Source organism: Solanum verrucosum, unplaced genomic scaffold (assembly GCF_900185275.1).
Source record: "Solanum verrucosum unplaced genomic scaffold, falcon-dt-bn FXZP01000032.1, whole genome shotgun sequence".
NCBI lineage: Eukaryota > Viridiplantae > Streptophyta > Magnoliopsida > Solanales > Solanaceae > Solanum > Solanum verrucosum.
Genome location: NW_026020569.1, coordinates 2232749 through 2374200, shown reverse-complemented (window position 1 = coordinate 2374200; position 141452 = coordinate 2232749). Strand labels below are relative to the sequence as shown.

General features: G+C 31.7%; 21 protein-coding genes and 1 non-coding gene across 23 annotated transcripts; 6 read left to right on the top strand and 16 right to left on the bottom strand.

Annotated features, from left to right (window-relative positions):
- Positions 1-2133: 2133 nt before the first annotated feature.
- On the bottom strand, positions 2134-5313 carry LOC125810992 (uncharacterized). The gene is made up of 4 exons (XM_049490485.1): positions 5154-5313; positions 3277-3419; positions 2404-3012; positions 2134-2316 (listed from the first exon to the last, which is right to left on the bottom strand). Exons 1-4 carry the CDS (start codon positions 5311-5313, stop codon positions 2134-2136), a joined length of 1095 nt encoding a protein of 364 aa, XP_049346442.1.
- Positions 5314-7229: 1916 nt separating this feature from the next.
- On the bottom strand, positions 7230-10697 carry LOC125810990 (paired amphipathic helix protein Sin3-like 2). Its single transcript, XM_049490483.1, has 6 exons — positions 10639-10697; positions 10482-10529; positions 7889-8071; positions 7629-7800; positions 7437-7529; positions 7230-7349 (listed from the first exon to the last, which is right to left on the bottom strand). Exons 1-6 carry the CDS (start codon positions 10695-10697, stop codon positions 7230-7232), a joined length of 675 nt encoding a protein of 224 aa, XP_049346440.1.
- A 4162-nt stretch (positions 10698-14859) lies between these two features.
- Positions 14860-17704, bottom strand: LOC125810989 (paired amphipathic helix protein Sin3-like 1). The gene is made up of 10 exons (XM_049490482.1): positions 17628-17704; positions 17237-17437; positions 16986-17157; positions 16787-16885; positions 16546-16690; positions 16172-16308; positions 15865-15940; positions 15371-15507; positions 15075-15150; positions 14860-14985 (listed from the first exon to the last, which is right to left on the bottom strand). Exons 1-10 carry the CDS (start codon positions 17702-17704, stop codon positions 14906-14908), a joined length of 1200 nt encoding a protein of 399 aa, XP_049346439.1. The 3' UTR covers positions 14860-14905.
- Positions 17705-25401: 7697 nt separating this feature from the next.
- LOC125811064 (signal recognition particle 43 kDa protein, chloroplastic) lies at positions 25402-26614 on the top strand. Its single transcript, XM_049490557.1, has one exon. It carries the CDS (start codon positions 25426-25428, stop codon positions 26542-26544), a length of 1119 nt encoding a protein of 372 aa, XP_049346514.1. The 5' UTR covers positions 25402-25425; the 3' UTR covers positions 26545-26614.
- Positions 26615-27419: 805 nt separating this feature from the next.
- On the bottom strand, positions 27420-33779 carry LOC125811061 (ABC transporter B family member 15-like). The gene is given in 8 exon segments (XM_049490551.1): positions 27420-28017; positions 28020-29079; positions 29191-30129; positions 31097-31637; positions 32335-32792; positions 32884-33062; positions 33348-33402; positions 33549-33779. Coding segments are annotated over 8 exon segments (3789 nt in total). The 3' UTR covers positions 27420-27691.
- An 11795-nt stretch (positions 33780-45574) lies between these two features.
- Positions 45575-48746, top strand: LOC125811070 (autophagy-related protein 11). Its single transcript, XM_049490562.1, has 8 exons — positions 45575-45680; positions 45800-45969; positions 46119-46181; positions 46403-46422; positions 46577-46621; positions 47808-47875; positions 48037-48167; positions 48276-48746. The coding sequence occupies exons 1-8, from the start codon at positions 45608-45610 to the stop codon at positions 48402-48404; spliced, it is 699 nt and encodes a 232-aa protein (XP_049346519.1). The 5' UTR covers positions 45575-45607; the 3' UTR covers positions 48405-48746.
- On the bottom strand, positions 48466-52068 carry LOC125811062 (type I inositol polyphosphate 5-phosphatase 1-like). The gene is made up of 7 exons (XM_049490552.1): positions 51540-52068; positions 51327-51414; positions 51134-51244; positions 50447-51052; positions 49879-50142; positions 49417-49604; positions 48466-49315 (listed from the first exon to the last, which is right to left on the bottom strand). The coding sequence occupies exons 1-6, from the start codon at positions 51637-51639 to the stop codon at positions 49424-49426; spliced, it is 1350 nt and encodes a 449-aa protein (XP_049346509.1). The 5' UTR covers positions 51640-52068; the 3' UTR covers positions 48466-49315; positions 49417-49423.
- Positions 52069-55983: 3915 nt separating this feature from the next.
- LOC125811076 (uncharacterized) lies at positions 55984-57127 on the bottom strand. Its single transcript, XM_049490569.1, has 2 exons — positions 56847-57127; positions 55984-56407 (listed from the first exon to the last, which is right to left on the bottom strand). The coding sequence occupies exons 1-2, from the start codon at positions 57105-57107 to the stop codon at positions 56084-56086; spliced, it is 585 nt and encodes a 194-aa protein (XP_049346526.1). The 5' UTR covers positions 57108-57127; the 3' UTR covers positions 55984-56083.
- Positions 57128-59675: 2548 nt separating this feature from the next.
- Positions 59676-63186, bottom strand: LOC125810949 (uncharacterized). Its single transcript, XM_049490454.1, has 4 exons — positions 63078-63186; positions 62817-62994; positions 60367-61818; positions 59676-59897 (listed from the first exon to the last, which is right to left on the bottom strand). The coding sequence occupies exons 2-4, from the start codon at positions 62988-62990 to the stop codon at positions 59862-59864; spliced, it is 1662 nt and encodes a 553-aa protein (XP_049346411.1). The 5' UTR covers positions 62991-62994; positions 63078-63186; the 3' UTR covers positions 59676-59861.
- Positions 63187-64610: 1424 nt separating this feature from the next.
- Positions 64611-65219, bottom strand: LOC125811120 (CENP-B homolog protein 2-like). Its single transcript, XM_049490615.1, has one exon. It carries the CDS (start codon positions 65217-65219, stop codon positions 64611-64613), a length of 609 nt encoding a protein of 202 aa, XP_049346572.1.
- A 3643-nt stretch (positions 65220-68862) lies between these two features.
- Positions 68863-71157, top strand: LOC125810707 (inactive LRR receptor-like serine/threonine-protein kinase BIR2). The gene has a single exon (XM_049490180.1). The coding sequence runs from the start codon at positions 69022-69024 to the stop codon at positions 70825-70827; it is 1806 nt and encodes a 601-aa protein (XP_049346137.1). The 5' UTR covers positions 68863-69021; the 3' UTR covers positions 70828-71157.
- Positions 71158-72920: 1763 nt separating this feature from the next.
- LOC125811100 (uncharacterized) lies at positions 72921-73745 on the bottom strand. Its single transcript, XM_049490593.1, has 3 exons — positions 73515-73745; positions 73148-73321; positions 72921-73055 (listed from the first exon to the last, which is right to left on the bottom strand). Exons 1-3 carry the CDS (start codon positions 73730-73732, stop codon positions 73016-73018), a joined length of 432 nt encoding a protein of 143 aa, XP_049346550.1. The 5' UTR covers positions 73733-73745; the 3' UTR covers positions 72921-73015.
- A 6631-nt stretch (positions 73746-80376) lies between these two features.
- LOC125811112 (uncharacterized) lies at positions 80377-84636 on the top strand. 2 transcript variants are annotated; one of them, XM_049490606.1, is made up of 9 exons: positions 80377-80683; positions 81046-81123; positions 81220-81657; positions 82153-82288; positions 82471-82633; positions 82884-83012; positions 83197-83391; positions 84124-84246; positions 84328-84636. In XM_049490606.1, the coding sequence occupies exons 1-9, from the start codon at positions 80497-80499 to the stop codon at positions 84418-84420; spliced, it is 1542 nt and encodes a 513-aa protein (XP_049346563.1). In that variant the 5' UTR covers positions 80377-80496; the 3' UTR covers positions 84421-84636. The 2 variants fall into 2 exon arrangements, with proteins under 2 accessions (XP_049346563.1, XP_049346564.1); XM_049490607.1 differs by having other exon boundaries at positions 80479-80626.
- Positions 84637-85764: 1128 nt separating this feature from the next.
- LOC125810981 (probable prolyl 4-hydroxylase 6) lies at positions 85765-87650 on the bottom strand. Its single transcript, XM_049490476.1, has 8 exons — positions 87514-87650; positions 87346-87432; positions 87199-87256; positions 86751-86855; positions 86603-86660; positions 86349-86524; positions 86207-86267; positions 85765-86060 (listed from the first exon to the last, which is right to left on the bottom strand). Exons 1-8 carry the CDS (start codon positions 87624-87626, stop codon positions 85765-85767), a joined length of 954 nt encoding a protein of 317 aa, XP_049346433.1. The 5' UTR covers positions 87627-87650.
- Positions 87651-88781: 1131 nt separating this feature from the next.
- LOC125810980 (glycerol-3-phosphate acyltransferase RAM2) lies at positions 88782-91481 on the bottom strand. The gene is made up of 2 exons (XM_049490475.1): positions 90844-91481; positions 88782-89687 (listed from the first exon to the last, which is right to left on the bottom strand). Exons 1-2 carry the CDS (start codon positions 91465-91467, stop codon positions 88785-88787), a joined length of 1527 nt encoding a protein of 508 aa, XP_049346432.1. The 5' UTR covers positions 91468-91481; the 3' UTR covers positions 88782-88784.
- Positions 91482-93897: 2416 nt separating this feature from the next.
- Positions 93898-96367, bottom strand: LOC125811142 (serine/threonine-protein kinase D6PKL2). Its single transcript, XM_049490638.1, has 2 exons — positions 95347-96367; positions 93898-94756 (listed from the first exon to the last, which is right to left on the bottom strand). Exons 1-2 carry the CDS (start codon positions 96051-96053, stop codon positions 93898-93900), a joined length of 1566 nt encoding a protein of 521 aa, XP_049346595.1. The 5' UTR covers positions 96054-96367.
- A 7178-nt stretch (positions 96368-103545) lies between these two features.
- LOC125810950 (thaumatin-like protein) lies at positions 103546-104771 on the top strand. Its single transcript, XM_049490455.1, has 3 exons — positions 103546-103627; positions 103916-104379; positions 104472-104771. The coding sequence occupies exons 1-3, from the start codon at positions 103552-103554 to the stop codon at positions 104730-104732; spliced, it is 801 nt and encodes a 266-aa protein (XP_049346412.1). The 5' UTR covers positions 103546-103551; the 3' UTR covers positions 104733-104771.
- Positions 104772-106096: 1325 nt separating this feature from the next.
- On the top strand, positions 106097-107623 carry LOC125811094 (AAA-ATPase At3g28610-like). The gene has a single exon (XM_049490585.1). It carries the CDS (start codon positions 106097-106099, stop codon positions 107621-107623), a length of 1527 nt encoding a protein of 508 aa, XP_049346542.1.
- Positions 107624-108222: 599 nt separating this feature from the next.
- LOC125811107 (AAA-ATPase At3g28510-like) lies at positions 108223-109769 on the bottom strand. The gene is made up of 2 exons (XM_049490601.1): positions 109202-109769; positions 108223-109121 (listed from the first exon to the last, which is right to left on the bottom strand). The coding sequence occupies exons 1-2, from the start codon at positions 109767-109769 to the stop codon at positions 108223-108225; spliced, it is 1467 nt and encodes a 488-aa protein (XP_049346558.1).
- Positions 109770-123872: 14103 nt separating this feature from the next.
- On the bottom strand, positions 123873-125450 carry LOC125811106 (AAA-ATPase At3g28510-like). The gene has a single exon (XM_049490600.1). The coding sequence runs from the start codon at positions 125436-125438 to the stop codon at positions 123903-123905; it is 1536 nt and encodes a 511-aa protein (XP_049346557.1). The 5' UTR covers positions 125439-125450; the 3' UTR covers positions 123873-123902.
- A 9968-nt stretch (positions 125451-135418) lies between these two features.
- On the bottom strand, positions 135419-135586 carry LOC125811207 (U1 spliceosomal RNA). The gene has a single exon (XR_007441905.1). It is a non-coding gene; the product is annotated as a U1 spliceosomal RNA (small nuclear RNA).
- Positions 135587-135723: 137 nt separating this feature from the next.
- On the bottom strand, positions 135724-139914 carry LOC125810748 (beta-glucuronosyltransferase GlcAT14B). Its single transcript, XM_049490230.1, has 4 exons — positions 139014-139914; positions 138820-138895; positions 138597-138712; positions 135724-136680 (listed from the first exon to the last, which is right to left on the bottom strand). The coding sequence occupies exons 1-4, from the start codon at positions 139597-139599 to the stop codon at positions 136166-136168; spliced, it is 1293 nt and encodes a 430-aa protein (XP_049346187.1). The 5' UTR covers positions 139600-139914; the 3' UTR covers positions 135724-136165.
- Between the last annotated feature and the right edge of the window lie 1538 nt (positions 139915-141452).

Genomic DNA, 141452 nt, shown 5'->3' with positions numbered 1-141452 from the left:
GCAAGACCAGACAAAACGACAAGTTGAAACACACTAGCAAGAGCAGACAAAACTCTTTCTAGCGATCACGGCTGAGGGGTCCGCAATCACAGAGGGACACTGAGCTAGACAACAGACATCGCGATCGCAAGAGACACTGAGCTAGGCACCGCGATCGCGGAAAGGCTCATGTGATCGCGATCGCGGAAAGGCTCATGTGATCACGGTCACGGAAGGCAACCGACATGGGCATCACGATGAAATTATGAGATTGATACATTATCCTAACTCATATCATTAAATGGGAAAATAATCGGAGTCCCAACTTTAGAGGTATGGAAAGATGGAATCGCCTTCAATTGATTTCAGAACTTGAAACACAAGACCCAACAAAACTCTTTCTCCTAATAAGGCAACCAGCATGGGGATCGCGAACGCAACAAGGATACCGATCGCGGAAGGATAATAGCTCAAAATTTAATAAAGACATGTGGTATCTTCATACGTGACGAAATCTTGATAGGCATTGGTGGCGTTTGTTTAAGTTGAGTATCTAAGCGCATGATCAAACACTTTGTATTCAAATTTTTGAAAAAAATTTATGCAAATATCTATGCAGTTAAGTACATAAAGTAAATTTAATTATACACATGAGTCTTAATCGAGGTTTTTCGCTAATTCGTATAATAAAGGAGATGATATATTTTAAATGATTATTGTATCAAGGCAATTTACAACTGAAAATATGGGCAACTTGAGTGAATAGAACTTACAATTCTCCAATTGGCCGCTTTAATTTCTCGTTCGCAGATGCCGATGCAGATACCTGGACTTTCAATCGCTCCATGCTGCAAAAATAGTGTAATATACAACAATATTAAGAATTAATCCATAGAAAAAATCATTAAGGATCCGTTTGATCATTAAAAAAATATTTAGAATACAATCAAACATTACTAAATCTCTATTTATACCTTTCTACTCTCTGTAGTTGAAAAAAATAATGCGTCTATTATTATAATACCTAGTAAGGTGACTCTCTCTGTATATAATATTACTGAAGAATCGTAAGCCCCTTTCCTTCTTCGTAGTCCTGCCGGGTTGTTGACAATTAGGTCAAACACGGGGTATTTTAGTCTTTTTTTTATATGTTGGCTTGATTCAATTTAGGGAATTTTATATATACATACTTTGTTTGTATATTCACAAGTGAAATATACAAATGGGCAAGTGAAATATACAAATTGCAGCCTTCATAGCAAACAAAATTATTGTTGTGAAGCGCAATTATCGAAACTGTAGTTTTTTTTTTTTGGTAACAAATGTAAAAGATTACCATAACCATCAAAAACAATTACAACCTAAAGAGCACCAATTCTATGATAACAGAAGTTAGGCCTCCGACAAAATTATAAAACTAATTACATATTAACTGTTGAATAAACTGCCTACAATTCTGTGCTTTTTTTGAACTGTATAATAATTTTACCCTCTCTGTAATCTCTTTCTTTATCTGTCAAACTACCTCATCTGTACTTATTTGCTTTCCTTTGAATATCTTTCAATTCCTGGCTCGCCATGTGTGATAGAGGCCTAGGATAGCTCCACCTATAGCTGCCATAATTTCCTTCTTCATTTTCTTCCAGTGTTTCCTCCTGATGCTCTGCAAAGTCTTGATGATTCCTACATTCTGCAGTGTCGTTCCGGTTCATTGAATCATCTCTTGCCATATAGTGGAGGTCCATTTGCACTTCTATTTCTCAAATAGATGTACATTGGTCTCCATTGTTTTCTCATCACATAGACATCAATCAGTGTTATCAACTTAAATGCTAAGTTTCAACTTTCTCTCTTGAGTGAGTAACCTTCCTTGGACAGCCAACCACACCATAAACCTATGCTTTGGTAGAGCCATTGCTGTCCAGATGAGTCAACATTCCTTACTTGTGGTTTGTGGCCTATTATTGCCAAGTAGCTTCTGGTGATAGAATAAATGCCAGATTGTTTCAACTCGTATTTATCTTGTGTATACCACTCCTGTATTTGAACTTTAAGTACATTTAATTTCTTCCAGTACCAGCTACAATCTAATGTTGTCTTATGAGTCCATATAGAATCATCATCCTTTATATATATTCCATGGACCCATTTAACTCACAATGCCTCCTTGTTCTCTATGATTTGCCATATCAATTGACTCACTGAAGCAATATTCCAATTATTACTGCCCTTTATATTTAGACCACCTTGTCTCTTTGGAAAACAAACTTTTTCCCATGACACCAAAGCTATCTTCCTCTTAGCAGCACTACTACCCCACAGAAAATTCCTGCATATCTTATCCACTTCATTGAGAATGCTTTAGGGTAATATGAACACTGGCCCCCAGAAATTATGGATTGAAAATAATACATCATTAATTACTTGTAGCCTATCAGCATATGAGAGCTGTTTTGAGTAAGTTACAGTGATTTTTTTAGTAAGCTTATCAATTAGAGAATGACAATCAGTGTTTGTCCATTTCTTTGGTGAGAGGGGTAGACCAAGGTATTTGATAGGGAATATTACAACGGAGAATCCAGTTCTAGCCAAAATTTGCCTTCTTGTGTTCTCATCAACTCTAGCCAAGAATATACTTGATTTGTCCAAGTTTGCCTCCAAACCAGTAGCAGTACTGAAGTGTGCTAATGCCTCCATAACTCTACTGACTGAAGCCACATTTCCCTTCCAGAATATCATGAGATCATCAACAAAAATTAAGTGAGTTAGTTGCACCTTCTTACACATTGGATGGAATCTAAACTCAGGCATCCCACTCATAGTCTGAAGTGTTCTTAACAAGTATTCCATTACTAATACAAAGAGCAAAGGAGATGCAGGGTCTCCTTGTCTTAGTCCTCTTTTTCCAGCAAAAAAACCATAGTTCTCCCCATTCACTTTTATTGAAAACATAGTGGTAGTAACTCCCAACATGATCCATTTGATGAATTGTTCAGGAAACCCAAAACCATCCAGGACTTTTTCAAGAAACTCCTAACTCACCATGTCATAAGCTTTTTTTAGATCTATTTTCATAAGACACATCAGAGATACATTCTTCCTATTATAGTGTCTAAGTAGATCATGAAAAATTAACACATTGTGCATCATTGATTTCCCTTGTACAAAGGCTGACTGATTTTCTGCTACTATGTGGCTGACAACAACTTTTAATCTACTGCAAATTAGCTTTGATATGCACTTCTAAATGAAATTGCAACAGGAGATTAATCTAAATTGGCTGGCAACTTCAGGCACCTCTATTTTTGGAATGAGAGCAAAACTTGTTGCATTAATTTGTTTTAGAATCTTACTATTCTGAAAGAATTCTAGCACTGCATTTGTGACATCCTCTCCCACCACAGACCATGCTGCCTTGTAGAATCCACTCCCATATCCATCTGGTCCAGGGTTCTTATTACTGTCAATTTTAAAACATAGCCTTTTTCACCTCTTGTGGTTCAAAATATCTGAATGAGTGCACATTGTTGTTTTTCTGAGCACCTTCCCATTTCTTAATAATTCTCCTATTGGTGGACATCTATGCACTGTCTTGTTCCCTAGAATTCCCTCATAATACTCCACAAACATACTTGCAATAATTGCTGGTTCTGATTGCCATACTCCTGCCCTATCCTTTAGTTGTGTTATTGCATGCTTCAACTTCCTATGCTTTATGATTGAATAGAAGTACCTTGTGTTGTCATCTCCCAATCTTATCCAATTTGCCTTACTTCTTTGTTGGAGAAATAATTCAGCCAGATATGATTAAATCCTAAATTTCTGATACAATTGGCTTTCTCTTTATTGACATTCTATGCTATAAGGGTCTATCTGTAATTGCATTTGTGCCTGCTTCAACTTTCCCCTATCTGCACTTGTCTCACTCACTATATTCTGGAACTCTTCTGCATGCAACACCCTCAACTTCTTTGTCAGCAACTTTAATTTTTTCACTATTAGGTACATCATACAACCCTCTATCCTTGTCTTCCATGCTTCTTGCACCATTTCTATAAACTTTGAGTGTTTTGTCCATACATTACAGAACTGAAAAGATTTTCTGGTTTTATACTCTTCATTAAGAACTACTTTTGCTGGGCAATGATCACTAATCCCCTTTGTCAAGAATATTGCTTTGCAACTAGGCATCGAGTCCATCCATTCTCTGTTGACGAATATCTAATCAATTTTTGAAAATATTCTATTTTCTTCATGTTTGTCACTCCAAGTGTATCTATTCCCCTGAGTAGGAAATTCCAGCAAACCACTTTCCGAAATCCATAATTTCTGCCTATGTTACTAGATTACCCCTATTCTATCCTCAACATTCAAGACAGAATTAAAATCACCCAATACTAACCATGGTTCAGTGCACCTCTTACTATGAATCAATAAACTCTCCCATAATTCCTTTCTATCTTCCCAGCTATTGAAGGCATATACATATGAAATTTGAAAGGAAAATTGAAGGGGTATAAACTTTACCTCACAGGTGACTAGCTGAGTAGTCATATCTATGAGATTTACAGAATAATAGTCTGGCCTCCATGTCATCCATATTCTACCATTTTTGTGCCTCTCCAAATTAGTAACATACTTCCAACTAGCAAACATACTTTCTGCCAATTTTTCAATTTTTCCAATTTTTATTTTTGTTTCAAGTAAGCCAATCAAACTTACCTTTTCTTCATTGCAAAGGATTTTCACTTCCTTTTGCTTATTTGGAGCATTAGGCCCCCTTACATTCCAGGTAAGTATATTAATCATTTCCAGACTTTGTTGTAGTCTGGCCTCCCACATTCTCTTTGTTTCCTTCCATAACACTTCTGTTTTGCAATACCTGAAAAGAGTTTGCATTTTCCAACTGATATGTCTGGCTTGGAGGACTCCTTGGAGTTGTCTTCCTTATCCTTACGGGTGTTTGCCATCCCTTTTTATTATTTGTATCCACATTCCCCCCTGTTGAGTTCGTAGTGGGTGTGTCACTTGGTCCCTTGCTCCCGCTTGCCACTTTTGAGTGTTTCCTTCCCTCTGTCCATCTCCTTGTTTAGGAGGTAATTGAACATGCTTAGGACATTTCTTCTTAAATCTGCACACTTTCTCTTCATGCCCATACTTTGCACAAAACTTACATAGTGTTGGCTCCCAGTCATACTGTACATGCTGCTCAATCAGTCTCCCCTTTTCATTCTTGAATTTCATCACCTCTGGCAATTGTGTTCCCATCTCAACTTCAATCAAAATTCGCGCAAAATTCAGGCCATTCCTTTCCTCTGTATTGTGGTCCACCATCATAGGTTTCCCTATTAAGCTACTTATTTTACTCAGCCCTGTCCTGCTCCAATATTTGAAATTCAGACCTGGGAATTTAATCCAGATTGGGACCGTTTGTAGTTCCTCCTTAGTGAATTTTAACTCCGGTGTCCATTCCTTAACAATGAACGGTTTATTATCGAAATGGTAAATGCCTCCTGTAATGCCTCATGTTTTCTAATCACAGTTTCAAATCTCACCACTAGTACCTCATTCTTTAACATTGCTACCTTATCTATACCGTACTTCCCATATAACCTTTGAATGTATCCTTTAATCACTGTAAAAGGAGGGTGTGCACCCAGTACATAACATACCACTGCGTTGCCCTAGTAAGTGATTTCAGACCTAATATCCTCTATTTCGATTTCTACTATCTCCCCCTTCTTTGCTGGAGTTACATACTCCAATTTATATCCCGCATTAGCCAATTTTGCTATGTCAAAGTCGTCCCATATTGATTTCTTCTTGCTATGTCAAAGTGTGTTAGCCTCCTCTTCCACTTTATCCGCCCATGACTTCTTACTGTTACTTGATTCCACAGGGCTTCCATATTCAATTGTTTGAATAACCCCGTCCCAGATGGCTGTTGCTTGGTCTCTCTGCTTTCGTTTTGCCTCCTTGTTACATAACACTGTTCCATTAAACTGCGCTTGCCCTTTTTCAGTCAATATCTCTTTCCCAGTGTTACCGTTACTTTTCAGATGATTTGAAGCTAGATCTATACTTTTTATTTGCAATTCCTCAGTTTTCCTAGATTCACCTTATTTTGTACTCATTCCGCTACTCTTTGACTCAAATCACTTGATTTCACTTCCTCCAAGCTTGGTTTTCGACCTCGTTGAGAGTTCACCTTCATGTGTAAAACTTCCATCTCCATTATTGCCTTTTGAGTGGGTATACGAACTCGCTTACCCATGGTGGGTGCAAGTTATGCTAACTTGCACCGAGATAGAAAGCATACTCCTCTAAAGATATATCCTAACATATGTTGTTTCTTTATCGAAACTATAGTTATAGAGCCTTATTATGTCTATTATCTTAGCTATTTCTTAAATTTTCTCATCAATTTATTGAATTAAAAATTATTCATTAGGTCAAAATAGAGTAATCTGACAATAAATATAACCTCGTTTGTAATTTTTATTGTTTTTTCTTCTTAAGATTCCACAAAAATGGTGGAGTTTTGAGATGGGCAAAAAATTAGTGACACGTGTAGACATTTTTGAAGTTCATGAATGAACCCAAATTTTAATTTGTTATTTTGCAGCCTCCTTTATCAATCAAATTTCCCCAATTTGGTTGATAAATTGTTTGCTTAATTTTGATATGATATGTTTAATACGAGTTTACATAAAAGTAAAAAAGCATGCATGCACGATAATGTTATAACGAATTTAACAATTTATTGTGGTAAATTATAATAATTTGTAGAGTGATAGACATAAAATGTGAAAGTTATTAAAGGCACGTCACAACCTATCCACTTAAAAAACAATTATCTATTGTAATAAAAATGTCATTATAAATTTATTACATATCATCAACATTCTTGATCCCAATTAGTTTAGATTTAACTGCAATCAATTTCAAGAATAAAAAAATTATCAACTCTTTTTGTAATTTTTGAACTTTTCCACGCGTGAGTTTTACGAAATCTAGAGAAGAAGAACATTGATCATAATAATGCTGAAAAAAAGTCAACTTTAAATATACCTCACATATGATAAAAATTTTGTATCAAGTAAACAATGCAGGGCAAGATGAAAACAAATAATGATTATTAAACAAAACAAACTAAGTTTTCAATTAAACAATTTGAGATATATCATTCTACTAAATCCACATAGCATCGCTATGAATTAGACTAAAAAGCACTTCATAAGTGCAATATTTCACTTTTTCAATATTTTATCGTCATCCAAGTTAGACAACAAATTGGCAATAGACGAATCTACCAAGAATTTAGCGAACTCATCTAGTAGATCTGGATGATTCTTGAGAAGTACAGAAACCTATACATATAAAAAATAGTACTTAATAATAAAAAAGAACATGATAATCGTCTATAATATATATTCAATTTGAAAATGTTTTATCACCTCACGGTTCACCTCTTCGACGTTCTTACACTCCTTGCACATGGATAGAATATTTATGAAGGATTTGTACTCATAGTCATTTCCTAAACATTTCTACAATAAGTTATAAATTAGCAAGTTAGGACTAAAGGTTTCTTTTATATATAAAAAAGACCTTTTATTACTAAAATCAAAAGATAACATAAATGTTACCTTTATTTTGTTCATTAAACTGATTGCTTGTTCCAAATCTGTTTTCTTCTTGTCTTCATCCGTGAGGATTATTTCATAGCCATTGGGCAAAAAAAGATTAAATCCAAGCAGCAATCTAGGATGACCTTCAAACAATTCTTTTATTTTTGCTATGACACCAACAATATCAATTTTGTGAGAAATATTAAAGACTTAGTCCCACATAAATCAAAACATAAATTATTGAAGACCGTAACAATAGACAGATTGTCGTAACAAACCTTTTTCTCTTAAAGTCGGTCATAACATCAAGAAACATGTTATACTTCTCTGCTTGGTCAGAAAACATGTCCTTAACATCCTTCAAATAAGAGAGCGCATCATAATACTCTGGCTTACTATTTTTATGACTGTCATCTCGTATTTCGCTCAAATCACTTTCATGAAATTGTGATTGATTATATCTAATTCAAGGAAAAAATTTAAAATCATGAGAATAATAACCATAAGTAACCACTCATATATATTGCTACAAAATCAAGAGTGCAATCCAATAATGAATAAAATAGATGAAATAATAGAAGATTAGAGCTCAAATTTTAATAAAAAGAGATCATAACTTCATTTGTTATTAAATATTGGTAGACAGAGTTACTACAAATGTAGCGATTGAAGATAGCAAGTGAAATATTTGGATGTGCACAAACTTGTAAGGCTTAATATTTAATTTGTCAGTAAATTTTACTTAGACGTTCAATCTATAGTTTGTTCCAATTGAGCATCTAAACACATGATAAATTTTGAAAAACTTTGTATGCACTCTCAAACACCTATTAGTTAGTTAAATTAATAACATAAAATAAATTATCTCATTTCAATATATACATTGATCTCAATTGAAATATGTTTAAGATTTTAAGGTTTATTGATTTCAATGCATATAATTAAATGAGATAATCTATTTTAGGATTTCTCACACAAATATACCAAGCAACTAATTTTTCCAGCTAATATATATAATGTATCTATATTATATAAATAATGTATATCCATGTATATATGATGTATAATTATATGTAAGAGATGTATATACATTTATACACACTGTTATACAATATTTATACATTGGTATATAATATCTATGTAATATAAATATATTGTATAAATAATGTAGACCCATGCAAATATAATGTAATACACAAAATCAAATGAAGACAAAAAAAATGACCACTGATTCTAATATTAATTTAATAAAATAATATTTTTTTATCAAAATACATATAAAAAAGAGTCACATTTTAAAAGTGGGATGGAGAAAAATAAAAGTGGATACCAAAGTTTGGGTTATTGTCGATAATTAATTGATAATTTGGTCATTATATTGTTAGTTAAAACAATAACTGATGATCATTTCCTTTTTCTATTTTATGTAGTTGACTTAACTAAATCTTAGTAGCTACGTTTGTTAGCTATAAGTGTGGTAAATGGCTATACGCTCAACTCAACTCATTTTAAATTGGTTGGTTATCCAATCATTTAAAAGTGAGTCAATTATATTATAAATCGCAATATATGGATAATCCATGGATATTCCACCAATTGCACTCCCCTTAGAGTATGCAAGGGTCTAGGAATCTCTACAAAGTTCACTTATTTCTAAAGATGAAATCTTTATCTTCAGTTTTTCCTAACAATTCTTAGTGATAGAAAAAAATTAAGCCGTTAATATGACAAACAATGACATCTAACATTTTTATAATCACAAAGTAACGCACACCACACATCATATAGCATCTAGAAATCACCATTCTAACTCACATTACCAATAATTCAACAAATTTCAAACAATGTATCAGAATAAGTCATGTACATAAAAAAAACACTACAGACAAAAATAAACTGAAGACAAAAAACTTACGATCCTCTACGGGATGAACCACATACAACACAAATCAATAGCCTCATGTTGCAAAAATAACAAGAAGATTTACAATAAAAAATAAAAGTTTCAGTTGATCTATCATCAGAAAAAGGAATTAAATCAAACTTATTAAGAGTGTGTTTTGTATAAAAAAAATATTTTTAATTTTCTCATGTTTGATTTACTTTAATGTTTAAAAAACTACGTTTCTTCTAACTGAAGAATAAATTACTTTCTACCCTAACTCAGACTCCCAATCTGAATTTTTACCCTTTAATTATTTTTTCATACTAAACACATCCTAAGAGGAGAGAAAAAAAAATAGTTTTGTAATTTGAAGTACTCATTTCTTTATATAATAAGAAGCAATGGAGATCCATATTATCCATTGAGTTCATCAATTTATATCCTTACCAAATATGATTCAAATTAAATATTTTATTCATTTTCATGTCACTCATTTTCGATCAGTCCATATTCGATTTGGCCCCCTCCACCCAATTCCACCCACCCATCTTGTTTTTCACCTATATTTTCCTACAATCTTTCATATTATTGGTGAGAGTTCAATTTTCTATTTGTAATCCCTTATCCCCTCCCCCAATTCATTTTATTGAAAAAAATTATTGATATATGAGGCACAATTTTCTTTTCCAATTGGTTAAGGATTCATCTAGACAAACACAACATATCTAAAGATTAAATATATATCTTCAATTTTTCCTGATAATTCTTTGTGGTAGAATAAAATTTAAGTCCTACTCTAAGTGATTAGATATGGCAGAAAATAACATCTAACATTTTTTAATCACAAGATAATGCATACCACACATCATATAGCAACTAAGAATCACCGATCTACCTCAAATTACCAATAATTCAACAAATATAAGTCACGTACATAGAAAAAACAAACACTTAAGACAGAAATAAACTGAAAACAAAGAGCTTACGATTCTCCACGGGATGAACCACATACATCACCACCCAATCGCCTCATGCTGCAAAAATAACAAGAAGATTTACAACAAAAAAAGAAATGTTTCAGTAGATCTATCATAAAAAAAAAGGAGTTAAATATAAAAAATCATCCAACTCATTTTTCTCTACCTTTTCCTTTTCGTCTCTTTGCTTTCCCTCTTTCTAAACTCGAAAGAACTACAACACATGCACGTTTAAATAACAAAGAGCGTAGAAAAAAACTTGATTGATATGCAAAAAAGGTATAATTTTAAAATGGGCTCAAAATTAGTGATACTGTGCACATTTTTAAGTTCATGAATGAGCCCAATTTTTTATTTGTTATGCTCCAATCTCCTTTACCAACTTTCATTATTTGACATTATATTATTTTAGATTATACTAGAATTATTTTATGCTATATTTAACTATAATTATAAAATTTATTAATATTCCAAAAAAGAACTATTGATTTTTTGTTAGTATTTTTGGTAAAGTTATAAATTTGTGGTCAATGAATCTATCTCCAAATGAAAAAATATTTTTTGTGGTATACGACAAAGTCCTAAGACTATTTTGAAATTATACTTCAATTTTTGTGAAGAGGAATTAGATTATACTCCCTCTGTCCCTCATAATTTGTCTATTTTTTCTTTTTTACTTGTCCATTTTGACAAATAAAAAAAGAGCAATTTTATTATTTATTATACCCTTAATTATTTAATTTTGGAAAAGATAAAACTTCTTGAAAATCTTAAATTTTTTAATCTACTTTATAATTAATAGGGGTAAAATGATAAATTCACTATGTTAATCATTATTTTCTTAATAGATGTGTCAATTCAAAAGTAGACATGTAATTAGGATAGAGGGAATATATAATAATTATTCAAGAATAATGAATTAAATGACGTATGAGATTTATTTAAATGATTTTCGCCAAATCAAATTGAATGGTTGTTAGTAATTTTTTTGGTGATGTGATAAATTAGCCGTCAATGCAATTCACTTCAAATGACTAAATGATCTAAAGTCTAACTTTATTCAACATTACTTGGCGAGCAAATGTGTCAAATCGGTGGATTGTGCTGAATACAATTGGGTCAAAATGTATTATTATTATTATTATTATTATTATTATTATTATTATTATTTATTACAATCAACAAGATATTTTAACTTGATAGGACTAGAATGAGGGTCATAATTCAATTTGCTCAATTTTTATTAAATTTCAATTATTTTATTTATTCTTTTACAAATAAAATATTTTAGAAAATAGTTTTGACAGGATTTTGTATCCAATTTGTATGAGGTGAAATGATTTGTATTGAAATAGATTGAGTTAAAAAAAATTCGAAAGAGTTGTTCCAAACTTGGACAAGTTATGTCCCAGTTTTGTCACCATACTGGTGAAAATATTTGATTATGTTAGAACCCTTAACATAGGCACAAAACATAAAACAAAGGAAAATAACTTATACCTCATAGTTCACATATAATCAAAATTTAGAGTTTGTTTGACATTGCTGCTAAAAATAGGAGTACGGAATCAAAAGGACAACTTTTTTCTTTCAAAAAATAAAAAAGGCATATCAAATTTTTTTAACCAAAAAGGCAAAATCGTTTCCGACAGAGCGATTTTCTTCTGACAAAATTTGACGTCATTCCGTTAAAAGAAATAAAAATCAGCTGCCTTGGAGTTTTAATTTTTTTTATCAAATCGCTGAAAGGGTAGCAATTTTTTTTAAAAAATAACTTCTTAAAAAAATCGCAACTTCAAAATTTTATTAATTTTTTTATTAAAACGCTGCCATAACGATTTTTTTAAAAAGAATTTTTTTTCCTTTTATTTTATTTTTTTATATAAAAAAGCTGCTATAGCAGTTACTTTAAAGAAAAAAGACCTTTTTTTTTAGAAAATCGTTGTCAAGGCAGCGATTTATATTTCATTTAACGGTACGGCGTTAATTTTTGTCAAAAGACGGAGTGATTTTTCCCTTTTGGTTAATTTTTTTTTTTGATGTATTGCTTTTGTTTTTTGAAAGAAAAAAATTGCCCTTTTGGCTCCGAACTCCTGAAAACAACTTAATTTTAGAAGCACTTTTTAAATGGTTTTTTAAAAAAGTGCTTTTGAAAAAAAACAATTCGTGTTTGGCTAATTCATTTGTAAAGTGTTTTTCATTAGCAAAATGTGTTTGACTAATTAATTTTTAAAAAATGCTTTTAAGAATCAAATTACAAAAAAGAACAACTATTAATGTACTTTTAATATTGAAATTATTTTATAGAGAAAAACTATTTTAAATATCTATTATAAAAAGTAAATTAAATTTTATTTTTTTTTAAATTAAAATTTACATGTTTAAATTTTCAATCAATATTATACCCTTTTTGGGAGGCTGAAATCTTTAATTGTTATTTTTTCCTTATTTTTTCTAATCTTGAAAAAGTGTTATTGTTACCTTTTTTCTAATTCTACAAAATAGTACGTAAAATAATATATAATATATAAAATAATAATATATAAACATAAAATAAATTATGATTTTTTTTATATAAAATAAAAAATAAAATTCTTAAATGAAATTTAACCAAACTTATGAAATATGCTAATTAATTAACAAGAAATATATTGGGAAATATGTAAATATGTATATATGAAAAGGATATTTTAGTCTTGAGAAAAATAAAATTTTTTTCTACTTTTTTTTCTTTTTAAAGCAAGAAAAATATTTTACTGATTTGTTTAACACTTAATTTTTCAATAAAAGTATTTTTTTCTCAAAATAAGTGTTTCTAACCTACGAACAAAAATGTCAAACAGGCTCTTAATATCCTATAAATGGGGGCTAGATGAAAACTAACGACAAATAATTAAATACAATAATCTAAATTGTTAAATAAACAATTTGATATATTATATTGAAGCAACGATAGCATTCTCCTTTTTAAATATTTTCATTTCACGCTTTTTTCGCCTCCTTGATTCGTCATATTTACCACGTATAGAGGATATGACTCTAAATGATATGACTTTGTTTTCAACAAGTTTTATCCCATAGGTTGCAGATATAGAAGCACATATTCAACCTTGAATGATTTTTTTCTTAATTTGCTAAGGGAAGATGATATTATTAAAAAAAACCATATAGTACCAACATTTTACATTGCCAATAAAACTGAATCTCTAGTCATTAGAAACAGAAGAAAAATTTCCAAGAAACCCATGAATAACATCAAGTCGAACTCCTTCACAAGCTTTAGTCATACCAATCACACTATTACAAGGAACTAAAGCGGATGGTTAACTGATCAAATACGTTCCCTAAGCTTGAAATCAGCTGAAGAATCTGGCAAGAATTTAGCGAACTCACCAAGCAAATCTGAATGATTCTTGAAAAGTATAGCAACCTACACATAAAAGAAGTAGTAATAAGTTAAAACATGAAGATCAATCATCTAATATAATTTGTGTATCCAAATTGAAAGATATTTTATCACCACCTTATGGTAGACATCATAGCTCTCCATGTTGTACATCCTCAAAATGTTTAAGAATGATTCATACACATGGTTGTCGTTTCGGAAACGTTCCTGCACAAAGCGACAACCCCAACAAGTAAGTTAGCACTCATATTTTATCTATCTGTCTAATAAAAAGCGTGAGACTGGACATGTATACCAAATTATATAATCCTGATTTTGTAAAATATGGCATTACTAAAATAAAGCCTTAAGCAATAACTCCATTATCGCCCCCACAGATGTTGACTAAAAAGATGTACTTAAATCATATACTTAACAAATAGGACCAAGCACTCCAACTCTTAGGTAAGTGCCTATACCTATTAACATTAAAGCCTCATTACTAACTCTTATAGTAAGCGAATAGTTTATGGTACAAAACATTTTTATCACTCAACTATTTGTAATAACCTCAGAAAGTTAATCAACTTTGTTACGTTTTTGTAATAGAAAAATCACTCAACTATTTCAATTTCATACAAAGTCAACTAATTTATGCTTAAAAAAATTCAAGAGATATAGTTTGGATTGATTGAATGGCTTTGTAGGTGAAATAACAATAGTTGAGAGATCTAGCTAACATGATTCTAGAAAAATATTATTACTTTCCGCAACTATTGAAGGTATTTTAATTGATATGGACTAATTAATAATCTAATCACTATAATTAAGATTGTTTCAGCGTAATTTATCCTGGAACTCAACTTTAAATTGGAAAATAATGCATATTTTTTATATAATTAGACAACAATAAATTATTTATGAATTTAGAAGAAAAGAAGGTAGGAGAATAACCTTTACTTTCTCCACAAAACTGGCAGCTTCTTCAAACTTAATTCCCTGTGGACGAGCCTCATTTTCTTGTTTTATTTGATAAGTTGAAGGAGCCTCAGTTTTTACACTTGTTCTCTTCTTCCTTTACTAACTTGGATTCATTCCACTTAGTCATTACACCTACAAGAAATCCAACTGCAAAGCAGTGTAACCTTTCAAATTAGAATCTTACATATATATATGTATATGTATTGTGTGTGTGACAGAATTCATTAAAGACTTACCAGCTCGTTCATAACGATCTATAAATACATTGAAACGCTCCATAAGACAAGGATGTTTTCCAAGTGTTTGAGCAACCTGAAATGAGTAGTTAAATCTATGATGCTTAAACAACAAACAGACCGACTTGTACATCATCTAAAAGATATTAGTACCACAAAATCCTGTTAAAAACATTAGGTCTAGCCTATGATTTGCATGAACATCAACCAAACCATAGATGGCAGAAATTATAAGCAAAGATTACTGTCATATAGGAGCAACAAAGATAAGATTAGGTGCATGATGATACACGTACCAAAGATTGTAACTGCTCCCTTGTAATTATTTCTCCGCTGTAATCACTAAGACATTTTAAGAATGTCTGATAATCAGCTGGACTTCCTAGTCTTTCCTTTACCTCTTCACAGAAAGTGAACCCTTTTGTATATGTATCTGCCAAGATCAAACAAATCCTATTAAAAAGCATACTAACCAAACTCAGCAACGCTATGCTAAAAACAGATGCATACATCAAGAACTTAACCAAAAACGGAGTCAAACAGACTGAACGTTTAGCGACATACTAATAGAATATTAATCATGACGAATTCTGATATGTCTTGTTGGAGATTGTTTTTACGAAATTTCAATTGTCATCTTGTTTAGTAATGTAAAGTACTTGTAACAAAATCCTAGTGGAAAATTATTCAAGACTTTCTGAGGCTCATTACACCTGCAAGTAATCCAACTGCAAAGCAGAAACCAATAAAAATGGCACAACAGTTTTACCATCATGAAATTTTAACTTACCAACTCGATCATATCGATCCAGAAATTCATTGAAACCCTCCATAAGATCAGGATATTTTCCAATTATTTCAGCAACCTGAAATTGGTAGCATGCTTCAAATTAATGATGCTTAAACAACAAGAAGATCGACTTGTATATCATTTAAAAGACATTAGAACCACCAAATCCTGTAAAAACAGGATTCAGTACCCCTGTTTCTTCTCCCTTTTGTTGGCCAAAAACCGAACCACAGATAGCAAATATTATAAACAAAGATAAATGTCACTTTGGAACAAAAGGGCTTGATTAATAGCATGATAGACGTACCAAACTTTGTAACTTGTTCCTTGCAATCGTTTCTGTGCTGTAAATATGGAGACATTTTAAGAATTTCAGATAATCAGCTGGACTTTGTAGTCTTTCCTTTACCCTTTCACAGAAAATGAACCCTTTGCTACACGAATCTGACAAGATCAAGTAAATCATATTAAAAAGCATACTAACCAAACTCAGCAACTCTGCTAAAATCAAATGCATAAACCAAGAACTTTACCAAAAAACAAAGAGAGATATACTGAAAAATGAATTAATACATACTTACTAATAGATCATTGTCACCACAAACCAAATAGCTAATAGTGGAAGATTCTAATGCAGCACATCAAATACAAATATTCAAACAATGCTAACCATGAACTCACATTTCAGGGTATCTTCAAACTCTCCAAAAGAATTCATTTTACCAGGATGCTGCTGCTTGCTTAGATCTACTTCCTTCTTAGTATCTGGCAAGAACCTAGTGAACTCATCTAGCAAATCTGGATGGCCATTGAAAAGTACGGCAATCTACACATATGATGTGACAAATAGAAACAAAAAATTAAAACATAAAGATCATCTATAATATCTATGTATTCCAATTTTTTTAAAAAAATTTATTACCTCTCGGTACACCTCATTGATTCCCTTATGCTCTTTCCTATACATGTTCAATATGTCTAGGAAGTATCTGTAGACATGATCATCATTTTGGAAACGCGTCTGCAGGAAATGATAAACCAAATAAATTAGGACTAAAGTGTTTTAAAGAAGAAAAAGGCAGACCTTTATTGTTTAAACTGGAAGGTAGCAGGAATGTAACCTTTATTTTGTTCACAAAGTTGATAGCTTCTCCAAATTCAACTCTAGGCTTATCTTCTTGATTGAGAGTTATTGTATAACCCTCGGGCAAGAAAGTGTTGAACCCAGTGATCAACCTAGGGTGCCCTTTGAACAAGTCTTTCACTCTTGCTATGACAGTAACAGTATCAATTCTGTCAAGAAAATGGAATAAGTCACGGATAAAACAACAAATATGAGAATCATGACACTAGGTAAATAGTGGTAACAAACCTTTGAGCCTTAAAATGTTTCATAATATCAAGGAACACATCATACTTCTCTCTGCCTTGAAACGTGTCCTTAACTTCCTTCAAATAAGACAACGCATCCTCGGTTGTCAGATGTGGGTTACAAGGGCCAAGAAAAGTTAGCCCTCTGCCAGCATTGCGGCTGCCCAATGCTCCATTTTCAAGAAAAGGTGATGGACCATGCCTAATTCATAGAGGAAAAAAAAAATACATATACATCATAATTATACCATAAGTAAGTAGTCATAGCTACCAAAAATGAGATTATCCAGCCCAATTTTATTTTATTTTTGGCTTTTAACCTAAATTAAAACACTAATTTCTTAATAAGAACTCAACAAATCAAAACAATTGAGGAAGTGAACAGAGCTTACGATTCTCTACGAGAATAATTGATTGGCCGCTTAAATCTCTCCTTACCACCAGATACATCTACTCTCAATCGGACCATGCTGCAAAAATAGTACAGCAACAAAAAGTTGTGCTAGTAAATAAAATCTTTATTAAGAATTAATCAATAAAAAGAATTACCCATTTAACCATACAAATTATTCAAACAAAGGGAAAAATATTAGAAATGGCTGAACCCTAGTATTTTTCTCTCTATACCTTCTCTACTTCGAGAAAAAAATGGTGTGTAGATAGTAACGAGACTACACATATATATAATATAAAATTCTTGTAACGTATGATGTTGGTCAAACTTTGGGGGTATTTTAGTCTTTCTCTAATATTTTTAGTCATTCACTCAAGTTATGACTATATATTGACTTGATTCAATTTGTTGAATTAAAAATGATTGGAAAGTCAAAGTAGTGTAATTCATATCTTATTAATCATTAATTGCTTTTCTTAAAATATCATATATTTCTTTTTTTTCACCATATATATATGCAACTCATTTGTAGTTTTACTATTTTTATTGTAAAATATCACTTATTTCTTTTCACCAAAAATGATTAAAAAGTTAAAGTAGTGTAATCCAAATCTTATTAATCATTAATTGTTTTTCTTAAAATATCATATATTTCTTTTTTTCACCATATATATGCAACTCATTTGTAGTTTTACTATTTTATTGTAAAATATCACTTATTTCTTTTCACCAAAAATGATTAAAAAGTCAAAGTAGTGTAATCCATATCTTATTAATCATTAATTGTTTTTTCTTAAAATATCATATATTTCTTTTTTCATCATATATATGCAACTCATTTGTAGTTTTACTATTTTATTGTAAAATATCACTTATTTCTTTTCACCAAAAATGATTAAAAAGTCAAATTAGTGTAATCCATATCTTATTAATCATTAATTGTTTTTTCTTAAAATATCATAATTTTTTTTTCTCATCATATATATGCAACTCATTTGTAGTTTTACTATTTTATTGTAAAATATCACTTATTTCTTTTCACCAAAAATGATTAGAAAGTCAAAGTAGTGTAATCCATATCCTATTAATCATTAATTGTTTTTCTTAAAATATCATATATTTCTTTTTTTCACCATATATATGCAACTCATTTGTAGTTTTACTATTTTTATTGTAAAATATCACATATTTCTTTTCACCAAAATGATTTGAAAGTCAAAGTAGTGTAATCCATATCTTATTAATCATTAATTATTTTTCTTAAAATATCATATAATTCTTTTTTCACCATATATCTGCAACTCATTTGTAGTTTTACTGTTTTTATTGTAAAATATCACTTATTTCTTTACACCAAAAATGATTAGAAAGTCAAAGTAGTGTAATCCATATCTTATTAATCATTAATTGTTTTTCTTAAAATATCAAATATTTCTTTTTTTCTCTATATAAATGCAACTCATTTTTTCACCAGAATCCAATGATTTCTATTTCATATTAACTGAATTTTTAAGATTTTTTTTATTGTTCAAAATAATTGAATTATTCAAAGTTTAAGATGAATATTTCAAATTTTTTCTATAGTTGCCCTTTCCTTTGACTTGTGCGTTGACTTGATGTAATAGGTTGAATTTCATACAAGTACTTATAACAAAAAAAATAAAATCTATAAAATTAGTAAATGAAATGAATTAGGTTTATAAGAGGTGAAAATTTATAAAATTCTAAATGTCCTATATCATTCTTTTCCTAGATTCTCTCACCTAAAACATAGAAAATTAAAATATTATGAACATAAGCATAAGTAGATTAAATAGAAACATAGAAAATTAAAATATTTATGTACATAAGCAGATTAAATAGATATTAACAAAAAATAAACAACGTTTATGGTAAAGAACTTTTTAACTATTTATAATTTTCTTTGATTTTTCATTTGATATTGGAGTGAAATTAATTTTAAATTCATATTGTAGCACAAGACTCGAGCTCAAGACATGTTTAAAAAAAAAAGTTATCACTGCGACCTTCGACCATTTGAAGATGCCTAACTTGTTCGGGCGTGGATAGAAAGTTACAGCAGTTTTTTTTGTTAAAATTAAAGAAATCCCATAGTGTAAGATATAAATTACATCTTATCCCAACTAATTTCCATTTTACAAAATATCCCTTAAAAAGGTAGGTGAATGCTACCATTCCGATACATTATAACTTATACAAGGTAAACATATTATTGTTGCGCTAAAAGAGGAAAAAAAACGTAATAATTAATTCTGTTAATTTAATTAGCTTGATTTATGCCTAACTGATCCTAAACAATCCATATCTTAATAGGTAATCGACTCAGACATTACAAATTTCAAAATTATATCTTCTACATTGAAGAACAATTTGTGAACATCCATCAATTTTGAAAAATTGAGAAATTCGAATAAAACTCTAATTTTTTGCAGATACATGATGAATATTTCAATTTTATATACTGAGGCATTCAGGAATTTGGATCAGCGAAGTGAAATATGAAAGTTACAAAAGTGATGGAATCGTTGTTGGACAATCAATTTCATTTTTGAATCTCAAAGCAACAATTTCAGTCGAGTTAGATATCGATGTATCAAGGAAAAACATTGAAATTTGTTACATCGTAGAAGGTAACTCGTCTCCGATGAAAATTAAGAACGACATGGGTGTTAAACTATATTTAAAAGTGAAAAAAAGTGAGCCAGGATTTGCAATGTATCCATTATGCATTGACACAAGTGAAGAGATTGGCGGTGATCTACATAACTTTGATGGAATATGCAGAGAAATTACGTGTGTAGAAGGCACAACACATGATACAAAAGCTCTTGCGGTGGTTGAATCAAGAATTTGTGATTCGTATTATATTCTAGATTGGAAGTTACAAATTACATAATTGATTCAAATAGTATAGAGGTGAAGACAAGTCAGGTATATAAGTGTAACACCTCGACTTTTCAAAACGTCTATATTACCTCGTATCTTCGTGAAAAGACAAGAATGGTGAGTAATAAATAAAAAATGATGTGGTATGTCATATTTTAAGTGTTCAAGGGTTGTATCTTAAGTTTAGAAGTTAAGTAAGTGGCGAAATAAAAGTTGGCGAAAGTTATCGTAAGTTCCTTTTTAAAGATTTCTCTAAAATTTGGGTCAAATGTCTTGGATGTTTTCTCCCAATATATAAAGAGTTAGAAGGCCTACCACCCATTAAATCGAATGCCTACGAGTCTAGTTTGCAACGCATAAAACCCCGTATCAAATTGACATCAGAGCAAAAGGTTATGAGGGTTTTACTAGGGACTGCCGAGGCAGAATCCGAGTCGGATCCGGGTCAGGTCAAAAATATGGTATGTCGGCTTATTTAACGTTTTAAGCCATGAAAATATTTCATTTCAGTTCCAAACCAGAGAGAAAGCTTAAGAGAGGGTTCCTATGGAGTTCTAGCATGATGAAGGATAGTTTTTAATGATTTCTACCATTAAACATTGCCCCCATGCCTAGAAACGTAATCCCTACACGTCGTAATCATTTTTCCTTTCTATTAGCTGTGTCTGGAGCTTCTTTTTGAAGATATAATTTGTAGTTATTGGTGTTTCTTTAAGGTTTACACTTGGTTAACTAAGGTAATAATCTCAGGACCCTTTTATGGTTGTTTTTATGAATTTCTACGGACGTTTCGACAAGTTGGGGAAATATGACAAATCTTCCGATTTAAGATTAATTATGAACTGTTTATAGGTTCGTACCAGCTGTGTATATATAGTGTTTGCGAAACTTAGGACATAAGGAACAACTTTCGTAAAGGAACTACGGTCTTTCGAGCGTTCATTGAAAATGTATGTTAAGACTATTCCCTACTTACGACATGTTTCCTTAAAGCTTAGAAGCAATGTAATTGAGTTGTCATCCATGTTACACTTGTAGCCATTATTGTTGATTGTTGGCTGCTCGAGTTGATATAATCCTCCTTTGTCAGGATTCTTATTCAGTTAGTAGTGTCCCTATGTTGGACACGACTTAGAGGCTATTTGTATAGGTTGCTTATAACTAAATTGCTCGTTTTTAGCGATTGGATTGTTATTGTTGCCCTTGGGGCGTCACCACCTCCTTTGTTGCAGGTGAGAAAGGGGGGTGCTATTGTGGTTAGCCGCAGGAATGTGATCTATGCCTATGCCTAAACAAGCTATGTTCTGCTTGCAGGGCTATATGGATGCCTAAAACGGCTATGAGTTGCCTACAGGGCTATATTGACGCCTATGAAAACTATGTGTTTCTTACAGAGTCATGTTGTTGCCTAAGAGGGATATGAGTTGTCTATAAGTTATGTTGATGCCTAAGAGAGCTATGTGCTGCCTACGGGACTATATTAATGCCTAAGAGGGCTATGTGACTACCTACGAGGCAATGGAACTACCGATAAAGCCTTCTGAGATTATGGGTGCCTGAGTATGTGGTCTTGTGTGTTGTTTGTACCTGCCAAGCTTATAGGGGCTTGGTTAGGTTGTTGTTTTATTATTTTTGATAAGTTTAGATTTAGGAGCAGGTCAGTACACTTATCTTATCCTTGATTTATTTATCAGATTATTCTAGTATATCAGGATATCTCCTCATAGTTTATTGTCTTTCATACTCTGTACATTATTTTGTACTGACACCCCATTGCCTTGGGGACGCTGCATTCATGCATACAGGTCCTGACAGATGATCGAGTAGACCTCTTCAGCAGCAGGATTGGCTTTTATCCGGTTGGCTAGCCCCTTTCCTCTAGAGCTGCCAGAGTTGGGAGATTTGTTATCTTTTGTTGTATATATCTTTATAGGTAGGCTGGGGCCCTGTCTCGCTAATCTTTACTACTCTTAGAGGATTGAAGACTAGTGTGTGGGGTGTATAGCTATGTTATGGCCATACTGGCCTATGTTGTCGATTTACTGAAGCTTGTGAGCTGTTTGATATATTGTATTGATATATACATGCTTTTAGTTTTCGTATAAATATCATGGTGGCCTCAACGGCCCAATCAGAACTTCTGTACTAGTTGGCTATTTATTTATATGATCTTCTGGGAGTAGCTGTTTATTTTATAGATTAATTGGCAGGGGTCTTGCCGGCCAAGGGCTTAGTTTTAAGTCGAGATATACTTGTTTGTTTTCTTAATTGCGTGTGGCTGTCATGCGCTAGTAGCAAATGGTTCAGCAGGGTCGGCTCGGGCCTGAGTTTTTGCATTAGGATTCAGTTGCGCCCCTCGAGTTTGGGGCGTGACAATAAGGATAAAACAACACTCGTAGATGTGATGGCGAAATATAAGATAAAGAACAACTTCAATTGCAAAGTAAAGAGATCTGATAGACAAAGGTATGTGAGTATTTGATATGTTTTGTGAAGAACTATGTTTGGTTTCTTTAGATTTGTAAATGGTGATACAATTATTTTGTTTTAATGTATGATACATTATTAATTAGAAAGTCTTTGATTTTGATTTTTGTTTAGTTTGTTGAATATGATTTGTGATAGATTGATAATAATACATTATTTGTTGATACATTAAGTTAATAGCATTGATACATTAAGATAATACTATCGAAACATTAAAGAATTTAGTTGCAACAATCATGTAGCCGATACATTCTAAAATTTTGTGATACATGATTCATTATTTATTTATTTTTTGAATCTGATAAAAATTAATTGTGTTGGTCGTTAATATTGTTGATACATTGAGTTAATATTGTTGATACGTTAAGATAATACTGTTGAAACACTAAATAGTTTAGTCCCAACAATCATGTAGCCGATACATTCCAAAATTTTGTGATACGTGGATAAATAATTATTATTTTTTGAATCTGATACAAAAAATACACTAAATTAATTGTGTTGGTCTTTGAAAAGCACATTATTCTTTGATTACTTTGAACATTGGTGTTTTATATATTATAACATGTAATTATGTGTTGGTATGCTTTTCGGATTAATGTGGTTGGACTATGAAGGCATCATGTAGGAAAAAATATGGTATTTTCAAAGTTAGATACTTCAATAGTGAACATACATGTCCAATGCAGAAAATATTTTTGGAATAGCATACGGGGAGTTGATTCTGGGTATTCAAAGTCTTTGGTATTGCCTTTACATTTAAGACTAGTTATTATTGCAAATTCTTTGGTACTAAATTTCAAGATACCCCCGTTTGCATGTCTATATGCAACACCTTTGAGTTGTCTTGTTCTAACTCTAACAGCAACAAACATTTACTGATTTGACCCTGAAAATTACATTTAGGGATGTCTAAACAGGGTCCAAAAATTGTAGCTCTGAACAGTTCAATTACATCATCCCATATAGACTTCTGGAACTCCTCCAAAAAAATTGTGTTAAAAGGGACACCAAACCTTATGGCATGTGTTGGTACCTTTTTTATAACATATTTGATTGACTGCAAAATGAAAAGAAAAATCATACTATTTATAATGATATCTTATAATACATAAATAAAAACACCAAGTCATACTACACAACAACTAATGATACATATTAAAAACAAGTTGATACATAAAAAAAATACATGCTACCAGACTTCAATTGTTCGATACATCAATGTTAGTTGAACTTATTATAAAACTTGATACATTATACAGAAGGATGCCCTGTCTGATACATCAACGACTTTTTTGTTAAATTTGACTAACATCTTTTTCATATTAGGATTTTTCATGTATCATTTTTTTCGATACACATATAAAACAAGGATTTTATTAGTGCCGACTAAATCTCAAATCAGTATGTATCAAACTAAGATAGGGTTTTTGCATGTATCATATTTTAACCCAATAAACAATATAACACATGTAATTAAATTTCAGTCTAAGATAACAAACACAATAAATCACAAACAAGTTTAATAAAGATTAAAAACACATAATCTAGGCAATGAAGGTCTGAAACTAGCGGGTGCCGCTTTTCTTCTCCTTTTTTGGGTGGATTTTTGCAACCTTTGATTTAGATGATTCTGGCATATCTTTGTTCAACTGATTCCTCAAGTTTAATGGGTCATGCAGAATTTTTGATCTAATTTCTGTCCAATTTTCATCACTAGAGTTGTATATTGTTCGATTAGTAATAGAAAGATTTGATGTAGGATCTGGATCCATATGTATCAAGAAGAAAAAACCGAAACAAAATAAAAATGGAAGGAAAAAGATGAAAATTAATATGACAAACTTTGGGAGAGAGGACGGAGAAAACGAAGTTTGAAACTGGTTGGATTGAGAGAGAAAATTTTTGAAAATCAATTTGGGATAATGATTTGTAACTGAAAAGATATTGGAGTGAATTTAGGGAGAAAAAAGAAGGAGTGACATAGGGAGTGGTGAACGTGGGATGTAAAAGTGAATTATGTATCTAACAGTTTTGATATTTAAGTGAAATAAGGGATTTAAGTAATTTTTTAAAAAAGTAGGGAAAAATAGACAATAAAGAACTTAAAATTGTGTATTTAAGTTTTTTTTTTGTTTTTTTTTATTTCCCATCCGATAACTGAAATTCTCCAACTAAATTCGAATAGCACTCTGTAGGACATATTCATGGGTGATGACGCTACCAACCGAATTTTCTCCATATACCAGGATTGGTCAGTTTGAGTAAACGCCAACTCAGTCATTTACTGAAGTGAATAGATATACTATCTTATCCTAACGGCATCCTTCTCATAGGATTATGGAGATGTTCATGGCCATTCAAAAGAAACAGCGCCAGAACATCTCCTTCCCACTTCTCCCATGGATGCTCTCTTTGTCAATTCATCTCTCTCCCGACTCAAACTCAAATTCTCTTCTCAATTCCCTACCTTCTCTCCCCTGCCCCATCAGTCTTATCTCCCACTTAAAAAACTGAATAGTAGTAATAATTTACCACTTGTATTTGCCACGCTTCAGAACCAGCAGCAACAAGCAGCAGCAGTAGCAGAAGAAGGACGAGAAGAATTTGAAGATTACGATGCCGACGAAACGTATGGAGAAGTTAACAAAATCATTGGGAGTCGAGCAATTGAAGGTGGGAAAGGAATGGAGTATTTGATTGAGTGGAAAGATGAACATGCCCCTACCTGGGTTCCCTCTAATTTCATCGCTCAAGACGTTGTCGCTGAGTACGAAACCCCTTGGTGGAACGCGGCGAAAAAGCCCGACGAATCGGCTCTTCGGCAACTTATCGAAGCTGAGGACGGCAGGGATGTGGATGCTGTTGATGACGATGGACGAACAGCTTTTCTCTTTGTATCGGGACTCGGGTCGGAGCCTTGCGTCAAGCTGCTTGCTGAAGCCGGCGCCGACGTCAATTACCGCGATAGGAGCGGCGGGTTGACGGCTCTGCATATGGCTGCCGGCTATGTGAAGCCTGGGGTCGCTAAGCTGTTAATTGAGCTCGGCGCAGACCCCGAGGTGCAGGATTACAGAGGGCAGACGCCGCTGAGCTTAGCGAGGATGGTCTTGAATCAAACACCTAAAGGAAACCCAATGCAATTCGCGAGGGGATTGGGATTAGAGAATGTTATTAGGGTATTGGAGGATGCAATTTTTGAGTATGCACAAGTGGAGGAGATATTGGAGAAGAGAGGGAAAGGTGAAAATGTCGAGTATTTAGTGAAATGGAAGGATGGGGAGGATAATGAATGGGTCAAAGCATGGCTGATATCTGAGGATTTGGTGAGAGATTTTGAGGCTGGATTGGAATATGCAGAGGCAGAGTGCATCTTGGAGAAGAGAGAGGGCGAGGACGGGAAAGGAGAATACTTGGTTAAATGGACTGATATTGAGGAGGCTACCTGGGAACCCGAAGAAAATGTTGACGCCCTTCTGATAGAAGATTTTGAAAAGGGTCAACAGAAAGTAGTAAGTTGAATTCATGGTTTCTCTTTTGGCTTGTATTTTTCATTTTCTGTGGTAATATAATGCTCTTTTGTTTTATGAACTATAGTTGTGGTAATGTATGTACTTCCAAGGTTGTCTAACAGATTGAGGATAATTTTCTATTTAGTGATCCAAATCTGGAAAATTGAAGATCATCCTTTAGCATATCTTAATTCTTAAATGATGCTAAATCTATTTTCCAATCAAATACTACGTTCTATTGGTGATTGTCCGAAATCCTCTGTGGAGGTGGATGTTTTTAACTATTGAATTGATATCTTTGTTGAATGAAAGGAAAACCCTTTGTGAAGGGTCATGAAGAAGATTCTATGAGATAGTTTTAAGTGAAAAGGTGGTGGTAGTTGTGAATTACTTTTGCAAATGTGCCACCGAGGATTCATCCTTGTGTGAAGCTGTATTGGTGTTAGAATTCTGACTTCTGAGTACGCAGTCTGAAGCTGAGATTTTAGCAGACTTACATTGTTGAGTTAGGATTTGATGTGTGGCTGATAGCTTTTACCAATCTAATATTGGTTCCTGAAGCTATCGAAAGCAGAAGCTATTTGAGGTTGTATGGATGATGTTTTCTGTTGCTTCGTATTGACATCAAATCCATAAGAGGCACTGAAATCGTGAAAATCCTGATTTTCGATCTCTCAAGATTCAGCTAATAACATTATGCGAGACTTTATTCCTCTGGATCCTAGAACTTTGTTGGCTGCTTCTCTCTCTGCATTTCCCCTTCCTGTTTTTAGCGTAACTTGTTTCAATGATGACAATTGTTCTTACTTGATTAGTGTTTAAGTTGTTAATACGTTTCACTATGCCGGACTTCTAGTCTCTTCTGGCCTTCTGGGGTCTTTAGTATTAAGGTCGTAAGATTTTACCTTTAATACTGATCGAAAAATTTATCTATGAAGCTCTTCTCTTACAAGATGAAACAGAAAGTTAAATTAAATGTATTGCTATTTGCTAACAATACCAAAATATATATACATTAAAATGGGACAAAGTTTTCCAAACAGCCAACAAATCTCCCAAAGAGTTGTTTGGGAAAGTAGGAAAACAAGGAAAAAGAAGAGGTTGTTTAGCTTCAAGATTATTGGGGATTATCAACCCATATCATTTGATGATGAGATTAGCTGATGAAGGTGTTGTTAGAGTTTGGTGCTCTTTGAAGGCTAACAAGAGAGTGGTAAACTCCACTGGGTCCTTTAGCTAACAAAGAAGAGTGAGTCCCTTTCTCCACAATTTTGCCTTTGTCTAATACAGCAATTGTGTCACAATTCTGTATAGTACTTAGCCTGTGTGCCACCACCACACTTGTCCGCCCAACCATCACTCTCTCAAGTGCATCTTGCACTACTTTCTCCGATTGACTGTCCAATGCACTTGTTGCCTCATCCAATAATAGCACCGCTGGATTTTTCAATATTGCACGTGCTATAGCAATTCGCTGTTTTGTCCTCCTGACAACTGCAGTCCCCTGTCACCACACCAAGTTTCATATCCGTCTTTTAATGCTGAGATGAAATCATGTGCATTTGCTGCCTTCGCAGCCTCAATTATTTCTGATTCGTCCACTTCTTCTGATGCTCCATAGGCTATGTTTTGCCTTATGGTTCCTGCAAATAATGTTGGTTCTTGGCTTACAAGTGCAATGTGTTTCCTCAATGATCTCAAGTGGTATGATCTTACGTCACGGCCATCTATTTTCACTACACCACTTAAGGGATCATAGAATCTTTCTATCAGACCAATTATAGTGGACTTTCCTGATCCACTTTGTCCTACCAATGCTGTTGATTTTCCTGCTTCGATTTTTATTGAAAACCCTTTGAAGATGATCACATTGGGCCTAGCAGGGTATGCGAAATCCACATCGTACAGCTCAACATTGCCTGTTATTTTCTTGGGCTTGTAACCATCCGAGTCCTCTGGCTCGATTAAAGAATATCGATCCAACACTGCAAAGACCGACCCAACAGCATCTGCACCCTTTGCTAGATCATTAGTCATGGTTCCAGCATCTGCAATGACACGCCCAGTGCTAACCAATATCATGAATGTCTGGAAGAGGGCCTGAGCTCCTATGAGGCCTTCTGCCATGAGTTTGCCACCATACCAGAAATCAAGAGCCCAAGTACATGTCATGAGACTGTTAGAAGTGCCAAGCCCAATTCCAGCAAACCACGACTGGCGTATGCTTTCTCTTAGTGGGCCTTCTTGGGCTTTCTTGAGCATTTGGAGAATCCGGGACTGGGAGGAGAAGGCTGTTACTGTTCTGAGATTGGAAACTGCTTCAGCTGCCAACTTGCTGCTTTCTTCTTGGGCCTTGATGGACTTTTTAGACATGTTTTTCAATAGCACTCTCTTGCAATAGTAGCACACTATGATGAGAGGCTGGACTGCTATCATGACCCATGCAAGTCTCCACGCGATAACTAGGCCCATGGTGCAAGCTATAGTCACTGCAGAAACCGTCTGAATGAGTAATGCCATCCTGTCCCCAATCAAAGATCTCACCTGCACATTTGTATAACCAGCAAATTTTATCATTTGATCTTACCTGATTCTATAAAAATTTCTTTACATTGTTCGTGTATGAAAGTTAAACAACAGTACTAGTGGACGTACCACATTGGCATCCTTAGCTAGTCTAGAGCAAACAGCACCGGTGGAATTCTCTTCCTTGTCGTACCACCCAATTTCAAAAGTAAGCATCTTGGACAACATCCTCTCCCGGATCCTTTTAGTCAATTTCTCTCCCATGGCTGCAAAGTTATAGTGCTGAAGTACATTGACAAAAAGGGAAAAGAATGCCAACCCCAGAAAACACAGAGCATATATCTTTGTCTTCTCCTTAATCTCATCATGACTTGGCAAGAAATAGACAGATATCATTGACCCCATTGCAAAAGCATACACTGGTTGAACTCCACCAAACAATACTGCTCCTATGCATCCCAATGTTGCCTCCTTCCATTCTGGCAAATTCATTGCCAGCAGCCTTTTGAATGAAGGTACTGGAAAAACTTGTTCTGGAGTATTGGAAATTGTTGCATTTTGATCAAATCTACGGCTTTGCGCAGCTGAGTTAGCTGAACTCGACCTGCTCACAATTGAAAGCCTTCGGCTGCTTGTATTTTGTACTTCATGGTCAGAGGTGAATCCAGAATTTAAATTTGATGGAGCAAAAACTGTGTTTCTATTGGTTGGTGCAATTGAGATTTCATCACTGGGGTTTTCAGTTTGTTGGAGACGGACTAAGGAAGTGTATAGTCCGTCTTCGTCTTCAATGAGCTCATCGTGTGAGCCAATTTCCTTGACTTGACCATTTTGAACCACGGCAATAAGGTCAGCATTGCGAATAGTGGAAAGGCGATGGGCTATGATGATTGTGGTGCGGCCAACAGCGGCCTTGTCCAGAGCTTCCTGCACCACTCGTTCAGATTCAGAGTCGAGTGCACTGGTTGCCTCGTCCAGGAGGAGTATTCTGGGTGACTTGATTATGGCTCTTGCTATAGCTATCCTCTGCTTCTGTCCCCCAGACATTTGAACACCTCTCTCTCCCACCTGTACGCACGCACACAGAGAGTTAGATCTAAGATTTAATCTTTATGAGTTCTTGGTTCGTAAATTTTTGTTTTGATATGGTAGTATAAACTTAGTTGAGTAAAATGCTGTTTGCACTTCATTGAGTTTAGAGATTCTACCCTTTGCTAGTATCATGAATCATAAAAACGAAGTATTCAACTAAGAACTAATTAGTAGTAGTAATTTTGTGTTCTCCCCGAATACTGTTTTTCTTAAGCCGAGGGTCTAACAGAAATAATCCCTCTACCTCTGAGGTAGGGATAAAGTTTGTGTACACTCCATCTTACTCCATTGGGTATGTTGTTGTTTGTGATGTCCCAAATAGGAATAACGGAATATACTTAATTGTAACATATTAAGCAATAATTTTAAATTGATTGAGAAAAAAAGTCCTTAACAATGAGAGACAAAACGTTTGCAGCACCATTATAAAAAAAGAATTTTGGATTAGTTTAATTCAGTGAAAGCCACTTGATGACATACTCCACAGCAGAATCCACTTGTTTGACAACATGCAAATGATAGCTAAGAAAATTCGATGAACTGGGACATTTAATTTATAATCAATAAAGCATTAGTTAAGTGCCTTTTAAAATTCTTTCAACACTAAAGAATTAATCATTTAAACTCTAATCGTGGGAACAAAACTATCCATTAACAGCGACTTGCTTAAAGCCAAAGTGGAAATCAGCGTGATAACATTTTTAGCAAAGACAAGAATACTATTCCTTCGTGCTAGTGTGTCAAATAGTAATTGAAAGTAGTAACAACACTATTTTTTTAATATAATAATATTTCACTTTCAATCTATTCATCGTCTAGTTAAGTCAACAAATGAATCATTAACCTAACCAGTTTAAATTTGGACGGGTCAATTATTCTATGGCCAATTTTGTAAGGATAAGGACAAAGTAAATAAAGGTAAAGTATAAAAGGGAACACACACCTGGGTATCATAACCCTGAGGCAACTGACAGATGAAGTTATGAGCATTAGAAGCTTTGGCAGCCTCAATTACTTGTTCCATAGATGCATCCTCCTTCCCAAAAAGTATATTTTCTTTAATTGTAGTTGCAAAAAGTGCAGGTTCTTGACTCACTAGACCCATTTGTGACCTTAGCCACTTGAGTTGCAGCTTATCAATAGCGATCCCATCGAGAAGAATTTCACCCCCAAGTGGGTCATAAAATCTCTGTAGTAGTGCTACTACGGTAGATTTTCCCGACCCACTTCCTCCCACTAATGCCACGGTTTTACCCGTTGGCACTTTTAAGCTAAAATCATTCAAAATTATGCTTTCAGGTCTTGATGGGTATGCGAATTCAACGTGTTTGAATTCCACTTCACCCGTCACGTTATCCAATGTTTGGCCCTCCATATTGTCCGAATCTATTTTTGGTACCCTTTTTATCACTTGCACTACACGTTCACCAGCTGCACTTGCTTCAGAAAAATACTTAAGATTGGACAAACCAGAACCCAATGCTCTGTTCAGCAAAAAATAAATAAATCATGTTTTATAAATTACTCAAAAATCTGATAAACCATATGAAACAACACGACCATAAACTACGGAGCACATAAATAATTTTGAGGAATTTGCCTTATTTGGAAATAAATAACAGTCCAAAAAATTGAATTATCACACATTTCCGAGGTTTATCCAACTTGTCCTATTTTTCTGAAGTTTGAAATAACTTCCTGAATTTAATGTGTTAGTTATATGATGAATATTTTTTTCGAAAATATGTTCTCAAATATAATTCGTTTTTATTGAAAAATACGTTCTCAATGTATGGTTGGAGATGGACAAATATTTTCCAAAAAAAAACTACTCATTTATTTAAGAGATTGTTTGATTCAAAATAACATTATATCATAACACATGAATACAATATCGAGAAAAATTTCATAATGTTTATTCAAGTTTTATCTAATACACACTATCAAATATAGAATAAATTTTAATCCCAAAATATATACTCTATTGAGTTAATCCCTAATCTTAGCGAAAATCCTTTCAATTGTGAATGAAAAAGAATACTGTATCCCCATCATTTCAATTTGTTTGTTTGATTTCGAAGAAAAAAAATATTTACAAAAAAGATATTTTATTCTCTCTTTTTAAAGGTGGAATAAATCAAAGTAAGACAAATAAAATGAAATGAACGAGTAGATACTTACAGTCCACCGATGGCGATTGCAGCTCCGACGGCAAAAACGGTGCCACCATGTTCTCCATTGTACATGACCATTCTGCTACCATAATAAGACATAAAGGACCAAATTGCAAAAACAATGCCATTACTTCCAATAGCCAATCCTTTAGCTAAACCTTGCTTTAATCCCAAATCAACTGTTCCTTGAAGAGCATTAGAATACTCTGCTATTGTTTTATTTTCTCCAACAAATGAATAAACTGTTCTTACTGATGAAATTGCTTGTTCCACAATTATTCCAGCTTTTCCATATTCATCCCTGATTTTTCTTGCTATTCCCATTAAAGCCCTTCCATACATAAGACCTGGTATCACTAGGAAAATAATAAAGGGAAATCCCACTAGTGCCAGCTTCCAAATCATCAAAAATCCTATCACATATGACCCAGTAAATGTTGCTACGTTCATCAAGAAAACTGGTACCTATATATTTATATTAGTGACGAAATTAATAGCAAAACATTGTCTAACGAAAAAATTGTGTTAGCAATATATTTCGAAAAATTAAGCTAACCTTTTCACTAATGCATTCTTGAATGACAAGACTGTCACTAGAGACACTAGCAATGACATCGGCGGTGCTGGCAACATGTAGATCAAAGTATCCCACATCTTGTCTTAGAACTGCTTTTAAGTATCTTATTCGTAACCTTGACGCTTGCCTCTCTGCTGTCCTTGTCCAACAAAATCCCTCTAAAAAGAATATCATAATTAATAAAACATAAAAGAAATCGTTATCTAAACCAATTTGAGAAAGTTTAAACTTGATATTTTTATCACTTGACTCATTAAAAAAATTGAATTCAGTTGAAAATAAATACACTCAATAGTTCAATTAGTTGATTATATCAATTTTTATGGTTGTTGGTGTGGGTTCATTTTCTCACCTTATTATCCCCAACTCCAATAAAATAAAAATAAATATGAAGTAGAAACCATATGAATCGTTGAAAAGTAGCAAAAAGAAATTAGACAAACCTAAGAAACACGCGACCCATTGTCCACATGCCAGGTAAACCAGAGCTAAAGCATTCTGCAATCACATAAACAAAACAAAAATCTCTTGTTACCATTAGTTCATATTGGTATCGTCACGGCTTACAGTCTAGTAATACAGATGAAAACTAATCCTTCACACGATAAATGTAAGTTCGATGTCAGAAAAAGAGATATATATACCTCATTGATATGATGCGTGAAACTATCGGTACTGGAAGATTCATTATTACCAAGATTGTTCATGAGTTTGCTGGTGACTATAAGCATCACAGGCATAGAAACTCCATCGCAAATCGCTCCCAAAAATCCTAAAATCATCAACAAGATATCGACGCTATCGGCATGCATGAAAACTGACCGAAAAGAACCATAGCGTTTCTCTTGGATCGTCGTTTTACTCTTACAACTCATGATTTCTGATATGATTCTTCAAACTATCCTTTTCTTGCTATGCTATTAAAACACACAACAAATATTGAGACAGTTCATAACTATATAAAAAAAACAACTCATAAATGTGAGCTATTTATAGAGGAAGAGACCTGAGTGTCATGAGGAATGAAAGGCCTTCGCACGATTGGTGCTACTATTTTAAACTATTATTTCGAATCGACTAATTTTTAAAGTTAAATTAACTTATTTAATCTTTCAAATTAAATATTTAAAGGAGATATACCAAAAACACTATAAGTAGGAATAATCTTTCTTGAAAATTGTTGATCAAAATTCATATAATTTGATTTGAATTGTAACGTCTGAAATTAATTGTAGTCTTTCTCATATTAATATGATGATGAAAGAATACGTATGAAATATTAGTCAATATCTATGTAATTTTGACTCTCAAAAAGCCGACAAATAAAATGAATAGTGAATAACAACTATATTAAGCCGTATTGAATGGGATATTTTCTTCCATGATTCCTTTTTGAATAATTATTTAATCAATCACTTTTTTTTTACTTATGCTAAAATTTATGAATCTCTTAAACAACGTCCGAAGATCAATCAAATATTTTTTCAATTTCAAGAGTATATTGGAATAATTTTCAAAAATAAGTAATGACATAAATCAGCCGATTGAAATATTGAATAAAAGAAATACTAATAAAAACTGTTAAAATATAATTGTATTACCAATATATTATTATTACTATTTTGTTAAAAATGCAATGTACATGTGCTGGAGAGTGTATTGCGGTTGACTTTTCGAATTTTTTCAAGTATCGTCATTAATGACGCTCGTAGCTCGAATGATTTTTTATTTTTAGCGTCACTAGTGATCTCCTTCACTCTTGTAGTTTATAGCTGGAGTAGTTCATCTTTTATTGAATATTAATATAAATATAAATATAATAACTAGTGTTCGACTTAATTAAATTTATTAAAATATCCATTTGACATACTTAAGCCCAAGTTTATGATAGCTAATGAGTCCTCGTGGTTAAGACTTGGAATAAATCACGTTTAATAATTTATACCAATATATATCGAAGGTGAGAATATATATATTTAAGACTCAGAAAGACACACACATAAATATAAAATACACATATATTGTCTGGCTGTTAGAAACTTAGCAAAAGACACGTAAATATAAAATACAAATATTTTGTCTGGCTGTTAGAAACTTAGCAAAAGTCTACCATCAATTATTTCTAATTTTCTTTGCGTTCTTAATTTTTCTTCTAGCAACTCTAGGTGGGGAAAATGTTAGTATATAGGCTGACTATTTTTTAAAATAAATAAATAAATTGGATATAACTTATGAGCTGACTATGTAATGTAAAAGGATAATATGCCTACATCAAAGTAATTTATCTATATATAGGTGAGGGATAGTCTACAAAGACTAAAACAAAAATAGTTTTTTTAGCGGTAATAAATATATATATTAACAAAGAGTGACAAAATATTTATCAGCAGTAGTTAATTCTCATTAGATTCATGTCACTATATGCTTTAGAGACATTTATAAATAGAGTTAAATGTTGCTAAAAATATATTTTTAGCGACAATTAAGCTATTATCGTTAATTAATTGCCGCTAAAGATAATTTTTTATATAGTAAAAATGATAGAAACAAACATATACTCCCTTTGTCCAACAATACTTGTCCACTATTGACTTTGCACAATCTTTAACAAACTATAAATAGAAGGGTTATTTTGCTATATCACACTTTGAACATAATAATTACAATGTCTTGAAAAATGTAATAAGAAAATGACTATAATTAATGATAAGAATAAATTAGGAACTAAGGGGTCGTTTGGTTTGAAAATGAGTTATGATGGGATAAGTTATGTTGGGATAAGTTATGTTGGGATTAGTTATGATGGGATAAGTTGTGTTGGGATTATTTTTTATTGAGTGTTTGGTTTGTTGTATTCAAAATAATAAATTTTAAGAACAATTTATTTGTTTACAAAAATGCCCTTCATTAATGTAAAAAGTGATACAACAAAAGGGTTGAAAGAGACATTTTTGTCATTTACCTATTTTATCCCGGGATAAGTTATCCCGGGATTACTATACCACCCAAGGAGAGGGATAACTTATCCCGGTACTAATTATTAATCCCGGGATAAGTTATCCCGAACTTGCCAACCAAACAACAAAATAAGCGGTACTATAATTTAATCCCGGGACTATTTGTTACTATACCTCACACCAAACGAGCCCTAAGTGTAACATTATTCATTCAAAGTGACGAGTATTGTTGGACATCCCAAAATAGTATGGTAGGCAACTACTCCCTTCGTCCAACAATAGTTGTCCACTATACTATTTTGAAATATCCAACAATACTTGTCCATTTTATGAAATCAATGGATAATTTTACACTTAGTTCCCAATTTACCCTTATCAGTTATTATAGTCATTTCTTTATTATATTTTTCAAGACATTACATTTATAGTTTCTTAAGAAGTGTGCAAAGTTAATAGAATAACTATCGTTGAGCAAAGGGAGTATTTAATAGCAAAGGTAAAATAAACACAAAAAGTAAATTATCTCTTGGTTTTTTAAATTAGATAAGTATTGTTAAACAATCGTTTTCAATATAATGGACAACTATTATTAAACGAAGGAGTATGTTCTTTTATTTTTATCACGTAAAATCATCTTACTTTGCTTTGATTATTACATACTTTAAATACGGCCGAAATTTTATAAAAGTCTTACATAAAATGTGATAGGTCTGCCATGTCACATTTAACCTGAAAGTATATCACTAAGTTTGGCTAAATTTATTTTGGTGATAGTCAAATGAATGTCACAAAAAGCTGTACAAGTACCCATAATTTTTAAAAAGAAATAGGCGCTCTTTAAAAAGCTCGTATACTTTTAAAAAATAATTATAATATTCAAATCATTTTTTGCATCTTAATTAATTTTATAGAATATCTTTCATCTTCCATCAATAATGGATATCAGATACCTTTGTTTATTAAAAAGCTCATACTTATCAAATAAGTGGCAGAAGATCCAAAATAGGTGTATATTCTACAACAAATTTTATATACTTTTTAAATTTCCATTTTGTTTTGTGCGTATAAATTAACTTGCGACAGACGATTGGCAATGACTCTTAAAGAAGAGCAAGAAGTCAAAATAAGGTAAATCATCAATTGAATATTTTTTTTATTTAACTAGCAAATATAATTATTTCTTACTAACGTATTAAATACGACATATGTAATTTTGTCGTATATTTACGAGACATATATCCCATCAAATTTGCATCTGAAGAAAACAAAGGTTTCCTACTACTTCAATTTTAATATCTTCTTCACATAGCTTTAGGATTAAATATGCATGAGTTTCCATAGGATATGCATTCATTTTTATATTCACTATTAGTCACAAATAGACTGATCGATGTCAAAGCACAAGACAAGTAAAGTGAAAATAAAGAAAAAGATTCTTCAAACAATGAATGAATATTGCTTTTCGACTCAATTATTTATAATCTTTAGTCACATATTTTCAATCATTGAAGTTAGTGCAATTGGCGATGAGAAAGTTTTAAAAAGTTTACTACTCCCTCACTCTCCTTAATTACTTGTCTACTTTTCTTTTTATAGTTGTCCCTAATTACTTGTCAATTTTGACAAATCAAGAAAGGACAAATTTTTTTACCTATTATACCCTCAATTAAATGACTAATTACTTTGAAAAATGTAGAACTTTTCATCAACTTCATAATTAATAGGGGTAAAATAATAAACTCACTATGTCATTAATTATTTTTTCTTAATATGTGTGTCAAGTCAAAAGTGGATAAGTAATTAGGGATAGAGAGAGTACTTAATAAAGCAAGCAAAGATTAGTTTCTACTCCCTTAGTTTATTTTACTCATTCAGTATTGATTTAACATAATTTTTAAGGAGTACAAAATAAAATAACAATTTATTATATTATTTTTGAATATAATAAATATAACATATACATTTAAATAATTATATTTATAATAAAAATAAATTAGAAATTATATCATAATTGTTTCAATTTAAAAAATAAAAATAAATAAATACTTTAAATATAATGAATAAATAAAAATAGACCGAAGACGTATTACTATTCCGCTTCTTCTAAGAAACCAGCAACTTGCAAAACCCTCAACCAAAGGGAAAATGATATACTAAAAAATAACATTGCCACTTAGGGATTCTAAAACAAACAAATAAATAAATATAATTTCATAAAGATATATATGATGCTTCCAGTGGTCATGATACTCTCTCAAAAAAATAAAAATAAAAGTTACAAATTCTAGTAGAAGAAAAAAAAAAGAACACTACATACCAAAAAAAATAAATAGAAAGTAGTGATGAACAAATTATGTAACTAAAATGATATATAGTAAGATAACTCGTAAATTTTATATTATTACAAATATAGGTGAGATACGATCAAATCAACAACAAAATTAATAGCTAATTTCAGTTTTTTTCCTAGTGCAAAAACATCTCACAGAGATTGTTTTTTTCAAATGTGACAAAACAATTCAAAAAAGAAAAGAAAGTATTGTCCAATTGTAAGTTGCTTCTATCTTTTTAATCCTGTACGATTCCATCTCCAATAAGAATTAAAATTGATTTAAATAACGTCGTTCTTGTAATAAATTCGATAAACAGGAAAATTAAAATGTTTTTGAAGAAAAAAGATATTCTATACCATAACCTTGTGTCGTCCACGATGTTGAGATTGTCATAAATTAAAGGGGAGAATTTATATTTTCATAATTAACGAACAACCTGAAACTTTTTTCAATTAAAAGTGAGAATATGTTTTCAATAGACAATTTAAAAGTAACTCAAATTTAAAACAAAGGTTCCAAAATTACCATTATAAATATGAATATATGGATCATTTATATAATTGCATCAATATATCGTTGACTTGAAGATCCATTTACCTTCTTTTAATTACCAATACAACCTTGAATTACTATTAATTAATTCCTTGATCATATTGGACTATACTCACCAATTTTTCGCTTAATTCAGATTCACGCTAAATAAGTTAAAATTAAAGAAAAAGTGATTTCTAATAAGCATTTTTCTATTGTCGGTCATTGTTCTAGTTATTCCTAATGTCTTGAAGAACCAGATTCTTCAGCTTTAATAAAAAGCAAAGTTGTAAAATGTCACAGGGATATGTATGATATTGACATTTTAGAATTTCCCTGAAACACATATGTACAAATTAAGCATTAGTATGCAATTGCAACGTCAAAGTATGCAAACGGTTACAAACTTTTTTTATGTCCAAATTTAGAATTTTGGATTTGACAGAATATGCAACAAATCAAAATCAACATTAGGGGCGGAGTTTGTTGCCTGTTGTCAATAGTTCTCATCATACTCTTGACGATTTATGCAGGTTGCAGGATATAAGATATAAAAAGTAAAAACAGCTCCTAGTCCTCTAGATAAATAATTTAATATTCGATTAATACATAATTTATTTATTTTATTGCATTAGTGTTAACAAATAATATTATATTCATTTCAGAATTACAGAAAAATCACAAATTCCCATGCCCTATATTTAGCCTATAAATTTTCCCCTACCTGATTACAAAGACCGTCAAGTATTGGAGCAAACAATTTGGTTGCCTCAACTCATAGATGATAAAATTAGCTCTTGAAATCATAACCAACTCTATCGGTCAAATTTTGGTTGATTATTAACCCGCTAATTTATTATTGAGTCCATTTTAACTCAATCTGCTCTCTACCTATATATGCCATCGACGATTGTCTTCTATAAACTGATTTAAATTGTCCATGCATTTCTTATAATAAAAAGACATAATGTAGTTTTGATGTATAGAAAGTTATAAGGTGATTAAATATTTGTAGGTTTAAATTTTATTAGCAATTCTTTAAATTTACATTTCCTGCTCTGCCACAAAGTATGATGAAAACTGGACAAATTTGCAGGTATATATACATTAGATAAAATAAGATAAATAAAGTAAAATCGATAATAGAGGTCAATGATAGCAGCTATTTTCTCCTGACCAACTCCATCAAATATTGGAGCATGCAAAAGCGCAAATAAAAGATTAAATTTATATATTATCGATTGATAGTGTTGAGTACTGTTGAAGAAATGTTACATAATAATAATTTTAATCTATTTGAGCAGATAAATAATTTATGTAGTTTACCCTAATTCTTTTACAATTGCTTAGAAGTCAATTATAAACTTCTAAATAAATAGAATTGAAAGGAATTGTAATTGGAAGCCTCGGACATTTTTGCAAGATTTAAATAATGTGCTAACTCCGACTTAATTAAAAATGATACACTCGTTCCTTGATTGTGGACATATTTATATGCCCAATTACTATGAAATACCCATCGTTAACGTGAGTTTAAGAACATTTACTATTCTAATTGATATGTTTTGAATATCAAAAGTATAAATAGCGTAGTTCCCAATAACACTTAGATATTGTTCTTAAAATGATGAATTTCTTTTTCTTGTAACGAGTTTCTAAAAGAATTGCACGCGACGAAAAGACAGTATAATCTTGCAACTAGCCAACTACAATATTGCTGTTTACATCCAATGTATGTACTTTTTCTTGTTGGTGATCTCACTCAGTGTATGGTGGTGGGGTTGGGTAGAGATGAATAATAATCATCATAAAAGGAAAAAAAAAAATCCATTCATTCTGATTAAATTTAAATATTTTTGGTTTGTCTCATATCTCTTCTCGTAGCTTAAAAAGTTTTTCAATTTTAATTAAAATTTAAGATCATAAAATTGAGAAATCTCCCTTTATTTTTTAAAGTTCGTGTCGGAAAAAAAATGTATGAACAAGAAATCTAGGGTAGGGCTAATTTACATGATTCTGGTAATAGGAAAAAGGAATGAATAGATAGATAGACATGGGCACACATCTTAGCTTATGCAAAATCTTTGCAATCATGTGTCTTGGTTTGTTTCTTTTTTCTTTTCACAAAACATATACTTTACAACTTCAACAATGGACACACACATTACACATAAATAGCTTACCAGTGAAGCAAGTGGTTAAGAATATATTTGGCATTGGACACGACACATAGCTTATCAGTTTGCAATTACAAAGTGCAATAATTTCAAAGTTAGCTAGGGTGTTTGCGAAATCGATCAACTTAAGTCAATTTAAGATATTTAAATGTGCATTTTTTTTTTAAAGTTGGGGTGTTTTGTTTTTAGTTGAAACTAAGTTTAGATGTCTAGTTATGTATGTTGAATGTATTATTTATAGAATGTGACATTCTTTCTAAGCAAACTAATAAGCTTGTGTTTGAATATATGATAATTTCAAATAAATTCAAACCATAATTTACAATTTCATATCATATGTCCAAACAAGTTTTAATAATTAAAATATATCGCACCAAATAAATTTGCAGGAACATGAGGAGTTAAAAGAAGTGATGTAGAGGCGCTATAAAATATGTCATGAAGAGGTAATAAAGAGTGAGGTAATTAAAGTAAAAGCGATAGTGATCAAAACCATGAAATCACATCATTGAAAAATAACAGCCTTGGGGCACTTTAATATGTTGAGAAGGAAAAAAGAGCATCGATCTAGTACCACCAAAGATGTGATACAGTGGATGAAACAACTTCTTCTTTAAATGAAACTTTCATATTCGAATATCGAATATAGGTAAATTCTTGATAACTAACGCTTCCTTTTAAATGAAGCCCTACACAATACGAATTTAAAATAGTCAAACTCTAATATAAATATCAAACACTCCATAGGAAAACAAAAACAACATCGATAAAGTGGGTGGTGGGGAAGACAAGACACTCAGTAGTAGTGTGTCATTATCTTATCATTTTCTATATAGAGTGGAACTCAGCTCCAGGAAAAAAGACAAAATTTGTCGACTTAAAGATACTCTTTCACTTTGCAATGATTTCACTGCGCACAAAAATAAAACATTTTTTTTTAACATTTAATTCAAATTTATGTAAAGTACTAAATTCTACTTTAAATAAGAGATTTTTGCCTTATTAAAGAAAAATCAAGTAGGTCTACTGAACAAATCATGTCCTTAAATTCAAAACTGAACTCAAGATAAGTAGTTTTTTTTCTCTAAAATATATAGTATTAAATATCAAGCAACAAGGTGGGAGTTGCGGTATAAAGATATCTAAGGATGTGATTGACAATCAAGGATTGGAACCAAATCAAAACCATCCACTTTCTTCACCTCCTTTCGTTTCAAAATAAATAGGTAAAAAAGAAATTGTTCAAAAATAAATGTAATCTTAAAAATTTAAAATAAAAATAATAAATTTTAAGAAAACAATAACTAATTAATCTAGATAACTTAGCAACTATCTTCTCATCTTTTTTTAATAGACGTGAAATGAGGTAAAACGATTTTGGGAGAGAGGGAGTAGTGAATTTGGACCGATCACTTGGCAGATGTAATGCCGATGTTGGGGAGCTTTCCATTTCTGTCTATCACAGATATAGTGAATAGAGTACACGAATTCCATTACTCCTTGTCCATTCGTTACGACTTAAGCGTAAGAGTGCGTGTCCGAGAAGCAGAGTCAGATCTAGAAGCTTAATTATGGGTTTATAGGAATTTAATAATTTTTATTTAAATATTTAATTGTCCGTCAATTCAATTGTTATTATAATATTTATTTGAAATAACAATAAAAATTCATGAATATCAAATCTTGAATTTGCCTTTGGTCATATCTATCCATCTCTCTCTCTATATATATTGCTATTGAAGTCGAAATATATATATTGCTATTGAAGTCGAAAACGAAAATGACATCGACTAATGACACATGAAGAATGTAAAGGCACACCGCACATCTATTGGTTTCTTGCTGCTTATAAATTTGGTTTTCAAGGATCACGCATTATAAAAGCAAAAAGATATATATAGAAATAGAAAGCTAAGTTGTTTCCTTCACAAGTATAGACTCTAGAGTTTGAATTCACCTGCTTAATGCATTTTTTTAGTAGGTCATTTCTCTCTTGAGTAGGTCTTAGTCTTGCTTTTTATTTATTTTTTTATTTGTTCAATATCTATATTAAAGTCTGATCCGAATTCACACATTTAAGGTCTATTTTTGGTGGTGATGCTCCCCATAATTTCTTTTTTTCATAGGACTTAAATTCGAAAAATCTTATTATGAACCATCGATCTCAACAGAATCGATGTTGATCTTGGAAGTCTCGTATCAGTTTGATCATTTATTTATTTCTTTTCATTTTATTCCATGAAATTTTTTGACTTCGGACACTAGAGTTTTCTCTAGGCTCCAATATAATTTGACAAAAAAAACCCTTTGCATTACATAAATTTTACTTTTAGTCGTAGCAATAATTATGGACGTTAAACTTCACTTATGGAGACAGACTAGACTTCCATGTTAGGAAGGAGTTGGCAACCATTATGCAATGGAATGGATATGCAAGTGCACAAAAAGAAGAAGAGAGACATGCAAATGCAAAGGGTATGGCAGACCCGAGAAAGACGGAATTAATTGTGACCGCCTGCTGATTTGTGCAATTGTTACTAGTACTACGTACGTTTGTTATATATGCTTGTAACTTTGTTCTCTTTGTTTGTCTTTTATCCTACAAGCCAAGTGAGATCAAGAGGGTTCGGATTACACCTAAATTTAACTTATTAGATATTACATTGGACATAGATTTTTGTCGATTATTTCTTTTGAGTGATTTTTTTTTATTTTCTCGTAACTTATGAACGTTTTAGATCCACGTTTGAAAATCTTTGGGTAAACCTAAAAAATTATGAAAAAACATTATAATTTGGTCGAAAAATTTGTAGGCATTAGAGATAGTTTAATATTTTATCAGTTTAAAGAATTATGTATGCTCAAAATTAGAAGTATGATTAAAATGTAAACGATGATAAAAAAAAAAGGGCAAACCACATAAATCCACTAGTTTAGGACTTAATTATTAAGATTCTCAATAGTTTCAAATATTACTTCCTGTACCATAATTTATGCTTAGGATACATGAGTTTGAATCCATGAGATACATGCAGTATCTGCCGAATTTTAAAATGGAGATACAAAATTTATTTATTCAAATTAATTGGTTGGAACTGATTTCCTTAATTAGAGGAGTAATTGAGGCTTTTCAAAATACATAGATAATTAATTTCATTTTATTATTCTTTGAAATAGTAAATTCATTAATATTATTAATATAAGATAAAAACATGTATATCTTGGTAATGCAATTTGATTAATTTCAAATTATTACTCTTAAAATAATAAATTCATTAATTTGATGTATCTATATCAGTATATGATGTATCCAACAAACTAAACACTTAGATACATGAGTGTCCTGCAAGTACATTCATATGTATCATAGAAGTATCTAGCATTAATTTCATGTATTTGTTATAGGTATCTAGTATTAATTTTATGTATCTATTTATATATATATATAATATTAATTTCATGTATCTTTTATATGTATCTAGTACTAATTTGATGTATCAAGTATCAATTGCATATGTTATATCCAAAAACATGTATCTCGAATACATAGTAAGCATATACATCTAATTATGTGTATCTAAATATGAAATATACAAAAAGAAGAAGCATATACATCTAATTATGTGTATTTAAATTTCATACGTTATATCCAAAAACATATATATTGAATACATAATAAGCATATACATTTAATTATGTGTATCTAAATATGTAATGTAGTTGAATCACATGAATTTAGGAACAAATCACGACTGTAGAGTATCTGTCGTGTCATTAATATCATCGTGTTGTTAAAAATCATGTATCCAAAATTTAATGGTGGATACATATACATGGTCAGACACCTCATTACTAAAAATACAACTCAAATCTTAATTAATTTTACTACATATTGGATACACATGTTTCAAGGCTATATCAAAGTAATATTGGTACTACCAAATCCATGTCACGGTAACCAAAGAAAGCCTTAAAAGAACACCAGCAAACAAAAACTCTCTACAATACTCCCTTTGATCCTTTTGCGTTGTGGCATAACATAATCAAAACTAAGATCCATTTCTTCCAGAGACAAACAATCAAGACCCACTCTGAATTAAAGTTTTCTCTGTAGCAATTATTTTGATTTGATCTAGTTATAAATGAACAATACAGAATAATATTTGGGTTCAGGAGAATTTGTCGGCCATGGTGATGATATCTTGAGAAGAAGAGAGTAGATTAGCTATTGTTGGAATGAAATTGTACGATGAAATTCCTGAATCATAAAGGAGGAGACATAATTGAGTGATAAATATGGGAGAGGAGAATTAAGAGATAGTGGTTGATTTGGAGTTAAAGAGTTAATTAAGCAGATAATTAATCAATCCTAATTTTAAGGTATGTGTGTATCTAATAATCTAATTGTATCTTCAAATAATATATTAATATATGATATAAAATATTAAAAGTGGTAATATATGTAATTGTTTGAAAGTAAAGATAATATTAGTATATATAGTAGTGATGTATGTCTAATAAGGTAGTTTATCATCATTTTCGTAAATCAGCTTAGCTCGGCTGGGCTGGAAAATCTTGGGCTCGCGTAAATTAGTCATGGGCCAATTGAGCCAGACTACCCGTAAATTAGTCATGGTCCACTATAAAAGAGAACATACGGAGAAGAATTCGAAATTTTGAGATATCTTCTCAGAAAAAAGAAGCGATGGCGGGAAACGAGTCACAGAAGCAATTCCTAACTCTTCTCCGCGAATTCGCATCTGAAAAATCTCAAGGAGGTTAGTATTTGCTCCTTCATTTCCTCCAAAATAGTTCGTGTGAAATTTTTCACCGGATGATATCAACGGATTTAATAACTGGAAATTTATTTTGTAAGCTAATTGTTCGAAATTTCCAGAGCGAAGAATAGTAAATCACAAGAAGCGAAATCAACAGCTGCAATCAGAGCTTGAACTTGCATATGCGGAGGTCGAAGAGGCGAAGAATCAGAAGGAGAGTACTGAGCAAGAGCTCAAAGGCTATGAAGTAGAATTGGCCAGGAATGAGTCTGCAATTCAAACCCTGGAGGTTTTCGATTTCATTTGTATTTATATCTGCTTTTGTTTTCTTGGTTAATGCTTTGAGCTAATTGAAACATATCTAATTAGCTGAAATTTGAACTCCAGAAAAGCACTTGTTCTCGTTTATTTAAGAGATCCGTTTCAATTACGTTATAGGAAGGGATCCTTTGGATTCAAGATGAATTATCAGCGTATGGATCTAATGTTGAGTCTCTCAAGGTAAAAATCTACTTGAGATTTTGTTCTACTTTAAGGCGCATTTGATGCTCTGTTTTTCTGGTTATGATTTTTGAAGTTTTAACTTCTTAATGTTAGATCTGTATTATTTGTACTTATTTTATATTTGTAAATTTGAACATTATAGTATTGGCTTGCTAACAAGGCCACTGTTTCTTCTTATGAATTCACTGATCGATTGATGATATTTGAACCGTCAAAAGAATAAAGAAGCAGAAAATCGGTAATGACATGCTTCCTTCAGTTAACCTCTTAACTCTTTTTGGCCAATTACAAGCACTTAACTATGCAGAAAAGGCGTCTTTCTCTCCATTTAGTGTTCTGAAATAATCTGATTGCATTTCCTTTTCTCATTGTATCTATCATTGCTTATGCAGAGATGACTTCATAGAGAAAATGCTTGAGCTCAATGCACAGATAAGGTACAGGTTGTTTGTGTGTCCTTAATAGGCAGTAACCTTTTACTATTGAAATCCACTGGATGAAGTCAGACTAATAAGGTAGAGTTCGTCAATATCTTTTTGAAAAAGTTAGAGATCATGTTTATAGCTCCAATCATGTTGCTTTGTCAAACATACAACTGCTAAGTACAGACAGAGATATGAACCAGTCTCAGGTCAATCCATGTTCGTGCTGTGCCAATGTTTGAATAGCTAACTTAGTCACTGTTCTTTTTCTAATTTGCATTTACGCATACCTGGACCTAGAAAACTTACTAATTTAGCATTACTTGGCTGCTGCAAAATCTTCTGGATTGCGTTTACACATACCGTGGCCTAAGTAACTAACTTTGCTTTACTCTAAAAAGGCTGATTCAGTCTGTAATACTTGAAGATTGAAGATCATCGACCAATATTTTTGTTTTATATGCTTATAATCTTTGATATGTCATGACTACAATGAACAAGAAATTGTGCTTGGGGAGTGATCATATCTGTCTAGCAACTAGTTATGAGAAAGGGAAACATTTTGACCTGATGATTTAGCATCTACAATTATACAATGATTATGTGTTTTTTCGTTTGCTTTTCAAACATAATTTGTTGCGATTGTATGGTTACCGCATGGTCACAGAAACAAATATTTTTTTTTATTGAGCTGCTAGTCCTCTTAGCCCATATCGTATATCATTGTTTAGTACTTACTCATAAACTACTGAACTACAAATACCATAAACTGGCTTTCATTCAGCGGTCTTATCTCTGAACTAGTACATATACCCTACTTTGAGACTTGTGCACATTAGCTGTTCAACTAGCAAAGTCTAGACATGGAGTCCCAAAGACAGTAAATATTCTTCTTTACTGTGGTAGACTGGTAGTAATTCTAAACCTTGTTTCCTTAATTTGGCAGAAAAAATTGTTACTCTACTATTTAGTTCAGTCTTATTAGAAAAGTTCTTTCCCTGAGGGCACTGGATATCTCCAATCTAGTAATCAAAGTGACACATTAGGTCGACCACATAAAATTTAGTGGCCAGATATAAACCTATCTATTCTCATTCTAACTCCGAGGCTCATTTCATTTTAATTTTGTGACTACACTATATCTAGATTTAGCTGCACTGCTGCTAAATGGTTGAACCTTTTTCTGCTAAACTGGATGCAGGAAATTCCATGAGTCAATAGCATCTATATTCCAAAATGATAATTGCAGCGAGTCAGCATCAAAGCCTGGTCTGTTAACGCACATAGATATGCACTCTTCTTTTTGTGATGTGTTGGCGAGTTTCTTCTGTTATATGTGATGTTCAACTCTAAAGAGTTCAAAAATTCTATTGTTGCTTTTCTTAGCTTCTTCAAGCTGAACAAGAATTGTTTTACGCCTTCATGAGCAGGTCCAGCTAAAGCCAAAGGAGAAGATGCTGAAGCTTTCAAAAGAGAACTCCAGAGTCAGCTAGCTCAGATAGTTTCTCAGATCACTAAGGAAGAAGAGGAATACCAAGTTGAACAGAATATTCATAGGCAGGCAAGTCATTGTGTTTTTGTTAGACCTGTCTGTTCTCATACCTTTCTTCTGTTGATGTTGTCTGGTTATTAGTATTAGGAGAACTGTGATCAGTGTGGTGTTTTTCAGATTGAAGAAGAGTTGAATAATTTGGAAAGAAAAGCATCACTGATAGAGGGAATCACAAAAGAAAATATGGAAATGCAGGAGTTAGCCAGATATCCTTTAATTTCTGTTGTTTGGTCTTCTGCTCTTTAAAGCTAATTATTTATTATGTTCAGCTCATTGGTAGAAGAAGAATGAGTCGACAGGGGATTTCAAAATTTCATGAACTATTCCACATTTAGACAATAGTCTCATTATGTCTTTACTGTATTACCGAGAAACTCTTTCACACCTCAAAAAAATACATATGAAATTAGCACCCTTGCTTTAGATTTGTCAACAATTATTATGTCCTTGACTGGAAGTAAGCAGACTTCTGAATTGGAAAACAAATGTGCTTCCCTTGGTGATGAGCTACAAAAGAGGTCGGTATGTCCCAGATGTCATAAGGACAATACAGCTGCATTAAGTCAAATTCTTCAAGCAGGCGATGAGAATTAGCTTCTTGTAAGTAGTCCCTGACATTTATAACTGATGATAGTCAAAAGTAAGACCCTGAGGTGCTTACACTTCTGCTCTCATGTCTTCCACAGGCTTTATGTGTCGCTAAGCTTTGGTTTACTACAAATAGGGCTAGTTTGCATAATTGACACTCCTAGTTTTTCTACTCACTCTCCCCTATACATCCTAAAGAACAAATGTAATGGAAGCTGTAAAACCAGACATAAAGGATAGTTGTATTTCTGTTCTTTCAGCTGTCTATGGTATTTCTAAAGAAGAAAGTTAAATGTACTAGCTTCTAAATCCTAATAAAATCGTCATCACCACCCATGCTCAACCTACCATTACTGGATGTTATGGGAGGCTTGAAAGTGAATCGACCAGAATGCTTTTCTGAAGGATTTGAACTGATTGAGTTGTAAAAAGATGAATTGTTTGTTCAGCTGAATAAGAAGTCATCTTTTCAATTTTCCCTTTTGCACATATGTTGTTGATCCTTCTATATCCCTCACAATCAATGATAAAAGTGGATATCTAGCGTCTCTATTACTCTTGCCTTATACCTGCCACATACAATTAGCTCTGGTAAATTGATGGTCACAAAATCATCCATAATGAGCTAGAGATCAAAGAAACTACAGTGAACAATGAGTTGGATACTTACATCTTTACTAGGAATTGTGGAGGGGACTGAAAGGAGGAAATGGAACCAAACTTGAATGGGCACACTTTTGATCTTCAACTAGTACAGAGAATAACGCAGAGACAGGCCGATGGTCTGAGAACTTGCTTTCACTGCGGAAATAGGAAAGCTGTTTCACGCCCTTACCATGCCATAGGATTCTATCACACCTGTCATTAACATTCCAAGTGTCATGATAGCAAGTATGAGCCACATAGTGGCTAGCAATGACTAGTACTTGGTCAGATTCCTAAATAGTCTTTTTTCTTTTTTTAATTTTAATCATCAGTTTTGGAAAAAGGACTAGACCTGACTCCTGATGTTTTCAATTATCTGGTGGATGGAACGATGTGTGTGTTTTTTATGGGAGGTGGGGGTGATGAGTCATTCACTGGTGAATAACTGATGAGAGTTCTATATAAAAATGTAAAGTGATGACTGTACCATGCTGGAGTTCTTTGCTTCTCCCCCGCTCTGCTTGGAAGTCCACCAGAATATCGATTGCAATTGGAAGAAGAATATTTGTATGTGGGTGCAAATTCTATATCTCCCTCTTGCCAACCCTGAAACACTCCACCGTCTTCTAGTTCCTTCCCCAACTGGTCAAACTCTTGCAGCGCACTCCAATTTTTCTTCTTTATTAATTCCCTCGCTAAATTGTCTTCCAAGTACAGTCTGTAGTTGAGATCTCCAAACCAAAATATCTGGCTGTTCTACAAGAAAACACATCTTGTCAGTTTAGGTGGAAAAATCTCATCATTTTTTTATTCAATGGAGTTCTAATAATTATAAGAAATCTTCTTAGCTTCTCAGTTCGATATCTTTTCTATGAATCCAATTACTGTCCAAGTCTTTGTTATAATTGTCATTATTATTGTTGTAGTTTTTGATTCGAAAGGAAATTCCTACGCCACTGTTTTTATAAATCTGACTTATCCCTAATTTTGAAACAAAATATGTTGAATATATGTTAAAAAGGCGTAATTAGTTAGGTATGAAAAATATGACTTACTCGTGTCCTAAGATGGTGAGAGGATGATTTTTATGGCAGTCTTCTGACAGCCGGGGGAAAGATGTTCTCCTAAAAATTTCTGTGACTTGACGGTTCCTTTTCCCTTCATCACCTTTCTTTTCTCCTGAGGCTAAGTGAGCTGCCACAAAGCAAAAACTAGTTCCTCCTATGGACATGCTCACAGAGACCGATCCTTTGTTTCCCAAATAGCCCATAATGCCACAAGCTACTGAAGAGACCTTCACTTCCGAGACACAATATTTCTTTAGCAATGTCCTTCTCATCCAGACACTAATGAAGACACCAACCATCTTCTTGCTCGCCATCAATTTGTAACTACCAACATAATCTGAGAGCTTATATTCAGTTCTAGACTGACCTCTTGCTGAAACTATTTCGTAGTCACTCCTCAGTCTAGTATATGATTCAGTGGCTTGATCATATCGATAATTATCATTGGTGATTGGATTGACCATGGGTGTTAACCAGGAACCACCATACTTGCTATTTAGAGTTTTACCGATGAGCACATTCCAGTTAGTAGCTTCTGTTGGATCTTCTGCTCCAATTACAGTTTTAGGCTTTAGAGGGACTATTTCCTGGAAGCTGCTAGTGGAAAAGTTTCTTCTTAAATGACCAAGTCCTCAATGATGAAAAAAGAAGGTTATACTTTGAATTTATACATACCCAAGAACATAAATATCTGCTGCTTCTTTCAGATTCAGCCACTCATCCAAATCTACAGCTAGACTTCCCACAGGAGATCTTCCTGCAACATTCCACGTACCCACAAAGATTCTACAGCAAAAAGATCGTCAAAATAAGTATTATCCTGTTAAGCTTTAGAGGTCCATAACATGATATTCCAACTGATGCTCACCTCAATTCATTGTTTAGAATGCATGGTCCTCTGTCCAGTGACCTAACAGAAAGACCATTCATGCACTCATCATCTTGTCCGTCGTCATCTGTGGAAAGCAATCAAAAAGGAACACCAAAAAAATATAAGAAAGAAATTTGAATACAGAAAAATGAAATAAACGAATAAACTGGAGGCGCGACGCAAGCCAGATTACCAAGAAACGAAATAAACCTGAAATTTCGCTTAAATGGGATGCATCAGCTCTGCTTCTTCTCTTGCTAAACCACAACCGAAACACTTTCCGTCTTGATTTTCTTTCCTTGTTACCCATGATTTGAAATAAAGTCCATTCCAAAGATTATCAGTTTCCTCTAAGAGATGACAACATATTTTCTTGTCAAGTTGGATGGCTGAAGAATATCCACATGTCTGCCTTTTAGGTTCTGGGTAAAGCTATTATTATATTGGTCGCCTTGATAGAAAATGTTGTGGAATGGACGAACGAGACAAACCCATAATTTATGCGATAATACCAAGATTTAAAGAGAGAGAGAAGAAAAAGTCAAAGGTTGTTGAATTGCACATTTGAGAAACTTCCTTAATGGTCTTAATTTATTTTAACTGAGTTGTTCAACCAGCAATAAATTATTGGCCGCACAAGTTTCCATCAGTTTTATGATTGTGGGGTTGTTTACGAGCACAGTTCATATAAATCTTGTGTGTAACTCTTTATCCGTGACTAAAAGTTATCATACCACATGGCCAGATCAATTCAGCAAACTGTCTAAGTCGTGCATTAGTTAATTACTCATTCCCAAGCACGCCACCTAAGCCATCTTTACAGCCGTACACATATACATTATTGTGTGATCGCTGACTTTTCATAGACCAAGCCTCAAAATTCATCACGTCTTAATCAGCTACCAAGTATGCTTGGACTTTTCAAATATATTGTCGTATTTGTAACGGATGTTCCAAAAATGCACTGCTTTGGAGGATCTGACACACACATATATATATTTATTTATTTTAAGAGTCTGAATGTTGCAATAGTCACTTTCAGGCACGAACAAAGTCTCACATTTAAAATAAATAAGCAAAAAAATGTGGGAGCACTTGGAAAGGGTAAAAAAGAAGAAGCAAACTTCTTAATTGTGTAATATTATATGGGGAAATATGAGTAGACTTTGTTGAAGCAAGTAATATCACACTAATAATTAAGAGTACGTCTTAGCTATGGCTTTGCCCAATACCCATTTTCCTCGAGTTAGACATCGCTCCAGCATTCAAGTGAATAAATGTAGACTTGCAACATATTAAGCTACCTGATTATACATATTCTTGGACAATTTATAATTTAATGTTTTTTTACTTATACTAAGTTTACACCTCTTATAATAAAATGTTACTTGGTTACCAATCCTCTATTTTAGATTATCCCCAGTCCAAGAGAAAGTGTGACAGTAATTAGATCCTAAACAGATTGAGGTAAACAATTTATTTTCCAAGTCCGTTAGAATTATCAGCCTCAATGGAGTGTACAAAAATTCTTCGGTTTTTTTTTTTCAAACTTAAATAGCCGCCCACCTAACCATGGTTGAAAATTTGAAGGCATTTGTTAGTGTTCCGTGCAGCAACAAGGATTTTTAGTACTTGTTTAAGTACTACTACATGGTGTGTGGAATATTAAGATGACCTTAGGCTCAGGGACGTGAACAATAAAGTGGTCCATTGAGAATTAGAAGACCTAAATTGCTTAAATAAAATGTATGATTTACATTTAAAGAGGATGAGGTCGACTTCCGACACATAAATATCTGTACCTTTCCTAGGTTGTGACATTCTACCAGAATTAATTATAGCTTTGATTGGACTGACACCGGCTTTTGCGGACACCTCTGGAGTGGTTCTTCATTCACCGTCAGAATACTTCTTACCGTGTGGAATAAAATTGATGACTTAAAAGTTGAAATTATACTTATTAAGCTAGCGTTTTGTCCCAAATTCTTAATTATTCTTGGTAAATAATATTTAGGCCAAGTTTTTGGTGAAATTACACCATGTATTTGGCTCCAAATTTTTCCAAGAATATTTGACTATTTCGAAAAATATGATTTACTCATAAGTTTTAAAAACTATTAAAATACCCATAAATTTGTAACAATCAACAATACAAAATAACAACATAAGTAAGACAATACATTAATCGTATACTCAAATTTGTCACTGATTCGATTATAACTATAACTCATTAAACACAAATTGTTCTTTTTTTTCTCAATCTTGTCACTCAAATTAGAAATCAAACTTTTTCGGAGGAGGTAGAAAGTAGTAACAAATATTAGTTGGAATTAATAAACAATAGGTATTTTTTATAAAATATAAAAAATTGGGGTAATTTTTGAATTTTAAAAAATTCTCAAATACTAGTTTTTTCTAGTACTTGAAAACTTGAAATGCGTGGCAAATATATTTCTCAAGCTATATGACCCAACACCACTTTTCAAAATTTTCTCAAGTATTCTTGGGGTCAATCGGATCCTAAGAGTTCTCTCTTAAACTTGTTCACTTTATAAAATTGGTATAACAATTGACATAAAGAAATTCAGATAGATTGAGTTGAAATAGTTTAGAAAGGAAAATTGTCAAAAACATGAATAAGAAATGAATACAAGGAAAAATTAAAATTGAAGAGGGAATTAAATATACTTAATTATGAGACAGAAAAAATTAAAGTTCTTTACCCCTCATTTGTACAACCTCAACCAAATTGAAAAAATATTAACTTTAAAATCTCTTATTAATAATTCGTATATAAATTAAATGTTATATATAATAATATAATATTTATGAGGCCGGATCTAAGGCAATGACATTCGGAGTCTAATAACCCTTCAACCGCCCTGCTATATTAATAGGAGAGTAAATAATATTAAAGTTTATACTTGCTTGTCTTTGTCCCCATTTTCAAAGCATACTAGCGTACAAGCAACATAAGTTGAAATTTATTAAAATAAAAAAAGTGCAAATGGATTACTTATATGAATAGTCCGGAAGTGGTAAGGAAATGTGAGTTTTCCTATTTGAAATTTAAAAGTACTTGTTGATTCCACCTCTCTTTTAAAATGTTTGTCAACCCACATCCCCCCTTGATTCCCTCGAGGGAATTTTTAAAATTTTATTCTTTAAGGAACAAGAAGGATAGACTTTTTCAATATTTAATTAGTTGGCAATAATAATAATAATAATAATAAAAAGGCCTTAGTTGATGATTTAATGCAAACTAGGATGAGATGTTCACGTTGGTAAGTCAAAATTTAGGATATATGCTTCGCTGTCAGAAATCTAGTTGGGACCCGACTAATTCATTATATATCTACTCAAAAAACAATTACTAGTATTATTTAGTGTATTTCAATTTATGTGATACTAAATTTTTAGTAGTTTGTTTTAGGAATAATGAAACATTTTTATATTTGGATGCATATAACTATAAAAGTCACATTTTACTCTTACCATGCAAATGTTATGACAAATTCAAAAATTATAAATTTCGAAAGTCTATTTTTCTTTTTAAATTCCATGAAAAATCTAACCTTTTATTATTATTATTATTATTGCCACTTGCAGTAGCTTTCAAACTATAACATGCAAAACCATTTTGGTCGATAGACTAATGACAAAAGTGTCACAACTTTGTGGTGGTATAGTGCTTAAGCTACACTTTGATAATTGAGGTTCAGTAAGAGTAACCTTTAGGCCCAATATTACTGTTCCTAGAATAGATAAGAAAGACTATAATTTGGGCCCAATAGGCCTTCCAAAAAGTTGTATAAGGCTCAATTTTCATTGTCCCTCTTTTCCAAACGTAATAGATATTTTCTTTTAAGGCCAGCGACTCTACCACTAAATCTAGGTATCAAAAAATGGCATCGCAGTCGGGTGCATAAAGCAGCAGGGTCAGGAAAAGGATCGCACTGCGTTCTTTATGCAAAAATATTCATGAGAAGAACAATAAAAATGTTTGGATGAATTGAGTAGTCTAGAGAATAAACAAGAAACTAGCATTGCGCGTGCTGTTTTTACAGCAGGCCACACAATGTGGGACTATGATAGGTGCAAAGATTTTATACTTAATTAATTAGCCTCATGCTTTACTTGAAGCAAAAAGGTGTGCTGTGGTGAAGCATGTAAAGTAAAAAGACACTACTAATCATGACATTTTAAAGTTGTCTAACTTAAATTATTGCTCTTTTAACTTTTTATTAGTTCAAAATTGACACACTATCCTATAATAGATCATTCGAAGAGAAAAGTTTCAAAGATGTCAGCTTTTGTTTTCAAGGTTGTAACTGAAATATGTTAAAGGATAAACAGTGCTTCAAAATTGTGTGACAGTAAATATATAGATACAAATTTAGGCTAGGTTTTATGTTTCAATTGAACCTATTAAAGTATACACATATACTCTTAACAAGATTAATCTCATTACAAATTCACTGTTTCTAGATTCAGAATTCACCTTGTGCACACATATAATAAAATTACACTCATAATGAATTTACTACCTCTGAATTGTGAATTTTGCCTCTCGTGAACAACCTACAAAAACTATAGTTTAAAAAAAATAGAACAAAAAGTGTAACTTGTAATTAAAGATCAAGATAGGTCTTTCTATTCAGAAAAATCTTTAGCATTACACAAGTAAAAATGCTTTTGAATGAAAAGAACCACCTTGATTTTTTTGTTCTCTCAACTAGAATAGTTGATCTAATTTAATAAATGGGTCTACGTTTGGGAAAATTTTTGTCACCTCCTTTGAGTGAAATTGAAGTTCGAATTCTACAGCTTTTGCTATAACTATAAGCCTTTGCATCAGATATTAAATGTTGTCTGAACATTGCTATAAATGCCTCTGCTCTTTCATTCAATTCCTCCATTGAAATTTGCTGAGCTTCATCTAATAATTGTTCTTCTTTGTTTTCCTTATTGTCTGTTATTTTTGGATATTCCTCTTTCACATCCTTTGTAATTGCTACTTCTGATATATCTTCAACACAAGGCACTACATATTTCTTGCATTCTTTCCTCACCTTTACCTGTTTACGATAAAATTAATAAATAAATTATAAGAATATGCATCCATTATAATAATTTCATGTGTTTGCACTCAAGAATGTGACCTAATAGTCACTTTTGGTTAGAGAAGTGATGTGAGAACTATGAAGTTTCAAGTTTAAATCCGACCTAAGACAAAACAAATAAAAATTGATGATTTCTTCTCATATGTCAAAATTTTGATGGACAAAGTTATATGATTACAAATCAGAATTAATTGAGTTGCACACAAATTGACTCAGACAACACGATTATATTTATATATAAAAAAAAATCAGACAAGAATTCATGTCCAAAGGCCTACTAAAAGAATCAACAACTTTTTTTTTCAAATACTACTTTTTTTCTAAATATATATCATCTAATTCATGTCCAAACGTTTTCAGATGAAATAGTCATACAATTCGAACAATTTCTCACCTCAATCTTGGATTCAGTAGTAGTAGTGTTGTTGCTGATTTCAACAATTGGAGTTGTGGGAGTAGTACTTGTAGATGTAAAAAGAATAGCTAAGAGTAAGAGATTAAGAGCAAGAAATGCTATAAGTCGCCATTGTTCCACAAAAGAAACTAAAATTGCACGTTCTAAACATGCCATTAAAGCAGCCACTCCTGCTGCAAACCATACTGCTTGTAATTTATCTTCTTTCTTTCTTTCCTCCATTTTTACTACCATCACCATTTCTATTTTCCTTTTCTATTTTGGACAAAAAAAAAAAAAAAACACAATGTTAAAAGCTCTTTATTTTATTTGAATTAGTGAGAGTTACAAAGAGGGGGATTTTTATAGAGTGAAGAGATGGGTAAAATAATACTTGAATTTTGGGTATATTTACATGAAATGCCACTGGATTTGTGGGTCATAGTTTAATGATCAAATGATGTGACTAGAGAGGATGTTTTTTTGAGGGACAAGGAAACATTCTCTTCTGCTATCACAGAAACCTCTGCACTCAGCTCTCTTTTTTGTTTTCTTATTAAGTACTTCATTGTTTCTTACTGTTTGGCTTTTTAAAAATCTCAGGCGTGCACCGGCTTTTACCATTAACATGTTACCACAACAATTTAAACTCTTAATCAGAATTTTCATTAAACTATGAAGAAGTAAAAGCATACAAGAAATTAAAGCAGATTCTTTTTTTATTTGTTTGTTTTTCATTTGGTGTTCAATATGTATATTTGAATCCAATTAAGTTTGATATCGCATTAGGAAATTCTATATTAAGGTAAAGTGTTTCTTAACAAAGACGATTTCATACTTAGGAATCATACCCAAACATTGAATTTCCTCGTTCTTGTATAAATTTGAGGTCCAACATTTGTAGGAAGTTGCCTAGAAAGAATACATCTTGTTTTTCACCAAAAATGATAGTAACACAAGATGTCTGTCATATGCTACTGAATACTGTCTAAACACTCAAAATGTGACATAATTAGTCCATATATTCTAATTATAAGCTGATGCTTATTCTATTGATCCATTCTAATAGTACTAATCACCACTTCAAATCCTGCCCCTCTATTATGTTAGACCTATTCCGTGCAGTAATTACCAGTCTTATTTTACTTTCATCTAATCGATTTCGCCTTTCATCTGACTTTAGAACCAACATAGACTATTCGTGTGATGGTTGGGATCCATTCATTTTTAATCAGAGGACTTAGGTTTGAGTCCCTATGAACGTAAGAAAATTCAATTGAGAGTGCCATCTCCATAATGGATTCTGCAATGTGTGAATTCGGATATTTTTGGGGACCAATTAATGTAGATATCGGACATTCAATGGAAAACTAACATAAGATTGTTTTTCAACTCTGTTGTGAAATCTTTCATATCAGCAAGTAATTCATATTTCAATACATTCGATAAGTGAGTTTTTAAATTGATAAGTAGAACTATCAAAGGTAAAATGACAAGTATTAATTAATTAATGATAATGTGTATCAATTTTCAAAAAATGAATAAGAAGGGAATCCAATGGTGAAAAGAGAGATGAATGGAATGTGTCACTGGACATGAGGAGTCTAAAGGCACGCCAAGGTCCTTTTGATGTTTACCATTTAACACAATTGGGACCCAACTACTGTCCGATATGTTCACATCATCACTATTACTATCCAAACATATTTTGTTTCTTTAGGTCAACCATCTTACTTTGTTCATTTCAATTTTTCTTCTATTTCTTACCAACTTTGAAACAAAACATCACACGTTGGTCCCGCCATTGGAATTTGGATTGAACAAAAAGCAATTACTATAACTATACATGATCCAACACCTAAGAATGTAAATCATGAAAATACGATGTTATGCAGTAGATGGAGTTGTTTTTCCCTCAACCAAAGGTCTCAGGTTCGAGCACAGGATATGAAAAAATTCTAGCTAGAAGTGTTGCCGCACGAATGAGGCCCTATTTGGCGTGAATCCAGTTAGGCTTGAATGCGAGTATCGAAGTAGGAAACTCAAAAAAAAAAAAAAAAAATTATGAAAATCAGCAAGGTTCAAATCTTGGTAAATTGTTAGGTAAATGCTTCTCATCTATAAATCAAGGTGTGCACATGCTAACCTAAACACCACGGTTATGAAAAAAAACTACACATTCCCCTATGGCTGTATCCTCTATTAGTCTCAAACTATGTTTTGAATAACTTGTTGCCTTAAACTCACTGTTTTGCGCCGAAAATGAAGAGATTTCGAAACTGGCAAGTGAATTACCATTTACTAAAGAGTTCAATGAGTAATATACATCAGCATATAAATCATTTCATAGGATATTTTCATTTGAAAAGTTATACCAAGGTAAATATAAATATAAAATATAGTATATCTTTTTTAAAAAACTGGGGTGGGGGATGTTCTCTGATTTGTTCAAATTTCAACTGGTGGTGAATGGTTATGGTCAAGGCAGTAGACAGATTGATATCATCAAAATGACTCACAAAATTGACCTTCCTCTCCAGTGTAAATCATGAATATAACATCTTCCACAAATAAAACACCAAAATGAAGAAAATTCTGTCGAGAAAAACTACTCATGATTATGTAAAATTATGTTTCTGGAAAGCAAGCAAGCAAACATTAGGTTCACCACTTTGCTTGTACCAAAAGAAGTTTGTCACGGGCACAGCTTACAACTAAAGACGAATTGGCTTATACATCTTCAGTAAGTTGAAACCATTATGTCACTTTAGAGACAATTAGCTGTATTAACACACTTTAAAGAAGAAAAGAATAGATAATGGCACTTTTAGAAAACAGCTCAACTATCATATTGCCAGGATAATTACACGATAATCCGCCAGAGATAGGAAAGAACAACTCTTCAACTATATATTAAGCCATTGCTGATGTACCCGAAAATTGAATAAATATGGAATTACATTCCTCAAAAAGCCTTATAAATTTACGTTCTTCAACATCTATAGGACTGCAAAACTAATGCCACCAGCTTCTTCCAGACAGAGAGATAAGCTGCAAGATTGCCATAAATGTCAGACATGATTATGTTTTAATACATGAACGCAATCATGTAGATATGGGTAAGAATTGAACTACCAGTTCAAAAAATGCTTTTGTCAACAGCTGAGAAGATTCTGACTCTATTTCAACTAATTGGTTCTTTCATTTCAAACGTAGAACTTCCTTTGAGAAACTCAAGTATGCAACAGTTTTATGTAACTGCTATTATTTTGTATTATGTAAATATGATTTGAGAATTACTTGGAAATAGATGGTAAAATTCAAGAAAAGCACTACTACTTCCAAAATCACATGCCTCTGTTAACTTACTCCAAGAGGATTTCCGGATATTGGGATTTGGGATGTTGAAGTCTCAACTTATCTTAGTTGTGACATCAGAACACAATATAAACTTTAAGCGCCATTCATGATAGAGCAAATAATATGGAATCTATAAATTATTGAGTTGTATATAACTAACCTGATGGGCAACCTGGACCAAATGTTTACTTCTTAAAGGTGAATCTTTCAACGCTTCTGAATCCTGCAATCTTGGATCAATGTTTTCTATCTCTACAGACTTTTTCTTCACTGAGCAATCTGGAGAAGAGTTCTCATTTGGGTTCAACAAGTTATCTTTCTTACGCTTCCTGCTGAACGTATACTTGAGAGGCGTCATATTGTTACCTTGAAGGTTTGATTCCTTACTTCCTTCAGATGCTTTGGTATCTCCAAGGATAGATTCAACTGGTAACACGCCGAAGTTGAGCAGCGGTTGATCATCACCCTCCTCTACCATCACTGAGACATCTATCAATTCTGTGTCGTCCTTGTGTGCATCATTATCTGCACATGCAAACTTTCTACATATCATGTTTTCTACAGTGAAACCTAAGGATGCCGCTTGAAAACTAGTACCCTCTTTAATACCACCTTCACCTCCTAATTTCGTCGATTTCACAGTGCATTCAGCTGCATTGGACTTGCTATTAGGAAAAGATGGAAATTGCAGTCCAGGTCTCATTGGCTGATTAGAAAAGGAGCTATGTGACAATGATGGAGGGCAACTAACGTCCAGGTATTTGACGCGTCTTTTCCTAATGCTTCTACGAGCAACAGCAATGTTTAGACCCTTGTTTTGTGGCCCTTCTTTACCTGACACAAAAGAACTTCCTGCTACATTATTTCTCTCAGTATTGGTGGAAGGACTATTAGGACTGTCATACAAAGTGTCTGTGTGCAAGTATCTTGCAGAACAACGAGAAATTGCTGGCAATGGTCGTTGAGAAAACACCAGCTTATTACAACGAGCCTTGCAAAAGCTATTTTTGGTTTTGCCATATCGAGCTTTTCTTCGCCTTTTTCCTAGGAATGTATAGGGCCGCTGCATAGAGGCATGGCCCTTAAGCTGTTCTTCGCCAACTAAATTCTCTGCTTTCATAGCTTTAGATGATGGTGCAATATGTGCTTCACCATCTCGTCCACTAGGTTCAGTGACCTGTGTAACTTTAATGGGAAAACTTGGATCATCTCCAGAATGCAATCTCTCATCTGCTAAGCTCATCGCTATTGCACACCATCCATTTTTATAAATCTCTGGCTCATTAAGGTTGTCCTTTGAGTAATTGCACAATGCTGTGTCTGACATGTCTGCTGATTTGCAGACCTTGGATCCCAATTCGGTAGGGAATTTTAACGACTCTGAATTATTTACATTTGACTTGGCCATGATACTGTTGCGACAAACCAAATCCTCTTTTGCATGTGGTCTCAGGTGATGGAGAGGCATATTTTTTGCTTCATTCAACTGTTCATGCACATCATGCAATTCTGCTCTAAGATCAATTATCAGCCCTTCAGCTTCATTAAGCTGAGCTTCTAATTCATCAATTCTTCTTTGTTGATTTTGAGACAAACTCTCAGCTTCAGTAGTCTGCATTAAAGGTTAGACATATCAGTTTCTTTAAACTGTGAGATATGGGAATCAACATCCTGCTAGGATATACTATCTTATCATTCATGTAAAATCACTTCCCAGAATACAAAACCAATAGACAGAAATGTATGTACTACAATTATTTCACCAAAATGGGGTTCACTTAGATCCCAAAAGGGAACCTCTTGCCATGCTGATCTAGTCTCCAATTTCTGAAGGGAAGAAGCAATGCCCGGCTACATTATTAGCACCTCATATTTTTAATTTGTGATACTTTTAACAGTATAACTTCAACACTTATAGAAAATGGATTATTTATGAACAAGAATAAGCTTTAAAGTCTTGTCTTGGACACAATGAAGTCTTTATAACATTTACTTCGACCTTCCTCTGATTTTCTTTCAAAATCAAGCCTAGTTTCCATGCAACTTAAAACTCTAATACGATGTAACAAGCATTGTGATGCAGCACTTAATCTGTTATGAGTTCTGTCCAGTATAATACTACATTCCAACAGAATTTCTAAAAGTCATATCTTTTTAAGGGTGCTATATGATCGAGTAAGCCTATCAATCTTATAGCTGATGGAAAGAAAAATATATACCATTACTCACCCATAGATCGAGCTAACCTAACAGAAGCAAACAATTGTAATGTTTATCGATAAAAGCCTTTGCTCAAGTCAAGCACACCACATTTAACTACAATCGCACAGCTAAATCAAACCTTAAATTCACTTTTCCAATTTCTGCAGTTAGAATATCTCAAATGAGCGAAAAAATTAAGTTGATTTTTCACAGTAATTGAATTTAGTTTCCTGAAATTACTAGTAAGGTTTTTCATAACATAGTCATTTAATGTATAGTTGCATAAAAAACAAAAGTTAAATTCAATACAAATGAAGATACACTATATGACGATCTTCAAAGCAAACAAAATTCAATCAATCAAACAATTAGTCAGCTTAATATAAAAATTCACAAGTTGGATACTACCTTAGCATCAATGATTAATTTCAAACGAAGCAGCATACGAAGGGCTTCCTCTTTCGTAGAATGCAGATCCTGCTGAAACTTAAGAGCTTTTTTCTCCGATGCCATTACACGAGCTGCCGCCTCCTTTGCCATGTTCAAAATTATCCCCGCGTATGCTTTCTTCACAGCCTCCATTTTTCTATGATAATCCAAACTGATACCGATCAAATTACAAATAGTTACAAAAAAATTAATAACAAAGGGGATCGAAATGTATCTCACATCTAGTGATGAAAAATGTTAAATATGCTTCTGTAGCTCATCCATGGCGGTTAGCAGTGAAGTGAAAAGGCAAATATGGGTGATTTGGTATGAAGCGAATCGACGCTTGCGATTCTCACAAAAAAAATAAAAATCAGTTACGGGTTGGTATATGGTACAAAGTCCAAAAGCGCGCATAATATGAGAAAGTGGGGCCATCTAACGCGTAATGCTTTTGAAAATTTTCAAATTTTGAATTACAACTCTCAAATCCTCCTCCCCCTTCAAAAGTTATAAGTAGTGCAAAACCGCTACTTCTTCGTTTCATTTTATATGAGTTAATTTGATTTGATATAGAACTAAAAGAAAAAAAAAGAAAAAAAGAAAAATAAATTATGATCTAGAATAAGTAATACATATTTTAAAATTGATATTTTAAACTTAAATTTTTACTTAATATATCAATATGTCATTCTTTGGAACTGACTAAAAAAATAAATTAAATCATATAAAATGGACAGAGAGAGTACTATTTTTCCTTTTTATTTTTCTTGCTATAAGAGATTTTAAAAATAATATACATAATTTCTTTACACGATAATTCTTCTAACAAGTTGCAATTTTGATCGCCAATAATGAAATATCAAATCTGACATGTATTTAGTATACATATTGAGACTAGATTAAATTTTAATTCACATTGGAAAATTTCATATCGGACGTAAATGTTTTTCTAACATAAGTGATCCCATACATAAAATTCAAACATGAAAGTTTTAATTATTGATGAAGAATTATTTAACACTTTATCGTCTTTAGCAGAGTTATAATTTTTATTAAGGGGGTCGAGAGATAAAGAGGTAAACACACAAATAAATCAAGGAGAGTCAATACTTATTATATATACATAAAAAATAAAATTGAACTTATGTAATGTAATTTTTCGACGAAAAGAGTTCGGGAGAAATCCTACACTTGTTAGTCTGGACGCTTATAAGAATCATTTGGTAGTTGGTTTGAATTATGTAGATATTATCTATGCAAGTTTTAATCATACGGATATTAGTTACGTGGGTACTAGTTATTTCATCTTCTATACTTCACATTTAAAAAATGCACAATTCCTCCTAACTTGTACATTTGTATGCATGTTTCTAAATTGCAAATCAAATGTCGTAACAATTTAAAATATGAATAAGTTGTCTCTTTACTAGCTACCAAATGCGGCGTTATCTCACTACAATAAAACCTCTATAAACTAATACTCGATAAATTAATAATCTCTTTTCCTTCCGTCCCGACTTGGGCCAATGGAAAAAATCATCAATTTCGATAAGATAATGAAATAATATATTTCCAGAAGACCCATATATAAATATATGGTCCCATTAATATCATAAATTAATAATTCTTTAAAAGTACGAATATATCTAAGACAATTTAGTGAAATATGATTCTATTGTGTTCTGTTTTTTTCTTAGAATTTAAATCTAGTTGAAGCTTATCTCTAACTTTTCTTATTGCATCCAAGAGCTCTGGTGTTGTCTTTTCTAACTACACTATAAAATTGTGAAGAATTCTAGATCCGATAAGTGTTTCCTTACGCGTAACTGGTTCGAAAGATATAGTATCATCATCAACATCACTTTTTCCGATGGTATCCACAATTTCTTCTAAGCTCTGGATCTCTGAACATGTATCACTTTCACCCGGATAATCTAACATGTTATTGACATCCATTTTATTGTGGTAACCGATATCATTAATCATGACCTCAAGTTCATGAATGACGTTTTCATAAGTGGGTTCATTCAAATTCTCTGAGATTGCATCCCCCGAACGAATTTCACAGTGTCGAAAATAATTTTCTAGTGTCTCTTGCATAACATTTGTTCTCCAAGCAGGAATTGCGAAATTGATAGCATCCAAAACATTAATCTTTGTTGGATCAGTTTGTCCCACTTCATAGCCTTCTAATATCCTACGATAAAATCTTTTACGATAATACATCTTGAACGAACTTATTATCCCAGTATCACAAGGTTGAATTTTGGATGTCCTGTTGGGTGGCAAGAAAAACAATTCAACATTTTTTAGTCCTTCAATATTTCTATTATGGGATGGACAATAATCTACCATAAGCAAAACTCGTCTACCATGCATTTTGTGGTCAAACCAACGAATATATTCATCAAAAAGCACATTTGTCATCCATGCTCTTTTGTTTGTACGATAGTGACAATTCAATAAATATGATACATAAATTAGTAAGATACAATGATTTTGATGTTTTGTTATACTTTATGTATAACATTTTTTTTTATGTGAAATCAATAAATATGATACATAAATTAGTAAGATACAATGATTTTGATATAATCAAAATTAACATTCATTAAATCTCAAACCATTCTTTAAATTAATAAATATGAATTTATCAATTAAATAATATCTCTATAAAATAATAAAATTTCATGGTCCCACCTATATTAATTTATAGAGGTTTTACTGTGCTAGAAATAAAATATTTTTTTCCACTACGAATCAATGAATTTTTTTTGTTATAAAACATGATTTTTCATTTATTTTTTCTCTAAACCAGTTTACTGGAAAAATGATTTAACAGTTTCTCACTGAAAATGGAAAAACTTTTAAATTTTTCTAAATAAAAATATTATTATTATTTTTCTCAACAATTCAATTAAAATATATACGTGGAAATAATATTTTTCGCTAAGAAATTCAATGGGAAAATAGTGAATTTAGCGGTGTCTCATTAGCGTTTACTGTCTTAAATTGTCGGCCTTCATATATTGTCTGATATATATTTTTTTTTCAAGTATTTCATTAGAAGTACTTGAATAATGCTCAGGCTTTTGTTATAGATATTCCTTTATATTCAGATGTAATTTTGCATATTTCAAAATTATATTATTTTTTCCCATGAAACTCGAGGTTGCATGCTATATTTTTTTTTTTTTTTTTTTTAAGAATAAATACAAATAACAAATATTTGTGTGCTTATACCCATCTTGCAACCCCATTTTGTAGCACTCTCCTATAGTCCTATTGAGTTTATGAGTAAAAACTTACTTGTATTTGATGTTTTAAACGGATAAATAAACAACTTTTTGTTGCCTCATGACATGTTTATCAGTTTATCGTAATGAACACTTTATTTAATATATGATCATAATCATTCTTTGAATATAAATGAAGTAAGAATGTTAATACCAATGGCGAGAATAATCACAAAGAAAACAAGAAAAAACAAATTAAAAAGTAACAATTTTTTTTTTTTATATATATATAACTTACCCCTTCTTTAAAACTTGAAACTTATCCCAAAAAGTGGAAAAAGTATAATACATTTAAATTAGAGACTTAATAAGAAGCTTTTAACGTTTTAAATGTAATCTACATAGTATTATAATTTATATAGCTTCGATAGAATTATGAATTCACTACATCTTAAAATGATATAAGTTACTTGTACCAGTAAAAAAAACCCAGAAATACTATACTCATTATGTCTCGAAAAGTTCATCATATTTTACTTTTTGATAGTTAAAATTGATATGTTTTAAAGTGATCGAGGTAGTATATATTATAGCAATCGTAAGGCCGAAAATATAAATGAAAGGAGTTGAATAAAGTGTAGCTTCGGAAAACATGGTATTGGAAATCTTAAAAATCTGTAGTTTTTTTTTATATTTTAAAGCAATTCCTGCCCACATGCATGAGCTTCAGGTAACCAAATATGAATTGATACCATATGAACTGGAATAATTGGATCCGCTCACTAAATTCTATAGTTTTTTTTTTTTTTTTAGTTTTCCACTCGGTGTTTGGAGCCCACATTAGATCCCCGACTAAATCCGGATCGCGAACTACAGGACCCATTTAGGGGTGACGCTTCCAAAGATGAAACAATTTTACCACTACACCACGAGTCCACGACTCATGTCGATCACTAAATTCTATTGTTAATGAGATATGTAAATCAATTGTTCTTGTTTGAACAAGAATCAATAAAATATCTAATAACATAAATTAGGTGAAAATAAGATATAGTTGAAAATTAGGTGCGCTCCAATAAAATAGTCAAACTAAACATGCAATATGTTTTTTAATTATTATTTTTAATATTTAATTATTTTTACTCCCATAAATTAATCTCCATATCCGATCTAAATTATGAAAGTAGGTCAAACACGCACACCAGAATTATTTTTTTAAAAAAAGATAATGCAGACATTAGGTGGGGGAATATTACAGTACATAAATTTGGACCTGAATGAAGATTCAGTACAGTTTGGCCCCTCCTTTTTCACCTATTTTAGCAGCATGGCCATATGGAATTAGACCACTAGTAGCCATCATGAACCAAAACCACTAGGCTTCGTATTAACTTGACTTATCGTTAAAAGTTTTAATCAACGTTTCATCATTTTTTATTATGAAATTTGAATTTATTATTTATTTTTAGAGTGAAAAATTATATTTCAAAAATTTAAATTGTGTTTGGTCATAAATACAAATTGAAGTTGTTTTAATTTTTTTTCTAGTAATTTGTAGTGAGCAAGTTAAAATACCTTTTTGTTCTTTTTTTCAAATTCTTAAATGTTCAATTTGAATTCCAAAATTTTACAAATATTTTCATGTTTATATTTTTAATAGTAATAATTGTGTTTGAACTATGTTTTATAAGACAAATTACCTTTTTAGATTTTGAAAATCAATTTCTATTATAACTCAAAGATATTAGTAGTACTGATTAGACTATAATTGGCTAACTCTCAATAACTAACTAACTCATCTTACTAAATAAAGGTTGAAATATGATGCTTGATCAAGTCGTATACATGAAAATATTGTTCAGGAAACTCTTTATCAGAATTTAAATCAGAAATAATAATTTAGTGTAATTTTACACAGGTATTACCTTTGTTTTTGTGGGATAGACTATCGAATCGATATTTTAAAATTCAAAACAAGTTTAAAAGATACAAAAGTAAAGATAAAATTTAAAAGCAGACAAATTCTTTATATTTGAACAAAATGAAAAAATTAATCCAATAAAAAATACATGATCTTTTTTAATAAATAATAATGGTGTTCAAATTAATTTGTGTGTATCATAACTACTATTTTACTTGTTATTTGTTAATCTCTCTAATAACTCTATTTTAGTTAAATATAAAAAAAAAACTACCTAGAATTTTAATCCAATGATCATTTCATACCATATTGTAAGTTATGTATAAATCCAATAACCTATAAAGAGTTATAATCGATATTCCAAAGTAGATTTTGTAGAAAAAACAAATTCTTTTAGTGAAACGAATAATCAATTAATTGGGTATTCAAGGCGCAGCCATAGGTATGGTATAAAAGGAATATTTGATTCAGCAATATAAATAGTCTTTTCATTTTAATTTAACACAAAAAATTTAAAAGTAAATAAAACATTTAAATTTTATGATCTTTAAATATATATGTAAAATATATCAAAATATTTTCCAATGTTGTGGTTTGTATATGTTATTAAATCAACTAAAAAGAAAGTAACACAAATAAATTGAAATGAAAAAAGTATAAATTTTAGTAGTATATAAGATAAGCATGGTTTAATAATATCACATTGAAACATCAATGCTTTCAAAAGATTTGTCAAAAGTTGCTTGATTTAGCCAACTTTTTTGTATATTCAAATATAGTTTAAGTCATTGGCATTTTGTATTTGTTTTTATACATTAAAATAATTCCTTAGTAGCTAGCTTCTAAAGGCTCCACTCATACTTGTAAAATAACAGACTGGGTTTTCATTTGTCAAGTCAAATGCCTCACCAGTCTTCATCTTCCTTCTCCTTGCTATTTCCTACCTATTTCTCTTGCGCATATTATCAAACACCTTGTGCCAATTACCCAAAACTGCTGTTGGATCCCTAAACTTCAGCTAACGATGGCTCGTTTCAGATTTCTCTGTTATCTTGTGTTGATTCTGATTTCTCTTGTTCTTCCGCGCCTTGATGCTGCTGTAGTTGAAGATGATCTCAAGTGTTTAGAAGGTTTAAAGAAGTCTTTGGAAGATCCAGCTGGGAATCTGAATTCATGGAACTTAAAAAATACTACTATCGGAGCTATCTGTAAGTTTACGGGTGTTGATTGCTGGAATGACAACGAAAATCGCATCAACCACCTCATTCTTATGACTATGAACCTCGGAGGGAAGGTTACGGAGGCTGTACAGTATTGTGCCAGCTTGACAACCCTTGATCTCTCTGGTAATCGCTTTTCTGGTCCAATTCCTTCTCAAATTTGTACTTGGCTACCTTTTTTGGTAACCCTAGACTTGTCCGGTAACGATTACTCCGGCCCTATCCCTGCTGAACTTGCTAAATGCACCTTTTTGAATAAATTATCGCTCAGTGATAACAAGCTTACTGGAAATATTCCCCCTGAATTTTCTAGTTTAGGTAGGCTTAAAAGTTTTTCTGTGGCAAATAATCAACTCTCCGGTAGAATCCCGGCAGCTTTCGATTCTTCTAACTTTAATTTTGAAGGAAATAGTCTCTGTGGTGGACCTTTGGGGAAATGTGGAGGACTAAGTAAGAAAAGCTTAGCTATTATTATTGCAGCAGGAGTCTTTGGTGCTGCTGCTTCTATGTTGTTGGCTTTTGGTGCGTGGTATTGGTTTTTTACCAAGTCTGGAAAGAGGAAGAGAGGGTATGGAGTTGGGAGAGACGACTCTGATAGTTGGGCTGATAAGCTGAGGGCTCACAAGCTCACTCAGGTTATGCTGTTCCAGAAACCGCTCGTCAAGGTTAAATTAGCTGATTTGTTGATTGCCACAAATGGTTTCAGGACGGACAATGTTATCAACTCAACTAGAATGGGTACTACTTATAATGCTGTGTTACGTGATGGTTCTGCACTTGCCATTAAGCGGCTTAACACTTGCAAACTGAGCGAGAAGCACTTTCGTGATGAGATGTATAGGCTAGGACAACTTAGGCATCCTAATTTGGTGCCACTGTTGGGGTTTTGTGTTGTGGAAGAGGAGAAGCTTTTGGTTTATAAACACCTGTCAAATGGTACTTTGCACTCATTCTTGAATGGGAATGCAAGTGAACTGGATTGGCCTACTCGGTTTAGAATTGGTTTCGGTGCTGCTAGGGGCCTTGCTTGGTTACATCATGGTGTCCACCCACCTATCTTGCACCAAAACATATGTTCTAATGTTATTTTCCTCGATGAAGACTTTGATGCTAGAGTAATGGATTTTGGGCTGGCAAGGTTGATGACATCAGATGCAAAAGAGTCTAGTTATGTGAATGGGGAGTTGGGTGAATTTGGCTATGTAGCTCCAGAGTACTCTAGCACAATGGTGCCTTCACTGAAAGGGGATGCTTATAGTTTTGGGGTAGTGCTTTTGGAGTTGGCTACTGGGCAAAAACCTCTTGAAGTTACTGCTGGTGAAGAGGGATTCAAGGGTAATTTGGTAGACTGGGTGAATCAGCTCTCTGCTTCAGGTCGCATTAAAGATGCAATTGACCAAAACATGCGTGGGAAGGGGCATGATGAAGAGATTGTGCAATTCCTAAAAGTTGCTTGTAATTCTGTGGTTTCTCGGCCCAATGATAGGTGGTCTATGTATCAGGTTTATGAAGCACTTCAGAGCATGGCTGAAAAACAGGGTTTCTCCGAACAGTATGACGAATTCCCGTTACTATTTGGCAAAGAAGGTGCTACTAGAAGCCCTGTTTGAAGCCGGAATTGCGAAATTATTACTAAATGTTCCACTCCAAATGAACATGATGCATCCTGTTGTAAGTTTTCTGTTCCTATTGGTGTAAGTGGCATGGCACTGTTTTGATTGGCTCAGAAGTACACCCTTTAAATATTTCTGTATTATATTTGCAAAATGCACAAATCATTCTTAAGTATTTGCTTGCTTGATATTTGTAGTATAGGAAGCAACTGATAATTATTGTTCATGTTTGTGATTACCCATTGCCTATAGCATTAGATGTTATGTATTCAAAGGATTCTCAACTGGACGTCTCATTTACTGGAAACTGGTCTATATTACTATTTACTGCCTGTCTAGCTCTTGTTTGGAAGCCAATGGGGACGTTTGCTTATTAATGTTGAATGAATGCCCTTTTTTATTTGTTTGTTGATTACAACTAGTTCTGTATACCAAAATATCGGATCAAACTGACTAAAAGATCTGACATCTGATTGGTTTGATTTGAGAAAAAAAATTCAACCAATCTTTGACACATAAATGTGTTTTGTGTGTATGTTTATTAACAATATCATATAGCTTTTCTCTTGAAAATTTTCAACATCCTTGTTTGGAATGTGTAATATATTCATTATAGATGATCCCATTTCGTTCTGTTTGAATGTTTCATTATATGGTCACTTTGTCATTATGTATTTGTTGAAATGATTTAATATTCCTTGTTCTTCCATTTTACAAGCCAAGTTTTATGAAGGTCGAGTTTTGTATTCTCTATTGATGTTTATATTTGTCATTTCTTCATGTTTAACTATCCAAAATATGTCCAACTTAAAAGCATATATGAATGTGACATATGTTGTTAGTCGGTAAAAGCATCGATCTGCTGAGGAATAAGCTTATGAGGAAACTGCAGTCACTTTCAGAATTACTGGTCTTTTCGTCTTGACACCTTCATTTCGGCTTTTCAAGGGACAATTAACTTGCACCACATCTAGGTAAGCAGCATCTATAAGAAGATATCTAGAATAGGATTGACTTGGTCATTGGACATCCCATGTCCATACTCCATATTGATTTTCAAGGTAGAGAAGCTTTCTTTTGTTAGACTGATGGCCTGGGTAATGACTTTCCACAAACACAAATCACACGTCTCACAAAATACCCTTCAGCCTTAGCTTTCATTAAATTTCTTGACCAAATGACACCCTCACTATCATTGAATTTTATACATAGAAACTTATTCCATTAAACGTGTTTTTCCACTCAGTTTACGAGAGAGCAGAAAAGGGACAACTAATTAGGTTATTAAATTTGACCTTGTGAATTTGAAATGTGGATTATGGACTCTTAGGGGTCGTTTGGTATCCAAACAAGTTCAACTGGAATCATAATGATCATGCATGTGCAATTGCTTATATGAGAGTCGTGCAGCCTCAGGTAACACCTAATTTAGTGTAGCACCTGGGTTCTGCCTTCTCATTGTTGAGTTTTGCTTCTGATTTCTCTAAGAGTCTCTAGTTTGTTACCTTCTTCTGTGATTGATCTTTCAGAGACTGAGAATTCTACCTTTTGAACATTGTGGCAAACTTTTTGGACATCTAGAATGCCACCGAAAATTTAAACATTGGGTTAAGCGAGGATAAAATCTAATAATTGCAGTTTAATGGGCATCATTCATGGCTAAAAAAGTAAACTTTTGTCTCGTGCAGGAGCTTTGCTTTATAAAGTTACTTTTGTCTTGAAGAAAAATTAATTTCATTCAAACCAGAAAGCAAAAAGCTTTCTCCTTTGAACCGTCAAAAGTTCCTACATAATTAATCATTCAAGAAAGACTCCCCTAAAGTAATTAATATTTCTGTAAATCTTTTACAGTGTCGCAATCATAGATTAAATATGACTGACTACCTAACATAGTAATAAAGAAGAAGGAAAAAAGTGAAAAGCTTTTACATTCAAACCACATCCTTCTTTCATCTTTCATCGGTCTTGAAAAGTTTTGCTTGCCAATCTACTTTCATTTTAATCTCATTGCTTAGAATTCCATTCATGTAGTGCAGTGTGATTTCGAACATCGATACATCAGAAATATGAAACAAACATAAAAAGTATATGTACTAGTTAATAATTCAAAATATTTAAGAAAATTGTACTCGTCTTCACTGCAATGTATGTTGTAAATATGGTACTTTCAAGTGTCTTCCTAAGCTCAAGCTCGATTGGGTGGCTCTCTATACTCCCCTACTTTCCTGAAAACCAAGTAACATCAACTTTATTAACTATAAAGTTTGTTTTCTTGAAAATAAAAAAGATGGTATAGTATATGTAGCTATAAATAAACCTGTTGTGAATGGCATTTGGTCCAGTAGGCACTCTTCTTTTGCTCACATAATTGAAATTTGGATTTCTTTGAAGATATTGCTTCTCAGCTTCTATTATCTTCCAAACATCTACATGTTTGATTGCTCTAGCACTTACATTTTTGGTGGCAGCCCTAGTTCCTTTCCCTGCTTTCCTGAATAACCAAGTATATACATAAAAGAATTTGACTAATTATATACACTCGCTATGTTACACTTTTAAGTCATCTAAATGTAACTGTGCATTTTTCTACACTATCAGATCATCGAAAAGATTACTACATGCAATTGTCTATAATATATGAGATTACAAAACTTGGAAAATAAGGGAGATCGCAACATGTTTACCTGTTTGGTATGGCATTGATTTGAATTCTTTTGCTCACATAATTAAGGCTCTTTTGAAGATCATACCTTTCAGTTTGTGTTATCTTCCAAAAATCTAAACGATCGATCGTCGTAGCAGTGATTATTTTAGTTTCCTGATTGACTAAAATACCATACAAAATGAGCCACAGTAAACTAAGTAAAACAAGAGCACCCAAGAAAGCCTTCATACCACCCATATATAACTTTCTGTTTTTTAGTACTAATTGGATATATGACCTGCAATGCCCATTTGTTAACTAGCCGCAGATTACTTCGTTAAGTAATTTGGAGTAATTTATACTTTATAGACATGATAACAGAAGAATATATAGGCATTTTTTATGTTGCTCGAATGCTCTTTTATGAAAGACTTCTCTTGGACTTAAGTTGAATATATAATATGGGAAAAGTTAAAGTTCGTTAATGTCCAAAAGCCAAAAAAGAAGGGAACGCTGGAGGAGGTGGGGGTGATAGAGGCGGATTTAGGATTTAAATGTGGTAAGAATTCAACCTTTAAGGTTTTTGCATCGAGCCTGTTGAATTTCTTGAATTATTACTTTCCTCGTTTTAATTTGTTTGTCTGATTTTTGCTCGACACATAGTTTAAGAAAATAAAAACGATTTAAAGAAAAATAAGACAAAACAACCCAGGGGGATTCGAAAGACCTTTGGTTAAGGATGACCGAGTATTTACCACTATACCACAATTCTTGGTACCCATCCGAAATTTTATCATAGCCCGACGTTGGCACTAAGTAAATAAAATGTATATATTTCTCACATATAGATTTGATGTAAACGTATATTTGTTATTAAAGGGGTGCCGACAGTCAAACGGAGGAAAGTAGCTAGGTCATCAAGTTTACAGTAAAGTGAGATTTCTTTTTTCCTTTTTTAAAACTCGATACTATTCATGTTTGTTTAGAGAGAATCATAGTAGCTCAGTTAGTTAACTGATCCATCAAAATTTGATTTTTCACCAATGCGATTTTTCTTCCATTACCTTTACCACCAATTTTGTAAAAAATAAAATAAAATATACTAGTATTGATTTGTCTCTTTATTTTCAAACACGCATTTCCATGCAACTCAATCAATGGGGGACCTTACCTTACTGCTTTATTACGCTAGAAATTGCCACACCCTTAATTACTGGTGTTAACAAAAGTTGTAGGACATAGCAGTACTGACATTAGGAGGCAAGACTTTAAGTTAAATACAAATTAAATTATCAACTTTTAACCCACAATTTAAATTTAACATTTCATGCCCTCATTAAAAAGGTTAACATTAGTAGACACTTTGTCATGATCAGAAGAAAGTAAAAGAGGGTCTTGTTCTTTTTTGCTAGATTTTTTCCCATGGAATTGTGAGATCATAAACAGTTGTTGTGTGTACACATTAATCACAGTACTCCTAATATCCAATTGTGTACTACTCTTATGTCAGATCAAATGATTGAAGAACAAGTCAGAGTCACACTCACACATTCGATAATTTGTTTTCCCTCCTAATTAAACTAATTAACACCTCATATTATTGCATCAACGAATTACATATTGGGTGATTGTATGAGTGTACTTTTGATTATTGAGCTAAACTTTTGAAGTTAAATTATCTTGATGTTAATTTTTTTCAATATGATATTAAAGTTAGATTCACCTTTTATATTTTTAAATAATTTGATACTGAGCATTCATATTATATTATTCACACACCATGTACCATCTTGTTGGAGGTATGAGCTATAATCTCTCTATACAGTTTTCATCTAAAGAATGATTTTTTGAAGTTGATAATGAGTTAAGTTTAAGATTCATTTTAATTTTAATTCACGAGCAATACACGTGTTACAATAGATCGAGCTGCTAGGGACGTACATATATAGCTCTAGCGATAGCGCACGAAATTTTACCAAGCGTATGCAAATTTATAACAGTAATATTTCGCCAATAAACACAATATGAATATTATTATTTTTCGGTAAAACATGTTCATTGGTCAGGCTCACCTATGTGCCTCTGCCACTGCATATATAGTCCCAACACTTAAAGACTTCTTTTTAATGCTCCGTGCAACACTTGATAACCTACTCACGATTCTTTCAATGGCGGATCATGACACAATACTGCAACTCGAGAAAGTTACTGATTTTACGACAAGAGTCCAATAAAAGACAGAACCTTAGAGTAAAATCACCATCTAATAGATATTGTAGGGTTATTTGCACTTTTGTTTCTAAGTTGTGCTAGTTCTTAAATTTTATTCTTAAGGTAAAAATAAAAACAAATATGCGGGATATAAATTTATATTTGTGGATCATAATATTCTTGTTATGTCCTGCATTCTTAAAGAATATGCATGGCTATTTATAAGTTTGATTACTAAGGACAAAAATAAAAGATGAATTCAACCAAAAGATAAATAAACCGTTAACGTATGATAGGATAAAATGTTGAATCAGTGTTTGAGTAGAAAATGTGTGATTTTCCGACCAGCTAGACAGGTGTTACCATCACTACTTTTATTCAGTTTAGAAAAAAGAAGCAAATTCTACTTTGTTGTTTTTGTCCTTCCTATACATTTATTTCTTCTTCCATCTTGTTCTGACTTTGGACCAAATCGCCAATGAAATATTTATAAATTTGAGCAACTACCACTGTACCGCACATGAATTTCTTATAAGGACATCAACACTCACTCCCTGCACGTTAACCAATCACCAAATATTTATAATGAGACCACCAAGAAGAATTGCAATGTAATGGTATGTACTCCTTCATTATTAAAGATTTCATGTTCGAGTTCTTTCGATATCGAGTCGCTTTTGTACTCCCAAAATTGAGACTTTCCGACACGATCCAAATTTAATCGATCTCTAATATGAGTATCAGACATCTAATGAAAAATATATATTATAATAACTACTCACTTGATGAAGGGATCAAATCATAATATCAAATCAAATCCTATATGCACTATATCCGTTTGCCTAAAGATCTTATTATTATTTTATTTCAAATAAGTAGTAGTATTTGTTTATAATATTCTCTCATTATTTTAACTTTAAACTTGATATATAAAATTCAAAATCTGAAAAACTGTTTTTTTACTCCTTAAACTTCAATTATGTTTTCATATTCAAACACACAACTTCAAATTTTTTCTATATCCATTTTCCCATAGATCTTATTTCAAATAAGTAGTAGTATTTGTTTATAAGATTGCCTCACTTCAAACTCGAAATATAAAATTCAACATTTAAAAAATAGATTATTTTAGTTTTCACTCATGAAACTTCAATTATATTTTCATATTCAAACGCACAACTTAATTTTCAAATATTTATTTTATTACTTGACCTTTTTCAAATATCAACCGATTCATGTTCAAAAAACGTCCCACCAAAGATCCTCAAACTGGTCCAAGGGCTCTTAGGTTGGTACTACATCTAAGAGCCCAACTGGTCCAAGATCTCTTTAAATTGTGGACTGGCCTGGCCTGGCCCATAATAAGCAAAAATACTCAACAGTGGGTCCACAAATTAAATAGCAACACGTGGGACTGACTTACAACGTTGTTCCCTCTTCCTTTTATTAAAGAAAAGACGCGTTAGTTTCACGGACCATTTCTTCGACTCTTCAAATGTCGTGCATGTCACCTATTTTAACCTAACAACTCCCCCCTCCTAACCGTAAACATACACTCCTTCACGCGCCAACCTATTTATATACAGTAATTATTAAATAATACGTGACACATTTTCCACTATTTTTTTATAACTTAATTATGATCAATTAGTAAGTAGAATATTTTTTTTATATTAAGTTAATATAAACATGGAATATGAATAAATTCTTAGTTTTTTGCAGATGTTAGCCAAATTCATTGTGTCTTGTTTTTAATTTGCTTTATTAATACTATCTTAACTTTTCCAAAAGCTAAAGCGGTAAGGGGTAGAGTATTTTATTTGCGTTTAGTTAGAGGTATTTGATGATTCTTGAATTCTTTATTCATCATTTATATCTTAGTGATGAGAGAAATTATCTTATATGCATAGAAAGATAACTTATATTGAAATAACTAATTTTAAAATAACTTGTTTTCAACCAAATTGACCCAAAAGACTATATAGGAAATAACACGTGAAAGCTTTCTTAATTAATTGTAAAATTGCACGAAGTCATTTGTGATGTCTGATTCTTGTGATTGTGACAAAAACGGAAAGGTTTTGATAAAATTAGTTACCTAATTTAAATGGAGACTCCTTTTGCCCATTATTTATGTTGTCACTTCACGTACGTTAGCTTCAACTAATAAAGAATAAAGTAAAATAGTTTTCTTCTTTTAAATGATAAAGTAAGATAGTTCGATTTGCCATTTTTATTTTTATTAATATATAATAATGGTGTTTGGGTTAGTTGGTATACTTTAACTAACTCTATAGATTATAATTCAACAACAATGCTAAATGACCAGCAAATTTGATTAGAATTTTGCCAGAAATTTAAAAAATTTATGATATTTTTTTCATTTTAAAATAAACTGATTTTTTTTTATTTTTTAATTAAAACGTATTAAAGTTAAAAGGATAAAAATATTTTAAAAAGTAAAATAATATAGGTAAAATATCATTCTGGGAAAAGTTTCTGGCCATAAGAATTTTTCCTAAATTTTATAGCTTAGTTGATTAGTTATCTGCATTTTATTTTGTTGGTGAACGTTTGATGAACATAATTCCTCCTTCATTTGTTCTTTCTCTGCTCCCAATTTTTTTTTGTTTTTTTAAACACAAGTTGTAGTACAATAAATTAGTGATTTATTTTTAAAAGTTCTCAAATTTGAGTAGAAAACGACAATACTTAAAATCCAAACTAATAAGAAAGAAGTATATAAAAGTTTCATATTCGTTTGCTCTCTTTGGATGTATGTATTTCTTGCCGGTGCTGACATTCTTGTGGTGATTTGAGAAAAAATACATGTTATATGTCGATGTCGGAATGAAGTCAGGGATTTCACTGATTAGATTTAAAATTGATATATATTGATTAAAAAAATAATTTTATCTTTTATGTATATAATATCATTTTTAATGAAAGATGTTCAACCGATCATTCTTTGATGTACATAGCTATGCCAATTGCCAATGCATGTCTCAGCAGATTAATACTTATAAGATTAATTATCATTTGATTTTTTTTTTAAAAAAAAATCCAGTCAATATACCTAAATCAACTTTTTTTAACCTACTGTTTAGCCGTCGTATTAAAATATGAATTTACGATGCTTATTTTCAAAAAATGTGTTCAAAACTTCAAATTCAACATTTGGTGCTATTTTTGTATCGCCTCCGCCCATTCCGTTGAACTTATTACTTGTATTAAACGTAATTACTTCAAAATACTTGTCTTTTTTTTATTTAGAAAAATAAGAGAGGATTACTCCTTTTCATTTTCTAATTTTAATAGTCCTTAATCTAGTAATTGTAGAAAAAGATTATGTGGTGAAGCAAGAGACTGGACTTGTTTATTTTAATTTAAGTATATTAGTTTGAGTAGTCACAATTTATTTTGTAATTTTAAACTTAAAACATGTGTAATGTATTAAAAATATCATATGAATCTTACCGTATTAAACAAATCATGTAAAGAATTAAAATTAAAAATAATAATTTCTCATATAATTACTCAACTAATAGTAATACTTGTTATCTCATACATCAGTTTCCTTATTGAAGTAAGAATAAAGAAAAAATTACGTGAGGTATTAACTATTACTAGTTGAGCGACATATAATAAATCAATCCAATTTAAAAAGTTATCAAATGTAGAAAGATGCGTTGTTTTAAAAAGGGACTAAAATAAAAGCAATATAATTAAATTGAAACGCAACAAAGTATAATTAATGAGAACCAAGAATAAAATAATGTTAATCTCACCAAATTATTCTTTTAGTTAATGTTTTTTTCTAAAAGACCTACATAAGACAAAAGTGAAATTAAAACTTCCTGACCACTTATAAAATAAAGAAAATAAAAAATATTTTTTCCAGAATTTTTATATATATAAATAAAAATATTTATTTGTAAAAATCTCATATAAAAAATTATAAAAAGAAGTTATAAGTGACTCAAACAAATTCTTCCCAAACATAAAAATATAGCTCCAAGTCATTTTTGGTTTCTATAAGATATAATTTCCAACATAGTCCTATTCGATCCCCATCAATTTAAACGTGGTTATTTTCTATCAATGTTAAGTGATGGTTCATTTGACACGAACCGAACTAGTTAAGAACATATTCTCTCAATATATTTTTATTTGTTCATATTTAATTTAACATGTCATTAAACATTAATACTCCAAATATAAGGCTAATATTATTCTAGTTCCTAATTATTAAATTCATCTCATTTATTAAAAATAATAAAAATAAAATACTAAATTGTCTCTTAATTTGTTAATCTGAATAAATGAAAATAAGTATCTATTTTGTACCATAAACATGAAGGAGGGAACAAAATGAGTAATTTAAAAGTAGTATTTTTTTTACCGCTTACTAAAAGCTCCTACTCTTTTTGTTTTTTATCAAATTGAGAGTTACTGAGTAGTAACTCCTACTCGTTCAAATTATAAGTGTCGGAATAACTCGAAGCATGTTTAGAATTTCAAAAGAAAGAAGAGTATAAAGGGGTAAAAAAGTGAGTAGATAATTGAAGCGCGTAGTGGTGAATATTGGTAGGTACATGGCATTTATAAAGTAGGAAAGTTCGTACCCAATACTACTACTACTAATCATCCACAGTCGGAAGCATTTTGTCGTTGACCAACAATCCATCATTTTTAAGGTCTCAACTCAACTATTTTTATACTATAAACTTCTGTTCTCTGCAAAAAAAATTGCTGAACCCCAAAAATTAATACTAAGAATCTGCTAGAGTAGATTTATTTACAGGTGAAAGATGGGAGGATGTGCATCGAAACCTAATGGGTGTGTAGGATTTAAGGGGCGGAAGCTTGTTCGTCGGAAGAAACACAAAGTTAGTAGAAGGAGAAATGTATCGAAGACTCATTCGGCTTCTCAAAATCTCAGTAAGATCGAACCATCTTCTTCAGCTGATCATTCTTACTCTAATCCTGCTTTTCAAGGTATTACTGCATCACTTAGAAATTAATTGAACATTCACTTAGGTAACTATTTGTATCCATGAAGTTCATGGGTTAATGATAACTGGGTTCACAAACAAATATTTATGGAATTTTAATACAATCAATTTGGGTTCGTGGGGGATCCGCCCTATCAGGGTTTCTTGTTGTTGCTATTAGCTTTTAAAGACTTGAGTATTGAAATATGTTTTCTGAGATTTTTTATTTTTTTTTGGTTAGTTTCCAATCTGTTGTGACTAATAGTCAACACCGTAATGGAAATGTTTCTATCTATTTAGTAACATCTTAATTGCTGTAGTTGGAGGCTTATAATAGATCATAACTCGATTTTGTGCCCTCAACAGGAAATGCAGAGTCTTGGTTCGACCCGGAGATGGTGATTGAATCTGACTGTGAGGATGATTTTCATAGTGTTCAAGATGGTAAGTTATCCGCCTCGTTAGAAATTTGTAGTCATTGCATTGTTTGGGCAGGAGGATCTCTAATCAATGTTATATATATGATTTCAAAATGTGCAGTCTTTTCTCAAAATGGATCTTTTTCAACTGGGGTTTCTCCAAGGTTTTCTGATTTTGTGTATCACAATGGCAATGCTGCTTCTGACCTCTCCGAAAAACATGAACAGCCATATGGAAGTCAAGAACCAAGCGTTGTCAAAGAGGGTGTTGTAAAGAAAAACTCTTCAGCAGATTCTCAACTTAAGTCCAATTCTCAAAATGAGATGGATGACCCAAGTCTTAATGATAAAACGCCCCGAAGCATCGATGGTGGTGCTAGGGTTGAAACAGGAATTTTCCACAATTGTGGAAGACAAAATCCGTGTCTGCCTTGTCTTGCCTCTTCGGATGAAAAGAAAAAGTCTCTAAACCCCATCTCACCACGCAGCCGGAAAAAATCATCCCTAACCCAGATGTTATCTTTTAAATGGAGAGAAACAAATTCAAGTTCTGCATTATGTAAGCTCGTTTACCTTGTATATACTGTTAATGAAAGCCAAAGTGTGAAATTGGCTACTTTTCTTGCATAAACCACTTTCGAAATGTTAAAAGGATTTTGAGATTAAAATGTTGGACTGAGATGAGTGTAAATAGAATGACATATTTAGGGTTCATATAGCCGAGGCCAACTTGTTAGGGACTGTGGCATAGTTGTAGCAGCAGCAGTTGTTGTAATCAACCTTTAACTTATGGAATCATATATTAAGAGAATAAACCATTATATTAGGTAATATGCATTAAGTAGAATATAAAGAATGTAGTTATGCTGTTACTTCATCTTGAGTTGATTGTCATATTTGTGACCCACACATAATAGCTGTAACTTGTCTAAGCGTACTTTGAATCATAGACGACAATTGAAGGTGTTGATTGTATCTACATAGTGCTACACGCTACAACTGGATTCACTTTAATTGTTTTATGTTGCTGACTTGTCTGCTTTTCATTCTCCAGTGTCACCAAAGACTGTTCTGCAAAGACCAATAGCTGGTTCTCAAATTCCTTGCAGCCCGTTGGGACGGAAAATGGCAAACTGCTGGTCATCCGTTGAGCCAAATACTTTCAAGATCCGTGGTAAAAATTTCTTCAGGTAAGAGAATACTACTGATGAGGGACTCCATCTGTGAGATAATTTTTTTTTTCTAAACAAGATCTGTGACATATGACTATAATAGGCATTTCTCCGACTCTGTCCATTTCTTTCTCGAGTATATTCCAAGTTTATTTTGCTCAATTGAATATTAAGTTCAATCCCTCTAAATTCTTTGACAGGGATAAGAAGAAAGACTTTGCTTTAAACTGTGCTGCATTTTATCCTTTTGGTGCTGATGTATTCTTATCACCACGGAAAATTGATCATATTGCACGTTTTGTGGAACTTCCAGCCATCGATTCATCCAGTGAAGTTCCATCCATTCTTGTTGTAAATCTTCAGGTATTGGGATGCCACTATTTTTTTCTTCACATTGTTATATCAGTGTATACTTCAAAACACTGTTGAAGTATATTGTCTCATATTTGATGCACAATCATATCTTCCTCAGATATTAGATTTATTTTTATTGCTCAGATTCGGCATTTAAAACCTACCCCAGATAAGATGCTGGCAGTATTTTTTATTGGAGAATTCATACTACTAATGATTTGCATTCCCCAAACAATGATTGACTGTTCTTACATCTCAGATACCGTTGTACCCTCCTGCAATCTTCCAAAATGAATATGATGGAGAAGGGATGAATTTTGTTCTCTACTTCAAACTTTCAGAAAATTACTCAAAGGAAATGCCAGTCCAGTTTCAAGAAAATCTCCAGGTATGATGGTGAATTTTCTTTACATGACTTCATTTTGTGATTTCTTTATGAGTAACACTTAGCAAGATTACCTCTTCCTGTAACCAGATAGGAGTATATTTGATTTTACTGTGTACATACATAATTTTCTCATTTTATATAAATTGCTGATTCGTTATTCCTTTTCTTGCTATCTGTGGGACAGAGGTTAATACATGATGAAACAGAGAAGATCAAAGGCTTTCCCAGGGATACAAATGCACCCTTCAGGGAAAGATTGAAATTCTTGGGCCGAGTTGTAAACACAGAGGATCTTCAATTAAGTGCAGCTGAGAAGAAACTCTTGAATGCATACAACGAAAAGCCTGTGCTCTCACGTCCTCAACATGAATTTTATTTGGTACGTTAATCTAGAAACTCAGTACAGCTAGCATCATTACAGTTTTTTCTTATGACTTGGTTATATCTAGCCTCTGAAAATAGCAAACTCTGAATCCCCACCTTCATGAGATCAGCGGTGGAACTAGAATTTAAAGCTTATTCTGAATTCTAAAGTCTTTAAGTTATTGGTTTCTAAATTAATAATTTGGAAATATTCAATGGATTTTTAAGACTAATACAAAGTTCGAACCAATGGGTTTGGCCGAACCTCTAGCCAATACTCTCCCTCTGCCCCTGCATGAGTAAAAGATGATATGTTGTACATTGCATATAAACGACATCACCTTCTAACTTCTACGGAAACAAACTTCCACCAGAAATTCCGAGCACTTCTTGGTTTCAATATTACTTATCAAAGAACAAAAGTGAGCACTGAACCAAAGTGCCAAGAGGCATCCATTGTCAAGAAATTAAAATATATAGTAGTAAAATTTTCTGACAAAGCGGTGTCTCTTAACACCCCTTTGATCAACGTTGGTCTGCCCCTGGTTGTGGTGCCTGGACAAAAGAATATTCAAACAAATCTTTCCAATCACATTTTCTTGATGCATATAGATTGACAGCTTATACTTTTTACCTTTTTATAAGGATAATCACTCCTTTTGTGTACAAACATTCATGTATTTGGCACGTAAAATCAAACATATTTCCTTCGTGTTCATACTGAAATTTTTAATGTTGGCTATTGCAGGGAGAAAACTATTTAGAGATAGATTTGGACATTCATAGATTCAATTACCTCGCAAGAAAAGGAGTGGAATCATTTAAAGACAGATTGAAAAATTGTGTTCTTGACTTTGGTCTGACAATTCAGGTAGCTATTAACATTTCTAAGTTCGGATTTGATTACCTCTTGAGACTTGTATCTGATATTACTTGGTAAAATGTGGTGCAGGGAAACAAGGCAGAGGATTTACCAGAAAATATATTGTGTTGTATTAGAATGAATGAGATCGACTACGCCAAGTATCACCAACTTGGCTTCTAAACCATGGCATACTCAAATATTATAGGGAATTGTATCTTCCCTTGTATTAAATTAAATTTCCATCTGAAATGTATATCCATAGGCCATTTTTGGGTCCTATCCTGTAATGTAATGCTAACGCAGTGAAAGAAGAAGAATATTTCTTCAATATTTGGTGTTACAGATCCCATATTGTAGCATTTTGGAGACATGTTCATGAAGATTTTGCTTACTAGATCCAACTTTGTCCATTCGATTCATTTCATTGAATGAAAAAAAGGAAATTGACAATTGTGTATTCATGATTCATGTTTGGAAAGAATGTCTCAAATTCGATGTAACACTATAACAATTGAAACATGAAAATATGGCTATGAATCTTTAGGAGACAGGAGTTTTAGCGCATCGTCCAAAAATGGCAATAAAAGAACACCTCGGTGGCTTACTTTCGGATCTAGAACATGGTTTCTCATTTGTTTCCATTCCGACAGTATTGGCATCAACATTTGATGTTCTTCTATTTTGTTCAGTTCCATGAACCGTTGTTGGTGGGTCGCCTCCTGCGGGTCTATTGTCCCAAATGTGTCCGGATGATCCTTGTCGCCGAAATGAGTATGCTGATCTCTCTAAAGTAGTCATGAATTTATTTATCAGAAAAAGTTGGGATGTTTGATAGAATATTTCTATCTGTTTTTGTGGGTTTATGTTTTATAACTGTTCATTAGTTTTTTAAATCTAATTTAACGATTTTTTGTGGGATATTCTATCTTACACCCGTTTTTTCCCTGCTTTATCTCTGCGCTTGGCACTTGGCATATTCTTGCACATTTTTTCCCATGTTTTGTAGTATGAAATAATTTAGCAGATCTTGCACAATTAGAGTGGGGGCACATGGGCATTCTTTTATCCTAAGTTGAGTATTTGCAATTACTATGTTTTTTAACAAATGTGATGGGTATTTAGAATGTTGATGCTTTCTATAATTCTAACAAGCGAGCGAGACCTATCAATCAATGTGCGGCTTAAGTTAATTAGTCGCTTAAAATTAAAAATAAATTGGAGGCCTAGTTTTTAATTTTTTTATAATATACCAAAGTATTTTTTAATCTGGTGGTCTTAAACATGTCATGTAAAAGTTAAATTTAAAAATTGACAAAAAAGAAAGAAACATAAGACACAATATAATTTATTCTTTTGGAGGCCTAAGATGGATGTCTCATTTTTAAAATGCATTGAGCCGCCCCTGATTGATTAAGTGCACAATTGCGTGCATTTAGCTTGAGTTATATGTCATGATACACAGTAGTTGAGGATGTGTTGTGCTAAAAGATGCAGAAAACGCATGTATAGATTTATAATTTTCTATCATGAACAAACATTACAGCTCTTCCTACAATGACCTACATATTCTTCAGTGCCAACCATGTATGAAGGATTTTTATCACATTCACCAGAAGCAGCCCAACTGGAGCATTCAGGATACATATCGATACACTTCTCAGCTGATGGAATACTGTCATAGGACCTTACATGAATCCACTTTGTAGCAGACCACTTCTCACCTTCAATCACTGGGCAACTTCCGTGCAAGCTCAAACGATCAGTTGTTGCATTAATATGTAGACTGAAAAACAACAACGCATCGCCCTTCTTTGGTTTTACTGCAAAGTTATGTCAGAATCACTTCAACTGAATCTAGTATTTTCAATATCGAACACAAATATATAGTGAAATTCACTTAAATTTCAACGAATATGCTGATGGACACCGACTAGTCTGACAGACTTTACATTAAAATTCATGGTACCTGCATAGCCATCTTTAGCACAATTAGACCAGTCATCACCCTTTGGCTGAGAATCTGCAGCCTGTAGGTTTAGAAGAAAGTAAAGTTTTCGTCTCAAGTAGTTGAAGCGAAAAACAGGAAAATCATACAAAATTGGAATTACCTCTGATCTAGGAAAAACTGTTTCGCCACCCTTATCAACATCTGATAAATACATAAGGACAGTAGCTACACGATGACCGCCTATCTCTTGATTAACTTTGTCCATAAAATAATCAAAATGTGGCTCGTATTTTTGCCCGTGTTCATAATGCAATATCTGCATTGGTTCTCCATTCTCTGATTGACAAGTTGGCGTAAAAATAAGAATTTATAGAGATGAAGCCAATCAATGTCATAGAGGTAGTACTAAAGTACCTTCAGGGAGAAATGTCCAGGCAGCTATTCTGGCTTCCACATTAGCAACAACTTCATCCTTTAATAAAGATTAACAAAAGTTTCATTGAACACTAATAAAGTTCTGAAAATGAAATTGCAGCATAGAAAAGAGGTACAGGACATGAACCTGAGCTTTGTTGAGAAACGCGCCAGTACTTGTCCGATATTCACTCTCTATGCTCTCCCCTGTTTCAAGGTCAGTTACCATGGATTTCTCCAGACTATCTTTAGCCTGATTCACCAAAGCCAATGTTATTCAAAGACGAAAAATTCAGAGTTTGGAGATGAATATATATATACATATAGAGGACGCTAACTTCACATCCAATGATATATAGACTCGGTTAGTCAGTGTAATCTCATAAGAGGGGTCTGGAGAGAGTAGTGCGAAAGCAGAACTTGTGAACATAGAGAGGATGTTTAGACCCTCAACTCAAATAATAGTAAAATGTATATAAGAAATTATTTTCTCTTTAAACTAACGCAAAATGACCTTTACTTGCATTAACTAAAACTCCCACATTTCTGAATGAAAGATAGGAACAGAGAAAGAAAGAGGGAAAAAAAAGGCTAACCAGAGAGATGAAATGATCACACTCTTCATTTGTCAAAAAATTCCTATATATAAAAACTCTGCATAAATTCAAAATCATTATCAGGGCTCCATCAAATTAATCTTCATTCTTCGCAATTCTCAGGAAATCAGCCATATATAAACAAACCTGGGGTGCCATGAAATTTGTGTAACCCGTGTTGGATCAATTGGAGTCGACAAGGAATTAGTCGTCAATTTCAAAATCGACGTTTTTCTGAAAGAAAAAAAAAAGCATTCATCAAATTAGCTGTAACCAGTAAAAGAGGAAGAGGGAAACTGGAGATAGGATCAGTACATTTCTTTATTGCCATTCCACAAGGATGATTGACGTGAAGAATGAGACAGGTGAGGAAAAACGGCAATGAAACAGAGGGAGAATAGAAGAATAACATGAAGACAACAATCCATCAAACAACACAGAGTGTTACACAAAGTCGTCTTTCTTCTTGATTCCAATTTTTTTAATAAGAGAAGTGACTTTGTGAGATAGTTAACACTTAATAACCATATCAGAAATCAACTCAAAAGTAAATTTAGTTTTCATTGGAGAAATCTTTCGTGGATTACTTTCATTTTATGTTATTAGATTATGGTATGTAGCTTTTACTGCCAGTGTACAATATGAAAAAAAGGAGAGTACTTTTTTGGTAAATGACATTGAAGTTAAAAAGGAAAATACTTTATGCCTACCACTGACTTCATTTTTTTTTTTTGAAAAAAATATTTATGTTATTTATACTGCAAATTGCAAACAGTCAAATATTACTTGAATAGTAGTATTAACTATTAGGCACTATCTATCCAACAATATTTGTCTACTATTGACTTTACACACTTCTTAAAAACTATAAACAAAAGAATAATTTTACTGTATCACCCTTTGAATATAATAAATATAATGTCTTGAAAAATGTAATAGAGAAGAATTATAATTAATGATAAGGATAAATTAGGAACTATAAGTGTAAAATTATTTATTGATTTGATATAGTGAACAAAATTATTGGACATCCTAAAATAGAACAGTGAACAACTATAATTGGATAGAGTAACTCCTATTTTTTCAAGCAATAAACACTCTACTGGCATGCATGATATAGTGTATTTATTGCACCTAACACTGTAAATCAATTACCCTGAAGAAAAAATTGTAATTGACTGATCGGTGAAATTTGATTCAGAAAATTATGTTTTGGGCCTCATTGTTGAGCCGGTCCAAGAATACTCCTAATACGATCGTATGATTTTTTCCCAAAAGCTCATTTAAGGCGATTTTTTAAATTTATTAACATAGCGATAAATTCATGATTTTAAAAGATGATCTTACCTATCATTTCTTGTAATACGGTGAAACGCATAGCATAATTTATGTACATCTATTTAAAACGTTTGCATATTTATGAGGTAATTTTGTACATATTTTATCTGTCCTTATATCAAGACAACCACTATACTACTAGTTTATTTCGTTTTTCTATTAAAGTACTAACTATACATGTCTATAAAATTTGGAAAAACACCAAATTAGAACTCTTGAAGACAAATCATAAACTTTTATCTCTGTTATTAGCAGCCCGTCGTCACTTTCTTGCTTGCAAATTCAGATTTTGTAGTCACTGTTCCATCATTTCCAGCCAAAGCCATGTACTTATCCTTCCTTGTAAAATTGGTGCACTCATACGATAACGTTGCGGCAATCGTCCTCTGTATATAATTTGCCACATCATGGCTTGATTTTCCAGATTTACAAGTCAATTCATATGGCCATTTGTTCAAAAAATTCACCTCATATGAAGGACTAGGATTCATGAAGAAATAAAAAGGGTCCATTCCTTTCCAACCCCTAGCCGTCGTGCCATGGAACATACTCATTTTATTACACATCGCCACGGGGACAAGCTCGTTGGTTAATTCCGCGAATAATGCCGAAAATCTCAGTAAAAATGGTTCTCTACATGTTGTTCCTTCAGGGCATATAACCAAATCACCTTCTTGTAAAAGTTTTTTGATCATGTTAGCATCCATTATGCGGTCACGGCTTAGACGGACTGTTTTAATAGGTGAAATAATCTCAGAGAGTCGTGACAACGAGTAAGTGACCGCAGGGATGGGCCTACCAAGGGCCGTTGAGAGGAAAATTGGGTCAAGAAGGGTTCGATGAGAGGAAATAAATAGGACACCCGTTTGGCCCGTGGATTTTCGGGCCGGAGGAGGTGGGTTCCCTTTGATTATGACTCGAACCCCAAGGGCCCAAAAGGCGTAATAGACTAAAGGCATCGGTAGGAGCGCACCCGCTGCGATACGCAAACATGCTAAGAGGAAACCAACAGGGATCCAAAGAATAATGATGAGTGCCATTAAAGGGCTTGGTTTTTGAACAAGTCGGCCATCATGGAACACAATGGGCTTTGGTAACTTATCTTGGCTCATGGGCTTCACACCAGGCTCAGGTGGTACTATGTAACTTTCCTGCAAAAGGTAATAAGAGAAGAGTTGTATTATTCCTGATCTAAGTTATGTGCCTGATAATGTAAATTTTTAGATTATCCAAGAGATTCAAAGGGACTCAAACTCGAGATCTTTGGTCAAGAATGAATGACTACTTAATACAATCCCTGTTGGTATTAGTGTAATTTGATATAAATAAACAAATTATTCTTTTTGTTTCCTTTTTACCTAATCTAATATAGTACTCCCTCCATCCACAATTGTTTGTCAGGGTAAGGTCATGCACACCCCTCAAGGATAATTTAATAAAAAATGTAATTTGACTAATATAACTCTATTATACCAAGAATACCAAAAGTCTACATAACTTTTCAATTGAACTACACTATCATTAAGGGCAGAATTGGAAAAAAGTAATTAATTGTTTCTTGATTGATTAAATTGACAATTAATCTTGGACAGCTATTTTTAGTATACCTGCCAAATAATTGTGGACGGAGGGAGTAAAAATTAACTTTTTTTCTTTTTTCTATCAGCTTTATCAAATTACGAGAGAATTAATACATTCTCCAATTATATATTTATGATTGAATAATCATTTCTAAAATTTACGGAATATTAGAAATCATTTTTTAGAAAAGTATTCTAATATATATGGATAATTTAGTAAAACTAATAATCAATGCTGTCTTGAGAGGAAAGCAAAATGCATAATTGAGAAGTAAAAAGAAACGGAGGAAGGGAGTACTACTTTCATTTTTTTTTAAAAATACTCCCTTTGATCCAAAATAAATGAATTTTTAGGATGTAATACACCCTGTAAGAAAATTAGTTAATGATATTTTAGACTGGAAAGAATAGTACTCATAAAAGTTTACCTAATAACTACTACGTACCTTGTTGTGACTTTTTGTGTTTAAAATGTTTTACACCACGCACTAATGCATTGAAAAACTTGCTATTTCACACTGAATGATTGGATACAGATTTTTATGAATGATTGGACACAAAATTTAAGATCGAAAAACTATTGCGTTACATATGCATGCCAATTCTATGAAAACAAGACCATGCCATAAAGGATTTAACAGGTTTTTAAAAATATAAAAACGTATCACTTAATTAAGAATAGACTAAAACGAAAATAATATCACAGAATTAGAGGAAATTTACAAACCTTGCATAAATTCATGAAGGGAAAATCAGTTTTGCGATCACCAAGTCCAATATGAGGAGCAAATTTAGAACCAAAAGCCTTTTGAAGTGCCTTAGCTTTGTTATGACCAACAAGAACTCCAGATTCATTAACAAATCCAGTAGCTCTTCCTTTATAGGTACATATTTCTGTCCCAATAACAATATCAACACTTAAATATTCCTTCAAAAATGGTTCAACCATAATCCTAGGATTCGCTGTAAGAACACACCTTTTCCCACACGATGAAAAAACACGCCATGTCTCAGGATGCAAATCGCTCAAATAAAACTTTGGTAGAACAGCTCGTGCCACGGATTCTATATCAGACACTTTCATACCAACAAATGTTGCAAAGACTAGGACTCTAATCCCCGCGGATTCAGAGATGAAATAGTATAAAAAGCCAGCCAACGGAGATGCTAAGATTAAAAAAATAAGCCTAGAAATACCACCAACTTCAAAAGCAACAAGTGCAAAATAAGGAAAAGAGCTACGTCCAACTAGTAATGTTCCATCCATGTCTGCTACTACTGTTTGATCTTCACGTCCCTTTGATTCACATTGTTGAATTGTTGGAAATTTTTTTGAATCTGTTTTAGCCATTGGCTTTGAGTTTGTGTTAAGTGGTAACTAATTAATTAGGGAGTGTTGAGTTCGATTTGACTTTCTTGTAGCTTAGATATATATATACAAGTTTGTTACGGTAAAAACAAGCTTGCGTTCCATATGAGGACAAACATTTAGCGTGATTTCCTAAATGGTTTTCACTTTGAGATTTCCGAGATGGTTAATGTCACTTTTTCATACGCAAAATACTTGTTATATTTCGCTTCTCAAAATTGAATTAGTTTAACATATGAAAAATACAATTGGAATTTTTCTAATATAAATATGATGAAAAAATAAATTATAAAATATAGGTAAAAAATTAACATGGTTAATTCTCGAAAATTTTCTATCAAAGTGCACATCTCCAATTAGTCATTAATCACACACTCTCTCTGTCCAATATATTAAAAATAGATGTTCAATTTTATTAAAAATTAATTCGATATATTAACTAAAGTTATTTCAAGTAAAAAAATAAATATGGGATGAAAGAATTAGAAAACATTTTATTTTCGTAGCAAATACTCCAAGGTGAGGCACAATATTCTTGAAACCTCCATCTTAATGAGATGATATAAATAAAGTAGTTGTTGAAGAATTGACTATTTGTACTCCATATTCGATAATCATCTTTGACGAACTCGCCAATATTTGTCAGGTTCCGACCTTAAAACAAAATGCTGATGCTTGCTTTCTACATTTTATCTGAAACTCTACCAATGAGTATACATTTTTAAATGAAAGGCAATTAAATTTTTTTCCCTATCTTATTAAAACTAGTTTAAATTTGTATTTTTTTTTTTGAACTAATAATTTGCAGCCGCTATAACCTCTGCCACAGCCTCAGTCCTTCAGGTGAGCACTTTGTGCGCACTGAATAAATCCTCAGTTTAAATTTCTATTTATTAACGTTAATTTTCGAGTTAAAAATATTTCATCTTATACTTATTGGACTCTAATTACCTAACATTAGTTGGAATTAAAAATGTCCCTCCTTTTCATAGAATTATGAGATGACACGTGTGAAGTAGTGAGTTTGATAAGAATTATGAGATGAACTTTTAGAATGAATGTGCCGTAGCGGACAGATAGTAGCTAGGACGTTGCCATCTCTTAATAAATGTTTTAACAGATATAATCTGGCGGAAGACAAGAGTTAACAGGTTGCACGCAAAGTTAAATCTATGATAGGATTCATTGTATTTTTATTCTTTCATATTTAGCTTTTGAATGTTGAAATGTGAGTTTATTTTGAAGAAGGTCCAAAATCAACATGCATTAATGTCTCTTTGAAATCAAATAGTTAGTTAAATATTTGTTTTACCGTGAAGTTGATCATATTTTGAAAATCAGATCTTTAAATACTTTCAAGTTTTTGGACTTTAATTTCAATTACAACTTCAAAAACTTAAATTTTCAAGTTTCAAATTTCGACTTCAAAATCTATGGTCAAACAGAAGCGCTCAAGAAGTGTGTCATTCCTTTATTCCATGTATATCTATGAAAATGCAGTTTGGAGAAAACAGTGGCTATGATATTCGTCTGCACATTGAAGAAAGAAACTTTAATCCGGTACCTAGACTGCACAACCCTGAACAGAATGTCGGCATCCAACTCAAGATAATTTACTGTTTTTGAGGAAAATGCCAAATGCATCTTACAACAATACTACTATTAAGCATCAGTTTTTGGAAAGAAAAATATCCAAAATAAACAAACCTTGTAGCTAGCTAGCATGTCCAGTCAAAGCAACACTGACATATTATTAGCTAGAAAACGACACTAACTCCACATTGCAAAACAAGTAACGCAAAGATAACTTAATCATCATTTGTCCAAATTTAAGTTTTTTTGGTTTCCATGGTTTTCGGTACCCATATTAAAGCCCGAATAATTTAAATTTGTGCCGCACTCCCTACCATAAAATTTTCACACCCAGAGTTTGCACTCGAAACTTTTGGTAAAGAAAGGAGCAGCTTCATCTACTGCATCACGTCTTTTTAGTGGTCCACATGTTAAGTTGCTTTACAAACAACAGGGGAAGGAAGTTTAATTTATAGGAAAAGTTCTTGTGTTGTCTTTGTCTTGTGCTCTGTAAAAGGGTGTCCTGGAAAGTGGTTAAACACCTCAAACGAAGTATCTAATTAACAGACAGAATAAAAGAAAAGGTATTTATTCTGCTACTTTTATATTCCTTTCACTTTTCTGAAAGTATTGACATGAAAAGGAAACCCCATTTTCAGGAGATTCCAATGCCTTTATCTTTTTGTAAGTTTCTATAGAAAAACAGTTAAAAGAAGAAAGTTGATGAGAGAACTACATGTATACTCTGGATTCTCTAGTACTATGATAAAGAAAAGATAATTGTAAAGTGAAAATAAATATTTCTTTAGGAACATCAAAGTGACACCTACAAAAATTTGTTTAGAAAAATTCAAAATCTAAGTAAGGACCAGATGACCTATCAGAATCAGAAGCAGCTTTGTCGTTTGCATGAGACGATTGTTTAAAAAATGTAAGATCAACTGGTTTAGGGATCTCTGGAGGATGAGTGCTTCGGATGAGAGCCCAGTTAACGTTTTCAAAGAAAGGATGTTGTTTAATCTCCGTGGCACCTCGTTTAAATCCTAATCTTTTTTGAGGATCCTTCACAAGTAGACCACGGATCAAATCCTTTGCAGCAAAACTAACAGTGGATCCCTCGGGAAATTTAAGAGGTTGACCAACAACGTTAAACAATGTCTCTCTATTTCCATTGCCTTTAAATGGTGTCTTCCCATGAAGTAACTCGTACAGAAAAATCCCAAATGTCCACCAATCAACAGCACTACCATGACCATCTCCTCTAATTATTTCTGGGGCTAAATATTCATGGGTTCCAACAAAGGACATGGACCGAGCTGTAGTTGGCTCTGCAACCAGCACAGGAAGTGAATCAGAAGAAACCATTGCACGATCACCCCTTGTTTTCGTTGTTTTATTGTTGAAGAGGCGAGGCTTAAAACATGAAGGTTGAAAGCAAGAAGGCTCCACACAAACAGGTAATTTGCATGCTGGATCAATACAAGATGGCTGGATACAATATGCAGAGATAGCACAAGAAGGTTCATCACTTGATCTAACAAGGGTAGGATTGACACAACATCTCAATGATAGATCAAAATCTGACAACATTATATGGCCATCTTCCCTCACCAGCACATTTTCAGGCTTTAAATCTCTGTATACAACTCCCATCATGTGTAAATACTCCAGGGCAAGCAACACCTCTGATGCATAAAACCTGCCACCCAAAAAAGGAAACAAACTCTTTAAGAATCTTCAAAATTGTAGACATGAAATATTGGAAGTTCAATACCAAATAATATACACTATTGCACGACATTAAGGTTCAAATTATTTATCAAAATATAAAGACAAAAATGGCATAACGCCCAAGTTAGAATAGATCAATAGTTCAAGTAAATTACAATTTTCTGAATTTCGATTGGAATCATGAAAGCAAAGTGAATAGCCTTATGCTTCAGCAGTGTTAACAACTATGTTCTTCTAGGATTTGAAAGTGGGGATTGAGACACAATTTGGAAAAACAATGAGCAATCGCCATAAATATTCCTCACACACGCTACACAGGAAACTCGAGGAAAATCAGCAAACCAGACGGGTGATGAAATGACTAGCAGCAAGGCGTTATGTTTATCAAACATCCTCTAGCAACATAAGACACTTAATCAAGATACCAGTGGTACTACTTTAAACAAAGAAACAATTATTTCTTAACTAGTGAAGCATACAAATTGAAATCTTTGGTAAATATGCAGTAAGATTGCCAGCCACACAGTTGAAAAACAGAACATAGTATAAAAGACAGACCTTGCTGCTTGTTCTGTAAAATGCTTCCCGGGCTGGCGCTGCCTGAGCAAATGAAGATCTCCGCCACTGCAAAACTCCATCAGCAAGCACGAAAACTTGTCCGTTTCAAAATGTGAATAAAGGGTTGGTAGGAATGGATGGTCCAACAAACCCAAAATTTCCCTCTCAGTTTGAGCTCTCATCACCTTCTTCCTCCCAGCTAACATCCCTTTATCCATAACCTTCATTGCAAACAAGCATCCCATCCCTCTTAACTCCGCCAAATAAACGCTCCCAATATCGCCAAATCCCAATTTTTTCAAAAGCCTAAAATGTGCCAAACCCAACTCCCCATCTTTCCCCTTCACACATTGTATTGCATCCCACCGAATATCGTTACCCTTGTGAGGTTTCGATGGACAAATCCCCCTATAACTAACCTCATTCGGGTCAGCATTGTTACAATAACTAACTGAACTAAAACTAGTATTCTCACTCTCAACAAATTCCACATTCTTGTCAACTCCAACATTCAAAGAATCCATCCCTTTTCCGTCAAAACCACCATCACTCAACTTACTTCCTACACTATTCTCAGATAGGGTAAAACTAGTGCTACAAAGTTCAATGCTAGTACTATTAGTATTGCTAACACTAAGTTCTTGAAAACTAACCTTAAGAGAAGTGGCATCAGTGTCTATACTATTATTGGCTTCTCTATTCATCATGAATGAAAGGTGTTTGATGAAATGCCTGAAAGAGCTGAGATTTGGGGTTTAAAGAAAATGAATGGTGGTCAAATGGGGTTTTTGTTGACGCCGAGGTGGTCAAAGAGAAATGAGAGTATAGTCATATAAGAACTAAAAAAAGTATTCAAATTTGATTGTATTTTACAATATCCTAGAAATCAAACAGCTTAGAGACAAAATATATAGAACACCAGTTATAAATTATAGTTATATATACACCCACTCTATTTAATATTAGAGTGATTTATGTGTTTGTATTGGGAGTAACAGGGATTGCAAAAGCCTAGCACATCTTTTTTATAAATAATCCATCTCACAATTTTTAATGCCATATGACCTATAATAAGTCTGTCACTCTTTGTTGCACATTAAGAGTAATGTGGGCCAAAGAGGCCTTCTTCAATTTCTACTGGGTCTTTTTTAAAAAAAAATACAAAAACCTCATACATTTAGGGCTAATTATATCATATCTCGGAAGTTTTTCTGATTACAAAAATTTAGATTTTTTATTGCTCTCGGATACATTTACATTATTTAATGGGAGAGAAGTATTCGAGAGGCGATGGATGTATCAGAGAAGGGTAAAGAATGTATTCAAGTAGAAGAGATTTTTGTAATTTTTTTAAATGATAGAAATAATATCTTAAATTGTGTATTTATGATATCTTTTGGTATATTTCTCGTTTGTCTTCTTACTCGTAGTCTTTCGAGATTTGTTTTATTAGCTTCCGCATGACACCTAATTATTTTCGATCCAAACAGTTGGGTTCCGAATTATATTGTCAAGATAATTTGAGTCCATTGAAGTTTAAATATTTCTTGGAATTTATCGACAGACGACAAGTTTTCAGTATGGACCAAGAAAAAAGTCCCATGTTCAAGATGCAACAGTCGTAATTTCCATTCTAATGCCATTGGTCAGGCTATCATTTGCTACATGATACAATTTTTAAATTCACATGTTCCTAACTATGCTCAAAATAATAGTACTTGTTTGTTCGGCATATTCAAGTTGTGAAATCGGTTAATATTTCTTATATTAAATTAATGTACAAAATAGATAAAATGGTTAGGTTGTCAACAATAAAAGCTACTCACTTGTTCCAATTGATATGGTGCCATTTGAATTTCGAGCTAGAATTTTTAAAATAAAAACTATATTTTTAAGTTGCAATAATTAATATTTGACGTATTTTCAAAGACGTATCAAAAAAAATTACTATCAAAGAAAAAATTGTTTAACTTTCAAAATTCAAATGGTGTCCAATAATCGAAATGAAAAAATTAGTTATGAATTTTGAATGTAGTGATAGAAGAGATGTTATGAAGCAAAGAGTGAAGACGCGCATTGAAATAATGATTGGTTTAATTAGGAGTCAAACGGCGCTGATGCTATAGCCAATATGGGGATGGATCCACTAGGCTTTGCTGCTCCTAAGAGACACTAGACAGACAGATATGTCATTATTTATTTATTTAATTACAATAACCATAACTTAATAACTATACTACTTGCTACTACTAGCTTACTAGTACAATAAATTAAACAAGTTAAGTTGGAAATTAGTTGAAGCATGAAATATTAGCCCCACTTTAATTATTATATTGCATGAGTAATTTTGTGGCAGTGTACCTTTTGGTAACAGTACGAACGCATTCACCGGCCATCTGAATGAAATTTATCGCACATAGTAAAAATTAAACACATGCATTCACACTAAGTACGTACATATTGTCACAGAGATATAATTGTGAGTCTGCAACACTCTCGTCCTAGAAGCGAAAGGGGAGAGAGGGAGTTTATACGAAAAATACTTGCTCAGACTCGATCCATAATTAAGTGTATGTAATTTTTTAACCTCAATTATCAATTAATCATAGTCAATTGACATGGTTTGCTGAACGAATATCCCCCCGAGTACCCGTATAGTATAGTGGTCCAAATGTTACCAACACTAGGTGTATGCAGGGGTGGAGCCCAGAGGTAAGAAGCGCTAAGAGTTTATCAAAATCTTCTTTATTGTAAAATTAAATTACATACAAGAATAAAATTACTAATATGATTCAAATTTCAAATGACTCGTTCTTTTGTTCAATTTATATACGGAAAAGGGTCAAAAATATCTTTGGACTATCCCATATTTATTTAAACTATTTTCTCCAAACATAATATTCTCTCATGTCTAGAAATAGAAAGTCCATGTCTTTCACTTCTTACTATAGACAATATATACACTCGAATATGTCAAAAAGTGGTACATAGAAGAGGTGGAAGTAAAAGCTACGAAGATACATTTTCATTTGGTTGGTAAGGAAGTAAATGAGAAGGGAGTCCAATTCATTTCCACATGTTAAACAATACTTTAAGAGGTAAGTATTGAAGAAAATAATGATATAAAATTGAATGCTCAATTATTTGAACTTTGAAGTAACATAATGAGATTCTATATCCTTTCCCGCTACTCCGGAATACAAAAAAATATAGGAGGTAAGGTAATACACACACATCTCTCGTGATTTCATTAATACTATAAACCTCTCTTTCTATAAACTTTTTTTATATGAGTTTGAATATATATATATATATATATATATTTATAATATTAATGTATATAACTTAAATCACAATTAATACTTATAAACGAGACAAATCTAATCAATTAACTTTTGTAAATCTCTTCGGAATCAATCTAATCGACATTCACTCATCCAATTTCTTCAATTAATTTTTGCCTTATAAAATATTGGAGTATTAATAAATAAAAGTGAAACATAGAAATAATACAAGAAAATATGGCACGCTACAAAAAGAAATATAAGAATATTCTTAATTTTTTTTTTCATTTTCAACTGTTGTTTTACTCACCATTAGTTGTTTATAAAGGGATAAGCAAATTGATCAGTCGTATTATTAATTGGTGAATATTTTCGAGCTTTGCACGGTCATACAATTATTTATTATTTAAATATAATCGAGATAATAACATTTTTTCATGCATATCCTTACAAAATCAATAATTTAAAAAATTTCTTTCTAATAAAATAAAGTAAGCATGAAAAATTGAAAAGTAAAGGTAGAAATAAAAAGAAATGAAATTTATATTTAATATAGTTTCTTAATTTTTTTTGTTTTTCATTTTTTCCTATTCCTATTATCTAATATCACTTCAATTGTTCATACCTTAAATAATAAATTCTAGTTTGGAAAAGAAGTTATTTTCTCTCGATTTTTTTTATCATTTTATCTCCGTTTTCTTTCCCTCTTATCCGACTTCATCTTCTCTTTTTTTCTAGACCATTAGTTCCTTCAATCCTTCTTATATTTATTTTATTTTCTTTTCTTTTATTAATTTCTTGTTCCCTAGTTCTTGTTGCTATTCAAAGATTGCACTCTATTTTTAAATAATCAAAAAGAAAATTTGTAAAAATATTTTCATTGCCTATTTGAAATCTAAACTTTTTCATCTTTCCCTATCTTCTATAGTAATCGTCTTTTCCTAATTAATTGACAAATTATTTAGTTAAATTTGGACTTTTAAATTAAAATGATAAGTACTAACAAATGAAAGAGATTTAAATATACTAAGTGGTAGTTAACAATGAGTAATTGAAAAAAATGAATAACGTATTGAGGAGAAATATTTTAAGTAGTGACTTTTGATTTTATTTTATTTTTTTAATAATAAAAACAGATTAAATAATTTAGGAGAATGGTAAAAAAAAATGAGGAAAAGAAAAATGTAGTCAGAACTCATTCATGTAGTGATGACCCTTGATTTAGTATCTCCTTTATACTTTGAATAACTGTTGTAGCCGGTTGACACATTTTTCTTTTCACTTTCTGCAATTAATGGAACAAATTCGTGTACAGCAAAAATGATACTAAGCAATTAAAAAAAAGATATATAGTTATTATAAGAAAATGATATAATATACAAATATAGTATGAACTAAGGAGAAACTTTTACTTTAAAGTAGTTATTTTGTCAAGCTTTCAAGGTCACTTCACTGGTTTAGCTTTTACTATAACCACGAATAAGTAAATCACATTATTTTGATTCACATAAAAGAATTTGTCAATACAATTATCTATTATTCATACAATAAAAATAATAGTTTATATTACCTGACAAAATGTAGCATAATGAATTTTTCATCTAGCATAGTGGAGAAGTTGTTGGAGCTTTGTTTCTAATAGGGGTGTACATGGCCGGGTTGGTTCGGGTTTTTCAAATATCAAATCAAACCATTTGTGTCGGATTTTTAAATTTATAAACCAAACCAAACCAATAAAACTCGGATTTTTCAACCTCGGGTTTTTTTGGGTTTTTCGATTTTTCGGGTTGTTTCGGGTTTTTCCGGTAAAGTATTCATACAAACATATAATTTACTTGTACTTCAAATATTTCTTTAGTCTTACCAAAATATAACTATCTAAGATGTTTCTTAAAAATATAACACAATATAATATGATTAATGACACTAAAATATCCAACAAAAATAATAATAATGAAATCGTGTAAAACAAATATTACAAATTAACAAGTCATAATGAAAATTATCATAATTTAAAAGTACTAAATCATGCTAAAATTAAGTTTAATAAGTATTAGTTACAGGACTAAATATTAAATAAAATTAAAATTAGATTATGTATTTTAATTGTCTAAACCAATGTAAAACTAAAGAACAAATATTCAATATTATTGTCATTCTTAGTGTTGAATTGATTTTCTTTTTGCATTAGTATTAATTTGATTTTGATTTAAGCTTTATTATAATTACCAACATCTATGGACTATAATCTTTATTGACCCATTCATAATTCTAAGTTTCAAACTTGAAATAATATATTAAAAGATAAAAACTATGGAAAAGTATAAGAAATATTTTAAAATTATATCAAAGTAAATATTTTTATGTATAAAATAAAATTTTAAAATTATATATATAAATTCGGGTTGGTTTGGTCTCGGGTTGGTTTTTTTAAGTTAAAACCAAACCAACCCAAATATAGTCGGATTTTTTTTTTTAAAATCAAACCAAGTCAAACCAAACCACTAGTCGGATTTTTTTTCGGGTTGACTTGGTTTGCGGTTTGGTTCGATTTTCGGTTCGCTTTTGTACACCCCTAGTTTCTAAACTTCTATCATTTTATTGAGTGCAAGAATGTAAAGAGGTACAACATTTAAAACCTATTGATAAATGGAAAAATTCTTTTGGCCAGAAAATTTGGCTAGAATATGGCCAGAATGGTATTTTTCATATGTTATTTTACCTTTTTGAACATTTTTACTTTTTTAACTTTAATATCTTTTAACTAAAAAATGAAAAGAAGATTAGTTTATTTTAAAATAAAAAAGATATTATAATTTTTTTTAATTTCTGGCCATTTAGCATTATCCTAAATAAATACTATTAATTATTGGGAAGGAAAAGGGGACTACTGAAATGAATTATCTGGAGAAAAAAAATACGTGCAAGACTAATGAATACTACTCCCTCCGTCCACAATTGTTTGGCAGGTATACTAAAAATAGATGTCTAAGATTAATTGTCAATTTAAACAATCAAGAAATAATAAGTCACTTTTTTTCAATTCTACCCTTAATGATTATGTAGTTCAATTGAAAAGTTATGTGGACTTTTGGTATTCTTGATATAGTAGGGTTATACTAGTCAAATTACACCTTGTATTAAATTTTCCTTGAGGGATGTGCATGACCTTACCCTAACAAACAATTGTGGACGGAGGGAGTAATAACATTACTCCCTCCGTTTCATATTAACTTAAGCTTTGAGCCCTTTTCCATTTTTTTCAAATTAACTTAAGTTTTCAATCTTCAAGACTATTTTAAAAATATTCTTCCAATTTTACCCTTTAAGTTAGTATTGGAATTAGTTATTATAATTAATGTTTAGTTATTTTTGACAATAATTAATAAGGGTAAAAATGGAAAATTATGTTCAATTTATGTCCTAACCTACTTTTCTTAAAGGGTGTGAAACACCTCAAAGCTTAAGTTAATATGGAATGGAGGGAGTATAAATATAATAAATGTTGATTATGGGAAGCCGAGAGATAAATATTTCTGGCAGAAATTTTCGTGCAACATTGATACATATACAGATATACTTATGTTTATTCTTAAAAATAAGGAGAGAATTCAATATTATGCTTTGATATTTTGTAAAAACTTAAAATGAGGAAAAATGGTAAAAAATATCACAAAAAAGATAAATAAGTTTCTAGCCTTTAGAGGCATGCCACATCATCAAGTCTAACATTCTTCTTTATATATATAGATTAGGTACGCAAGGATAAAATTCATCTATAATTCAAAATGAATTTCAAGATATGTAATTTTGTTACTCAATAGAAAGATGAACTTCTCTTAACTGATAGTAGTCAAAAAAATTACACCGTCAGTTCAATTTTTAAAGTACTTTCTCATTACTTTTAAAAGATTAACTTCTCTCCACTGACAATGGACAAGAAAATTACACTGCAATAGTGATAATACACCTAAAATAAGAACTTTGAAATTAGTTATGTATATTCAAAATATCGGTTTAAATAATTAAGAGACCCCCATATTTTTTAGTAAATTAATGAGGCACTCGTAAATTTCAAGGTCTTCGATCGGGGTGATTTTGACAAAAATAACAATTGTGATCCCTAAGTGAAAGTGAGTGAGGATGAAATGTATTTAAACTTTATCCTTAATTTGCTTGATAGAAATATTATCAACCAAAACGTTCAGAAAAATTATTTTCGATCAGCTTACCTTGGGATCCTTTTCACCGTGTACTATAATCTTTTCTTGATTCTTGACATACCACGAGAAAAGTGGAAGAAGATCTGGATGAATTAAAGAACTTAACTTATTTGACATTCTATTTGTTGTTTAAAAGCTACTCAATATAATTTCTAGTAAAATATTCTTTCTTCTCCTTTTACTTGGAAGTATTATTATTTCTTAAAAGCACTTGAGTGCATCATTATACCTAATTAAGTAAATTCTACAGCTGCCACCTCATTTTATGTTAACCGGAAGAAAAATAATAGTACTACTTTAAGTGGAGAGGCAAGTACACGTTACATAAAAAAATATCTTCCCAATTAATTAACGGCAATAGTTTAATTGTCACTAAATATTATTTTTAGCGGCAATTAGCACTTTTTGTATTAATTACTAAAGTCTTTAGCGATATTGAATCTAATGACACTTAACTAATGTCGATAAAAAACTTCGCACTCCTTATTAATGTATCTATTTATTAACGCTAAAAGTTATTTTCGTTGGAGTAACACATCTAATATCGTCAAAGGTTATTTCTTCTTCATAAAGGCTGTTAAACTTGAAGTAAAATCAAAGAAGGATTTGGACCACTTTCTATTAATTAATTAACATATATATCCAAACTATTATAAATATACATTCTTTAGCTCCTTGTATTTGTCAAACAAAAAGAAATGGAAATTACGATGAATTTTTCACGGATATCTTTTGCTCTCCAACTCTTCTTTATATGCCACTTCATTACATCAGGTATTTAAGTCTTTGCGACATCTCATCTAATTAAGCACATTTAATCTTTAACTAATTAAAATATGCAGTTTTGATTCCTTTGCTTGTGAATATTTACAAAATTTCAAAATTATTAAACCAAATCGATTAATGAATTACTCATTTTTATGTTATTGTGTTGTGTTGCACCATATTTGAAATTCACTTGTTTTTTCAGAAAAATATTTTCCTTCGTACCAAACACCCCCATAGTTATACATAATTTATGTAGTACCATATAGTATTTATTATGGAACAATTTTTGTGCAGGTAAACTAAGAGAGGTGGAGGGATGCAGTATTTACATTAGTAACAAATGCCCCTTCCCTATATGGCCAGCAACTGCCCCAAATACGGGCCATCCAGTTTTAGCAAACGGTGGTTTCTACCTTCCATCCGGCGGAATTCGCCGAATTGGATCCCCAGGGGACTGGAGTGGACGCATTTGGGCTCGAACCGGCTGCAATTTCGACGTACCCACCAATCACAAACCGGCCTGTGAAACAGGCGATTGTGACGGAAAACTCGAATGTGAAGGAACTATAGGCCTTCCTCCAGCTACACTAGTAGAAATGACAATACAATATGATAAAAAGCAGCCAAGTTTCTACGATGTAAGCTTAGTTGACGGATATAACCTCCCTGTTTCGGTAACAAATAAGCCTTCAACATCAAAATGTCTTATTAGAGGGTGCACCCAAAACATGAAAGATACGTGTCCACCTGAGCTTCAGGTACGTACGTTAATATGTTGAATTGCATGACCATCTCATATATACTACAAAGACGTATTTTTTAATTTACTTGATTATGATTCTTTTAATAGGTTGTAAATGATGAAGGACAAGTGGTGGCGTGTAAAAGTGCTTGCTTGGCATTCAATCTTGACTCGTTTTGTTGTAGGAACAAATATGGAAGTCCTGAAAAATGCAAGCCGAGTGTGTACTCGAGTTTGTTCAAGAAAGCTTGTCCCTCTTACGTCAGTTATGCTTTCGACACGCCTTCGCCTGTAGTCAGCTGTTCATCCGATCAATTTGTTATAACTTTCTGTCCAGATAAATGGGGCACTGAACATTTATCTGCTTGATAAAACTGGGGCTTAATTACTCTCTAGTTTATACATTTATTTGATTTTATATTCATAATTTCTTCATAATAAAGAGTTTAAGTTATATGCGTTGTATCAATGATCAGATCACCTTTAGATAACCAATTCTTGGTGGAAATAGTAAAATTGATATGCAACTTCGTTGAGATTAGAGTTCAAAACCGTTGCATGACATTATTAAAAATGACCAAAGCTTAATTGTTTTGAAAATGAGGATGGCCGATGGTTATATATCCAACAATAATTTTTCTATACGAAGTTTTACTTTATGTTTGTTTAAAGAGAAAATTTTGTATGAAGTTGTAATCAATCTATGATACATCAAAATTTTGGTTAAGCGTTGAATTATATTTTTAACAAATTAACTTGAAATAATTACTTCCTCGTATGGTAAAATGCTTGGTTCATGGGTGCCCCAAATCGGTTCCATGGATATTATTACCATGTATAAAGTTGTACCATGCATGATCTGTATATAATTAATATGTACATTAATTCTATATTTATTAGAGATTGAGGATACACCAACTGACAACTTCAAATTGTTTCTGCTAAGGGGGTGAAAATTTCTTAAGTTGGCTGGCTAAAAGGGTTAAGATTTCATAAAATTCTGGTAACTGGGCCTAATCATTGAAAGCCCAAATTTTATGTAACTGGGCCTAATCGGTTCGGAGCTCAACCCGACCCGACCCGACCCTTCTTGAGGTTCATTGTTGTAGATCAATTTATATTAAGTAATGTTCAATTTTGTTATGAAACAATTTTAAAAAAATTAGATTTTTGTACATTCCGGGCGGCGGCCTGCAACTACTTTCATTCCAGTACAAATTCAACTTCAAAAACCAAAGAAAAAATATCTTGAGAAGTTTTTTGTTATTGTTATTCCAAAAATATCATAAATACTCAATAAACTCTCCTTTTTGAAAAGATATTTCCTCTTTAATTTACGTTAGAATTTTTCGTAAACAAATTGATTCCTAATTGAAAAGGTACTAATTTTAGGAATTTCTTTCCTTCTTGTAAAGGTTTTCCTCTTTTATTTATATTTATAGTAGAAATAGAAGACAATTTCTTTGATTTTATAATTTAAAAATAGAATACAATAAACCAATTATAATAGTTTGAACTATATTAATAAATGTAAACGGTTTTTTTCTATTACAATATAATTCAAATCCTACTACAATACGACTTGTGGCCTAGTTAAACTAATGAATTTCCTTGTTCAACATGAACTTGGCCACTGACCACTATATATATTATGCCTCACTTCCAATTCACAAAAATACACACCTTCTGGTAAGGATACCAGATGTGAAAAAATTTAAGGTGGGGATAACACAATGGGAGCATCATTGACTGAAGTAGGATCCAAGCTTGCTGGACTAATGTTCATATGGGGCACAATTCAACAACTATTCCCTCAAATACTCTGCAAACGGATCGAATCCTTCTGGACTCGACTCGAAAATTACTTCTATCCTTATGTTCAAATTACCATTGATGAACTCACCAATGGAAAAACTAACGAAATTTACAGACATGTTGACACTTATTTGGGTACTAAGTCTGTGGACACTGGTGCTAAGTATCTCAAAGCTGAAAAACCCGAAAACAGCAAGTCTTTCGCTGTTATCTTGGACGAAGGAGAAGAAATCATTGATGAATTCGAAGGCGCTACATTCTGCTGGCGCTCTCACAATGAAACATTCGATGATAATAATTCTCAGGGGAGTAAGAAAACCCAGCCTACTGAGAAGAAAAGTTACACAATTACATTCAATAAGCAACATCGAGAGATTGTCACGGGAAAATACTTGAAACATGTGATTGAAGAAGGCAGGGCAATTGAGTTCAAGAATAAGAAACGGAGGATTTATTGTAACGACAGTACGCTTACTTGGTGGTTGCGTTTGAACACGATGTGGAAGCACGTCAATTTTGAGTACCCTGCAACTTTTGATACTCTGGCTATGGATCCTAAGAAGAAGGAAGAGATAATCAATGACCTCATTGCTTTTACCAAGGGGAAGGAGTTTTATTCCAAGATTGGAAAGGCGTGGAAGCGCGGCTATCTTCTTTATGGTCCACCAGGAACTGGAAAATCAACTATGATTGCAGCTATTGCGAATTACTTGAACTATGATATTTATGATCTTGAACTCACTTCTGTTGAGGATAACTTAGAGCTTAAGAAATTGCTCTTGGAAACAACAAGCAAGTCTATTATTGTCATTGAAGACATTGACTGTTCCGTTGATCTCACTGGCAAGAGAAAGAAGGCAAAAAAGAAGAAGAAAAAGGAAGAAACAAGTGACTCAGATTCGGATTCAGACTCGGACTCTGACTCTGACTCAGACTCTGAAGGCAAAAAAAAACTTACTCTTTCAGGGTTGTTGAATTTCATAGATGGAATATGGTCAGCTTGTGGTCAAGAGAGAATTATTATATTTACCACTAATCATGTGGACAAACTTGATCCAGCTTTGATACGTAGAGGACGGATGGATATGCACATTGAGATGTCGTATTGCAGATACGAAGCATTCAAAGTGTTGGCTAAGAATTACTTGGGCATTGATACACATCCTCTGTTTCAAGAGATTGAACCTTTACTAGAGGAAGTAAACATGAGTCCTTGTGATGTCGCGGAGAGCTTGATACACAAGAATACTTCTGGAGGGATTGAGATTTGCTTGAATAACTTGATTCTGGCTTTGAAAGATGCCAAGGAAAAGGCAATACAAGAAGCCAGGGAGAAGGAAAAACAAGTTTTGGAACAAGTCAAGGAAGAAAAACCCAAGAAAAGTAAAAAGTTGTCAACAAAATTAGTCAGAAGTTATGGCCGTTTTAAAAAGATTTTCAGATGATGTTTTCATATTTATCTTCTTTAGGTATAGGTTTAGTAGTTTTATCATGTTGTTATGTCGGAGTATTCAATTTTGTTTATTATGTGTTTATATTCACTGTTGTTTATTGGTACTAGTAGTTTTATTGTTTTCTTACTTGCGACTCAGTATAGTAAATTTTTGGATCCTTAATTATTTTTACTTGATTTCAAAGGTTACTTTAGTATGTTTTTGCCTTCTGAACGATTAGTTCATGATCCAAATAAAACTTTTATGTTCATTACACTGTGACAACTGATGATTCTAGTTGACAAAAGTGATCAACAGAGAAAGCTTTAGCAAACTAATTAAAGTGTATGTTTGGTTAGACAAATACTAATGCGAAAATACAAAAGGTAAAGAGTACAACGTAACAGCATCTTATTTTTTCTAGAACTAGAACTGCTTGTCAGGAACAACCTCTCTAGTCTCTACCCAAGTAAGGAAGGAATAAGTTCTCCGTACACTCCACCCTCCCTCCCCGAAACCGATACTTGTTATTGTCCTTGTATACAAGGAAAAAGTCTACCTCTCGACCCCCAACAAGTGAAAAAAGTGTTAAGAATTAAAGGTAAATCACTTCATTCAAACAGTTTTTTGAAACGGCCATAAGTTTTGACTAGTAGTTTTGTGGAGGAGTTTTTGTTCTTCTGGGAATTCAAGCTGGCCTTTCTCTTGGCCTTTTTCAAAACTTTGAGTAAGTTTTCCAAGCAAATCTCAGGCTTTCCTGAAGCATTTTTGGGCATCAAGTTCTCAGCCACATCACAAGGGCTCACGTCTACTTCCTCTAATAAACGTTGAATCTCTTGAAACAGAGGATGTGTTTCAATTCCCAAGTAATTCTTAGCCAACACTTTGAATGCTTCGTATCTGCAATACGACATCTCAATGTGCATATCCATCCGTCCTCTACGTATCAAAGCTGGATCAAGTTTGTCCACATGATTAGTCGTAAATATTATAATTCTCTCTTGACCACAAGCTGACCATATTCCATCTATGAAATTCAGCAGCCCCGAAAGAGTAAGTTTGCCTGATTCATTCTTGTCGCTCTTTTTCTCTGTAGTCGAGTCTGAATCTTCTTCCTCCTCCTCATTCGTCGTTTCCTTTTTCTTTTTCTTCTTTCTCTTGCCTGTGAGATCGATAGAACAATCGACATCTTCAATGACAATGATGGACTTGCTGGTTGTTTCCATGAGCAATTTCTTAAGCCCTGAGTTATCCTTAACAGAGGTGAGCTCAAGATCATAAATATCATAGTTCAAGAAATTCGCAATAGCTGCAATCATAGTTGATTTTCCAGTCCCTGGTGGACCATAAAGAAGGTAGCCGCGCTTCCACGCCTTTCCAACCTTGGAATAGTAGTCCTTCCCCTTGCTGAAAGCAACGAGATCATTGATTATTTCTTCCTTCTTCGTAGGATCCATAGCGAGAGTATCAAATGTTGCAGGGTGCTCGAAATTGATGTGCCTCCACATACCTATAAATGGTACAAAAAAAACAAATCTTTTAGTAATTCATCCAAGTTATTTTATTATACCACATGATCTATGTACTTACCTTTACCATACCAATACCACTCCCCCTCTTCGTTAGAGTAGATCTTCTGCTTCTTGTTCTTGAACTCAATGGCCTTGCCTTCTTCCATCACATGTCTCAAATATTGTCCGGTGACCATGTCTTGATTTTTCTTATTGAAAGTTAGCGTGTAACATTTCTTTTCAATCGGAAGTTGAGAACGTCCCCCTGGAGAATTATCAGTGAATGTTTCCTTGTAAGAGTTCCATTTAAGCTTGACACCATGGAATTCATCAATTACCTCTTCTCCTTCGTCCAAACTAACAGCTAAAGACTTGCTCTTCTTGAACATTTCAGCTTTAAGATACTTTGCATCATTAGTGGACTTAGTACCTAAATAAACTTTGATAAGAGAGTAGACTTCATTTCTTTTATCATTGGAATATTCATCGATGGTAATTTGGACATAAGGGTAGAAATAATTTTCGAATCGATGCCACAATGTTTTGATGCGCTCGTAGAAAGAACGGGGGACAAGTTGCTGAATTGTGCCCAAAATGAACATCAGTCCAGCAAGCTTGGAGCATAATTCAGTCAATGTATCTACCATGTTGTCCTTTATATTTTTAGCTGTATTTGTGTGCAAGATTTTGAATGAAGAAAAGAAGTGTATTAGTATGAAGTTAATGATGGGGCTTAATAAAACTATACATACAACTATATATAGCAGGGGAACAAAGGCACTTCGTGCGGCACTAATACAAAAAAAGTTGGTCGGTGCCCGGTTGAACGCGGTCCGCTTTAAGGGAACTTCACTACAATTGTGTATTTTTATGGAACTTTCCGCACATCAGAACTCGCTCCTGTGCAATAGCTCAAAAATCATAGAGAATATGTAAGTCACACTAGACAAGTTTGGTGGGATGAACTCTACGTAGATGGAATCATTCTTGAACCTTCCTTACGAAATATCATCTACTGCACCAACTCAGTCATCTTTACGATTCTACAATTGAATATTATTTCCCAAAAACATGGGTATTCCTTGGGACTCAAGTAAATTGAAAATGAAAATATAAAACCAATATGTTCGTTTCCGACTTAATTTCCACAACTTTTTGGGGGAAAATGGACAAAAAACTGAAAAGATGGTCCAACTCGAGCTATAAACTACTCCTATCACTTTTGCTTTTTCATTCAATACAAATTTCTTATGTAAAAGGGGCTTCGATCTTCATTATAAAATTGGGCATTCTACACGTTCCAATATTCATGGATCAATCATTTAGTGCAAAATACTATATGTTATACGACGGAGTACTACCTTGGCCACGAAGCATTTCATGGAAAGAGTTAAAAGCTATATACACTAATTAACTATGTACACATTTTCGTTACTCTATTATTGAATTTTAGTATTTTATAGCAGATTGCTTTATCATTTTCGTTACGCTATTAATGAAATGGGTGTTTATTACTCTCTATGTCCCTAATTATTTGTCCACTTTTCTTTTTATAGATATTTTTAATTATTTGTCCATTTTAACAAGTAAAAAAAGGACAATTTTTTTTTACCTATTATACCCTCAATTAATTACTTTGAAAAAGGTAGAACTTCGTGAGAATCTGAAGTTTTTAATTCATCCACTTCATAATTAATAGGGGTAAAATAGTAAACTCACTATGTCAATAATTGTTTTCTTAATAGGTGTAGCAATTCAAAAGTGGACAAGTAATTAGGAATAGAGAGGGTAACTGTTTACACGTATTTTCTCTATCCTAATGTATTTAACACATTTTTTCTTTTCAGTCCAGCTTAAAAAAACAAGACACATTTTTATATTTAGTAATAATTAAAACTTTTTTATTCTAATTAAATGATTTATAGTTGCACAACAAGTTTAAATTAAAAATTTTAAATTTCATGTCAAGTCAAATTATTTTACCTAAATCGAGACGGAGGAAGTAATTAGTATTTACTAAGTGACATGATCGTATTGAACGTAAATTTTGGAAGAAATTTTCTTTGGCTTACTTTAATGAACAAATTACAGAAACACACATTTTGTTTAACTTATTTCTATTATCCCCTATTACTTTTAGAAATCTCCATAATTTCATATTTCTTTAATGTATTCGAGCTGCATATTAATGTATCCGAGCCAGTATTTAATGTATTTGAGCTACATATTATGTATCCAAGCTAGTTTTTATTGTATCCGAGCTACATAGTAATATATCCGAGCCAGTATTTAATGTATCCGAGCTAGTTTTTTAATGTATCTGAGCTACATATTAATGTATCCGAGACAGTATTTAATGTATCCGAGCTATATATTAATGTATCCGAGCTTCAATTATTGTATTTGATTTTTTTAATTTTTAAAGGATTAATATAACTAGAAACTTATTAGGGATAGATTATAATTTCATATTAAAACTATGAGATTTATGTAATTTACACTACTTTAATTACCACAATTACACATTCTTAATTGTAGCAATTATACACTATTACTTTGTTTTTCATTAAATCGTATCCCACCGAGCTAACTTTCGGGTTGTCATTAGGCTCTAAGTGTAGTATTTTTTTCATGGTATCAATCTATAGATTCAATGTTATGAATTCGATTTTCAAGAGCTAACATGCATGTTATTGAGACAGATATTGAAAGTGAAATTATTGGGTAACGTGCCTATGGCAAGTCCCATAAAAGGACTAAGGTGCCCCGATCGAATGATAGAACATGACTCTTGAAAATAATCAATGTGTTTCTATTTTCTCACAGTATTATCAAGAGTACGTACCATTGCTTCTTGGTTGGAACCTTCTAAAAGCATTGCCTTTGGATAACATTTTAAGTGAAAAAATAATTAAAGAAATAAGGTCAAAAGAACCTTTCGTTAAAAATTAAAATGTGGAAAGAATCTTTCTACAGTTTCGAGGAAAGAGAGGGTATGCGTGTGTCACAGTTTGATCTAAAAGTATCTTTATAATATACTTTTGGGTAAAAAATGTTATTTCAAAACATGTTATTTTCTAGTAAAAATATTGTAATATATATATATATATATATAAGATCATAATAATTATCATTTTGATAATCATAAAAAAAATAAAAATAAAAAATCGAATTTTGAAGAAGGATAATGTTTTAAAGTTAAGATACAAACATAATAATGTCATAAAAATATGAAACTTTATTTTCATTGCTTCAAATTTCAGTATATCTTTAAAATATCGATAATGTCATAGAAATATGAAACTTTATTTCATTGCTTCAAATTACAGCATATCTTTAATGCATCAATAGAATTATTTTTTACCCTCTTTACATATTACTAATTTAAAATCAAGAAATTTATTAGCAAATGTGTATCTTACTTCAATTCAAAAAATATTGATAAAATAAAAATATTTTCTATTTACTAGATTTTTAAAATCATTATCAAAATGAAAATCAATTATGTAATAGTTGTGACATATATTAACAATTTAAAAAGTATATGAGGTAATTATATTTTAATTGATAAAAGAAGATCATGAAGAAAATAGATTATTTTCGACTTTTATACTAGTAAAATGAATTTTAATAGAAGAAAAAATAAAGGAATAGGTTCTCTAAAAATGGTATTTTATAGAAAAATAACGTGTTTTAAAAAATACAATATCTTTATTCCCAAAAAAAACTGATATTTTTATCTACAAATAACAATAAGAATATAATATTTTTAGACCAAAATATTAATTGGTGATATTCATTCAATTTCGTATAATTTAAAGATATTTTTAATCATTTTCTGTTGAATCAGTTACTTATCTTATACTTACAAAGGAGGTAAATCATGACGATCTAATTTTGTAATATAAGTAGTAATAAAGAGCATTATACATGAGAAAATTACCACTCGTATATAAGTTATCGGAACACTTCAAATTAACAAGAAATTTACTCGCCACAACAAATTTGCTAGCATTTCAAAAAGAGAAAAACAGATCAAATTTCAAAATGAAGTCAACCGATAATTTAGATCGTTAATAAGAGAAATAGGCACAAATTTACGCGATGAGGTCATTAGACCTACATCCACCATCGGAAGAGATGAGTAATTCAAAATTGCAGAGATAGCAATAATTTTGAAACTTTATTTTGTATCAATAAAATCATTCAATTTAAGACTTTTATCTTCAAAAATCATTTAACTACAATTATGCTATTTAATTATGAACCCACAAATAAATAAATTTTAGAATCTATTTTATTGCTTCTTCTACTTTTTTCTTTATTTCTAAGAGAGGCAAATTCTTCAAAAGAAAAGTTATGGAGGAGTATTTTATTTGAAGTTCAGAATCAAAAGAAGAAGAAGAAGACTATAAATCATAGCAAAGTATTGGAATTGTCAGACACAAATTATGACACAATATTTGTTGTCTTATTTTCTTTGTTGGCCAACAATTGTGTTCATAAACAGCCTAGTATTCAATAAGTATATTATTTAAAAATAGTCTTATGTTTATTTATTTTAATTTGCTTATCTGATATTAGAATTACTATACCAGCATGATTATATCACATCTATTTCTCTTTAGTTTCAGTTCCAATGTTGGCTACAAGTGTTTCAAATGGTATTGATATGAAAGAAACTTTGACCTTCTGTCATAATCCAAGGAAAAACGCATTTACATGTTTTGCAAAAAAGGAGAAAAAAACATACAAAAGGTCAAACCACATAAATCCCACTAGTTTAGGTCTTAATTATTAAGATTTCCAATAGTTTCAAATATTACTTCATGTACCACATTTTATGCTTAGGATACATGAGTCTGAATCCATGAGACACATGTATCTGCCGAATTTTAAAATTGAGTTACAAAATTTGTTTATTTAAATTAATTGTTTGGAACTAATTTCCTTAATTAGAGGAGTAATTGAGGATTTTCAAAATACATAGATTCATTTTATTATTCTTTAAAATAGTAAATTCATTAGTATTATTAATATAAGATAAAAACATGTATATCTTGGTAATGCAATTTGATTAATTTCAAATTATTACTCTTAAAATAATAAATTCATTAATTTGATGTATCTATTATCAATATATGATGTATCCAACAAATTAAACACTTAGATACATGAGTGTCCTGCAAGTACATTCATATGTATCATAGAAGTATCTAGCATTAATTTCATGTATTTGTTATAGGTATCTAGTATTGATATTATGTATCTATATATATATATATATATATAAAATATTATAATTTCATGTATCTTTTATACGTATCTAGTATTAATTTGATGTATCAAGTATCAATTGCATATGTTATATCCAAAAACATGTATCACGAATACATAGTAAGCATATACATCTAATTATGTGTATCTAAAAAGATAAAGCATATACATTTAATTATGTGTATTTAATTTTCATACGTTATATCCAAAAACATGTATTTCAAATACAAAATAAGCATATACATTTAATTATGTGTATCTAAATATGAAATGTAGCTGAAACACATGAATTTAGGAACAAATCACGACTGTAGAGTATCTATCGTATCATTAATATCATCGTATTGTTAAAAATCATGTATCCAAAATTTAATGGTGGATACGTATACATGGTCAGACACCCCATTACTAAAAATACAACTTAGATCTTAATTAATTTTACTACATATTGGATACACATGTTTCAAGGGCTATATCAAAGTAATGTTGGTACTACCAAATCCATGTCACGGTAACCAAAGAAAGCCTTAGAAGAACACCAACAAACAAAACTCTCTACAATACTCCCTTTGATCCTTTTGCATTGTGGTATAACATAATCAAAACTAAGATCCATTTCTTTCAGAGACAAACAATCAAGACACACTCTGAATTAAAGTTTTCTCTGTAGCAGTTACTTTGATTTGATCTAGTTATAAATGAACAATACAAAATAATATTTGAGTTCAGGAGAATTTGTCGGTCATGGTGATGATATCTTGAGAAGAAGAGAGTAGATTAGCTATTGTTGGAATGAAATTGTACGATGAAATTCTTGAATCAAAAAGGAGGAGACATAATTGAGTAATAAATATGGGAGGGGAGAATTAAGAGATAGTGGTTGATTTGGAGTGAAAGAGTTAATTAAGCAGATAATTAATCAATCCTAGTTTTAAGATATGTGGGTATCTAATAATCTAATTGTATCTTCAAATAATATATTAATATATGATATGAAATATTAAAAGTGGTAATATATGTAATTGTTTGAAAGTAAAGATAATATTAGTATATATAGTAGTGATGTATGTCTAATAAGGTAGTTTATATAGAAAAAATATATGATTTTGTTTACTTATGGATTTATGATTATATTGCATAAAAATAAATAGATTCTAATATAATTTTGTTTATTTGTGGGTTTATAATTAAATAAATAAAAATTAATTTAATTTATCATGTGAAATTTATTTAAATATATAATCTTTTTATTACTCTTCCTTATCCTTGATTTTAAATACAATAATATCTTTTTATAAGCTATATATTTAAATTGATAGAAATATTTAAAAGGTTCCAATCCCCCAACAACGTTAGCTCTTAATCCTGGTTTTTCTTATTTTACTAGTATTTTCAGTACTACTATTAACACTTAATAACTCTTCGTACTCTTGATAAATACTATTTTTTTCTAATATTAAATTTAAATATGTTGTTCACTATTTTCTATATATATCTATCTATCTTTATTTACATTTATTTATTTCCTATGTTTTTCCTTCTATTCCTCCTTTATCTTCATTTTTTTTTTCTTTCTTTAGATTGCTATCTTTTGTTGCATACCATTAATAAATAATTTGAATTGTATGAATAATGATTTAAATTATATGTTTTCTATTTTCCAAGATTATATATCTGCTAAGTTGTCTGAATTTGGTATGAATTATGATTTTAAAAATAAATGAATCTACCATTTGATTTTGGCATGAATTTTGATTTGTAATTGGTCATTATAAAGAATGGTTCATATTGATTATTTGATTTGATTTTATCCGCTTTTATATCGATTATATATATATATGTGTGTGTGTGTGTGTGGTTTTAAAAATAAATGGATCTACTCTATGATTTTGGTATGAATTTTGATTTCAAAAATAAATGAACCTATCGTATGATTTTACTATGAATTTTGATTTTGTATTAATCATTGTAAAAAATAGTTCATACCGATTTTATATCATTTATATATTGATTGTTTTGGTGTGAATTTTTCTTTGAATTAATCATTATAAAAAAAATGGTTCATACCAATTTTATATCAATTATATATCGATTTATACCGATTATATGGACCCATTTGAATCCACAATTCATATAAAATATAACAAAATAATATATAGTCATTCTTTTGCAATCATGGTTCATATCAAAATTATCATATACAAGATCACACTATGAACCATTTTTTTATAAACAAATAAAATGTACTAGTAATATAAAAAAAATACCATTTCTAACTAGTAATTGTCATTTATTAAATTAACAGTATACCAAATTCATTCCATTATCATGCTAAAATCCATTATAATATAATGCCAAAAAAATAAAGTTCAATCATATCAGAATCGTACCAAAAAATTATCAATTTCCAAACATGTCGATATAACTAGTATACCATTTTATGAACACTTTCTAGTATACCATTTTAGGCACAAATTTCATACCATTTTTATGGATACTTTCTATAAATATTTCATGCCAAAAGTCATCACTAATTCATACCAGATTCTTGTCAAAAGAATACAAAAATTATACAATTTCTAACTAGTAATTGTCATTTATTAAATAAACAGTACACCAAATTCATTCTAATATAAATGCAAAAAAAATAGAGTTCAATCACATCAGAATCATACCAAAAACATTATCAATTTCTATACATGTCTGATATATCTAGTATACTAATTTCAAATAAATTTTATGTAATTTTAAAACCAAAAAATGAAAAATAATTCATACCAATAACTAACAACAATTTACATTTAAAAAAATTCATTTTTCATGCAATCAATTACACAAAAATTTTAAAATAACACTAACCTGAAAGATCTCATCTGCCACCATACTTTATTAATACTGATAAGAAACTGTCAATTACAGGAGAATGAGGATTACTGTATAAAAATAAATTCGAATTAGAATAGAGTGACGACTGAGAAATCTGTTTGAAATAATTATTTTGAGATAAATAAGGAAAACAAATATTCTATTTTGTTATGGCTCTTATATTTCTATGCCTTCAATTAATTATCATTAATATTTTCAAACTATTTGTTACTCAAAATTATTTGCTACAAATGGAACATGCTTATTTGTTAATACTTTGAGTTTTGAATTTCAAACATACTATCAAATTTAGAAATGATTTATAAATTCTTAAATGTATATTGATGTCCTCCTTTGGGCGAAACATCAAAATACAACTTTAGACATAATGATGTTTAAATGTCTTTAACGTAATTCAATAATTTTTAATGTCTCAATCAATAATATTTATTATCTTTGGATAGATAAATAAAATTAACGACACATCTAAATTATCTCCTTAATGTTAAATGATTATAAAAATAAATAATGAACCTTTGGGTGATCCGTAAATATCTTATAACCAAAAACTTCAATATATCCATAAGTGTTATATCGGTTACAAGCATCAAAATAACCGATAATTAGATATAAATTTTATTATTATTATTTTGAATTAGTTCTTCAAAGATTAGATCGCTTTGGTGATTAACTAATCTCATATACATAATTTCAAAATAAAATACATCATAATAGTGAATAATGATTTCCCTTAATACTAAACACCTTTAAATGGCAAAATTAGTACAATAATAAGGGATAATGACATTATGCATATATGAATTATTATATATAACAGTGATGTTATAAAACAAAACAAATTATGGATCAACACTTCACTATTTAATTCACATAACTTCTTTTGAAGGTCATTACTAAAATTTATTTCCTTAATTTTAAAGAAAATAACACATATTCTAATACAAATTCAAGTTTTCACAGAGTGAAACTGAACTACTCAAAATGTAATAAGTTGAATCCGAATCAGACATACAATTAAGTCAATACCCATTACTGTTTTCAAATAAACAAAACATTAATTCTATGAAAAATCATTAGTTCTTAAAACAGGCTCTGATACCACATGTAAAGATTTTAATGGATTGTAAAAACACAAACAATCTAAACATTCATAAATCCTATAAGTTATTCAGGATCGTAAAACTATATGTTTTTCACACAAATCTATTACTATAACAATTCAATCAAGAATACATACCCGAATCGCCATAATGTTTTTCAAGAATTTTAACTTGAATTGAGCGGAAGTCTTTTTTATTTGTTCTTCAAAAATTGTTTCTCTCTCCTGCCTTACACTTTATGAATAACTTTGATAGATAAGACTATATCTTTATTGCAGAGAGAGAATCATTTAAATAAGAGTGTTTTTAACATTATTCGCATTTTCCATCATGGTGAGCAGTGGAGATGATGGGTAATTTTAAAACTACCAAGTAACTCTCACTTCTCCACAAATATTTAGGATTTAACTTATATTAACTATTAAACCAAAATATAATTATGTGGGTCATAGAAATTTACAGATATATCTTGTTGGTGTGAAATTCTAGCTGCTACCGGAGCAAATGGTACATTATATTGACTGAAATGTAACAAAATATAGTCATTCAGACGCAAAGAGACCAAAGAAACGTAAAAATCATTCAAGAATCCAAAAATTCACTATACCCCTGAAGATGAGCGATTTGCTGGTCTTTTTGTTGTATGTCATTCTCTAATTCTTGTAGACGTGCGGCAATTCATCCGCGGTAGCGGTAAACTTCCTGAATGACTGCATCTCTGTGATTCGTCTCGAAACGAAATGACCTACCTGGCAGAGGAGTATCTCTATATTCCCGATTCAACGTTGCCTTCCCGTAATTGTGTACGAGATGTCAAAACGTTTCGATTTGGGAGAGAGGGAAAAGTTTCCTCCACTGAAAATTCTCCACATATACGCGATTACCATCACTGCGACAAACTGCACAAAGAGCTCCTTCATCCATCTCTGTTGAATATACTATGCAAACGAAGGATATGAATCAGAAAATGGAAAAAATGGACGAGGAAGCTTTGAAACAAATTTAGCTAAGCCTCTCTATCCAAATTTATGTGTCTCCATTTCAATTTTTGAGAGTCAAACAGTTTAAGTTTGACCGCAAATTTTCAATTTTTTAAAATAAAATTTATATATTTATAAACTACGTAAAAAGTACTATAAGTCACAATAACTGATAATTCAAAATGTTTAAAGGATCTATAAAAATTTTACGATCAAAGATATACTTGTTTGAATCTTGAAACCAAAAAGTGTCCCATAAAATGGGATGGAGGGGGTATGTTTTTTTAAAAATTTACAAAACTGGTTAAACGTATTCCTGAGTAACGTTTTAGGTTATATTATATTTATAAAAAATTGACGTGTAAAATATATATGTTGACGGTGTTAAATAAGGAAATGTTATCCGGTAACATTTTAAGCATAATACAATACTGTCAAATACGTTTTATAATTCGTTACTAAAATATTTGTATTTAAAAAATAAAGACCAAATCTGGTAAGTTTTTGAATACTTAAATGACTAAAATCGGTAAGTTTATAGTTAAGGGACTAAAATCGGTAAGTGTATAGTTAAGAGACCATTTTAGACCTACTCCTAAAGTTAAGGACTATTTATGTCATCTTCTCGTTTATATACATTTAAAAGATGGGTTAAGTGGTTAAAAGAGAAAAAATGAACAAAAGGTATCTCTTAATTTTATTTAAATTTGGTCAAACCCATCGGTTGCCCCCTAAAATTGACATTAACTTTCACTTAGACATCTCAATTGAGTGATGTTCATTTTGGAAACCTCATGTACGGTTCCGCTATTTTCCGTTGTTCTTAGAGCTATCAAAATGGACTGGGCCAGCCCAATCTGATCCAACCCTAACAGGCTAAAGAGTTAAATAAGTTGGAACGGGCTGACTCTTTTAATTAAAGGGCCTATAAAATAGCAGTTGCGGGCCACGGTTTGGGACGGGTTGACCCCTCAACTTAAAAACGGACAACATTTTCTTCTTAGAAAGATTACGAACGTTGATGTCCGATGAACACGACATCAATACATACATAAATTCATTCATGAATTACACATACTTTGGTGAATATTTACAAAACAAATACATAATAGTCAAGATACAACATTCGTAAGATTCATCCGAGCAAAAAAAAGTACATGATCACTATTTTCATAAACAAGACAATTAAGGAGAAATGAAAAGTTAGGCATAAAAATAAAAGTAAAAGCGATCAAAGATTCAAAGTTATAATGGAGCAATGAATTTGGGCTAGTAAGAAAATTTAGTGGGCTAATGACCCTAAAATGTAAAAGATATGTAAAAAATACAGTCTTGATTTTATATTGATATTTTAAAAATATTTATTGACAAAATCTTAACAAGTAAAACATTACTTAAAATATATATAATATATGTTTCTAAAATTCAAAGCCTGTGGGCTAGCCTATGAGGCTTGCGAGTTGGGCCTATAAGGTCAGCGGGCCAAATGAGGTTGGACTAAAAAGTCTCGTTCCTAATTGGGCTGAAAAAATTGATCTCAACCTCATTTAATTCAAGGGTTGGGTTGGGCCGGCCTAGTGGGCCAAGCCTATTTTGACGGCACTAATTATGCTTAAGAAAAAAATTACCACTCATAGATAAGTTAACAGAACACCTCAAATAAACAAGAAATTTGATCGTAGCAACAAATTTGCTGGCATTTCAAAAAGACAAAACAAATCAAATTTCAAATTGAAGGCAGCCGATAATTGAGATCGTTAATAAGAGAAATAGGCAAAAACGTTTTACATGGTTCGGTCATTAGACCTACATTCACCACCAGAAGAGATGAGTAATTCAAAATTTGAGAAATTTAGCAATTTTGAAACTGCACTATAATTAACTCAAAAGCACCAGAGAGAATAATCTCATGGAATGCCGAGTCTGGAACCATAAGGGCAAAAAAAAAATTGCCAAAATTTCCAAAAGTTCACTTCAAGTTTTTTTAAACCAAAAGGGCGAAAATCACTGTTGATGAAGCAATTTTTCTCTGATACAATATTGGCGTTGTTACTCCGTTAAAAATAAAAATCACTGCCCTAGCAGAGATTTTGTCCAAAACTTTTTATTTCTTTTTTTCACTAAAATAGCTGACACAACAAGGAATATTTAAGTCCAATTTGTTTTCTCCAACTAAAATCGTTGACAAGGCAACAATTTTTTTTAAAAAAAGATAATTTGTTTTTAATAAAATCGTTGCAAAAGCAACAATTTAATTTTTTTTTAATAAAAACACTGTCAAGACAACAATTTTTTAAAAAAAAAAAAAACACTGCCAAGGAAGTGAATTTTTTTTAATAAAAACGTTGCCCTCGATTTTCAAACTTTTTTTTAAGAAAAACGCTGTCAACGCAGATTTCAAAAAAAAATTAATAAAAAAGCTACAGAGGCATCGATTTTCTTGAAAAAATTTTTAAACGCTGCCATATCAACGATTTTAGTTGGAGAAAAAAAACTGGACTTAAATAATCATTGTTGTGCCAGCGATTTTAGTGAAAGAAGAATTTTTTATTTTTGACAAAATCGCTGGTAGGGCAGCGATTTTTATTTTTAGCGGAGTAACCGCGTCAATATTGTGTCAAAGAGAAATCACTTCGTTAGGAGCGATTTTGCACTTTTGGTTTAAAAAAAATTTGATGTGCCCTTTTGAAATTTTTGACCAATTTTTTTTTTACCCTTTTGGCTCCAGACTCATGAAATGCCTAACTACAATGAATTTCTTACAAAGTCGAATTGAGTATGATGCCTACATATTTCAATTATACGTGTTGTGAAGTAGTTGTTGATGTCGATTGCAAGTATTTTGACATAAACCAACTGTTAATTGATTACGATGTTGAAGAAATTAACATATTTTACATAGACAGTTCAAGCAAAGTATTCTTTAAACACTAAAATAAATCCCATTTGTTGCTCCATTTTATTTTATTTTGACAATGTTTAATTGATCACGATGTTGAAGAAATTAATAAAAGAAAAGTGCCAAGTATATCCATTATTTTTTAAATTTTTTTTGGTAACAACTGTAAAAGATTACCATACCACCAAGAACAATTACAACTTAAAGAGCATCGATTCTGATAACAGAAATAGGCCTCCAACCAAGCAAAAACTAATTACAAAGTAAATGCTGAATAAAATCTCTACACTTGTGTGCTTTCTTAGACTTATTAAGTAAAAATAATCTTCCTATAACTTCCTTTTTTATTATTACTTTGGCATGTTTAAAAATAGAAAAAGAAGGGATTAGAATAATGTTTGTCGAATTTAAGCTTTGTGGGCTTACAGTTCCTAAACATCTTTACATTATATTAAGCTGGTTAATTTTAACTAATAATATAAAATGTTTGAAGATTGGTCTAGTAGTAGAATCTCTTTTGTAATTACAGTTACAAGTCACTAGAAAAGCAAAAATCATATGGGATAAGCCATGTTGGTTTTGGGTTACGTGGCCTTGCTAGGTTAACAATTAAAACAAAAAAGAATAATATACTAGTAATTCTTTTGTAGGGTAACGTTGGTACATAAATTATTTGTGACGATAGATTTTATTTTCTCAACAACCCTCAGAGAAAGGGAGTGCCACATTGTCAAAAAAGACGGTCCAAAGAGTTAAAATTCCAGCTATTGAACAAAGATGTATCACTAAAATCCGTCACTTTCGAATCACTCGTGTAAAACCAACATGCCTACGTGTTTTCATTTTTTATACTCATATGAGTGGAAACTTTGTAGGTAAGCTTTTCTACCTTTTTTCAATTGTAAATACAACCTTTGTTGGTTCACATATTAGTTATGTCGAAATTACAATACCAAAGTCAACAAACGTCAAGCAAAATAAAATGAATACAAGTACATATGCAGGTTCATTTAACACTTTATTATCTTCTGCATTTTCCCGATACCTTCAACCAAATGCACCTTAAAAGAAAGAAGAAAAAAATCCAATTTAATTAGATTTGCCAAGTCTCCAAAATATTTTATGTAAGTTTTGGGAAAAAATTATAAGTTGAACAAAAGATTGTATAGCATGTACAGGTTGAGCGCCGGTTTGATACTCTGTCACAAACAAGATATATTGTAGAGTAGTTTAATTGACTAAAACACATTTAGATAAATCAATGAATTTAACACAAAGTCGAATTGAGTATGTTGCTACATATTTCAATTAAGGGTTGCAAAGCAGTTGTTGAGGTTGAATTGCAAGTATTTTGAAATAAACCAACTGGTAAAGTTTAGTGAATAATGGATTATTATGTTGAATTAGCTATTTATAAAGAACCATATTGTAACAACATTAGTAGTACACTAATACCTAAGAAGATGTAAAATTTTGACATCCTAATTCCTTGCAGTTGCTAATGCCTCACAGATCAAACATCATCTTATTCTTCCTTCAGGTTACAACAATACAATACTATATACATGGAGAATCCCCAACCGGCCCCCAGGCCACCAAAAATAGAACAAATGATGGGGCAATTGAAGTTAAAAGATATCATTTGAGCAACTTTTGTACGCTGCCAAAACTTCTGAGAAATTTTGCTGAGAACTTCTTAATTTTCATGGAATTCTGCTTGGCTTTTTCCTTGGATTCTTTTGAATCTTTATTTGCCTTCTTCTTCTTGGCCTCTATCAAAGCTTGAATTAAGTTATCCAAGCAAATTTGAGGCCCTCCAGAAGCATTCTTAAGCATCAAGTGCTCAGCCACATCACAAGGACTCATATCTACTTCCTCGAGTAAACCTTGAATCTGTTGAAACAAAGTGTGTGTTTCCAAATTCAAGTAATTCTTAGCCAACACTTTGAATGCTTCATATCTGCAATAAGACATCTCAATGTGCATATCCATACGTCCTCGTCGTATTAGAGCTGGATCAAGTTTTTCCTTGTGATTTGTCGTAAATATAATAATTCTCTCTTGACCACAAGCTGACCATATTCCGTCAATGAAATTCAACAGCCCGGAAAGTGTGAGTTTGCCTGTTTCCTTGTTTTCCGTACTTTCTTTTTCTTTTTCTGTAGAGGAGGAGTCCGAATCTTCTTCCTGATCTTCACTAGTTGTTTCATTTTCCTTTTTCTTTTTCTTCTTTCTCTTGCCAGTGAGATCGATAGAACAATCGATATCTTCGATGACAATGATGGACTTGCTCGTTGTTTCCATGAGCAGTTTTTTAAGCCCAGAGTTATCCTTAACAGAGGTTAGCTCAAGATCATAAATATCATAATTCAAGTAATTCGCAATAGCTGCAATCATTGTTGATTTTCCAGTTCCTGGTGGACCATAAAGAAGATAACCGCGCTTCCACGCCTTTCCAACTTTAGAATAATAATCCTTCCCCTTGCTGAACGCAATGAGATCGTTGATTATTTCCGCTTTCTTCTTAGGGTCCATAGCCAGAGTATCAAATGTTGCAGGGTGCTCAAAATTTATGTCTCTCCACATACCTTTACCATACCAATACCAATCATTACTACAATTGTTTGAGTAAATCTTTTGTTTCCTGTTTAGGAACTGAATCGCCTTGCCTTCTTCCGTGATATGGTTCAAGTATTTTCCGGTAACAATTTCTCTGTCTCGTTGATTGAAAGTTAATCTGTAACTTTTCTTTTCCATTGGAACGGAATTAGACCGGCTAGACCGGTGGCCTGAAAAATCATCGGACAATTTTACAGAGTAATTGCGCCAACTGAATTTTGCACCTTGAAATTCATCAGTAATTTCTTCTCCTTCATCCAAGCTAACAGCAAAAGACTTGCTGTTCTTAGACTTTTCAACTTTGAGCAACTTAGCATCCTTTTTTATGGACTTAGTACCTAAATAAGAGTTGATATGACTGTAGATTTCATTTCTTTTACCATTTGAAAATTCATCAATGGTAATTTGTACGTAAGGGTAGAAGTGATTTTCTACTCTGCGCCATAAGTAATCGAAGCGCTTGCTGAGTGCAGGGGGAAAGTATTGCTGAATTATGCCCCATATTAACATCAGTCCAGCAAACTTGGACCCTAATTCAGTCAATGATGTTGTCATGGTGTTTTTTTCTTTTTTTAGGTGAAGATTATGAATGGGACTATGGGAGCTGAGTAATTTTATCATGATTTGAGAAGTGTATAAGTTCAACTATATATATGGCTAAAGTTATACTTGAAGCAGTGTCTGCAGCGTGTAACGCAAGGATATTGACCGGTTCAACGCGGCAACAGTGAAGTAATAAATGACGGTGATATTTTTGTATTGCGAATTGCGTCATCAAACTGTATCATCCTGAAAACTTCGAAGTATAATATATAAATTTTTCTTTTAACTTGGTCTATCTTGTGTTTATATTATTCAATTTTAGGTTGGTATAAATAGACAGTTAAACTTATATATAATTGAAAAAACCAACAAATATATTAATATAGATACCACCGACTAACGTTAAATTAAAAGACATAATTATATATCATCCAAAAAAAAAAAAAAACATATTTTACAAAGCAACTCTTACTAGAAAGGCAACAAAAGATGGTCCAAATGTTCAGCTATGAAACAAAGTAGAATTGCTAGTCAGTTTCTAGAGACTCGTGTAGAAATAGCTATATGAGCCAAAACGCACTAGACTGGAAACTTCCTTAGCTAAGCTTTTCTACCTTTTTTTCAATTGTAAATTCAAGTGGGCGTCGATAAGGGCCGACTCTATGCCAAAGCAAGTAAAGCATATGAGTTAGGTCTCCAAAACTTATCTCCAACAAAAGATTACGTGTTACTATTTTTTTTTAATTGAAAAATTAAATTTTTATGATAAAAAGTATATTTTATTTAAAATTTGTCAACTTATTACTTTTAAAACTCCGTTTGTATATTTCGATTGCTAATATATAAACAAGAAAATTTATTAGTAATATTTTATAAATCGTATACAAATAGTTAGGGGTAAGCATATTCAAATTTCAAGATTTATACAATCATAGACCAAATCTTTCAAATTTTGATTGGGAAACTTACATAAATATACTATATTAAGAAAATATTTACCATTTATAGCAAAAAAAAATTATTTACACTTGATCAATTTAAATTTATTTATAATACAATTTAATACATATACAGATTTATCATAGTATTGCTATATATTGCTATAAATGGTAATAAATAAAAAGTATTGCTAAATTCAATAATTATTTATTAAAATGTACCTATTAAAGTAATTTTTCCAATTTTTTGAATTTATACAAATCATACGGAATATACAAATCAGGCGAATAGCAAAGATTGGATGAAACTATAGTCACAAATAAGAACTTTCCTAAACAATAGCAATATCATTTAATATAATTTAAATGTTTGTTATTCTGCCAAATTTTCCCTATATAAGGTGATACTATAAATTTTCGTATTATTAATGCATGCAAGTTCATTTAGTATTAGGGGTGTGCATTCGATTTTTTTGTTTGATGTTGTACTATTTGGTTTGAGTTTTTCAATTTTTTATTTTGAAGAAGTGTAACTCAATCCAAACTGAAATAATTTTGGTTTGGTTTTTTTCGGTTTGGTTATTCGATTTTATCAATAATTAGAAATATAATCAAAGTTATATTTGTAATTTGAAAAAATATAATACATATATACAAGGAGGAATAATAATATTGAATCTCTTAAATATACTTTCTAATATAAATCACAAGTAAAAACGTAAAACACAATACTTCAAATTATATCAATTATACATGTCCAAACATAAAATATAAACTAAATCATAATAAAAAAAATAACTAAAAAAGGATAAAAATGATTAACTCCAACCAGAACATTAAAAGAAGAAAAAGACAAGTTGATGAATTTTGCAAAATGTCCAAAATATTTTGTGAAACAATTATAACTTGAACAAACAAGATAGTATATAATTTGTAGTATTGTTGAATTGACCAAAAGACATTTAGATACATTAATGATACAAATAGTTTGCAAGACTATTGAGGATTTATTCCTAGAAAATCACCAGTGAACTTCTTCGAACATCCTATATGTATATTTTATATATTTGCTTTTGTTTGGATATATATATTACTTTACTATATAAGAAGAGTGAATAAAATTCACTCTTCTTTCGACACGTGGCACCATGGCCCACCTACTTTTATTTTATTTAAATCATATATCATATATATTACTATATATAATATAATAGTAATATATATATATATATAATAAATATAAGAAGAGTGAATAAAATTCACTCTTCTTTCGACACGTGGCACTAACATGGCCCACCTACTTTTACATTTGGTTTTTGAAGATGGCCCACCTATCACAAATATGGCCCACTACTTTTATACACTCCTCTTTCATTATATTTTAATTTTTTCCTTTTTAAATAGTACTAAAAAAAAATTTAAAATATCACAAATTCGATTAACTCTCAAAATTTTACGCGAATTCTATAATTAAGACGAAGGGAATAACATATATTATTTGAAAAATTACTATATAATTACTACTCTTCTTATATAGTAATATTTTAATTTTTTCCTTTTTAAATAGTACTAAAAAATAAATTTAAAATATTACAAATTCGATTAACTCTCAAAATTTTACGCGAATTGTATAATTAAGACGAAGGGAATAACATATATTATTTGCAAAATTACATTAAGAATACCATAAACCACAATAGTTAATAACTTACAATATTTGAAAAACATATTAACTCTCAAAATTTCACATGTGTCACATAAATTGGGACAAATGGAGTAACATATATTATTTGAAATTACGTTAAGAATATTATTAATCACAACTTAAAGTATTTAAAAATACATAACATATATTATTTGAAAATAATGTAAAAAATATTATAAATCATAATAATTAACAATTTAACGGATATTGTGCCCGTGCTTCCATTTAGAAGTGAGAATGTTTAGGAGCTTAGGGTTAGTCAGTCAATTGACCGATTTGCCCTTCTTCTTCAACTTCCTCTATTTACTACAAAAATAGTACTAAAAATCAATTTAAAATATTGAAATTTCACATGTATTGCATAATATAATAGAGTGAGTAACATATATTATTTGAAAATTATATAAATAGTATTAAAATATAGTTTAAAATAGTACTAAGAATTTGATTAACTCTCGAAATTTCATATGTACTGCGTAATTGAGATTGAGTGAGAAATATATATTATTTGAAAAATAGAATAAATATGTGATATTATTAGAAAGAGCTTTAATATATATTTTAAAAATTATTTTGTCTTCCGTATATGATTTTCTGCATATATGTGGAGTTTTAAAGTTTTTAACATTTTAATATAGAAATATGATTATTTGAAAATTTTAGTACTTTCTTCATTTAAATTTTTCCTTGTTTTTCTTTTAATTTGTTCTAGATTTAAAAATTACATAAAAAGTACTTAAAATCACAATGTAATAATATAAGATATTAAAAAAACATAATTAAAAATCATAAAAGAAATTTTATTGACTCTTTAATTCCATATTGAAACAAAAGAAGTTTGTTTGAAAATAACATAAAAAGTAACGTAAATTAAAGTAAAATAACAACTAAAAATATTTAAGAATCATATAAGAAATTTAGTTGAGTTTCGTAAAAGTACCTACGTCACATAAAATGGAACAGAAAGAGTAATATATATTATTTGAAAATGATATAAGAAGTGCTATAAATCACAATAAATTAACAACTTCAAAATATATTGAACAAAATCACATACAAAAAATTATATAACTCTTCAAATTTCATCGGTGTCACATAAATTGAAACAAAAAACTACTCCCAATTTATGTTATTTACTTTCCTTTTTAGTCAGTCCCAAAAGAATGTCACATTTCTATATTAAGTAACAATTTGATTATAAAATATTTATTTTACCCTTAATGAAATAATTTACAGTCATACAAATTTATATCATTCATTTTGGACCACAAATTTTAAAAGTCTTCATTTCTTTTTTAAACTCCGTGGCGAATCAAACTACCTCACATAAAATGAGATGGAGGAAGTAATATACATTGGGCCCGCGCTGGCGCGGGAACCTAATAACTAGTATATATATAATTGCAAAGTAGTTAAAAGACAGTGTGAAAAGAACCTTCTCTTTTCTTTTCTTTTTTCATTTCTAGATGACCGATGAGTTAAAAAATATATATTCATATGTTGACTTATCAGTCACATATATTTCGCCCCCAAAGTCCAAACTGATAAGATATACATGTATATGTATATTTTGCTTCCCAATATATAAACATGATAATTTATTATAAATTTTTTATAAACCGTATACAAATAGCTACAGTATGCATATATAAAATTTTAGATTTATACAATCAGGAACCGAATTATACAAATTATGAATTTATACAAATCAGGTAAATAGCAAAAAAAACTATAGTCGCAAATTACAATTTTCTTAAAATATAGTTATAGTACCTAATACAAGCTAAATGTTTACTATTCATCGTAATTTCCCCTGAAATTTATGACATTTGTTGTTCCTTTCGGATGATAATGTTTGCCAAGTGTTTAAAAGGGAGAAGCACTGGGCTTAGGATTGGACCTTGGGTGGAGAGCAGGCCTGAGTTTAAAAGGGAGAAGCACTGGGCTTAGGATTGGGCCTTGGGTGGAGAGCAGGCCTGTGATTAAAAGGGAAAACATTGGGCTTAGGATTGGGCCTTTGGGTGGAGAGCAAGAAGAGCAGGCCTAATTTGTCTTCTCTAATGGGCCTTCGGGTAAGCCATCGATCTCTCAACTGCTATCCCAAGCTGGGCATGGAACAGGGAGTAAGTACGAATTTACTCGGGGGTATTTAAGTTTTTTTTTTTTTTTTTTTCATCCTGCGTTCGGTATCAACGAAGCCTGATAAATTCGTATTGCACCGGAAAGTCCCATATTGATGGGTATACCCCTCCCTAACAAAGGTGACTTCATACCACTCGAGCCCGAGATCTCAGATTCCCCGTTTTCCTTTCTTTCATGCGCAAAATTAATTTGCATGAACAGTACAATAAAATACAAGATTAATATTACCCCTTCTAGTCCATATTAAGTAAATCAAAAACTACTTTCCACTAATATCTTTTTAATTGAACCCAAATTAATTCTCCAAGTAAATGTAAAGTAATTAAGAACTCCATTAAATAAAGGGTAAATATGAAAGAAAGTTCTAATAATTCTTGAATTTTGAATTATGAAAAAAATATCTACAATTTACTTAATATGGAATACAAAGAATATTAAGTAACGTGAATGAGGATTATGCAGGGTTAGGTTGCAGAGGTGTTAAGTATCATTTTTTTAAGTAGAAATAAATTACTAATGTTAAGTAGTAAACAACATTAAGTGGGATTAAGTAGCGGTAAATACCAATAAATAAGAACTAGCTGCATTATGTAGGAATAAGTAGTTTTAAGTACTAGGGTGGTCCTTAAATTTGGTCGTAGTCTTTAATTTATTTATTTTTTTAGCATTTTAAGTAATAAGAAAATGACTAAAAATGCCTCGCTCTAACATTAAAAAGAAAAAAAAGGAGCAAAATTGGCAAGATACAAGTTATGTCTTACCAAACAAAAGAAATTCACAAGACAAAATTTGTGAACACCCAAATTATGCCTGATTTTCAGAACATTATACTTGAAGAAACTTATAACTCAGATATTATTGAACATAAGTTTAGTTTTAAAACCCACAAAATTATTCCTACAAAAAAATTTATTAGACAAAATAGAAATTTTCACTTATATCTTGTGAATTAGATATTACACAATTTATACCGGCAAAAATTCTCTAAAGCGAAATTAGAATATTAGATCATTAGTGAAATGTAATTTCGCCCAACAACATTGCCTACTTTTTTCGGCTTCTTTTTCTTTTAAAGATTGGCCGTGCTTTTAAATTATTATTTTCTATGAATACGCTGTCTCAAACTAATTGTAATATAATATATTTTTGACAGTCAAATTATATTGACTTTGACCATCATTTTAGAATATAGTTTATTATCATATTGACATAAAAAAATATATAACTTGTATTAGTATATTTTATGTAGTGTTTAAATATATTAATTTTAATTTTTAAATATTGTGTTGATCATAGTTAATTTAGTTTCAAAATTTAGCTAATTGACTTTTGGAAAATAAAATATTACAACCAATGTAGTACGGCTGATGCTATATATTAGATACTTCATTTGTCCAATAATAGTTATTCACTATTGACTTAACACAAGCATTTAAAAACCATAACTGATAAAGGTAATTTTACCAAATCACCCTTGTTAAAAATAAGTCTTCTAATCACCCTTGTTAAAAATAAGTCTTCCAATCACCCTTGTTAAAAATAAGTCATCTAAATATTAAAATATGAACAAGTATTCATTGATTTTATAAACTGAACAAATATTGATGGACATCCCAAAATAATATACTACTAGTAGATGAGTAAAGATAGAGAGGGAGTGCTAAATACGATACTACATTTTATACCCTAAAAAATGGCTTACTCAATTTTCAATATACTTCTTTTTGGAAAAAATTATGTTGCGTTTGTCAATAGTTTCTATTCTAACTACTATGTATATGTTGGACTCCCCCCCAGTATAAGTCATAATTCAATGTACATAATAAGAAAAGACATGAAGAAATTAAGATGAGATTAAAGGAGGAATGATGATGAAGTCAAAGTCTTTTGGTCTTAAGTAAGAAAATAATGTGAAATTGGTAGGAAATATTCAAATGTGTCCACATGACACATGCATAGACTAAAGACCATTTGACTCTCATCTCACATGTATCAATCACTACTCATTCAACCTTGTTTTGCACCGGAAAGTCCCATATTGATGGGTATACCCCTCCCTAACAAAGGTGACTTCATATCACTCAAACCCGAGATTTCAGATTCCCCGTTTTCCTTTCTTTCATGCGCAAAATTAATTTGCATGAACATTACAATAAATACAAGATTAATATTACCCCTTCTAGTTCATATTAAGTGAATCAAAGACTACTTTCCACTAATATCTATTTAACTGAACCCAAATTAATTCTCCAAGAAAATGTAAAGTACTTAAGAACTCCATTAAATAGAGGGTAAATATGAAAGAAAGTTCTAATAATTCTTGAATTTTGAATTATGAAAAAATATATCTACAATTTACTTAATATGGACTACAAAGAACATTAAGCAACGTTAATGAGGATTATGTAGGGTTAGGTTGCAGAGGTGATAAGTATCATTTTTTAAGTAGAAATAAATTACTAATGTTAAGTAGTAAACTGTTTAAGTGGAATTTAGTAGCGGTAAATACCAATAAACAAGAACTAGCTGCATTATGTGTAGGAATAAGTAGTTTTAAATACTAGGGTGGTCCTTAATTTTGGTCGTAGACTTTTATTTTTTATTTTTTTTTAGCATTTTAAGTAATAAGAAAATGACTAAAAATGCCTCGCTCAAACATTAAAAAGAAAAAGAAAAATGAGCAAAATTGGCAAGATACAAGTTATGTCTTACCAAACAAAAGAATTTCACAAGACAAAATTTGTGAACACCCAAATTATGCCTGATTTTCAGAACATTATACTTGAAGAAACTTATAACTCAGATATTATTGAGCATAAGTTCAGTTTTAAAACCCACAAAATTATTCCTACAAAAAATTTTGTTAGACAAAATAGAAATTTTCACTTATATCTTGTGCACAATTTTTACCGGCAAAAATTCTCTAAAGCGAAATTAGAATATTAGATCATTAGTGAAATGTAATTTCGCACCAACAACACTGCCTACTTTTTTCGGCATCTTTTTCTTTTAAAGATTGGCCGTGCTTTTAAATTATTATTTTCTATGAATACTGTCTCAAACTAATTGTAATATAATATATTTTTAACAGTCAAATTATATTGACTTTGACCATCATTTTAGAATATAGTTTATTATCATATTGACATAAAAAATATATAACTTGTATTAGTATATTTTATGTAGTGTTTAAATATATTAATTTAAATTTTTAAATACTGTGTTGATCATATTTAATTTAGTTTCAAAATTTAGCTAATTGACTTTTGGAAAATAAAATATTACAACCAATGTAGTACGGCTGATGCTATATATTAGATACTTCATTTGTCCAATAATAGTTATTCACTCTTGACTTAACACAAGCATTAAAAAACCGTAACTGATAAAGGTAATTTTACCAAATCACCCTTGTTAAAAATAAGTCATCTAATCACCCTTGTTAAAAATAAGTCATCTAATCACCCTTGTTAAAAATAAGTCATCTAAATATTAAAAAATGAACAAGTATTCCTTAATTTTATAAACTGGACAAATATTGATGGACATCCCAAAATAATATACTACTAGTAGATAAGTAAAGATAGAGAGGGAGTGCTAAATAAGATACTACATTGGATTTTATACCCAAAAAAATGGCTTACTCAATTTTCAATATACTTCTTTTTGGAAAAAATTATGTTGCGTTTGTCAATAGTTTCTATTCTAACTACTATGTATATGTTGGACTTCCCCCCAGTATAAGTCATAATTCAATGTACATAATAAGAAAAGACATGAAGAAATTAAGATGAGATTAAAGGAGGAATGATGATGAAGTCAAAGTCTTTTGGTCTTGAGTAAGAAAATAATGTGAAATTGGTAGGAACTATTCAAATGTGTCCACATGACACATGCATAGACTTAAGACCATTTGACTCTCATCTCACATGTATCAATCACTACTCATTCAACCTTGTGGCATTGACTTGGTTATTGCTTTTCTCACACAAGCTAAGTTATTCATTCAAATAGGAGAGATGAAAGGCTTTGCTATAAATAACCTTGGAAATGAAAGGCTTTGCTATCATAATTCATTATTCATTCAAATAGGAGAGATTGAGGGGATCTTGTCGCAGAAGAGATGGCACTTAGCATTCCTTTTAATTGGTATAATGCCTAAATGGAACCAATTAAGTGCCTCTGTCTTTCGACACGATGCCCACAATTTCTATTGCTTCATACATCAATCATCTACTCAATATACGAGACGAACATCATCATTTAGGTCAGGATTCATTCAGTTCTTTCTAGCTCCTTCATTATCTGTAGTTCTGTAACTCTTCATTATGTAAGTGTATTTGTAGTTCTCGTTTTATATTGACATGAATTTGTATTCTAACTTAAATTCTTTCTTTAATAACTAAAAAGAACTTTCTGTTTCACTTTATTGTCTTTAGTTATTATTTGATTAGTCAAAGTATATTTTCTTTAATTATATATAGTCTTTTTAAATATTTTTACTTATGGCATGCATGAGATGTGATCTTTTCAAATTTAAGATGATTATTGATAGCAATTTCTGTATTGATCAATACTAATCTATTTTAGTGCAACGGCAGAGAGAAAAATAAAGTGTACGGATTGGTACATAGAGTTGGTATGACTAATGAATTCATTTAAGAATTACTTGTAGCTAGATTATTAGTTTAAGTCCTTAGTTTCTTTATGGTTGTTCGTTAATCTGCCAATCAGACGTTGATTGTGCACATTATATTTTATTTATAAAAATAGGAGAGATCTGGTCCACATGCTTGTTTGTTAATATAGACAACTCACCTAAATAGTTAGCTCAATATACCAAATCCTAATATATCTATATAAAGATCTTGTTGGTCCACCCAACATTTTAATAAACAATTTGGTGACTATATATGTGCTGGACTTTTTTGTTAGCTCCCACACTCTGTCAACTTCTTTCATCGACCATCCAGTTGGTTTACGTTTATTAATCAAGTATGGTTGCCTTAAAAGTTAATAAAACTATATCTACTCTATACTTGTGGAAAGTTTCCAACTACAATACATAAATAAACATTTATGGATTCTATGGGGATAACCACATTAACTTTTTATTCTTCTACACAAGATGAAAGGTAAAGAGAGAAAAAGGAGACGGTGAGAAATTAATTAACACACACATCGATACCACTAGCCATATTGCCTTTACTGGGTTTCTTGCCAATATTTGTGACAGCCCCCATTCCCACAAATTATGATGTAAGCTAGACCATTTGGGACCTTAGGTGGACACTCACTCACCCAAATTGCAAAAAGGTAACCAGACTGGGCCATGGGTCTTCTTGATCGCCCATTGGCTCCATCGAAGTAAGTAAGTTCTCCACAATGACACAACTTGTTGGTCCTAATGAAGAAGCTACGACATTTTTGGCATGCAGGCAATGATAGAATCTCTACACGACACAACAACCAGAATAGTATAAAATGACAATAATAAAGATGACTCTGCAGCTTAAGTATAAAATAGATGATAATTTTTTACCGGATTAAATCATGTGCAAACCTCATAAAAGGGACTCCAATTAATCTTGTTCTACAACCTATAACAAAAGGAAAATATCACACTACACAGTAGTTTCACATGTGAAGCGGAAACGAAACCTGATACATTTCTCTCCTCCGAGGGTCTCATGTTGTCAAAATGCTCCATCCTAATAAGTGACAAGTTCAGAATGAGGGCATCGCACCCTTTGTTAATGCAGGGCAACCTGATTCATAGAGTGAGGAAACAAAGAATAGATACACATGCCCTTGTGCAACTGGAGCATACTCTATAATTTTTTCTTTTCTGCAGAAAACAACATTAATGCAGGTTGGATACATTCAGATGTTCCTTGCTTTCCTCTGAAGACTATAAATTTAAGAAAAACAACTTTCTAAGGCATGTTTTTTTGCTATATGCACTGTTTGGGTCGGAAGTTATCATTTGACAAAAGAGAACCTATCAACTTCTCCAACCTCTTTGCCCCTGAAGTGGGTTTGAGGGCGGTGATATTACCTGCGACAGAGCAAGGATCTGTCCCATTCTTCCGACTTCCAATGCACCACCCACCAGGAACAAGCCTGTCTTTACCTCGAAATAGGAGGTCAGAGTCAATTTTGTCAAGCACGGGATCCTCCCTATGGAACTTTCTAGCAAAAGGAGCATTACTGTCAACCATCTTTAGCATGTCTTCAACTGTAAGGTAATGAGGGTGCTGCTTTGGAGGGTTATCCCATGATATGTAGTGAAGATCACTGTTTACTGTGGTATTGCGGAACTCCTGAGCATTACAGATGACAGTATGGAAATAGCCTTCTGGAGAGGAGATGAAATTTGCATAGTACATAAGAACAGTCCTGGGCAAGTTGTCCCATCCCCATATGCAGAAGTCAATGAAAGAGCGAGAAAGGACCATCCAAGCAGACCCTGTAAAGAGAGCAACAAGAACAATGTTTCATATCTAGTATGTGGAATTTCAATCAGCAACAGTTATATTACTATTAATAAAAGTTGATACACAAATTTGTTTAAGCTTTCTTTTTTACAAAACTATTTAAACTAGATGGGGAATAAATGAAGCAATATTTCCCCATGTTAAAATGTTGCCCTTGAATACTGCTTCTTCAGGAAGTCGAAAAGAATATATTTCCTTAACCTTCCCTAAAGTAGCTTTCAGAAAGTCATGATAAACTGAAACGCGAGCTGCTTCTATTTTATACTGGCAATAAAGAATGAGATTTAAAAGTCTCATGATCTTTAAACCATGAGACCTAAATTATATTCATCGACTGCAGCAAGAGAGAAAATGGACAGTGTATCTATACCCTTTAAGCGAATTCATTAGCCATACCCACCCTATGTACCGATCCGTACCCTTTATTTTCCCCTCTGTCGGCTTCATTAAAATGGATTAGTATTCAATACAGAAATAGCTTTCAATAATGAGTTTAAAATCATGAAAATATGATCCTAGACAGTCTCTCTCGGCAAAAACATTTGTCCTAGTAAACACAATTTCTTGATTGAAATAGTCCATCAAGCTGTACGAACAGAACATGATTCCTACTAGCAAACAGAACAATGTAGGCAGAATGACATCAACTTCACCTCCATTTCATCCACATGAATGTGATTGTTGATAAATGTCTCCATTAGATGTGTCTGAAAACAAACATACTACTCAAGTTCGGGGATATCTGAAGCTCAGGCAAGCTAAACTTTCAACAATGTAATCGAGGAATCCTGAATCAATGATTTTTGGGAACTCTTAAAATCTTCAGCCATGTAAATGCTTTCTACAAGGTAGTTAACAAATTCTGAATCCACACTGATTGGGGAACCTTTACCATCCACCCCAATGACAAGTGCAGTTGCTACAAAAATCAAACACCACTTCCTTCATGAAACCTGTATCATAATTCATGAGTATTTGGAACAGGATACCCCAATCCTCCAATGGGTCTGTTATGGATTCCTTTTATCAGTGTCAACTATCACACAGCTCAAATACTTCAACGACTGCTCAGTACAATGGACCATCTAAGTTAATACACCAGGTGAATTGCTCAGATAGCCAGTGTTTCCATATACTAAAATCCCAATTATTACCCTGTGTTGATATGTTGTCAATTGGCATAGGAACATGCATAATCTTATAAAGTATTTTCACTATGCAAAGATTTCTTCCTCCTACATTTTATTTTCCTATCTTGAGCTTTATTAGTTATATAAATGAGAAATCCTCTTTAAACTGTACAAAAATTTAGTTTGTACTTGTGATGTATGACCTCTTCCAATTCAATTAACCAAATTATGTTGTACTAAAGCATAGTGCAAGCTACTTTTCAAGTTCCAGTAAAGCACACACAATCCGTTTGGAAAAGAAAAGGTCAAAGTCCAAATTCCCTTAAAAAGAAAGAGTCAATTTATCATGAATTAGTAAATCTTAAGCATCTTATACAGAATTTTTTGTCCCTGGTCTTCGCCAATAGGTGATATAACAACCATTCCTGCAAGTTCTAATTCAGGTTACAAGGTGGATGGCACCAAAGTCAAGCCCCCATCTGGTATATGATAGGCAATCGAGATACATGAGGACAGGGAAAGTACTTTATGTTCTCCGGCATTTATTCTTCACATTATTGAACTTTTTATGTGACCAACCAAACATTTAGGATCAATTCAGATTTGTGATAGGGTAAAGAATTGAAAGCAAGACAGCACACTTTAGCAGGGATGGACTGAACAATCATTAACACACCATCACATATAAAGCATATAACATGTGCTAAAAGGAAAAGTTCAAATCCTTGAGCCCAAGCATAAATGATGCCAAACCTCACCAGTAAAAAGCTTAAAAGCTGTTGGCACACTTCTTCTCTGTGTAATCCAGAAAACATCTGCCTTTTTAGTCGCATACAATCCCGGATCAACGATAATTGGCTTTGCCCTTTGGAACCTTCAAAATCAGGAGTCAAGTTTAACTCACATAATTAAACCCTTAATTCTGAACCAAAATTAGAATTACGAAAGCATTTCTTTTGTGGTGCAGATAGAATAACTTACTCTTTCCATCCAATTTTGCTTGTATGATCAATGAAGTTAAGATCCCGGGGCAAATACGAAAATGTATGAAGCAGATCTAATCAAACAAGAAAAAAAACAAATCAACATCCTCAATAAATCCCATTTAATCAAAGGTGCAGTAGCTATACCAGGTGAAATCAGAATTAAACTAATCTACAAGAAAATGGCTTTACCATCTTGAGTAACAAGTGGGTAATCAGAGGCGCTGAGATTAATGAACCAATCCCATTCCCCAGCTTCCTTGAGCAAAATAGCAGCGGCGTGAAGGGTATTAGCAACCATAGTAGGACCCCGGTAGGTGACCAGATTAGCTTTAGTAATCATCCGAACATTCTTGAATTGGATAAAAATTGGGTGATTGGTAACAAAGTTATGCAGATCGAGACGCTCCTCAGGTGAAGATTCAGCATCGAGATGCACTACGTACTGATTGTTTGGGTGATAAAGAGCTTGAAGGGTTCGCTTCAGCATGTTGCCATCGCCGGCAGAACCTGAAACCAGGTAGGCGAAGCGAGGGGGTGGAGGAACAGTGGAGATAGGTAAAGGTTTAAGCTTTGATTCAACAAATACATTAGCTGCGGAATAGGATGAATAGTAACGGTAAAGGGGCAAAAGAGGAGTTCCATCTGGTGAGGTTAGGGTTGTTAGAAACAAGAGAAAAAGGGAAACAATGGAACCTATAGCAAGTGGAAAGATCCACTTCCTCTCGATTGTTGTTGGGTGTCTAAGGTGCAGATAATAGGTTTTCAACTTCTTCATTTCAATCTTTTCATCAACAAACAAACAGAAGAATAAAAAGATTGAAATGGGGTTTTTCAAGCTGATCTCTAAACAACAAATGCGGTGTAGCGGCGGAGAAATTGCGAAGATGTCATTGTTCTAAATCAAACACAATTACAATAATTGCGTAATTAGAACAAGAAAATTCCAAGATTAACTGTATACAACTACAGAAAATTAATAATATTTGTGTGTATGCTATATATTTATGGTTGTTAACAGTGGTGGAGTGTAGTTAGGTGGAAAAATGAAAAATGGAAGTCGTACTTAACTGCTGCAAAAATAATGGAGGCCGGCAAACGCAGGGGAGTTATGTTCCTTATCACTTCATAGTTTTTTTTCTTTTTTCCTTCTTCGATTTGTGTACAGCAGCACTAATACTAAGATTTACATCTTCTATGGTTATTTAATTAATAGTTATATATTTTTAATTTTAAAAAAATAGAATATTATTCTATATAATAATATTTTAAAAAATTATAAATAAAGAGGTAATTTTATTATATTACCTTTTAAATATAATAGTAAATACAATGTCTTGAAAATTATAATAGTGAAGTGATTATAATTAATAATAAGGATAAATTAGGAATTAAATGTAACTATCTATTGATTTCATAAAATCAATAAATATGGTTGAATATCATAAAATAGTATATTGAACAACTATCGTAAAAGGAAGGAAATACTATTTCATAACTATTAGCATTAATTAAGTGACTATGTAAAAAGTCAATATCGAAATTTATTGAACTTTACTTTTATATAAGGAGGATAAGCGATAAAAATAAATTAAAACTTTTTATTAAAAGCAATATAGAGATAAATTTTAGATCTAAATTTATCAGTCAAAGTATGAAATCTCTTTTTTGTATTATCAGTAACGTGTAAAATTTGAGTCAAACTATTAAATTTGTTAGTATTAACTTACCTATTAAATTTGTACCCCTCAAAAATTAACTATAGATAAATGCTTACGAGGGTGAAGTTGAATATCTGGAAAAAAAAAGCTAAATTAAAATGGATATTGAAATTCGTTAGAAGTTAGAAATTTCAATTTTAAATCTGTTGTTTAGATATTATTAATAAAACTTTTAAAATTTGATTCAATTACTGATTATGAACTCATAACATAAAGGTTAAATTTGCCCTGCCTAAAAATAACTATACATAAATATGTATTCCATAATGAAATGCATATAATTAATTAAATTTACTCTTTCATATTAGATTTGTTTTGCGTGTTTGAAGTGTCTACGTGACAAGGGAATCATTTCATGACTTGTGACGTGTTAGCTTCCTTGAGTAATCTGGAAGTCTTTTTTTTTCTTTTTAAAAACATATATATATATATATATATATTAAATGTTCTATATTTGTATTACGATCCGACTAGATTTAAATATGGAAAAATTACTTAAATACACAACACTTTTTTACATATTTTCAATATTTCCCTACTCTTTTACTAAAATACAAAAATCCCTTATTTTCCCCCAATTCAACTTAACTGGATACTTTATTAGTTTAAGTATTCGCCCGTTATTAATTAAAGTATCTGTGCTGCTATATTATGCATCCGCCCGTTAATTAAGTATCTGTGCTGCTAACAACTTAATAATTTAAGTATCTGCGCTGCTATATTATGCATCCGCCCATTAATTAAGTATCTGTGCTGCTAACAACTTAATAATTTAAGTATCCGCCCGTTATTAATTAAAGTATCCGCACTGCTATATTAAGTATCCACACTGCTATATTATGTATCCGAAAAACACTAAAAAAGGGATTTTTGGTAATTAATGAAAAAGTAGGGAAAGGAAGTAATTTCT

What these genes read in the sequence shown, in the direction of transcription:
- LOC125810992 (XM_049490485.1), bottom strand. Translation starts at nt 5,313, where the DNA reads ATGGTGGACCACAATACAGAGGAAAGGAATGGCCTGAATTTTGCGCGA. An exon ending in TGACTGGGAGCCAACACTAT is followed by an intron (nt 3,420 to 5,153) that starts GTAAGTTTTGTG and finishes ACCCTGGACCAG; the next exon opens with ATGGATATGGGAGTGGATTC. An exon ending in CTCTCATTCCAAAAATAGAG is followed by an intron (nt 3,013 to 3,276) that starts GTGCCTGAAGTT and finishes ATGGTGAGTTAG; the next exon opens with GAGTTTCTTGAAAAAGTCCT.
- LOC125810990 (XM_049490483.1), bottom strand. Translation starts at nt 10,697, where the DNA reads ATGTGTTGTAGTTCTTTCGAGTTTAGAAAGAGGGAAAGCAAAGAGACG. An exon ending in AAAGAGACGAAAAGGAAAAG is followed by an intron (nt 10,530 to 10,638) that starts GTAGAGAAAAAT and finishes TTATTTTTGCAG; the next exon opens with CATGAGGCGATTGGGTGGTG. An exon ending in ACCGACTTTAAGAGAAAAAG is followed by an intron (nt 7,801 to 7,888) that starts GTTTGTTACGAC and finishes TATTTCTCACAA; the next exon opens with AATTGATATTGTTGGTGTCA.
- LOC125810989 (XM_049490482.1), bottom strand. Translation starts at nt 17,704, where the DNA reads ATGGTCCGATTGAGAGTAGATGTATCTGGTGGTAAGGAGAGATTTAAG. An exon ending in ACTTTGTGAACAAAATAAAG is followed by an intron (nt 16,886 to 16,985) that starts GTTACATTCCTG and finishes CATTTCCTGCAG; the next exon opens with ACGCGTTTCCAAAATGATGA. An exon ending in GGAACAAGTTACAAAGTTTG is followed by an intron (nt 15,941 to 16,171) that starts GTACGTCTATCA and finishes TACCAATTTCAG; the next exon opens with GTTGCTGAAATAATTGGAAA.
- LOC125811064 (XM_049490557.1), top strand. Translation starts at nt 25,426, where the DNA reads ATGGATGCTCTCTTTGTCAATTCATCTCTCTCCCGACTCAAACTCAAA.
- LOC125811070 (XM_049490562.1), top strand. Translation starts at nt 45,608, where the DNA reads ATGGCGGGAAACGAGTCACAGAAGCAATTCCTAACTCTTCTCCGCGAA. An exon ending in CTAATGTTGAGTCTCTCAAG is followed by an intron (nt 46,182 to 46,402) that starts GTAAAAATCTAC and finishes AACCGTCAAAAG; the next exon opens with AATAAAGAAGCAGAAAATCG. An exon ending in AACAGAATATTCATAGGCAG is followed by an intron (nt 48,168 to 48,275) that starts GCAAGTCATTGT and finishes GGTGTTTTTCAG; the next exon opens with ATTGAAGAAGAGTTGAATAA.
- LOC125811062 (XM_049490552.1), bottom strand. Translation starts at nt 51,639, where the DNA reads ATGGGTAACAAGGAAAGAAAATCAAGACGGAAAGTGTTTCGGTTGTGG. An exon ending in ATTCTAAACAATGAATTGAG is followed by an intron (nt 51,245 to 51,326) that starts GTGAGCATCAGT and finishes TTTTTGCTGTAG; the next exon opens with AATCTTTGTGGGTACGTGGA. An exon ending in CTCACCATCTTAGGACACGA is followed by an intron (nt 50,143 to 50,446) that starts GTAAGTCATATT and finishes CTTGTAGAACAG; the next exon opens with CCAGATATTTTGGTTTGGAG.
- LOC125811076 (XM_049490569.1), bottom strand. Translation starts at nt 57,107, where the DNA reads ATGGTGATGGTAGTAAAAATGGAGGAAAGAAAGAAAGAAGATAAATTA. An exon ending in CTACTGAATCCAAGATTGAG is followed by an intron (nt 56,408 to 56,846) that starts GTGAGAAATTGT and finishes TATCGTAAACAG; the next exon opens with GTAAAGGTGAGGAAAGAATG.
- LOC125810949 (XM_049490454.1), bottom strand. Translation starts at nt 62,990, where the DNA reads ATGGAGGCTGTGAAGAAAGCATACGCGGGGATAATTTTGAACATGGCA. An exon ending in AATTAATCATTGATGCTAAG is followed by an intron (nt 61,819 to 62,816) that starts GTAGTATCCAAC and finishes CCTTTAATGCAG; the next exon opens with ACTACTGAAGCTGAGAGTTT. An exon ending in TGGTCCAGGTTGCCCATCAG is followed by an intron (nt 59,898 to 60,366) that starts GTTAGTTATATA and finishes GCAATCTTGCAG; the next exon opens with CTTATCTCTCTGTCTGGAAG.
- LOC125811120 (XM_049490615.1), bottom strand. Translation starts at nt 65,219, where the DNA reads ATGCATGGTAGACGAGTTTTGCTTATGGTAGATTATTGTCCATCCCAT.
- LOC125810707 (XM_049490180.1), top strand. Translation starts at nt 69,022, where the DNA reads ATGGCTCGTTTCAGATTTCTCTGTTATCTTGTGTTGATTCTGATTTCT.
- LOC125811100 (XM_049490593.1), bottom strand. Translation starts at nt 73,732, where the DNA reads ATGGGTGGTATGAAGGCTTTCTTGGGTGCTCTTGTTTTACTTAGTTTA. An exon ending in ATCAATGCCATACCAAACAG is followed by an intron (nt 73,322 to 73,514) that starts GTAAACATGTTG and finishes TTGGTTATTCAG; the next exon opens with GAAAGCAGGGAAAGGAACTA. An exon ending in CCAAATGCCATTCACAACAG is followed by an intron (nt 73,056 to 73,147) that starts GTTTATTTATAG and finishes CTTGGTTTTCAG; the next exon opens with GAAAGTAGGGGAGTATAGAG.
- LOC125811112 (XM_049490606.1), top strand. Translation starts at nt 80,497, where the DNA reads ATGGGAGGATGTGCATCGAAACCTAATGGGTGTGTAGGATTTAAGGGG. An exon ending in CGTGGTAAAAATTTCTTCAG is followed by an intron (nt 82,289 to 82,470) that starts GTAAGAGAATAC and finishes ATTCTTTGACAG; the next exon opens with GGATAAGAAGAAAGACTTTG. An exon ending in CTCAACATGAATTTTATTTG is followed by an intron (nt 83,392 to 84,123) that starts GTACGTTAATCT and finishes TGGCTATTGCAG; the next exon opens with GGAGAAAACTATTTAGAGAT.
- LOC125810981 (XM_049490476.1), bottom strand. Translation starts at nt 87,626, where the DNA reads ATGGATTGTTGTCTTCATGTTATTCTTCTATTCTCCCTCTGTTTCATT. An exon ending in CAAATTTCATGGCACCCCAG is followed by an intron (nt 87,257 to 87,345) that starts GTTTGTTTATAT and finishes GAATTTATGCAG; the next exon opens with AGTTTTTATATATAGGAATT. An exon ending in CTGGACATTTCTCCCTGAAG is followed by an intron (nt 86,525 to 86,602) that starts GTACTTTAGTAC and finishes CTTGTCAATCAG; the next exon opens with AGAATGGAGAACCAATGCAG.
- LOC125810980 (XM_049490475.1), bottom strand. Translation starts at nt 91,467, where the DNA reads ATGGCTAAAACAGATTCAAAAAAATTTCCAACAATTCAACAATGTGAA. An exon ending in CCTTCATGAATTTATGCAAG is followed by an intron (nt 89,688 to 90,843) that starts GTTTGTAAATTT and finishes TACCTTTTGCAG; the next exon opens with GAAAGTTACATAGTACCACC.
- LOC125811142 (XM_049490638.1), bottom strand. Translation starts at nt 96,053, where the DNA reads ATGATGAATAGAGAAGCCAATAATAGTATAGACACTGATGCCACTTCT. An exon ending in TTTACAGAACAAGCAGCAAG is followed by an intron (nt 94,757 to 95,346) that starts GTCTGTCTTTTA and finishes TTTGGGTGGCAG; the next exon opens with GTTTTATGCATCAGAGGTGT.
- LOC125810950 (XM_049490455.1), top strand. Translation starts at nt 103,552, where the DNA reads ATGGAAATTACGATGAATTTTTCACGGATATCTTTTGCTCTCCAACTC. An exon ending in ATGCCACTTCATTACATCAG is followed by an intron (nt 103,628 to 103,915) that starts GTATTTAAGTCT and finishes ATTTTTGTGCAG; the next exon opens with GTAAACTAAGAGAGGTGGAG. An exon ending in CGTGTCCACCTGAGCTTCAG is followed by an intron (nt 104,380 to 104,471) that starts GTACGTACGTTA and finishes TTCTTTTAATAG; the next exon opens with GTTGTAAATGATGAAGGACA.
- LOC125811094 (XM_049490585.1), top strand. Translation starts at nt 106,097, where the DNA reads ATGGGAGCATCATTGACTGAAGTAGGATCCAAGCTTGCTGGACTAATG.
- LOC125811107 (XM_049490601.1), bottom strand. Translation starts at nt 109,769, where the DNA reads ATGGTAGATACATTGACTGAATTATGCTCCAAGCTTGCTGGACTGATG. An exon ending in GTGGTATTGGTATGGTAAAG is followed by an intron (nt 109,122 to 109,201) that starts GTAAGTACATAG and finishes TACCATTTATAG; the next exon opens with GTATGTGGAGGCACATCAAT.
- LOC125811106 (XM_049490600.1), bottom strand. Translation starts at nt 125,438, where the DNA reads ATGACAACATCATTGACTGAATTAGGGTCCAAGTTTGCTGGACTGATG.
- LOC125810748 (XM_049490230.1), bottom strand. Translation starts at nt 139,599, where the DNA reads ATGAAGAAGTTGAAAACCTATTATCTGCACCTTAGACACCCAACAACA. An exon ending in AGCAAAATTGGATGGAAAGA is followed by an intron (nt 138,713 to 138,819) that starts GTAAGTTATTCT and finishes CTGATTTTGAAG; the next exon opens with GTTCCAAAGGGCAAAGCCAA. An exon ending in AGCTTTTAAGCTTTTTACTG is followed by an intron (nt 136,681 to 138,596) that starts GTGAGGTTTGGC and finishes CTCTCTTTACAG; the next exon opens with GGTCTGCTTGGATGGTCCTT.